The sequence below is a fragment of the Vulpes vulpes genome, chromosome 8, assembly GCF_048418805.1.
Source record: "Vulpes vulpes isolate BD-2025 chromosome 8, VulVul3, whole genome shotgun sequence".
Lineage (NCBI taxonomy): Eukaryota > Metazoa > Chordata > Mammalia > Carnivora > Canidae > Vulpes > Vulpes vulpes.
Genome location: NC_132787.1, coordinates 111,645,352 through 111,787,148, shown reverse-complemented (window position 1 = coordinate 111,787,148; position 141,797 = coordinate 111,645,352). Strand labels below are relative to the sequence as shown.

Genomic DNA, 141,797 nt, shown 5'->3' with positions numbered 1-141,797 from the left:
TTAGGATAAACTTAAAGAGATCGATATGTAACCAATCAAAGAGAAAGAGGGAATCTTGAAAGTAGCAAGAGAGAAGTAATTTGTCACATACAAGGAATCCTCAATATGATTATATGCATATTTGTCATCAGAATATTGGAGTCCAGAAGATGATGGGCCCATACATTCAAAATGCTTAAAGGAAAAAAATAAGTCCACCAAAAATCCTATATACAGCAAATGTATGCTTCAAAAGTGATAGCAAAGTTGAGACTTCTCAGGCAAACGAAAGCTGAGGGAGTTCATGACCACTGCATCTGAAAAAAAGAAAAAATGTTCAAGGGAGTCCTACAGGATGAAATGAAAGGACACTAAACAAACTTGAAAGCATATTGAGAAATAAAGACCTCAGTAAATGTAGATACATGGTCACTGGGTGGTAAGAGCTCAGAGACAGCCCTGAGGCATCCTCAACCTCTCTGGGGGAGACTTGGGCCGGCCGGCCGGGCAGCTAGTTCTTCTGGTTGCTGTCCTAGACTCGGGCGGGCGAGGAAGGCCACACTGACTTCAGTGTCCTGTTCTGCTTTTCTCAGGTTCTCCCTTTCCCTCCATACCCTCCCCTTCCCTCTCCAACCTACTCTCCTCTCCTCCTCCACTTCTTTCCTACCAAATTGATTTTGTGTTGTTGTTCAGGTTTATACCTGTGGATAGTTGCTCCTGTAGGACTTGGGGAGGAGATTGTAAAGAGCCACTGTTACGTGAATGATTCGTTAAGCTAAAGAATCCAGAAGCATCAACTTCAGGCAGCTAAACTCCTTTGTTGACTGAAGTGACATTTGCCAAAACATGTCTTATGGCAAGATGACATGAACCCCCAGCAGCACATGCAAACCAGAGGAACAGGATTGGCTCCAAAACAGGATTCAAGGTGAGCTTCAATGACCATGACCATGAATCAGTAGTTCGGGATTATACAGAAAGGATTAAATTGTAACCAGATATAGTTCGTTTAAAGTATAGTATTGGATAATAGTGTTTCTGTTTAGAAACAATTTTTTAATTGTACTAATTTTTTAAAGAAAATGGAGAATTCTCTATTTTAAGTCTGAATCCTATCGTTCAGACCATGAGGTCTTTCCCTGGGATTTGATTTTCTTCTTAGTAACAGCATATGCTAGCAGAATGTCAATTGAGAGAGAGGAAATTGCTGCTCTAGCACCAAACCTGCCACCTCTAATTTATCAGGCTCCAAAATTACAGTGTTACTTCCTTCCCTGAACAACCCCTCATGGTGTGGCACTAACGAAGCAAGCATGAAGGAGAGAGAAAAGTAACTAAAAAGCAGCATTTACATTCCCTTGGTCCATATAAAGTCATGGAGATATTAAGGACACTGCCTCTGGAGTCAGGCTACTGAATTTCTGTACCTCCGTTTCCATATTTGAAACAACTGTAGCTTATAGGATTCTTAGGAGGATGAAATGGGATCTTGCCTGCATATCACTTGGCCTGCTTGCTGTCTTACGGTAGGTGTGCTGCAACCACGTAACTAGCTTTACTGGGTTTTTCCATTGGTCTTTTGCCTGGAGACTTGCTAAATTAAATTTTAAAACAGATATTTGAATAGTTGTTTGTACAAATCTTTTTTTTCAAGGACTTTATTTATTTATTCATGGGAGACATAGAGGCAGAGACACAGGCAGAGGGAGAAGCAGGCTCCATGCAGGGAGCCGGACGAGGGACTCGATCCCGGGACCCCCGGGGGGTCACGACCTGAGCCAAAGGCAGACGCTCAATCACTGAGCCACCCGGGTGTCCCTGTTTGTACGAATCTTATTATCATGTCTCAGTACTGAGAGTAAAGTGTCCTCACAAACTAAACTACAAGACCATATTTGCCACGTAAATTGTATTGACACTTTTTATGACATTTTAAAGCAAAACTCTCTCTAATTGTTAAACTGATTTATGATCGGGAACTGTAGGCAGCTTGTGTTACGTGTCATTCCTGATTAATAGTTCAAATGAATATTAGTCAGTGAGCCCCAAAGGAGAAAGAAACGGACTTAAAAAAAAATAAATACAATATTGCTTATTAATCTAGAACTTTGTTTCTGCAAAATGATTTTTTTTAAATTGTCTTCTGATCCTGTGCTGACAGAATGGTGTAACAAGTTGGAAACGTGTGAACTAACTATAAAATGTATGTTGTTTAACTTCTTTTGCGAAGTATTTGCATAATACTGACATTTTCACGGCCCCATTACGCTAGTGACTTGAACCACCTGGCTGTACTTTCTTAGGAAAACCACTGTAAACTTTTTGCTTAGTGACTTGATTGGGCATGTAACGTTTAAGAAGTTTTGTTTTCTTTTCTTTTGGTAAGAGGGTGTCCACAGAGGAATAGTATAAACTTTTCAAGGTAAAGGATACTTATGAGCTGACAAAAACCAATGCTGGCTGTGCCAAGATGTTACTCTAACAGAAATTCTTACAATTAGGGTAAATGGTAGAGGCTTGTTTGAAAACCTGGTTCTATACACATGTAATCAGTGTGTACTTTAAAGTAATGACTTACAGGTTGACTGTCAACTTATCCAAATACTGAAAGGCTCTTCATCCTTAATTTATCTTGACTTTTAGGCTTAGTTTGGAACAGCTAAGAAATTAGCAAAGTTGATTATTTTTAGTTTCCTGAAAGCAAATCAAATGTTCTATGAAAATTAGCACCACCTGGTGAGGCAGACAAAATTTAAAATATTCTTCACTGATACTGATAATTTAGTTTCCACATTACTCCAATAATTCCATTTAAAAATGGAATAAAATAAAAAATAAATTCCCTCAGATATGCAAGTGTTTCCACATTATTACCTGTTCAGATTTATGTAGACAAAACATCTAGACAGCTGGCATGAAAAGCTTTCCAACTCTATATTTGTGTTAGGTGAGCACTATTTTATTAAGTCCTAGGACTGTAAGTGGCTTATCCCTTAAGCTTATTGAAAGAGATGTTCCACTAAAAATTGCCCAAGGCATAAAAATGAAATTCAGCTGATTCTAGAATTTTAGTAAATTCCATCTTTCTTTAAAAATCACATCCATAATATGTGTGAATCACATAAACAAGATATAAAACAGTATGTGCAGGTACATGTTCCTTGTGATAATAGTCTATCTATTTATATCCATAGATTAACTCTATGATTTGTAAAACAGATTCAGAATGGTTGTTTCATATGTGGGATTATATGGGATACGTATTTGTATTTTGTATATTTCTCTACCTTTGAGAATATTTTATTTTTTAATAGCTATATATAGCTCTCTCTGTGTGTGTATTTCCAGTCTAGAAATCTTCACTAAATTGCTGGCACATGTTTCCTGCACTAATGTTGCATAATTCAGTTTTTCCCCAACTTAGAATTCCTATCAAAGGCTCCAAGAGTTGAAAACCTTTGTTCATTTGCATCTTGTTATCTAATCTTAGAGCACTGTGACTTGTTTAAGGACTTAAACTTCTTCACCTGCTTATTAGCTTTTATGGGTCAGGTTTAAGAGTTGTCACAAAACCTTGATTCCCTTCAATAAAAGCTTACGTATGATTTGATAAGTTGCATTGATTCAGGCTAATAATATTCAAGAACTATTTTTTCTTTTAAATTCATTGTCATAAAAAAAAACAAAAAAAAAAAACAAATAAATTCATTGTCATATTTTCATCCTGAGAAAACAAAGAAGAGGCAATTATAAGGCAAATTTTATTTTATATATATTCTTAAGGCGGAAATAGCAACAGCAACCTAAGATGTAATTTTTGGGATGAGATATAGTCAACATTATACAGAATTTAAAAAAATGTTAAAATGTGTTGATATCAATGGTATTAATATACCACTTATTGAGCACTTACTATGTGCCGGATAGTTGGCCCCAGTAGCAGGTGGGGGAGTCTTGACTGCAGAGCCAGAGCCCTTTGCATGGTGACGTCACTTGCTCTAGGACCTTGGGAGAATATGCAAAACAGAAATGTAGCTGAAGGTATTTTTTCTAACTGTAACTCACAGATAAGTATTTAAAATGCATGTGCGGTTATCTTTTTAAAAAGTCATTTGTGGTTTCTTTCCTTCGCTACAAAGCCCAGATGGTGGCATCAGAGCTTCAAAGAGCCTGCTCTGTGAGGCGGCGATCTCAGGGCCAAGGGGGAGCACGGGCCACTCTGCTAGCTCGTTCACACGTCGCAAGACCACTTGGCGCATGTTTTCATTCTTGACGTTAAGCAACTGATATCCACCAGGTCATAAAGGATTATAGCATAAACCAATTTTCTGTTTGGGGGGCAAGGCTTTAACTTTCTAAGGAAAACCCAAGAAAAATATAATTCCTAATACTCCAAAATGCAGTTCATTATGCCAACCAGCAAGACTATCCTTTTGTGATGTTTTCAGGGAAAGGCAGTAATTAGAATTAAGATCATTGTCCAACTTTGAATTGGATTAGAATTATATTTGTTGAGTGAGTGAAAGGAAGTGTTAAAAATATACTTTGCCATTTGATTGCATAGAAAGATGATAAGATTTGGTCAGCAAGATTTTCCTCACTTTTGAGATACTGATAAAGCCAAAGATGACCCAAAGATTGGAATTAAGAATATATGGAAACTTGCGTTTCTGTTTCCCTTATAAAAGGCGATAAACAATTCCTAGGTTTCTAGGTAGTGTGTGCACTCAGGCATCCTCCGGGTTGGTAGTGAGGCTGAGGAACTTACCAGGGCGAAACGGTGGCCCGTGTTGACTCGGGGGCAAGGACTGGTCAGATTCCAGTGAGTACAGACTCGCTCTCCACAGAGCTGATTAAATTAAGAGGCTGAATCACATCAAGCGTAATACAACTAGGAAGAGGTGAGGTCCAGTGGCTTAGGGAAAAGCACAGGAACCAGACGAGGGCCGTCTCGTTCCTCAAGTCCGAGGAATGACAAGCAGGCCCAGAATTATGATTTTCAGGAATACCAGCCTCACGTAGCACTCTATCCCCAACATTCGGCGTAGCACTTAGTACATACTAGGAACTCCAAAACTAGTTTTTGAAGATTTTATTTATTTATTTGAGAGGGAGAGAGCATGAGAGAGAGAGAGCACAAGCAAGGGGAGGGGCAGGGGGGAGGGGGAAGCAGGCTTCCCACCGAGCAGGGAGCCCGATGGGGGCTCGATCCAGGACCCGGGACCATGACCTGAGCCGGAGGCAGACGCTTAACTGCCTGAGCCACCCAGGCGCCCCTGCATCCGTGTTCTACCCGCTATTATTTTTTTAGCTGCCAGTGGAAGCAACGTAGATGAATCTTTACTTCCTTTCACAGAGGGCATTATACGATTTAAGGTCATTCTGATTTTCTTCAGACTGTTTCCAGATTTCCTCAACTATTCCTAAAATGCTGGAGCTTCTAGATCCACCATCACCCTGGCTGTCATCCTCAGGATAGGCTCCAGGTCACCAATATCCTGCAAAAGATTAGAGGGACTGTGACCGAAGCCTCCGGTACGCTAGATGAAGCTGGATTTGTGGGTCTGTGGGTTTTCTCCCCATTTGCTTGGGTCCTCTCCCTTTCCTCTAGGCTGTCACTCTCTCTGCCAAGAATATTCCCCTCTTGCTGTAGTTAGGGGCTTCCTCCGGGGACCTTCAGTGATCGTGATCGATTCAAATCCCCTCGTATACCTGGTGGCTTCCCGTACTTCTCTTTTTATTACATTTGTCATCATAGAAAATTTATTTATTTGCATTTGTGATTATTTGCTTAGTGCATATTTCTCCCCTAGACAGTGAAACGCACGAGGGGGAGGATCATATCTGGTTTTGCTCACACTTGCGGCCCACGGCTAGCACAGAGATTGACACAGAGGTAATAAAACCCTCATTATTCGTTAGTTTTTTTTTTTTAATTTTTATTTATTTATGACAGTCACAGAGAGATAGAGAGAGAGAGGCAGAGACATAGGCAGAGGGAGAAGCAGGCTCCATGCACCAGGAGCCCGATGTGGGATTTGATCCCGGGTCTCCAGGATCGCGCCCTGGGCCAAAGGCAGGCGCCAAACCGCTGCGCCACCCAGGGATCCCCTATTCGTTAGTTTAACTAATAATCTGGCAACTAAACTTCTGATTCCACACCTTAAAGTAAAATTTGCTTTGCTTTTCCCCAAGCATTGTTGGTTTATTTTTAGTTTGGGTTCCCTAAGAGTGAACGGTGGGATTTCCATGAGATTATTTGTAACTGAAATCACTCAGTCCATGAAATGTCTGTAAAACTCCGGAACTCTCATTTCACATTGCTCAGACAAGCAGGAAGGGTCCCAGGTGCCAGTGCAGACGCTTGATGGAGTCTCTATGCTACGTGGGATTTTACCGATAAGCGTGTGCGTGTGCTCACGCATGTGCCTAGGAAACCCAGAAGTCAGTAAGTAGGACTCGCCGTGCTTCCGTGATGGACTTGGCCCCTGGTGAGCGGCAACCACGGCCGACCCTGCTCCTGGAGGCCACACGGCCGCAGGCCCTGCTCCAGAGGCGCTTCGACTGAGCCGGCAGGAGAGGGGCAGGCTCCCCCGCTGGCCTTGGGGACCAGAGGCAGCCGCCCTGGGGTAGAGCTCGCAGCGTAAAAATAGTCACACCAGGCCTGGTTCTCACACCTGGCACGGAGCTGAGTTGCCCTCTCGTCGCCCTCTGCTCACAGTGTGTTAATAGGCATTTACGTCGATGAGAGACTTCGGTGGAGTCCTCAGGTCTCAGGGCGGGCACGTCGGCTCTCACGCAGCTGCACTTAATGCTGTCTCCCCCCTGCTCGGGGCCCAGTCTCCCCTGGGCACCCTGGCCCGCTCTTCATGCTCCACCTGCTGAAGTGACGCTGTTCTTTGGCTCCCAATTTGTAAGCCCTCTGGGAACTGCTTTTGTTTGAAAGACGGAACAAGAGCTTAGTGAACCTAGCACAGTCACACGGTTTACGCTCAGGCCAGGAGAGTCCTCCTCCATCGGCAGAGTATCTACAGAGAGCAGATGTGTCTCCTTCCGTCCCCCCGGAAGAAGCACCAAAGGCTGGGTCCCCTACCAGAGCGATTTGTGATGGAGTTGACTAGATGGGGCTCCATCACTGCAGCTTATAGAACAGGAGAGTCTCCCAGCCTCCTTCTGGTGTAACCCTTGAGGTATTCCTGACTTTCCATCATTGCCAACGTGCTGACATATCCAGGAATGCTGGTGGCCTCACGCTCAGAACGCCCTCATTTCCCGGATGTAAGGGCCTGTCATCAGAACATCAAGTCATCCCGTAGGAGTTACAGCTAGTACAAGGTGCTCAGCGTCCCTGGGAACAGAGACTGGCTCGTGTCTGTGCAGTTGAGGGTGCAGCACCTCTCCCAGCCCTTTGAACTAGTCCTGGTAGGGAACACCTGTACCTGCAGGAGCCAAGCAGCTCACAGCTTGAAGGAGCAGCGTGGGGTGCAGCTCTGTGGACGGAGGTCAGTAGGGTGAACACTGCACGTGTCCTCAGTGGCCCAGACTGCAGGGGTCCTGGGGGAGTCTGTTGGACATTTGGTAGTGAGGGCCATTGGGGTCTTTGGTGGCAAAGTCTTCCAAGGTCCTCTTGTTCCCCTTTTCCTCTATGGGAGGGTGTGCTAAGCTAAGGCAGCCCTCTTGCATGAAGCACTCTGAGCTGTGGAGCTGGAGTCAGGGCTGCGTGGACCTGCTCTGGCACCTCGGCCTCGGGGCACAGGCACTGTTGCTGTGGTGGTGGAGCTGGTGTGTGAGGTCTGAGGGTGTGCAGATCACCACCCCAGTGGGCCCTGGGTCTCTGGGGCTCACCACCTTGACTCAGGTCTGGGGTGGGGATGACACATAGCAATAGCATGGACCCAGGGATGGCAGCACAAGTCCCTTGATGGTGGGGAGCTGGAGATCCCAATGCAGGGAGTGTGGGGCAGCGAGTCAGGCCTCTGGGGCAGGTTTCCCCGCAGCAGGACCTCTGGTCCAGGGGCTTTGGGTGGCACCTTCAACTAGACTCAGCACCGGTGAAGACTATGGGACCCTTGGTAGTGAAGGCTGTAGGTGTCTAGTTGGTGTCACCAGCCGGTGACATCTCCAGAGATGTTTTTTGAATAAATAAATGGACTATAGCCAATAAATGCATATACATTATATCATCTATACTTTATGGGAGACTGTGAAAATAACACAGAGAGTGTTCATATACCCAATATCCAGTTTCTCCATATTATAAAATCTTACATTAGTAGGGTCCATTTGTCTCAATTAATGAACAATGTTGATACATTATTATTAACTAAAACTCATACTTTATTCAGATTTGCTTAGTTTTTCCTTAATGTCCTCATTCAGTTCCAGGATTCCTTCAGAACATCAACTTACGTGGTGTCATGTCTTCCTAAGCTCCTCTTGGCTGTGACAGTTTCTCAGACTTTTCTTGTTTTTATGACCTTGGTGGTTTTGAGGAGGACTGATCAGGGATTTTGCATAATGTCAATAACGTGGAATCTGTACGCCTAGTTTTCATGATTAGACCGGGATTACGTGGTTTTGGGAGGAAGACCACAGAGGTCCTTTTCTTCACCTCATATCAAGAGTGCATATGATCGTCATGACGTCATGTTGATATTAACCTGTGTCGCCTGGCTAAGCTCATGGTTCTCGGTTTTCTTCACTGTAAAGTTAATCTTTCCCCCTTTCATACATATTTGTTGAAAAAAGTCATCATACACGGCCTACATCTAAGGAGTGGGGGCTGTACTCCAATTTCTTAGGGAGATATATCCTAATGAGCCATAAACTAAGGGGCCGTGTGCTATTCCCGCGTGGACGGGACAGTCTAAAGTAGAGCCATGCAGGGCTGGGAACTCCTGGAATGTTTTACACGGTGGTAGAATGAACCACCCCAACTCCCGCATGTGGCCGAAGAATTAATCAATGGTAGACATACTTTGAGCTCAGAGTTTTGTTTCTGGATATTACCAACCCTGACCTTAGGGAAATGCTTCCAGGATTTGAAATCTGAGCCACTTCACCCCGTATTGTGGTTGTTAAATCCATTTACCATGTCTGATTTCCCCCATTCTATACCGAACACCCAAGGATAGGGACCTTATTAACAGTAGGAAGAGCATCCACATTCGTTTTAACATAGGCCAGTGGTAATTTGGAGATGGAAAGGTATCAGAAAAGGTTCGTACCTTTATTCTCATTATCAAAATATGTCATTATGGACATAGAGGAACAGGCTGTTTGCTGCTTACTGCATTTAAAATTAGAGTCAGGTTCTTTGCTGTTTGCTTGTGTGTCTGAGAAGTATTCTCTGAGCTAAAGGCAATTGCTAGAAGTCGTATGAACACTGGCCTAATGAAGAGAGATGACTGTGTAGCTGTAAACTCGGGATAAATACATACATGCAGTTCATGCATTTTTTTTTTTTATTAGTACAAATCAACTGCCCATGTGAAGGGAAGCCTGAGCCATATAGAACCTCATGCCACAAGCTGGGCCCCTGAAGGACAGACATGGTGAATGGACAGAGCAGAGAAGCAGAGAAGCAGAGACCAAGACCTCAAATATCATTATGGGGCCAGAAGGATTCGGGGCACAGCCCTTTACCAAGGGACGTGCTTGTCTCGCTCATTTGGCATCACTTCTAATGACTTAAACAGTCTTTCATGGCCCCCCCGGGGGGCTCTGTTGGTGAAGCTTCTGCCTTCGGCTCAGGTCATGATCCCGGGGTCCTGGGGTCGAGCCCCATGTCAGGCTCCCTGCTCAGTGGGGAATCTGCTTCTCCCTCTCCCTCTGTCCCTCTGCCCCGCTCATTCTCTCTCTCTCTCTCAAATAAACAAAAAAATTTTAAAGGTCTTTCTGACTTACTACAAACACACTTTGAACAACCTCCTGCTGGACTGGGTGAAAGGGGAAAACATCAGCTCTCATAATGAGATCTACCAAGGACACGGAAACAGCCCAACAACACTGCAGGTGGGGAGCCAGAACGCAGTCTCAGACCTCCTCCGGCTGCTGATTTTGGCTCTGGAGACCCGAGCACGCTCCAGACTTTTCCGGGGCCTCACTTCATGCATCTGTGACAGTCGGGATGAGAACAGAGTATAGATCATCCCTTACAGGTCCAAGACTATACGTGACCTAAGTTATATAATCATGGCTTTGCCAAGTCCAGGGTTGCCAGGAGGAGCTCATTTCCAGAGGGGGGGGGGTCTCTGAGCCAGTAAGCCTGGGGCCGGGGTATGAAGTCTGCTCCTTAGAAATACGGTATTCAAATAAAAACATGCATAAAAACATAGGAAAGAATCCATTTAGCTGAATATGGACGGGCACGTAGAGAGAGCTGAGACCAGCAGACGGCTGTAGCGGGAAAGTCAAACCAACAGCATCATAAGCCGCGCTGGTTTTTGCTGCTTCGGGTGGACACACGGAATCGCTGACACTGTTACCGTCCCTCGGAGAGAAACCGATGGTCGATGTTCCGAGCTCCGGCCGGGAGCCGCAGCATGTGGTCAGCCTGACGTGTTTGCATGACTCACCGAATTCAAGCTTTCCTGCCAATTTGTTAGTACATGTTTCTTGATTAAAGCTGTGTTGAAATTATATGTCAGCTGCCAAGCTATTTTAAAATCAGCTTGTAAAGTTTTCACTCCTGGAGCACATATTTTTCCAGTGAGGATGCATAAAACCAACGATTTGCAACATGAGATCTCCCATTTAAGATATTTGCATTTCTAAGCCAGAAAGTGTAATTTCCCATAAAATAAATTCTAGGTGGCCACTTTCTTTGAACGCATGCTATCGGTCAGCCAACTATAACAACGTGGTTTCCAAGCGCTCAGCAAATTAAGTCTTTGCAGGGTCAGCACTAGGGGAACCTTAAGCCCGGACGGTCAAGCACCTAAGGCAGCGCATCGCCCGCACCTGCAGGCCGCCTCCCTCAGACCTCAGGGGACACCGCTGCGCTCCCGTCTCTGCTCACGCCGGCGCAGCACACACAGGCCAGGGTGTCTGCCACGCGAGCCTCTGACCCTGTCTTCCTTTTTTGCCTTTGGCTCACTTGAAAATATGAGATGACCCTTGCCCCCCACGTCAAGGGAGACAGGCGACTCCCGTGACCTGAGGGAGGCCCTAGCACCCTCCTCCTTCCCCTGCGCCCCGGGTCAGGGTCCTGCTCCTCCTCCCTGGGCTACTCCGGCCCCATGAGACCCGGGTTCAAAGTAGATGACCTGGCACACAGCCCTTTGCTCGGGGCTCCGGGGGGCAGCCAGCCCCGTCTTGCCAGCGCCCGTCAGCAGGGACCACGGCCCTGAGTGTCCACGGGGTGAGCTCTGCGGAGTCTGGGCGGCAACCTGCTCCCACGCGGGGGTGCGTTTCCTCCAGGGGCAAAGATTGCAAACAGGTAAAAGGACAATTTTCTAAATTCCTCTACAAGCTCTTGGATAAAACATATAGTTGGATTAAAATGAGATTATACCATAGGGATTTTCAGTGGTCTGATTTTTAATTTAGAGGATATAATTTAAACGTCTCTATTATAAATAAATACAAATCTACTTGTTATATATCAGTAGATACACTCTCCTTTGTTATGGATTTGCTTCATATGTTTATCATCCAACCTTCTAATAAACGGGTTATTGCCGTTTTTATGCCATATGTACATAATTGAAATAAACTATGCTGTACCTTTTAAAATATTCATTTAATATTAATACATACAGGCTTACTTATTATTTATTTAATAAATTATTATAATTTAATAAATTTAATAAATTATATTATTTAATAATAAATAATATTAATATTTGTTAAATAAATAATATTAATATTAATATTAATAAATGTAACGGATTAAAGTTCAAAACCTGAAAATTTTGAAACATACAGTATATATCTGTCATTAATGTTTTAAATAACGTTTTATTTTTCTCTACTTCCAGTAAGTTCAAACCAATAACAGGCCTGTCTCTTCTCTCATTGGATCTCAGAAGCCCATGCTGGTCCTGGAGGTGGCAGTGGCAGCAAGTGGGTCCTTGGGGCCCAGAAAAGACCTGCAGTGACACTTTATCCTGATTTGCTTTTCTTTTTTGGTTTATGCTGATTCCATCATAATTAAATATTTTTATTTAAAAATTTAAAAATTTTTAAATAAAATTTAAAAATAAAAAGTTCACTAAAATTTGAAAAAACAACAACAAAATACCTTTTCCTGACACACTTGTCTACTTTTAATCTTGTAGCTACTTTCCTCCGTATTTCACACACACACACCCCTGGGACCACGACTCTAGGGCTCTACTGTTCCATCATCCACACATTCTTGGAATTGGTGAAACCAAGACAACCAAGAAAATGGCCTCTGAGTATGTAGTAATGGTTTTCTTGCAAAGAAGCTACTTTATGCTCGTGTTCCTCCTCTCGTTGGGGAGTCCTCGGCTATGTCCTCAAGGGGCTGGCACGGAATTCTCCCCCCAGGCTAACGGCCTCACTGTTCCTAGACTGAAGGAAAGAATATGATATCTGAGCAATTGCTGGAGTGGCTCAGAAGTTTCCAAACTTCTGAAATCCCAAGCTTGTGTTCATTACACCTTCCCTAAAATGTTGGTTCATACGGTTGTTTAGGTGTAAGTTTTCATGGTTCACATAACCGGGATGGAGCCCTACTGGCAGCGAGGCCTGCATCTTCTCACCCATACTTTCTACCATCTTTAAAAAGAGGAAAGGAGAAAAAATTAGTGCAAATATCAGAAAGGGAGACAGAACATGAAAGACTCCTAACTCTGGGAAACGAACCAGGGGTGGTGGAAGGGGAGGAGGGCGGGGGGTGAGGGTGAATGGGTGACAGGCACTGAGGAGGGCACTTGACGGGATGAGCACTGGGTGTTATTCTGTATGTTGGCAAATTGAACACCAATAAAAAATAAATTTATATATATATATAAAATAAATTTATAGAAAATATTAAAAAATAAATAAACCCAAACATAAAAAAGAAAATAAATAAATAAATATTTAATGCAATGCCTATCAAAAAGAATAATAAAAATAAAAATAAAATTCTGCTGTGAAATTAATTCAAAACTGAGACGTGGCTTCAAGTCCTGAAGCATCTGGAGGAAGTCGGGCTGCTGGGAACAATTTCTACTCACTTCAAAGTAAATTGAGAATTGGGAAGAATATCTATTTCTGCCTCAGATACATTGATATTTTCTCTATTATTTACTCGTCCTGTTTGGAATTACAACACTCAGACTTGAATCAGAACTCTGATACTGTCTAGTTCATGATTCTCGAGTAGGCTGATGATGAATTAGCAATGAGTCCGTTTTTTGAAAATCAAATTCTTGATCTGGTTTTCTGATTGAGCATGTTGTTGGAAATGCCCCTAAGAGATTCAAGTAAGCACCCAGGTTTGAGAGTTACCGACACAGGACAATTCTGCCCCTGGAGTCCGGAGACTGAGTCTTACAGTCGGTCAGCTCTGAAATCCAGAGGGGATGCACCCGCGGACGTACTGCGTGCTCGGCTGGTACTTAGGGCCAGCATCTCCTGCCACTGTTCACTGGCCACCCTGTATCTCTCCTTATGGTTAGTGCCCATGGTTGATAAATATCTCAAATACATTTACATTTTGCAGCTAAGAAGTGGGAGAGTTGAATGAGCACCAAGATCTTCCAGCCATGACTGCAGTGCTGAGTGTCTCCTATACTTTGCTGACACCACTTTCCATACAAAGTTTGTTTGCTTGCTACCTGATGCCTAGAACAAATCTTATCTGTACGTATCGAATATCTAAGTAATGTCTTTGCAAAGATGAACATTCTCTCACCTTTATCATTCCTAATAATTAAATTTGTTTGTCCTGATTGGTGTGTCCTGTAAAATGGAAGGTTAATGAGAAGAGGAAAAAAATACAACCACTGAAATGTAGTTCACTTGAGGAGAAATCAGTCGGGCATTACGGAGGCATGACTTATCACCAGAACAGAGAGCTGGCAGCTAAAGGTAAGAGGAGCATACCAGCTGGTTTGCCCAGAAAGTCCTCGTTTCTATCTGTTGTCTAAGTGTAATTACCCATATGGCCCCTTTCGCTCTCCAAAGTCTGCATGTTTGAACAGTAAATTATTTGGTCACATTTGTCGTAAGATATTTTGCATATTTCAAAATATTCAGCATCATTGACAGGTCTGGATGTAAAAGCTCTCCCAGCAGTCTGAGGGACAGGTGAGCCAGGCTGCAGGAGCTTCACCCCACTGATGCCAAGGCTCATTTGGATAACAAACTGAAGAGGCAGGGGCTTCTCTGGGCTTCTTGCTCTATGTAAATTCCTCTAGAATCATGTGCTTGGTTGGAAAAGGCCATTCTCTGAAGTATGGAGGACTACTTTTCAGTAGAAAATTGGTGCAGTTCACTAAAGCTCTAGTCCCCAGCTGGAATCCCCAAAGAGTTCTTAAGTTGCATTCTTCCAAGATAGTAGCCTTATTTTGGCTTCTTGTGAGTACTCTACGTGCTTGGCTTCATTAACCCCGATGGTGACGCTTATGACTTAGGTACTCTTACAATCCTCATCTCATAAATGAGAAAATGAGGGTCAGAGAAGCAACTTGCCTGAAGTCACAGATCCGGTAAATGATAAATGCAGGATTTGAAGGGGAGGGGACGGAGAGAGAGAGGGAGAGAGAGGTGGGGTGAGGCAGGAAGAGAGACGGGAGAGAAAATCCGTAGGTCAGAGAAATTAGAGTTGAACACGCAAGCTTCAGGAAGAATAGCAATCGGGGCACAGATGGTGCAATCAACATACGTGCAATAATCATGTGTTTGGTTTTCACTACACTTCATGAGCTCTCCTAGGTTCTCAGGCCCTGTCTGCTAAAGAAGACACAGTGTCCGCAGTCAAGGACAGTCAGCCAGGGAGGCAAGCGCAGCCTAACTCACGGAGTTAGGAGAAGGCTTAGTGCCAAGGAAGGGGCACTTACAAAACCGAGGTGGCAGTTGCGGAAGGGTTCCTAGGGGAGCCCCCAGCCGAGCAGGAGACAGAAGGAAGCACATTCAAGAAAGTAGGATCACCAGACTCCGGAGATGTGCCAAGGGCAGGCCCCTTAGGGAGCTGCAGGTGGGAAGATGTGCAGAATCGAGGGTGGCAAGAGCAGCTTGGCTCTGGTGGAGGATGCCCGCCTCATGCCCATGTGTCGAATGCCCACGCTGAAGACACTGTTTGGCATGGAACACGGGAAATTTTGAGAAACGAATAACTGAATGAATAAGTGGATACATGATGAGACCTGGAGTTCCAGTGTTGAGACATAATCTTCCAAAGGCAAAAGCATATAAACAGGTTAAAAAAAAAATGGTCAGGGAAAGCCAAGGCCAATCTGAAGAATCCACATGGTCAGCGCCTGTGGGAGTGAGGCTGCATTTCTTTTTATTACTCCTCCATACCTCTGCCAGTTTTATCAAAACTCCTCTAAAATACCTGATAATAGAGAACGGGTTGGTGCTCTGCGGCATGTCCGTCCCCCACATGCGTGGACCTGGGCAGGTGCCCAAGCTCCTCTCGCTCTCACAGGCGAGGTGAGAGGTCGGATTGTTCCAATGGAATGAGGGGTGCACTGAAAACTGCTCAGCCTAGTGCTTGCCACATAGTAGGGTATTTTTTAGCTTTAGCTGTGGATGGACATACTCTGCTTTCACCCAGTTACCATAGTTTCAGTGAATAAGCTCAGAGAAAGCGCTTCAACCAAACGACGAGAGTCTGTGTATTAGCCCCTCTCTACCCCAGGCAATTGCTGCGTGCAGTTTCTGTGCGTTTATCTAGATTGTTGGTTATTTTGAAAAGCAGATATTTGCATGTGTTTGTTTTATTTGCTCCTTTAGTGCCCCCACTCACTTCAAACTCAGTGGTAGTTGGAAAAGGAACATTTGGAGACGTGTGACCACAACCTTGACCCCAGGACTTAATTCTAATACATTCAAAAACAAATCTAATTATTTAATGAATCTAAATGTTGAAAAATATAAATGACACAGTGCCTCAGGATGGTCAGGGGTATTTTTAAACAAACCCATCACAGCCTTGAAACCTCAGAAGACCAGATAATCCCATCTCTTTTCTCAGGGAGGGGTATTGTCACGTCAACAATCCCTACTAACTAAATGGAAGCTCAAACAATTTTAGCATATTTTTAGTAATTCAGATCCTGTTGATTGAGTCTGGGAAATCCAGTAACTTTTGGCCTGCGAGCTTCATAGGACTCTTTCCCCACCTCATTCGTGTGTAGAAATGCCATAATATGGGGAAAAGGAAACAGGTCATTCTCGATAATGAGTACTCCCCACCCTAGAACCTATAATGATCAAAATTAGAATTTTTATAGACATAACTGCAGAAAATGCATTCAAATTAAACAAATTTGCCATCTGGGTGGCAAATTAAATACTCATATGAAGTCAAACCAAAAATATTTACCACATAGCACCAGATGCAAAATTATGAGGCCTGAAGCCATCAGACTCAATGGTGTATTTTGAGGATATAATTAAAAATTGTAAGTGAATATATTAAGTTTTTACACCCTCTCAAGTGTCAACCACAATGTATTTTTAATTCCATAAAGGAAGGAATGCCCGGGTGGCTCAGTGGTTGAGCGCCTGCCTTCGGCCCAGGGCGTGACCCCGGGGTCCCGGGATTGAGTCCCGCGTCGGGTTCCCGGCATGGAGCCTGCTTCTCCCTCTGCCTGGGTCTCTGCCTCTCTCTCTCTCTCTCTGTGTGTCTCTCATGAATAAGTAAATAAAATCTTTAAAAAAAAAAAGGTCATTTGGTCTAACTTCCAGGACACCTAAGAGCTGTAAAAATAACAAAAACAATAATCCCTTATATTTGCTTAATATTTACTATACATGAAATATTTTCACTTATTTTTTTAATTTACAACATAAAACTTAAACCTTTCTTCTAGATACATTTAATAGGAAGGTAGACTTAATGTGCATCTTTTTTCCTCTATACTTTGTTCTCTCTTTCTCTCTCTCTCTCTCTCTCTCTCTCTAGATACACACATATATGTTATATGTAACTAAGATCAAGAAAGTGAAAAAAAATCACATTCAGAGTAGATGACCCAATTCCAGATTTTTAAAAAAGATTTTATTTATTTATTCATGATAGACATAGAGAGACAGAGAGGCAGAGACACAGGCAGAGAGAGAAGCAGGCTCCATGCCGGGAACCTGATGTGGGACTCGATCCCGGGTCTCCAGGATCACGCCCTGGGCCAAAGGCAGGTGCTAAACCACTGAGCCTCCCAGGGATCCCCCAATTCCAGATTTTTGCTAAACACTCAATAAACATTTCTTGACTGATTGAATAAACGAGCACACAGGTAAGTGAAGAAATGGATGGATGGTCAGAAAGATGTAGGGTTTTCGTCAGACTTTAAAGGAAGGACCTTTTTCCTGGAGAAGAAGATGAAATTCCAGTTCAGAGGCAGCGTAAGCGAAGGCCTCGAGCCAGGAACCAAAAGCCTGTGAACAGGCTCCGTGACTGACGTGAGGTTTACAGGCGGAGACTGCCGGTGAGCAGCGCAGAGCGACCGCTGGACGGACTGGAGACACCTGGGCACAAGCCAGCAGGTGGACTGGGCCCTGGAGCATCAGCCTCGGGCCGGGATGGGGGTGACCCTAATGGTGTGGACACGACGGACAGGAAAAATACAGTGAGGGGAGGACGCCGAGAAGCACGGGACCAGCCCGGGCACAGGTGCAGGGGGGGCGACGAGGAAAGGAAAAGGCTTGACAGCTGTTTAAAGGAATACGTAAGAGGCATTTCAGCAGGAGGAACAGAGGACGGAGGGAGAGATCCAAAGAGAGATGCCCCTTATGTTTCATTACTTACGGTTTTTACTGTGACACTAATTAATATGCTGCCCTAATTCTTAAGATCTTCATGTGAGGAACTAGAACAACACGCATACGGAACACGCTTTTACCTTCTTTCAGCCGCAGCAATCCTTGGCTCTGGCACGCAAATGAAAATCAGAAATCAAAGGGGTGAGCACTGGGTGTTATTCTATATGTTGACAAACTGAACACCAATGAAAAATAAACTTATTTTAAAAAAAAGAAATCAAAGGGAGGCATAGTTGCAATTTAGGGTTGAGATATGGAAGGGTTTCTGCGTGGTCTAGGCAATCCCATTATATTTTTATTTTAATTTAATTTTAATTTAATTTTAATTTTATTTTTTATTTTTTTCCCATTATCTTTTTAGCAGAGTGATTAATAAATGATATTGAACTCTTCAGATAGTCGGCTATATGATGCTTATATTTCAGCAAGGGCAGGGCAAAACTTTGCTGAAGATCGTTCAGAGATTCACCTAAACAGGTAAGTCTAATTCTGAAATCTGTATTACTGCAATTTTCAGCGTTGGGTTTCGTATAAGTAGTGGTTTCCATGGGGATTTAAAAAATATACCAATGCTCAGGTCTCACCCTAAAATAACTGTATCAGAGTATCTGAGGAAGGGATCTGGCATTATTTTTTTTTTTAGGTCTCCGGGATAATCCTAAATTGCAGCTGGTTTGAGAGCCATTGGTCTATACGTCACCCAAATTACTTTTCAAAGCAGTGAGAAGTAACCAGTCAAAATGTGATGTTCTGGCACAAATCTACTCCTTGCATTTTCTGTTTCTCTTCTTATTCTTGGGTTAGAAGAGCCTGGATGGCTCCGTCGGTGCAGTGTCTGCCTTCCACTCAGGTCGTGGTCCTGGGGTCCTGCGATCAAGCCCCACCTGGGGCTCCTTGCTCAGCAAGGAGTCTGCTCCTCTGCCTGCTCGTGCTCTCTCCCTCTCCCTCTCTCTCTCTGTAATAAATAAATAAAATATTTTTTTAAAAAAGAATTAAATGTACTAAAATTTTATTAATCAGATTCTTAACATGTCCTAGAGGATGACAAGAAGGACATAAATTATGAAACTTAATTTCTTTCCTGCTATAGAGTTGCAAAGAAAGGGACACAGAAAGTGAAGCTCCGTGTTCCACTTTCATCAACACGTATAAATAAGAATCTCTTATGAACCTTTTCAGGGAGTATGGGATAAGGGGAATAGGTTTATTTTTGAAATGAAATAAAGTAAAATCATAACATCTGCAGAGAACAAAAGAGTGGTGGAGACTTTCTTCTGGGGAAACTTTAAAGCCATTTGAAAACTAACCCTAAGCATAAATCCCGAGCCAAGCAGAAGGAATATCATGGTAGCTCCTCATTTTGGTTGAAATCCAAAGCGGTTTGGCTCTGACCTTAAAAGGCAGACTTAGCTGGCCTGTTCTTGACTCCTCCCACCACCCAGTCCTTAAAATTACAGAACAGATACAATAGAATGGGAATAAACTTGTGACACAATGACAAGAGTGAACATTTAGAGAAATTTGGGAAAGACAGAAAGCAGATGGGATTTAATATTAAAAGAAATACAGTGTGAGCCAAGAACAACGAGCAAAATGGCCAGAGGCTGCTGCTTTCCTGGCAGGCTTACTCCTGGACTCAGGCAAAGGAGCGGGGAGCACAGGTGGTGGCGGGAACGGCCTCACACACCCAATTCTGGTGAATTATGGAGAATGATAAAGATGACCAAACAAACTTAAGGTTACCCAGCTGGAATTATTCACAAAGAGGATAAACCCTTCTCTGGGGCCAGCGACAGACAAGGGCCGCCCCACAGTGGGAAGCCAGGGTGGGAAGAGGTCGGGACGAGGAAGGCCAGGCGAGGCTGAGGAGAGCCCGGGCTCCTCTGGCACCTGTTTCCCTCCGTCCTACACCTCTCGCCGAAGGGTCAGACTTCATCTTTGAAGCTACCTAGAGAGCCTTTCAATATTATGGCGATGGGTCCTCACACCTGCCTGCTCTAATTTTTAGGCATTTGCAAGAGAAACAAAATAATTTTCTTCACCTTGAGGGTCCGTTCTAATTGGCCATGAGGATTTACGGATAGCTGCTAGCGCTGCATGCTTGTAAAAGAGACACCTTAACGTACTGAAACCTTTACCTGTGGATACCTTGCAATGGAGCCAGCATGAGGCCAGGGATTCGGGACATTTGTTGTCCGCTGGCAGGTGGAGACTCGCTCAATCCTAAAGTCAGCCTGTTTTACGAAAGAAGCAACCTTCCACAAAACGAAAACAACTACACAAAACCCTGTCAACTTGGAGGGTGGGGGTTGGTTTTCCTTAAAAGCTAAGGTTTTCTCTGAAATGTTACGTGATAAATCAGAAGACCTTTCATTGTGGCCAAAATAAGCAGAGGCTTAGCGGTGGCTCCCACCGGGGCTGGGAAGGCCGGACTCTGGCAGGCGTGTCTCCTGCAGAGGGCCCTGTGCCCCACCCCGGCTGCAGGTGGGTGCTCACTGGCCGCAGGTTCACTGGCCGCAGGTGGGTGCTCACTGGCCGCAGATGGGTGCTCACCGGCCACAGGTTCACTGTTGAGCCCGGCGCACCAGGCCAGGTCCCGCTCATGCCCCGCCGCCCTCGGGGGCCCCCCCTGCCCCCCGGTGCTGCCGGGGAGCGCTCGGGCGGGTCCTGCACGGAGCCTTGGGGCCTTGGGGCTCCTGCACCCCACCCCGGAGGTCAGCGTGGCCGACCTGCAGGCTGTCCCGGGGGCCCTTTGGCTTGGGGTGCAGACCCACCCGGCAGTTCACGTGTTGCCACGACGCGCGAGGGCCAGATCTGCAAGAACAGAGGCTTCCTAACGTGATGGGAACCAAAATGCCGCTTACAGAGCAATGTTGTCAGCAGCCTAATGACGAACCACACTCTGGTTCGATTGTCCTGAAAGACAGAGCAGCGATAAAAGTGTGGCCTTGTAAGAAGTTTATATTCTCTGGCTCACTAATTCCACTTCACAACATCCATCCAAATCGAATGATCCGGCTTGCTTGCACGTACTTACGCGGAGATGTATACATCGCCCAAGGAGAGCGAAGGAGACATAAAGTCATCTTGAAGGCCCCCAAATCCAGCAGCGGTTTAAATAAATTATGCTCTTACTAAACGAGGTATGACTTAGCCAATAGATGGTGTTGGTATTTCTGATGTGTAGGAAGTGTTTATACGACGATGTGGAACGAGAGAGCGGGAGACAAGAGGAGCCTGGAAGACACCCTGCCAAGTGCTGCAGGAGTTCCCGCCAGCTCTGCCTTGGGGATCAGTGCCCAAGAGGGGTCCCCGCCCCGGCCCGTCTGGGTGGTCGCGGCAAAGGGGCTGACTCCTCCCCCTCCTTCCCTCTCCTAGGGGCCTCCGCAGATGGGATGATGCCCACTCCAGGCCTTTCCACGTAGTTCGCAGATTCAAGGGCTGTCTCCTCACGGACACACCCAGGAGCGGAGATGTTTAATCGGGCGCCTCTTGGCCTCGTCAGCTTGATGTAAAATTAACCATCAGGTGTTATTAGTTATAGAAGCATTATCCAGATATACTATAAAAACAAATATGGAAATCAAACAATGGAAGTTCAATTTAAATCAGGAAAATTTGTAGAAATTAACCTAACACCCGCTAAAAGACCCAGTGTTTTATTCCACGGTTGGGAATTATTTCAGTTGCATGAAATGAGGAAGAAATAGGCCATGACAGTTAATTAGCCATAGAAAACACAAACTATAGTAAATCTAATAATCTATAGTAAATCCAGAAATTTAGTAACTGCTTAGCTATTTTTTTCTATTGGCTCTTACACAGGAATGAGATTTTAACCGAGTATAACACCCAGAGTGAGACACAGAAGCAAGGCTGGCGCTGCAATGGAGTCAAGGCCGTGAGTCCCAGAGTAAGGATAAGAGACAGAAAGACCCCACACAGGCAAACACAGGACTCCAGTATATGCTGGTCCTGGTTGAAGAAGAAAAGTGCCACCCGCTTTTTACTTCCAGATCAATTTTTTTAAAGACTTTATTTATTTGAAAGAGAGAGAGCCCTGATGCAGGACTCGATCCCAGGACCCTGGGGACCAAGCCTCCAGGTTCCCTCTCTTCTAGATCAATTTTTAGTTGACTTTCTGTATTGAAAACTTTTTCCCTGGTGAATATAATGGTGAGCTTTTTGCTTATTATTATTATTATTATTCATGAGAGACAGAGAGAGAGAGAGAGAGAGAGAGAGAGAGAGAGGCAGAGACCCAGGCAGAGGGAGAAGCAGGCTCCATGCAGGGAGCCCGACGTGGGACTCGATCCCGGGTCTCCAGGATCATGCTCTGGGCTGAAGGCAGCGCTAAACCACTGAGCCACCCGGGCTGCCCGAGCTTTTTGCTTTAATTCTGTTTTCTGGTTTTAATAAACCAACCTAATGGGAATCATACTAAGTTCTAGGGACACAAGTTTAAAAGGCAACCTGTCCTCGTCCCTACGCTGTGCCCATTACCATGTACACACAGAAATTTTATCGATTTAATTTGAGATGATCTTTGTCCCACCATGTGAAGCATAAAAAAAAAAAAAAAAAAAGAAAGCAAGCAAGACTGTGGCTCTATCTTATCCAAGTGCAAATTCCATTCAAGCAATTTCAGACTGAACCCCTCACAGACATCATCGTGTCCCCGGACGGTGTGAGCGCACGTGAGCAGACGGCCGCGTGAGCGTCAGGGCAGAGGCGGCTCTGGCACCCAACTCGCAGCTCTAGGTCTTACTGACGATGGGAGTTGACATGTCTTTAACTCCAGCGTCCCCAGTTTCCTTGATCCAGGGCGTGTGACGCCTGTGGAGCTGCTGCACACGGTGAATGCTCTGCCGCGATCACACCTCCGTTGAGCCTGTGCCTCAGAGCCCTGGGTTGGAAAGACGACAACTGGCCTGGAGCACATGGAGCAGAAGTTCAAGTCAGGTCTTAGTTTACTTAAAACGAGCTGAAGTGGGTTTAAATTCCAGCTCTATTGCTCCAAACTAAGTTGCTTTGAAAAGCGTAAGCCCGCCCTCGTCTGTTAAAGAGCAGTAACAGGTAGACGGGTTACGATGAAGACAAAACGAGGTAACATTTGCCAGGAATGAGGAACAGGCCGGCATCTAGCATGCGCTGGCTTAGCTGGGAACCCAACCCAGGTGCTAGCCTGGTTGCTGCACCGTGTAACTATTATCTACGAAGAGTGTGGGAAGAAATAGTTGTTTCTTGGCTACTGAACTTCACATTTTAAAGTGATAACATAAATATTTTAGACCTGGATAAAAAAAATGAGAATTTCTGTAAGCCCAGCAACAGCTTAAAAAAGCAGACACTTAAACAAATGGAATATCAACATCGATCTTATTCCTGAATTTAATCTTCACAGGAATTGTAAATGAACGCCAACGGGAGTAATGTCATACTGTGTTCCTAACATTCTAGTTCCTAAACCTCTCGCATACCGTCCTTTCAGAGAACCAATATAGGAGGCAAATCTCTCCCCTCCCCATTTTATGGATACGGACCCCAGAGCCTGCAGGTGTTCCCCTGCGTTCCCCCTGTGTCTCACCATGGCCGTTAATCGATTTCCAGCCTCCTCTTTCACTGCATCATATCTCCAAAGTGCAAAACATGGATTCATACTTTTTTAGGCTTTCTGCCTTCATGCAGTGATATTTGACATATTTGCTGCTTTCATTCGGAAGGTGCCATGCCTCCAATGAGATGAATAAAATGGTGGTTATATTCAGCGCAGGTGCTCTATTTCAGTGTCTAGTTTCCAAAAATAAATCTAGGTCTACCTGAATGTATGGTTTACAATTCATGAGGAATTAAAAATATTTATGAATAACCTAATGTTGTTTCCGAATATCCTGCTCACCAGTGCACCAGGGATTGGAAAAACCAGTCTAGACAAAGAACTTGCATCAGGATCAGGACTGAAATACATTAATGTGGGTGATTTAGCTCAAGAAGTCTGATCAACAGATATCATGGGGTCTGCAAGATGGCTTCTCCCGAGGACATGCCGAAAGATGCAAAGATGATGGCACAAATCCCGAAGGATGTGGGGATGACAAAATATGAGCCAAGAGTTATAAATCAGATGTTGGAGTTTGCCTTCCAATATGTGACCACAGTTCTAGACGATGCAAAAATTTATTCAAGCCTTGCTAAGAAAGCCGCTGGTGATGCATATGATGTGTGGTTGGCCATTCAGTGTCGTGTTGATAAAAAAGACTTTTTACCTCTCCTCCCCCAAGAGATTTTTTTTTATTAGACATTGCAAGGCAAAGGAATCAAACTCCTTTGCCATTAATCAAGCCATATTCAGGCCCCAGGTTGCCTCCTGATAGATATTTTTTGACAGCTCCAAACTATAGATTTAAGTCTTTGCAAAAAAAGGCATCCACTTCTGCGGGAAGAATAACTGTTCCACAGTTAAGTGTTGGTTCAGTTACTAGCAGACCAAGGCTCCCACACTTGGTACACCAACCCCACAAACCACGTCTGTGTCAACTACAGTAGGGACTCCAATGTCCCTCACGGGGCAGAGATTTACGGTACAGATGCCTGTTCACAGTCCCCAGCTGTAAAAGCATCAATTCCTGCAACATCCACAGTTCAGAATGTTCTGATTAACTCACCATTAATTGGGTCCAAAAACATTCTTATTACCATTAGCATAGTGTCATCACAAAATACTTCTAACAAATCATCAAATGCATTGAAAAGAAAACGAGAAGAAGAAGAAGGAGAAGAAGAAGAAGAAGAAGAAGAAGAAGAAGAAGAAGAAGAAGACGATGAAGTTGACTATGATAATCTGTAATCTAGTCTTGTTGCTTCCAACATGTATACTTGGTCTTAAATCCATTGTACTGAGAGTAAACATGAATTTTCAAGTTGTGTTGTAGAAAACCTAAATGGTCCTTAATGAGTAAATACGGTTATCCTTCCCTATTGAGATGTTAGCTTTTCTTTAATAGGACTAGTAATGGTTATTCATTAGCCTTTAAGTGTAAGAAATAAAATTGTCAGAAAAATATTAATAACCAACATAAACACTTGTGTTTTATTTACTCATTTTTCTGCAAATGTTGGGAGTTTGATTTATTTCAGTGTAATAAAAAGTAGGATCCATGACCACTATCCCAACTATTTAGTGTTCTTCAGGCCAAAATAAGTTTTAAAGATCGTTTTCTTTAAGTTAAGAGATCCAAAGGGTCCCAATATACTAACTATATCAAAAGCCAGTTACGTATGTTTGTTCATTTGATATCACAAACATAGCAGTCTTTGAGATTTACTTTCTCATTTTTTTTTCAATTTTTAAAAATGTGGTAAAATACACAAAACATAAAATTTACCATCTTGACCATTTTTAAGTGCTCGGGTCAGCAGCATGAAGCACATCCATGTCGTTGTGCATCCCTCACCGTCGTGTCTCCAGAACGCATCTTACAAAACCAAACTCCGTCCACATTAGCTCACTGTGCCTCCCTCGCTCAGCCCCTGCCAACCCCATTATACTTTCTACCTCTATGGATTGAATTATTCTGGGTACCTCATATGTGTAAAATACACATTTGTCTTCTTGTGACTGGCTTATTTCACTGAGCATAGCATCCTCAAGGTTCATCAAGTTGTAGCAGGCATCAAGTTTTCTTCCTTCTTTTTAAAAATATTTTATTTATTTATTCATGAGAGACACAAAGAGAGAGAGAGAGAGGCGGAGACACAGGCAGAGGGAGAAGCAGGCTCCGTGCAGGGAGCCCGACGCGGGACTCCATCCCGGGTCTCCAGGATCAGGCCCTGGGCTGAAGGTGGCGCTAAACCACTGAGCCACCTGGGCTGCCCTTAGGTCTTGTGTTTAGATCTTTGATTTATTGAGTTAATTTCTGTAAATGGTGTTTCCTCACTGATTTTTAAAGATTATTTGTGAGTCTGCAGTTGGGATGTGACTAGTGTGCACCTTATTATATTTTTAACTCCAAATATTAAAAGAAGAGATTAGTATTTTGAGCCAAATGAAGATTATAGTTTTGAATTCCTTTATCTAACTTTTGAAAGCACACTACACTCACCACAAGCAATCCTTCCAAAGGAAAAGATATTTTTCAATCAAAATATTACATACCCATAGTGAAAAATCAAGGTTTATTGTGATGTGTAAGAGTCCTTGGCACCATCTTGGCATCATACCCACCGCCAGTTCCAGAGGCAACCACTTTCATCATTCTTAATACTATACTCTGGTATTCTTCTACTTCTTTTTACTCTTCTTGATTCATCAATATTACACGTTACCTGTCGTTTTTTGTTCTGGCAGAGAGGTGTACATGCATCCTGTCCTCCTTAAGTCTTCTCCATATTGTTGTTACAATTCTGCGGTGCCAGTGATCCATGTTCATGTTACTATGACTGTTAATTTGTTCATTGTTGAACTACTCGGGGACTGCTGAGCCAGATGTAGTGTGATTGCATTTCCTTTCTCATGACACCAGGTGTTTTCCTTAATTAGTTTCTTAATTTTCATTACCATACATTTCTATTAAACTACGGTTTCTTTCACAAATGTTCCAACTGATCTATTTGCCCATCAAAGCATTTCTCAATGTTCAAAACCAGTTCTTAAGGTGTGTAAGTCCATTTTCTGCCTTCGAAGCCAACCAACTGTAGCCATCAAGTACCCGCAACAATTTTGCCTTTTGCTCCCGAAGGCTGATGGTACCTGGGACCTCCTTCCCCTCCTTCTGGCATTGGACACTTGCGTGCTGAACCTCTTGTCTTGCTCTGTTGTGGCTCACTTCAACTTTTCCTGACATAAAACCTTCAATATCTTTCTATTAGAGCCTGGATGTTTAGAACTGGTTTAATTCTTTCTTCTGACTTGATTTGAAGTTTGTTATGGTGTGGATAATTAATCTAGGTAGAAAATGATTTTTTATGCCATTTGGATGATTCTCCTGTAAATTTATATGGATTTTCCCCCTCTTCTCTTTTTTTTTTCTGTCTTTAAACTTTTAGGGTCATCTTATTTTGCCAGATATTCTTATAGTTAATGATAACATACCTTGGTGTTGCTTTCTTTTCATTCATTACATCAGATAGTAAGACATGCCAATTTTGAAACTGCTGGTTCTGGGAAATCATATTTCTTTATTTATATTCCCTTTTTTGAATTCTAGTTGCCATTGCTGGATATTCTGGGTTAATTATCTAATTTCCTTATCTTTATGTTCACATTGTCCATTTCTTTGTGTCTGGGTTCTAACTCTAAAAAAATTTATCATGTTTATTCTTTTAAGTTTTTATTTAAATCCCAGTTAATTAACATACAGTAGGGAGGGCACTTGCTATGATGAGCACTGGGTGCTGTATGGAAATGCTGAATCACTAGATTGTACACCAGAATCTAATACTACACTCTCATGTTTATTTCTTAGTCTATTTAGAAAATCAACTATGGTATTGAAATTTCCATGTGCCTGTTTTTTCCTTGTTTCTTTAAAAAAAAGTTCTATTATTGTTTCACTGAGGGAATATACATTCTAATCTATCTGAAAAATTACAGAAATTTTTCCTTTCAATTTTTTCTTCTAATTGTGTTTTTATTGTTATTTCTATGTTTGCTCCTTTGTTTGTTTTTATTTGGCTTTGTCTTCCAAGTTGAAGGCTTTCCTTAAAGCTGATACTCGGCATCCATTCTTTTTTTTTTTTTTTTTTAATTTTTTTTAATTTATTTATGATAGTCACAGAGAGAGAGAGAGAGAGAGAGAGAGAGGCAGAGACACAGGCAGAGGGAGAAGCAGGCCCCATGCACCGGGAGCCCGATGTGGGATTCGATCCCGGGTCTCCAGGATCGCGCCCTGGGCCAAAGGCAGGCGCCAAACCGCTGCGCCACCCAGGGATCCCTCGGCATCCATTCTTATTTAATTGCATGGCTCTGACGACCTGATTGGAAATCCTGGCTGAAAATAAGAAGTCTGTTGATTAGTTTCATTCTAGTTGTGAAAAGGTAAATTATCTAAGGCAATCAGTAAAGGATTGATAAAGAATAGTGCTTGAGCTGAAACCTAAGAGCTGAATAGATAGTTTGCCAGGAGGCCAAGGTAATGAACAAAGGCAAAGCCATGTATCTCCAGAACTTAGCACGGTGCCTGGGCCCTAAGAAGCCTTCGATGACTATTTAATGAATGAATAAATATTATGGTGGCATGAAAGATCATGGTTTACTTAGGGAATTCTAAGAAATCTCCATTTTATTGTAATTCACATTGGTTGACAATAAATTCTCTTAGTGCTGTTTTTCAAATTTTATTTTTAATTCTTCATTCTCAAGGATATTTTCATTGAATATAGTATTATAGGTTGACATTTTTCCTTTTAGAACCTTAAAGATGCTATTCCATGGTCTTCTAGCCTACATAGTTTCTGATGAGCAGACTGTAGTTCTTTGGAATCATTGGTATGTGTATGTAATATGTTATTTGTTTCTGGTAGTTTTCAAGATTTCCTCTTTATCTTTGATTTTCAGCAATTTACTATGATGTGCCTTGTCATGGCTCTCTTAGTATTTAACTCATCTGTGGTTTGCTGAGATTCTTGAATCTATGGATTTATCTATTCATAATTTTTGCTTTTCTTCCCTTTATTTCTTCTTTAGATTGGATAATCTCTATTCATGTGTCTTCAAGTTATCTGATTCTAATCCATCATTTCTATTCTGCTATTTAAGCATATCCATCCAGTGAATTTTTGTTTCATGTATTGTATATTTTAATTACAAAATTTTCATTTGGTTCTTGTTCATATTTTCTCCTTCTCCACTGAGATTTCCTATTTTTCATTTATCATGAGCTTAATTCCCTTTACTGAGTATAGTCACAGTAGCTATTACAATCCCTGTCATTCCAGCACCTTCATCACCTTGAGATTGACCTTTTCTTGGTTATCTTTTTCCTTAAGAATGGGTTTCTGGGGTGCTTGGGTGGATCAGTAGTTGAGCATCTGCCTTTGGCTCAGGTCATGATCCCAGGGTCCTGGGATTGAATCCCACATCAGGTTCCCCACAGGGACCCTGCTTTTCCCTCTCCCTCTGTGTCTCTTATGAATAAATGGATAAATAAATAAAATCTTAAAAAAAAAGAATGGGTTTATTTTCCTAGTTCTTCCTATTTCGAGTAATTTTGGGGTGCATGCTGGACATCATGGTTACTATGCTGTGGAAATTAGATTCTGTTATAGTCCAAACAATGTTGTGTTTATTTGTTTGTTTAATTTAGCAGGTTACCAATCTGATTTGACTCAAACAACAAACTCATCCCTAACTGCAGTAGGTGGTGACTCAGTTTCTTAGACTCACTTGCAAACCACACGGAACTGTCCTGCCCACACACACCTTGCAGGCAAGCCAGAGCCTCAGGAGGAGTTTACAGTAGTACTAAGGCTTCTGTTTCTAACTCTTCTGGGTTCATCTTCACTTCCCAGTGGTTGTTGCCTAAGCCTTGTCTCAACTCAGAAAGTATTGAAAACTGTATCTGAAACTAATGGTATACTCTATGTTGGCAAATTGAATGTAAACTTAAAAAAAAGAAAAGAAATAAAGAAAGACAATGAGATTCTTTTTTTTTTTGGAGTTCAATTTGCCAACATATAGTATAACGCCCAGTGCTCATCCTGTCAAGTGCCCTCCTCAGTGCCTGTCACCCGACAATGAGATTCTTAATGAAGCCTTAGCTACTCTGCACCATACTATGTCCACATTTTGCATATTATTGTGAAAGTTAAAACAATCCCAATCAAATGCAAAGAAAGAAAAGATCACCTAAAATCTCACCATTCAAAGGCATCCCCGTTAGTTTGGTGAACACTTTTACAGACATCTCTTGGCCTGTGTGTGTACATGACACTTTACCCTAAAGCATTTATACTGAAGATATAGTTGAATATGCTTGAATATACTTTTTGCATTCAATAATAGTTTACAAAAACTTTGTATATTAAGAAGTATATAATTTCTGAATATTGTTTTACATGGTTTCATTTTCTCTTTTTTAAGTACAGGGAAGAATGAAAAGGCAAAAACCATAAAAATCTACTCTCACTATACTTGATCTCTCATTCTTTTACTTATTTCACAAATACTCGTCAAGGACCCACTGTTTCCTGTTCATTGTTATGGTCACAAGGAATAGAGAAGGAGTCCTGAAGGGGAACTTCAGAGTAAAAACAACCAAATAAATAAATAAATAATAATTTAATACGGTTGTCAGTGGTATGTAGAATGGCTACAAAATCCTCTTACATGATATTGCATTTTAGCGGCAGTTAAAGACCTTGTCAAGCTAATGAAGGTGTATCTGGGGCTTTAGGGGAAAGCCGCCACCTGAGAGCAGCAGCTCGTGTGCAAGTGTGCAGCCCACAGGGAGCAACAGTGAGATCTAGGAAGGACCCCAGCTCCCCAAGCTTCAGGATTAAGACAGCAGTGGCCCTCACAGATGCTGTTGCCTTGGAGTCCTCCCTCCAATGGAATATTCAGGAAGGATAGTGAAATTTTCCTTTCTACTTTTTCATCAATTTCAAAACAATGATTCATCATTTTTAATATAATAGTTCTCCAAAATATGACTGGAGGTTTTGAACATTGTACTTAAAATTTGCAAGCAACTACACATCAACAGACTAAACTCTAAGTTCCAAAGTTTAAATCTGATTTTAACGTATTTCCACATGGAATGGATGCTTAATAATGCAGTTGAATATCTGACTTTCCAGGAGCATAACCAATGACATTTTTCCTGCAGGAGCACGTAGTCCCTCAAAGACTGAATGTGCAGCTATGTAGAAAAGTCACGTGGATGTGCTATGGATGCACGGATGCCTGTCGGAGGGAGCCCAGCTTCAATGCCACACAAGGAGAATTTCCCAGCAGTTAGACTCAACAGAGGCCATGAACTGCCTTCTCAGGCAGTGTGTTTCCTCCCCCTGGAATTGCCTTAGATGTGTGCGGTAAATGAGAAGCTCGCCATGGTGACCTAAACGAGTGCTGGACTGAGCTCCTTACATCTCACTGACCTTTGTTTCGAGGTGAAAGAAGAATCCATGTGACACTCGTGACAGCACCTGATACGCTGATGTTGATGGCACATCTCCCACTCTATGAAGATGCCCAAATGAAATTTCTTAGAGTTCTTGGTAAGTAAATGGAAAATATGTAATTCTGAATAAAAATCCACACATTTTAGAATGAACATAGGGGTTTTATAGTTCAGAGTTCTAATACTAGAATTTTCTCCAAAGTTTATGATTTACCTAAGTATAAAAATAAAATTAAAAACTTCTATTAAGAAAATGAAAAGACAAGCCATGGAATGGGAGAAAATATTTCCAAAACATATGTAAGAAAGGATATGTACCTAAAATATACAAAGAAGTATTAAAACAACAATAAGAAAACAGACAACTCAATTAAAACTGGGTAGACACCTAAACAGATGCTTTCAAGGTATGCAAAGGCCTGCAGATGAAAAATAAGCGCATGAAAAGCTACTCAACATCAGCTGTCACCAGGGGAATGCACATTAAAACAGCAATGAGAGAGCACCACACACCGTTAGAAGAGCCGAAATCCAGGATATGGACAACGCAGGTGCTGGCAGGGACGTGGGGCAGAGGAACCCTCCGTCATCGCTGCCGGGACTGAGGATGTGCAGCCACTGTGCAAGACAGCGTGGCCGTTTCTCACAACACTAAGATAGCTTCATCGTATGATCTAGCAACTGTGTTCATATTTAACCAGTTGAGTGGAAAAGTTATGACCACACAAAACTTTCAGACAAATATTTACAGGAGCTTTATTCATAATTTCTAAAAACTAGAAGCAAGGAAGGTGTCCATCAACAGGTGAATGGATAAACGAAGTGTGGTTCACCCATACACAGGGTTTCAGTTCACAACGTACGGCACTACGAGAAATAAGACAATCTGAGGAAGCCACCTGCTCTATGATCCCAGCTATACTGCATCCTGGGAAAGCCAATACTCTGGAAACAGTGAAATGATCGGCGGTTGCCAAGGGCTTGTGGTCAAAACAAAAATTGCCTGCAATTCCTATTCAGCAGCAAACACGCACCTAGAGACGGTGGGGAAATTCATTCCATGGCTCACAGAAATACAGGAATTTAATTCGATTATTTCGTTGATGTTATTTTAAAACACACTCTACTGGCACAAGTTTTAAATCTGTTATTACAACTTTAAGTGCCCAGTGTTACAGATTAAATTATTGGAGAAATTACCAATCCATAACTTGTGTGTGTGTGTGCTTTGCACATACCAGGAAAGAATAAAGCATCCTCTTTCCCATTCTCCAACCCATTTCCCAAAAACCGAGATACATTTGTATAGATTAGGGCGTTGTGTTACACACACACACACACACACACACACAGGGATTTGGGGTTTATTATTTATTTATTTATTTATTTATTTTAAAGATTTTATTTATTTATTTATGATAGACAGAGAGAGAGAGAGAGGCAGAGACACAGGCAGAGGGAGATACAGGCTCCATGCCGGGAACCCGACGTGGGACTCGATCCCGGGACCCCAGAGTCACGCCCTGGGCCAAAGGCAGGTGCCAAACCGCTGAGCCACCAGGGATCCCCTGGGATTTGGGGTTTAAATGGGAAAAGAAAATTTGCCTGTATGGCTCTGGCCTAGGTCTTTCCCGGGGAAATCTGGAATGAGCTCAGGCCTTGGGTTGGACTGTCTAACGGGAGAGCAACCTGAAGGTCCTGGAGGGGTTTCCAGGAGAGTGCACGGCAGGGCTCCAGTGGGCCAAGGCCTCGTCAGACCCTGGGTTCCCCGGGTGACTCACCTGCCCCGGGAGCCTGACCCCGGGGTGACTGCGGGGTCCTGCCACCACCTCGTGCTGTCCCTGTGCGGCTGGGCCCCGCCACCGGAGGGCGGCCTGTGACCGCGGGGCAGCCCGGGACATCGCAACCCGGTGCCCCCAGCCTGGACCCTGCTCCCCGGACCCTCCCGAAGCCCCTGCACGGCAGCGATGCCCCACAGGCCTGCACTGGCCCGGGGCCCTCGGGGAGCAGCACCGCCGTCCTTCACTCACAAACTGCAAGAAAACCAGGAAAGAGAGAATTCCCAAATCATGTTCTTCAAGACACAGTATCTTCACTTATATGGAGCAGAGGAGCCAATTTTGTCTCAAAGAAAGGCTCGGTGGCACCTGAAGTACGACACTGAAGAGCAGTCGTGCTTCCTCCAGAGAAACCCTTTTATCGCAATTGGACCCGCACTTTCTGAGTGTGAGTAATGCCCCCCAAACCTGCACAGGATCTTCATAACAAAGCAGGGGCGAAATAATTCATTATTCCCTTATCACCACTCTCAGGAAATTCAGGAAGCTAGTGCCTTAAGATGCTCATAATGTCGCAAACATTTGAGTTACTGAACATTTTTAAAGTTTTGCTACTAGAAGAAAAAAACCTTCCAGTTGATGAGAGACCAAGGGGCGCCAGGTGGTGCAGTCAGTGGAGCGTCCGACTCTGGGTTTCAGCCCAGGTGGTGGTGTCAGGGTGGTGGGATGGAGCCCCATGTTGGGCTGGGGGCTCTGTGGGGGACAGGGGTCTGCTGGGGGAGGGATCTGCTGGGGGATCTGCTGGGGGAGGGTCTGCTGGGGAGGATCTTCTGGGGGGGATCTGCTGGGGGGGATCTGCTGGGGAGGATCTTCTGGGGAGGATCTGCTGGGGGGGATCTGCTGGGGGGATCTGCTGGGGGAGGATCTGCTGGGGGAGGATCTGCTGGGAGGATCTGCTGGGGAGGATCTGTTGGGGGATCTGCTAGGGGGATCTGCTGGGGGAGGGGTCTGCTGGGGGGGATCTGCTGGGGACTGTCTCTGCCTCTGTCCCTCCCCCCACTCACATTTTTACACACACTCTCTCTCTGTCTAATAAATAAATTCAATTTTTTAAAAAGTAAAGTAACGATAGACCAAATGCTCACACACGTCCCTCCTGTCGCAGGAAGCGTCTCTACCTCAGCGCGCAGGACCGAGGAGGGAGGCCAGGGCCCTGGAGCGTCAGAGGAGGCGAGGCCCGAATGCAGGGCGTGGGATGGCAGGACACCTGCCTACAGGGGAACAGAGATAACGACCTGAAGCCAGAGGGGCCAGGTAAAACCTGGACTGCAAACGGCGCCCCCGTGACCCCAGTGGGGCCCTGTGCCCTGGTGGGGGGAACACCTGCAAGCAAGCACCTGCCTTCCCGGGAGTCTGGAGGGGTTTCTCCCAGAGAAAGGACGCAGGCCGTGGACTGCACAGGACCTCGCTGTCCAGGAAGTCTCCAGCATGGCCAGTGACTCCCCATCAGATTACCCCAAAGAAAACCCCTGAACAATCCTTACTAATGATAACACACTCTGCTCACCTTTTGAATGGGACTGTTAAATGTGAGCAGAAAATAAAGGATCAGCAGACATTCAAGGAAACTATCTCCTGGTGCAGAGGACGTGACCATAGGCCAGCAAACGGGATTTCTCTGGAGAAACGCAGCCCCCAGCAGAACAATCCACAGTCCGCATGGGCGGGTCCCCTCACTGCTCAGGCCTTCAGTCGCACGACTGCATCGCTGTCTAGATTTTTAGTTGGTAGGGAAAACCATATGGAATTGCCACTCTTACAGGAAAATATTACCAATTTCACATGTTCAACAACTTAAAAAAAACAGGATGGAATTAACTCACTATCTAGAGCAGCAAGCAAGGAAGAAACAAGGAGTGGAGGATTTTAAAATCATATAATAGCAGGATCGGAGCTTTAAAGTCCACAAAACAGGCTGATATACAGGGTCTTATTTCACCCTTAAGCAACTCCGTAATTATAATTATCATTAATATGTGTAAAAATCGAACTATTGAGAAATCCAAGACCAAATAAATGCAGCTACTTGCTGGACCACAGCTTTCACTTGGCAAGGGATCAGCGGCAGGACCAGAGCTCCCGCTCACTGACCACGCCCTTGGCCCTTGACTTCCATCCCCCGCAGGTAATCGGCCGGGAGGGTCCTAGGGCCAGGGAGACACGGGTGGGAAGGGCGCCGTAGGGACATTGTGGCAACAGGTGCAAGAGGAAAGCCTGTGACACGGGGGCTCGTGGTCAGGGAGCCAGAACCCGCACGAGTCCACGTAACCAGAGGGCATCGTGTCGGCAGCAGACTCCTGACCTGACCCGGGGGAAACACTCGTGGCGCTGATTCCAGGAAGGATAAACTTGAGATTTTGCAGACGGAAGCAGTTACGCCCTCACTTGGAGGGAAGGACCCAGGGAACTGCAAAGCGAGCGAGCTGAGGAACGAGAACGTATATGCCCACGTGGAAGTGCAGGAAAGTAAAGACTCTCGCCAGCTTTCTGGGGACTAGAGCAGCAACGTGCCACACCTACAGGTGCACACACCATACACGTGGACACACGCCCAGCGCCAGCACGCATAGGCGCACAGCCACGTGAATACACACACGCACACACGCGCACGTGCCCTCAGTAAGCCGTACAAGCAGGGTCGAAGAGGCGCCTGGGCAGCGGGGGGCACGTCCCGGGCAGGAGGGTGGCCGCCTCCCCGCCCTCCTGGTCTTGTGCACAGGGGAACCCACGACCCCTAAGGCTGCGCTCCCCGAATCCGGCTCCGCTCGCTTTGGAGCCAGAAGACGTGCGGGGACGCCCGGGAGGGACTGTAGCTTCACCTTCGAGGGCGGCCTCTGGGGCAGACAGAGAAGGCAAATGCAGGCAGTGGTGGGTGGGGTCAGCACCCCGAGGGCCCGCAGCAGCCCTGCCGCACAGCCACCCCGAGCAGCCGAGGGCCAGGACGCCCCAGGCCTGCTGATGACCCAGAGCTGCGGCGCCGCCTGGAACGCCCCGGCCCCCCGGGGAAGGGCAGGGACTCTGGGCCGGGCCTGGCAGCCAGCGCCCGCCTGGTGTCCCTGGAGCAGGTGGGTGGGCCCGACGCCCCGTCCTCGTCCCGGCTCCACCAGGGTGCTCGCCCTCCTGGGGCAGCGGAGCCACAGCCCGTGGGCAGGCTGGTCGGGCCCTCTGGGGTCGTGGGGCGGCCTCTGTCCCCGCGGGCTGTACGGCTACACGCGGGAGGGCCACGGAGGCTGGGCCCGACCCCAGCTGTGCCCAACCGCGCAGCGCTCATCCCGAGCGAATACAGATCTCTCTGCTCTTTCAAATGATCTCCTCGAAAACGTGCGAAAACAGAGCAAGGTGAAATTCTGTGACTCCCAAGAAAAAACCATCCAGTACTTGGATGTGACCTGGGGCCTGTGGGGTGACCAACGCCAGTGACGGTCAACGCGAGGCTCTTGTGCCCTCGACACCCCGCGAAGAGCAGCAGGGCAGGCTCCTGACTGTTCTCTCCTAAGGCCCCGGGCGTCGGCAGGTCGCCCCAGTCCGCTTATTTCTTCTTTTGGAAAAAAGGAGGAGCCGTTCGCCAGATTCCAGATCCCGGGAAGACGGAGGGAAGCCAAGGGCAGAGGGCCGCTAACCCAAGCGAGTCCTGGGGATTAGCGCGCATTATTTTTAGACACCACGACCTTTGCCCTACTGGCACCTTACACGAAGCTGAGCCTACCTGCCGACAGGCACGGGGAGCACTGCCGGCCGAGTCCCCAGGGCCGCTGCGGGGAAAGGCGGCGCCGGCGCCCCGGACGCCGCAGCGTGTAAGTTCATGGGGCACCGGTCTTTCCCTTAGAAATGTGTTTGGATTTTAAAGATTTTTGCTAGATTTTGTTCTGTAAGCTTTATGTGCTGCAAGGTCTTAATGAAAGATTTTTAAATGTTGAGTAAAACGCTCACCAGGCTAGTTTGTGATACATATAATAAACCTGTCATGGAATTTATTTTTTTAAAAACAACTTCTTATACACATCGAGCACGAAACTTTTATTTAGAATTTAAGGTCATTTGGGGCTTAAGGTAACGTAAACAAAATTCTCCAAAATGCTAGGGTCCTTTTTTGGGGTGTTGCATTCCTACGAACCGTAATCAAGCCAGGTTTTGTCAGCTCTTGGAAACACCAATCCTTCTTGGCCTGGAGCTCCCACGCCCCAGGCTACGCCACATGCAGTTTCCATTACGAGGCATAAATTCCCAGATGCAGGGTTTTCTGGAAAAACAGACACACCTTCAACATCAACATTTTGATCTGACAAAGGCCTCAAATATTTTTCTTGCAGTAAAAGTTACAAAAAGATGGTCTTGAGTCAGAGGAGATACTTGTGGAGGATCTGGGCGCCCCGTGCCCTCGACGCCCCGAGAGCGGCCGGAGCAGGCCCGTCACGAAGCAGCTGGACGCCAGCGGGGGGCCAGTTCCACCTGTGCTGGGCTCCGGGACATGGGGCTGGAACTCAATACAGTGGTTCAGCAGCAGGTGCTGGGGGCAAAGGGCAGCGGCAGAAGGTTCTAGAAGCTCAGGCCACATGCAATTCCTGACAGCAGCGCCACGGGTGGGTGAAGGGAGGCGCGATGTGGGAGCAGCAGGAATGGGATCCGGAGGGGCCGGCGTCGCCGAGCCTCGCTGCACACCTGCACCTGGCCCCACGCAGGGGCCAGGCCACGTTCCCGTTGCCTTCATGGACCCAAGAGCAGCCTCTACGCAGACAGCACCTTAGTCCTTCAGCCGGCCGGGCCTCATTCAAGAATTCCCTAAATGCTTTTAGAGTAAGGGGATATGTGGGATGATTAGTAGACGCAACCCCTGCAGAGACATTGGGCTGCGGGGTGCAGGCCCAAGTGGCCGTCGCAAGGCAGCGCGCTCCGTGGGGGACGCCACCAGCCCGCGTGTCCCAAGGCCGGGCCTGCTGGGCTCGCACAGGACGCTTGTCGTTACAGGTCAAGCTCAGGTCAACGACCCGGTAATCTAACCAAGGACGAGGCACGAGGCAACGAGGGACCCTATGTGGTTTAGTTCTAGAAAGCTCCCATGGCTTGGGAACAGGAGAGCAAGCAGAATGACACATCTTTCAAAGAAAATGCGCGAATTTACTTTACTGTGTGCAGATACTCGCCGTCCTTTCTCGGGAAGAGAAGCTGCTCTGAGTGTGCTGCGTCGTGCAATCCCGCTGGCGCCCGAGGCAGACTGTTCCCACGCAGATTAGTACTCCCGGCAAATTATTAATAGTAAAAACGTGCCTCTAGTATAAGTATCTGAAAGTATTATTCGTTTTCATTTTGCTGCTTTTGGTAACATAAAGCGCAGATGATCAAGCTGACCTGGGATGGGTGGTGGCTCTGAGCTCCCCGACAATTACTGGGTTTTATTAGAAGCTCGCGGGAGTTGGGGGGTCAGAACCACTGAGCTGAGGAGCCTGGGAGGCTCAGCTGCTGAAGCACCTGCCTTCCCGTGATCTCGGGGTCCTGGGGTCAAGTCCCGCATCAGGCCCCCTGCTCGAGGGGGAGTCTGCTTCTCCCTTCCCCCACCTCCCCACTTGTGCTCTATCTCTCTCAAATTAATAAATAAAATATGTTTTTTTTTTAAAAAAAGAACTTCTTGAATGTCTCCTGTGGTAGCAGCAGCCTCGGGGACGGCCCCACGGGATGCTGCCTCCTGGGATTCACGCCTTCCCGCGACGCCTCTCATTACGTTGGGCTGAACCTAGTGACCTACTGCGATAAACAGAATATGGCAAAGGTGAGGGCGAGCTCCTGCCACGGAGGCTGCAGGAAGGCTCCGGCTCCTTCCTACGTGCTCCAGTTCTCTCGCCGGCTTGCTCTGATGGAGGCCAGTGCCAAGGCGTGAGCTGCCCACTGGAGGGGCCTGTGTGGCAAGAAAGGGGGGGGGATGCTTGGGGGGGCTCTGCGGTCGAGCGCCTGCTTTCAGCCCAGGGTGTGACCCTGGGGTCCCGGGATCGAGTCCCGCGTCGGGCTCCCCGCAGGAGCCTGCTTCTCCCTCTGCCTGTGTCTCTGCCTCTCTCTGGGTCTCTCCTGGATAAATAAATAAAATCTTTAAAAAAAATAGCAAGAAGCACTGAGGCCCTCACCCAACAGCCCCAGTGGAAGGAATCCTGCCAAGACCTCCTACGAACCTGAAAGCAGACCCCCAGCCAAGCCTTCAGATGCACATCCCTGACTGACAATAGGGTTGCAGATCTGTGCGAACCGCGCGGATGTCACCCCTGGTTTCCTAAAGCACAGAAGTGTTTATTGTTTTAATCCACCGAGCTGTGCCTGTGTGGCAATTTATTCTATTGCATCAATAACAAATAAATTCCTCCACCCTGAGTTCTTCCTATTAAGAAATATCCACCAAAGTGTCTAGAGATACAGCGACCCAATAACTCCAACTTACTCTCAAGTAGTTCAGAAAAAATAACATGCCCCTATATGAAAAAAGACATATAAGCAAATGGGGAGTAATGTAAACAATTGAGGTAAAAGGGCAAATCATAGGTGAGAGCTCCTTCTAATATCTTAGGATTATTTCAAATTGCATCACAATAAAAATTACCAATAAGATCAATAAAAGACCAGTTTAAGAAGGAAAAGTTTAAAAATTATAAAAATAAATATTAGCAAATTTGTATGAATAAATAAAAAATGCAAAAATAATGAAAGTCACAAGAAAACAACATTTTTTGTAGCTATGTGAGGTGATGAATGATAACTGGACCTACTTCAAAGATCATTTCACAATGTTCACAAATATCGAATCATTAAGTTGTTCCTGAAATGAATATGTTATATGTCAACTATACCTCAATAATAATAATTTAATTAAAAAACATTTTAAAGAAATTACAGTAAAAAAAAACAAGTGAGGTTTTATTTTTGATTAGATATGTGTATGTCACAGCACATGGAATCCTGTGGCTGGTGTATGAGACGTGACAAGAGGAGCACCTGGCCCAAGTCGTGACCTGGGTCCTGAGATTGAGTCCCACGTCGGGCTCCCTGCATGGAGCCTGCTTCTCCCTCTGCCTGGGGCTCTCTCTCGCTCTCTCTCTCTCTCTCTCTCTGTGTGTGTGTGGTCTCATGAATAAACTTTCTTTAAAATAAAAAAAAAAGAAAGGTAACAAGATTTTTAAAACGCTTACCATTGCTTGGTCCACAGTAACAATAGTGATTAAGAAAAAAAAAAAAAGAAACCTGACTCGCATAAATAAAGAAAAATCATACAAGACAAAAGTATCAGGCAGTGTTATTTTGTAAATCAATTATCAGTTCAGAAAATCTAAAAGGTCTCCGGGAAACAGAGATATTAGCTATTCCAACTACTTCTTTGTTTCCTGGAGCCTTTTTTCTGAGCAAAAATATATTCACGTTTATACCCATCCCCATATCAGCTGTACGCCTCTATGATTTTTTTTTTGAAAACATATCCTACTGGGAATACATAATCTACTGACATTAAACACATTTGTACAACTTTGTTCAACAGTTTGTTAATATATACCAGAAGTTTTAAAACATAACCTTTGGCTTAGTATTTTAGCAGTTTCTCTGCCCAAGCGCGGAGCTACAGGAAAATCCCAAACACAAAGTTGTACGTGACGGTGTTAAATAGAACAGCAAAAGCCTGGAAACAATCTATACGTATAACTACAAGAAATTATCTAAAAGTGGGTAGAACAGGGCGGCCCCGGGGGCGGGAGGGGGCTCAGAGGTTTGGTGCTGCCTTCAGCCCAGGGCGTGACCCCGGGTTCCGGGATCGAGTCCCGCGTGGGGCTCCCTGCATGGAGCCTGCTTCTCCCTCTGCCTCTCTCTCTCCGTGTCTCTCTTTCTCTCTCTGTCTTTAATAAATAAATAAATAAATCTTTAAAAAAAGGTGGAAAAAACATGGGGAAATACTAAAATCTAAGAAGCAATGTATAACATAGGAATGGCCACTGTAATTTCACATAAAGACTTGGAAGCAACACTATTTCCTTCTTAACACTCTCACGCATTTCCACATCCACCTGTGAAGGGAACAGTCACGCGTGTACACGTGTGGGACCCAGGGAATCTAACAGAAATCCCCTACCCCAGGACAAGCAGAGCAGGACTAACCCCATTTTGTGCTGCACCCGCCCTCCCCTGTGTGACCCCCACACGGCCCGCTTAGTGCTTAGGGCGCTCCCCCACCCTAGTCAAGCCGCCGAGCACACCCTTCCCGGAAACCGGCTCATAGGGGAATGGGAACCCCTAACCGCCAGGGCTCCTTGGTGGTTTCTGGGACCCGCAATCTTGGGCGCAGCACACGCTGTGCGCTGTACCGTGGGCATGTGCCGTCAACCCAGAGGAGTACGCAGCGCCCCGCCATCCTGCGGGAGAGCCGGAGATGGCTTCGATCAGATATTTTCTTTAATAATTAAGACAATTAAGAAGACAGGCCATGTGTGTCAAAGAATTTTTGGAAACTGAAGACTTAATCAGCTGAGGGGGACAACTGGGAAAACTTAAAAAGAGTTTTTGTTGTTTTTAAAGAATATGGTGTGTGTGTGCCAAAATTCAACGGCAATCACAGAGTTTATTTTCCTAAGAATATTTATAAGTGGTCTGGAGAGATGTTTTATTTTTATACTCCTAGGGTACAGTACCGATGTCAAATAGAATCGAAGTAACACGAAACCAGTTTTACAGACAAGTCGTATCTCCCTGTTGGCTTCAAACCACTTGCTGATGAGATTTTTTTAGGAAAGAACAGAGTTTGAGTTCCCCCACAATATCAGAATGCTCCCTCGGAGGCATTAACATCCTGTAGTTTAAGCAGTGGGGGATCTTCAAAATGAGGACGGTCGGCTGTGTTTCTGTGTCCGTCTGTCCGTGTGTCTGTCTCCCCTCGCAGGAAGCACAGCAGACCCCCGCTCTGGGGCGCAGCGTTGCCGGCTGAGAAGGGGAGCAGGACCCTCAGCGGCCTGGGAGACATCCCGGGACACGGCGTCAGCACGAGGACTGCTGCCCCCAGCCGGGGTGTCCCGCTCCCCGCCCCAGAACACAGGCATGAGGCCGCGGGCAACCCCGGGCCCTAGAAGGCTTCCAGTCAGAGTGTCAGCAGGGCTGAGCCCCAGAAGCCCTGAATTAAATGAAACCTCAAAACGAGGGGGATCCCTGGGGGGCTCCGCGGTTGAGCATCTGCCTTCAGCCCAGGGCATCACCCTGGGGCCCCGGGATCGAGTCCCATGTCAGGCTCCCAGCATGGAGCCTGCTCCTCCCTCTGCCTGGGTCTCTGCTCCCCCACTCTATGCCTATCATGAATAAATAAATAAAATTTTTATTTTATTATTTTTTATAAATAAAAATTTTAAAAAAGAACAACACAATGAAAGATCAGCTCACACTCGTTAGGATGACGATCAGAAGACTAGAAAATACCAGGCGTCGGCAAGGCTGCGGAAATTAGAAGCATCTGCACGGTCGGTGGGACTCTAAGTTGCCACAGCCACGGCGCAGGACGGAGGTTCCCGGGTCACGACAGAGAGAATCACCGTAGGACCCCTCCCCCACCGCTGGTGTAGACACCAAGAATTGAAAGCAGGATCCCGGGACACATCCGACTCCCACGTTCCCACTGCAGCATTAGCCACAGTAGCCAAGAGGTGGAAACAACCGCAAGGTTCACTGGCAGGTGATAAAGAAGACGTAGTCTGAACACACAATGGAATACTGTTCAGCTTTTTTTAAATTTAAAAAAAAAAATTTTTTTTTTTGTATTTATTTATGATAGTCACAGAGAGAGAGAGAGAGGCAGAGACACAGGCAGAGGGAGAAGCAGGCTCCATGCACCGGGAGCCTGATGTGGGATTCGATCCCGGGTCTCCAGGATCGCGCCCTGGGCCAAAGGCAGGCGCCAAACCACTGCGCCACCCAGGGATCCCCTTTTAAATTTTTTTAAAGGCTATTGTGACACTTGTGACACAGGCTACAACATAGATGGGCCTCAAGGGTCTTAGGCTGAGTGCGATGAGCCTGTCACAACAGGACCCACGCGGGTGATCCCACTCGTGAGGTCCCTAGAGCATCAGCCCACTAGAGACCCGGGCGGCCCGGCCAGGGGCTCTCAGCTGCGGGGCCCCGGGATGCAGGCTGCCCCTCGCTCCTCCCCTGTGCGCCCGAAGCGCTTCACTGGTAACCCCAAGGCTCTGCGACTGCTGCAAATAAACACCCCGGGCTTTTAGAAGTGCCCGCGCTCCCCCAGCCCCGAGGCTTGGACCCAGAGCGCAGGCCCTGTGGGATTCAGGGCAAGGCCACGGCGGGACTGAGGATCCGCGGACACCTGCCCACGCGGCCCAGAGAGCCGCTGTCCCCGCCAGGTCCCCAGACTTCAGGTGTGCCATGCATGCGACTGCTGTCTCTTGGCCTCCCCCAACCCCATCCCAGGCCCGCTCGCCTTCCAGGTCTTAACCTGCTGTGCCAACGGAAGGAACACCCGCAGCTCGTACTGGAGACCAGCCCGGTCAGCAAGGATCCCCGGAAGTAGGCTCGCAGGGCGGGGAGGCCTGGGGCAGGACGGGGTAGGGACAGAGGGAGGCCCCGGATGGAGGGGGTTAGGGATGCTGAGCTGGAGGGAGGGGGGCCCCGGGTGGAGGGGGTTAGGGATGCTGAGCTGGAGGGAGGGGGGGCCCCGGGTGGAGGGGGTTAGGGATGCTGAGCTGGAAGGAGCGGGCCCCGGATGGAGGAAGGAGGGCTTTTGGGGAGGAGGGGGTTAGGGACGGTGAGCTGATGAGAGGAGGGAATGCTGTGATTATTGGGGAATAAACCTGGGACAGTCACTGTTTTGTCAGCAGGAGGAGTAGGTGGGAAGCAGGAGCAGGTGCTTGGCCTCCGTTTCCGTGGTGTTTGCCGCCCGTCTCAGAACCTGTGGGGACCTGGTGGCCTGCCCGTCGGGGTGGGCTGAGCCCGGCATCCCTGGGTCCCCCTGTGCCCCCCCAGTGAGGCCTGTAGCAAGTGGAACCCCCTCAGCTGCTTCTCCCGTTTCACCCCACTGTTAACAGCCCTATTCCCGCCGACGGGGGTGGGGGCGGGTGCTGCTGGTAGCGCTGCCTGGGGGGCCCCTCCACGGCTGTTCCGCAGCAACCTCTGGGAAGCCGAGGCCCCACCAAGCCCCCGGCCCGGAGCCTCTCCCGCTCCGCGGCCTCTGGTAGCTCCTTCCCGGGCACCTGCCTCCCCTATAAATAGGCCGCGGGCTCAGCTCTGGGCCTCGGAAGTGTAAACAGTCCTCCCTGGGACGTTATTTCCCTTCAGAAAACATCTGACTCCTAAAATTTTCTAGCTCTGGGGGAGGCGGGGGGGTGTGTATTTTAGAAATTATTTTTAACCTTGGGCTGTTACACCGGCCGCCTGGGGCCCGTGGACGCTTTCCCATAAGTAGGGACGTGCCGTGAGCCTGAGGACCAGGCGGCCTGAGAGCGATCCCCGAGGCTCCAGTGTAGCTTCCCCCCGTAGCCCACGAGCCGTGGTCACTGAGCCACCAAGTCGATACCCCGTGGATCTCAACGGGCCCCTCGGGGTGTTCTGCGCGGCTCTGGGCAGCCGGGGAGGCGCAGCCCCGACTCTCTCTGCAGGTGCCGGACCGGAGGGGGCCCGAAGCGCCCCAGGATCAGGAGGTCCCTGCTGTTAGTGCTCAGGGGGGAAGCCGGGGCAGCGCGCACACACCCGGCCGTGCCCGTCGACGTGCCACCCTGCGAGTCCACGAGGGAGCTCGTACAGCTCTGGAGAGCGTCTCGTGCAGAAACAACGGCGCACGAAAAAAACAAAAAACACTCAAAATTCCTTCTTTTTTGCCGACACTGTCTCTACCCAAACCATGCATTGGCGTTTCCGTGCGGCCTCAGTCCTCGTTCATGTGCAGAGGTCGTGCTGACCCCGCTTTAGCCCTGGCCTGGGGAGAACACCCTGACGTGGCGTCCCCTTCCCTGAACACTGTCACCCTCACGTCGGGATCCCCGCACGATGCTCGGTGACTTGGCGTGAGCCTCTGGCACTCCGCTGCCACCGCCGCACGCCGGGGTCACTCCCTGGGAATCCACGTGCCAGTGGGTACCTCTGAGCGTCACCGCCTTCTGCCGTCCACTTGTTCGCTTGGGACGCGTGTCCCCAGTTTCCTCGTCATACCAGAGACCACCGTCCGTGCTTACAGACGGATGCAGGCCGAGGGCTGGAAATACCAGGACTAGAACCTCCGCCCCCTGCGCGAGGCGCCCAGGCCTCCCGGCCTCCCGGGCACCCGGAGCCTGGCCGTCTGCAGCCCCACAGCCGGGCCTCCCGTGCTCCCCCGCTCGCCCCTTCCCCTGGGCCGCCCAGAGCAGCGCAGGGAGGTTCCCGGGATCCTAGGTAGCCACACTCTGAACCACGTCGGGCAACGCGAATCCTCTGCCCGCCCTGCTGCGCCACAGCAAGCTCCCCGAAGCTCCGGCCAGCACACTCGGGCGCCCCTCGTTGCACGGACCACTGGCCACCCTGTACCTGCAGCTCCCCGGGCCTCACCCTGGGCTCCCCTGGGTACCCCCAGGCTTCCCCCCGGGCCCCGCAGGCCCCCCCAGTCTCCCCCTGGGCCCCTCCTCTGGGTCCCCCCAGATCCCCCCCGGGCCTCCCCCCAGGCCTCCCCCAGGTCCCCCCAGACCTCCCCCCAGGCCTCCCCGGCAGCCTCGTCAGGACTCAGCCCCAGACGGTCGCTGGCAGCTGCCCCCCAGTCCCTACATCTGCCTCCGGGTCCCCAGGGCGCTGACCCCTCTCTGTCTTCACCCCAGGTCTCTGCAGACTGTGCTCCTCTGACAGGACAGCCCCGGATTCCGGGGTCCCACCTGCCAGTCTTCAGCATCTGGACTCAGGGGCTCCCCTTGCCTCCCGAGGCAGCAGGTGGCCTGTGTGGACAAGCCGCCCCCCCCGGGCTCCATCCTGCCAATGCGCCCCCAGTGGTGTGGATCCCCCAGAGGGGCCTCTGCTTCCTCGCCCAGGGCTCCCGCCCTCCATTGGCCACCTCGTCCCGCCGCTGGCATCTGTGACACCCCATCCTGCATGAGGTGGAGGGGTCGGCTTCCTTCCCAGGTGCTGCAGCTGCCCCTTCAGAGGACCCCCATTTCCAAGAACCGTGGCCACTTCCTGCCTGTACCCCGAAACCCGGCCTCCGCCGCCCAGGGTGGATGCTGTCGTCCGGCCACCAGGCCTCCCCCGCGTTGCCCAGGGAGCCCACGCAAGGCTCGCCGCTGTTGGTTTGCTGTCCCTGCCTGTGCACCTGTGTGCTCTGCGCTGCGGGGGGGGGGGGGGGTGCAGATGTGACCCGCTCCGAGCGCCCTCTGCCCCTCGTGCGTCGCTCACGGTCACGGAGGACTGTGCGCGATCCTCAGTGGAGTCACACACGGTGCAAAACTAATACGGACGAGCCATCTACTTGGTCCATCTGCCCCAGAGTAGGTGACGGGAGGCTTCGTTTGAAAAGCTCTTTCACAAGAAGGGATTTTGTAGCGCCAGGGAGGGCTCGGGGCCTGTCACCGGGGCTCCTCCCGCGTGGGGGGCCAAGCAGAGTGGGTGAGGCACGAGCCTGTGGGCAGGAGCCAGCCCGGGGCTGCGGGCCTTGTCCCTCCGCCAGCGCGACAGCGACGGCCCGGGCCTCCTCCGGGGGACCTTGGCCAGCGTTGGGCCAGCAAGCGGTGTCCTGTGGATCCCTGGAGACAAAGGAGTAGATAGGCCGAGGGATGGGGCCGTGGAGGGGTGCTCTGGGCCTTGTCGCCGGTGGGGGCTGTGCGGGCTCACCCAGGAGCATGGGGGGATCCTGGCAGGTGGCCCTCCGCTGGACCACGAGGGGGGCTCTCCTCCCGGTCCGGGGCTGGGGTCAAGGGCAACAGCGTCAGCAGCTTCGGAAGTGACCCAGGAAGTCCCCGAGGTCCAGGGTACATCGTGTGGCGGCCTGTCCAGCCCCTGCATCACCAGCCTCAGAAGAGTTGCGTTGCTGGGGCAGGTGCACAGTCTGCTGGGCCCTGACCTCGGAGTCACCTTGAGCACGGAGCATCCCCGCCGGACAGGACACGGCCTCCGGGGCGTCACTCGACAGAGCCCGGGGGCCTGGGGACCCTGTGACCCCGGGAAACAGGCCTAAGGATTTTAAGCCTTTGTTGCCAGGTTGCGTGGCGTGTGCCCGCGGCGTGGATCACGGCCTCAGCCTTCCTCAACTGAGCAAGTTACGGTTCTTTAAAGTCCTGTACGGAAGGGGCCCTCCAAGTACGGTGGAAGCCTGGGCCTCGCCACGGGGGCGCCCTGCGGCCGCAGCCACCTGCCCAGGCCCCGACGGCAGGCGCCGCTCGCTTCAGGGGACGGTTGCCAAGGTTCCCCCGCCTCCCGCCTCCCGCCACCCAAGGGCCGCAGCCACCCCGGATGCTCTCTGGCGCTTCCCCTACATAAGAGACCATTGCCCTTAATCATTTAGGGTAAAAGGTCAGCAGGGCGCCCGGGGGCTCCGTCGGTGAAGCATCTGCTTTGGGCTCAGGTCATGATCCGGGGGCCCGGGCTCGAGCCCCGCGCCGGGCTCCCTGCTCCGCGGCGAGTCTGCTTCTCTCTCCCCCATGTTCCTGCTCTCTCGGTCTCTCTCGGTCTCTCTGTTTCTCAAATAAATAAAATAAAATAAACTTCTCTTTGTCCCGAGCTCCCGGAAAGTCCATCTCCGGGCGTGTGCACGGATGTGGATGCTTTACCAGGTAACTTCGTTCTAGAACTTCCGTAGCATTAACCCGTCCGCGTTGTAACGCTCGGACCTTGTTTCTAAGGAGTCTCGGATGCGATTTCACGGGAAGGTCTCTTTTTGGGGATTCACATCATAATTACAACCTCCTCGGAGGTGCAGGGAGCGACGTTCCAGCCGGTTGGGCGGAGGCAAGCCAGAACCAGGCAAGAACAGGACATATCGTGGTTACGTTTATTTTTATCCTTCAGAAAAAAAGCGAGTTTCTACATGAATTCTTACTGTAGCTGTTACCATCGCTAAGAAAATAAGAGATTACATAAAAGGTTGGACCAAAAAAGTCTCAATGCGACTCAACACCCCAACACATGGAACTTTTCCAGCTTCGTTTTCCTTCCAGTTTCTGAATGTGCACGTGGTCCATGCGGCCGCGGCCCTGATGCTCACTGCGGTGCCTCGGTCTCCTCTGAACAATGCATCCCAAGCCCTTGTCTGTGGTCGTGATCACGATTTTAATGTCTGAGTAATATTTCAGTTCCTCATTACTGGTAGATAAAATGTTAGTGTGGTTGTGAACAAAACATTGAGAAATGCGACCCGAAGCTTTAGGCATTTGGAAAGCCACGTGTACGACCCTCACGGCCGCAGTAACTGGTTTTTTCCCATCTGCTCATATAACGTAAAATTCATTAAATATATTAGAATGAAATCAGTGTATCTCACGGCTCATCCCCAATTTCGAGTCAGCGACATGACCTCCCCTCGCCTGGGTCTCGCCGGGTCAGTACATTAAAACAGAGACACTAAACAGAGGTTTTAAACTCATTCTCGTCATTCTCAGGGTCCTCCGCATTCCCACAGTTTAAAGTTAATTTTAAACTTTATCCTTTCCCACATTCTTTTTTTTTTCTAGATAACGTGCATGTAATCAGGAAAATATATTCAGATGGAAGCTGCTTGTGCAAAACAGCCACAGCCCGTCGAGGGAGCTGTTCTCTGTGCTCGTTCTGTGGGAATAAAGCAATAGCGTCATTTCAGAAGAGTCAGGGAAGTAAAAACCCGAAACACTGAGGAAAAAATGAGCCCCAGCAGCCTGTGGGGTGTCTTGAGCAGCTCAAACCTACCCCCACGTGCCTTTCCATCTCACTCAGCCTGAGTCTGGTTTTGCCCGGACGCCCCCAGGCTATGAGGCTGGCTGCAGGCCAGCTGAGGTGTTGCTGACCTGACAGGTGCATCGAGCAGAGAAGGGAGGCGCCGCCCCGCCGTGGAGCCCGGTCCTGGGGGAGGCGGACAGGAGGCACTGCGGGTGCCCAGGGCGGAAGGGACGCTCCTCCCCAGAGACCAAGACCCACAACAGAACAGGTGCGCCTCACCGTCATCTCAGTGTGGCGTCCCCAAGACTTAGTTCCAACAAAGGTTGCTTCCAGTGCATCCTTATGCTAGTTTTCTAGGTCCCGGCGGGTGACAGGGACATAAGCACTGTCCGTTTTACACCAGATACAGAGCCCCTGTGGATTCCTCAGTAACCCTCATGCCCCCACGCCTGGCAGGGATGCTTGGTACTTCGACCTGCCTGGCACACAGTAGATACTCAAGAAACACGTGATTGAACGAGTGGATGCCTGGATTGGCGTGTCGCGTCGTAGGCCCCTGTTCGTAGAGGAAGTGCTCTTACTGAACGATGGAAGCATGAGGTCTTTGCATGGGACCCACAAGCGTAACCAGCACCCAGGGGTCCCTGCTTGTCAGCTAGCGTGTGGAGCTCAGAGGGCACAAGGACGCAGCCTCTGTTTTCCAGGGAGCGACCCTGCCTGGTGGGGGGACAGGAGACAGCGTGTGAGCTGAAGGCCAGCTCCTTAGCTCTGTTAGAGCGAGGGCCTCCAAGGACCAAGTTCCCAGCCCACCCTCACCACACGTGTGACGTGAACTGCAGTTAGAATCCCGGGTGCAGGGATTCCTGAGCTAACAACCCCACGTGGTGCTTGGGCCCCCACAGCTTGTTCTGGGACCACCGTGCTGGCCGGGGGCCGAGGCTAAGAATGCATGGGGTCCCCGCTGGCGACTGGGATCTGAATGCCCTGCTGTGGTTAAGCCAGAGGCACCCGCGGTGGTTGCGGTGGAAAGCCCATGTGGCAACAGTTGTAGCAACACTACTTCCCAATGCTGAGTATTTCCTGTGCGTCCAGGGCTCAGGGAGATGACCCATACTCCTTATCATGTGTGGTGCCCGCTTTGCAGATGAGAAGCTGACCAGGCCCAGAAAACAAAGAAATCACCCCATACTGGCCTCTTTCTTTCAGACTTATGTCCAAGTCTGGGTAGCTTTCCCAGAAATATTGTTTTAATATTTGACAAGCCAACAGCCTAAGGGCTGCAGACGAGTTCCAGGTGGACCCCGCGCAACTCAGTGAGGAGGGCCCTCGGCCCTGCAAGGTCCCCGCCGTCTGCACCTTCACCCTCTGCTGATGTGGCTTACGGGAACTTGTGTCTGAAGAGAGAGCTTTGTTTTCAGTGAGATGATAATAAAAACACAATTACGAAATACTGTCACTGTGCATGTAAAACACGTGGAGAAGCCAAACACAACAGGGACCCAGCCAAGTGCAGCCGTCTAGCCGTGACCCCTAAGAATGCCAAAGACAGACTCAGGCTTCAACGGCATGTTCAAGCAGCACGGAAAAACATGAAAACTTTTCTGTAAAAGCTCTGCAAAAAATTCAAATGCAATTCTGCATTTTTTTATTTTGAAATCATTTGATATTTACAGGAAATGTGCAAACTAATACCTAGATTCCCCCATACGCATCTTCCTCTCGTGCTAATATCTTACGTGACCACCATACAATCACCTAAGCCGTTACCCTTGTCATAGATTTTACTTGGCTGTCGTGTCTTTCCTCTGTGGTCCTCAGTGTCCCAGGGTCCAGCCGCGGGCCTCCCTGGGGTCTCCCTGTGTGAGCCGACCGCCTCTCCCTGGCTCTCGAGAGAAACAGGTTCTGGTGCAGACTGTCCCTCTTCCCTTACCTCTGTGACCAAGTGTGTTGACTGACCCACTACACACGCATTCCTGCATTTCGGGGTCCGCAAGCGTCTTGAGAACCATGAGCTCATACCAATGCCCCTGACCCTGCTCCCACCCTGCTCCCACCTTGTTCCCATCCCGGCTCTCCCCCTGGAGACGTGGGCTCCCCTGTGCTCCTGCCCTTGGGCTCACGTCGCCGCTCACCCGGAAGACAGTGGGTGCCCCATGTACATTTCCGCCCATTTTCTGTCACTTTCATGCTCTTTGATTCTGTTTAAAGTGGTGTTTTATTTACATGGTGGCTTTCCAAGGACCTCTGGGGAGCTGGGTGGAAACCGCTCCCAGCAGGTGCCCTGGCATCGCCCCCTCCTGGCAGATCGGCCCTGGGCTGACCCTGGGCTCCAGGCAGGACCCAGCCTGACCCCAGGCCCTCCCAAGTCAGACACGTGTCACCTGCTGGCACCCCAGGCATGAAGACGCTTGTGTCTGTGGGTCCGTCTCTGGCCGGGGTCAAGGGCGGCTCTGAGCCCGGCCGAGCCTGCAAGGCCCCGTCTGGCACCTGGGGAAGGTGGGCCCACGCGGCCTCCAGACCCACGGGAGCAGGGGGGCTTCTCCAGGCCCCAGGGGGGCCACGGAGCTCCCTGGGCCACGTCCCCTGGGCACAGGGGAGGCAGGCTGCAGCCGTACCCCTGGAAAGTACTCAAACCCTCTGTTTTTACCGAGGGTCAGACGTTTTCTGTGAATAAATGCTTCTCAGCTTGTTTTATGCTTATGGCTAATTTTTGGAGTTCAGAAATGGTTGTTTTTGACAATTTTATCAAGCTTTTTCATTGCTTTTTTGGAGAGAGAATCATGTGAAGCTTCTTACTCTGCCTTTTTGCTAGTCCTCGGCCAACACAAAGATGTTTTCTTTCCTTTGCCTAAAATAGATATTTCGCCGAAGATTGACTGTGAGTGAGGGGCACGGACATTCTTAAACCCCCACGTTTGTTTTTTTAACGGACTCCTTTGCCACTCTAATTTAGTCTGTTCGGCTGTGGGGAGGGGAGAAAATGCTGACTTATTTATACCCTGGTTGAATTATATCCTAGGAGGCTTGGCCTGTGCTCTAGCTTATAAAGATACTTGGAGACTGAAGTATCACTTTTCGTTGTGATCCCTGCCAAATTTGCTTAATCTAAGAACATGATAATCAAGACTTTTACAGTGAGACCCAACATGCTAATGAGGTTCTGAGTCACAATAGGCCTGGGAAGGCCGATTATTACTCTGACTCCCAGGGTTTGGATCACAGGGCAGCGTCGCATTCCTCAGATTATGGTCGTGCTATAAGCCTCCCAAATTCAACTTGAGTGGAATTAAATCAGCAATCTGTTGCCTCGACTGTACATTGCGTTGTTTGAGTCGTGGCTGGGACAGGATCAAACCTGGGCCCCGACCCGCAGACTGACCTACGCAGTCCGTCTGTGTGTAATCTGCTGCCCTGGCAGCCTCTGTCTCCGTGACGCTCGCTGTAAGGCTCACCTGAATCACGGGCATTTGCCGTTTTTCCCTAAAGGTGGGTGTTGACGTGGCCTGCGTATTATTTCCCAAACATCAATCATTTTAGAAGAGAATTCTACTTTTTGGATGTTAAGCCATTCTCCAAATTCAACTCACATGACTGAAACATCACAATTATTTTGCCTCTTCCCATTATTAAAGTCTCATTAGTTTATAATCAAAATCAAGAACGTGTTTTAAAAAATCCTTCTGTTTCCAAAAGCCTCCCAAAAGCTCTGTTTCCAAGAACAATGGAGCGTTCCTTTGCTGAACTACGTTATTTCATAATGTCTAGAAACAGAGCAGAGAAGGACTATTCACTCACTACTGACACCTGGATTGAGAAAATATTTATCACATATTGAAAATACGTCAATTTGAAATATTTTATGTGACTTCCTACGTAATTGAGAATTCCCTTTCACTATTATCTATATTCCCCAAATGAATGAGAACATATAATCTTTGTCCTTCTCCGACTGACTTACTTCACTCAGCATCATACCTTCCAGGTCCATCCACGTCGAAGCACATGGTGGGTACCCATCCTTTCTGATGGCTGAGGAATATTCCATTGTATACATGGACCACAGCTTCTCTATCCATTGTCTGTCGATGGACACCGAGGCTCCTTCCACAGTCTGGCTGCTGTGGACATTGCTGCTGTAAACATCGGGGTGCAGGTGTCTCGGTTAGAAAAGCAAACTCTTAAGGAAGAGATGCTGCGATAGCAAAGAAGGTGAAGCACGAGTGCACAGAAATCAGAAAAGTAGCTTCCCCTCCAACAGGGCAGCAAACGCAGAAGCAGCATCAGTGTGACGACGCCTCAGTAGAAAGAAGAAAATCTAAAGACAGTGAGTCAGGCTTCAAACTCTTCGTGATCGTGTAGATCAGAAATGGAGACCCAGGAGGGCTTCAGAAGCAACGTTGACCTGGCCCAGAGAAGGGGCCCAAGGGGCCAACAGGGCCGGGGTCCTGCTGAGTGGACCTTGCCCGAGTGCCCGACCTGCACTGGGCTCCAGGGGAAGCCGTGAGCCGCATGCCAACAGAGGACAGACAGCTGGCCGTGGCGCCCAGACTGGCGGGAGACCCCCAGTCACTTGAACCTGCAAATGGTTACACGTTGCCTCAAGAATAAGTGAGAAGAGCTCTGTGCTCAGAAGGAAACGGAGGGGCCTCGCTCATGTGGACGGGCTTGGGGTCCAGGCTCACACCACCCACATGCGCCATGAGGCCTTCAGGTGGAAAGGACTTCTGGACTCAGAGCCCCCAGCCTGTCCGCGGGAACAGATACTCCCTGGGGCTCTGTGACCTGAAGTCAAGGCACAAACCCTTGCCAGGAAATTGATCTGTCTGCTATCAAACACCCCAAAACCAGCACAGGAACAAGGCATTGATTTTAAGAAACAGCAAAGAACTGAACAAAGCGAGGGACTCACAAAGGACCTCAGTACTGGAGTTGTCAGACAGGAGGCGTGAAATCACATGGTCACACGCATGCAGCAGAGCTGGAACATCCAAGCTAGGACAACAGACGATAAAGAAGGGAGGCCCGTTTGAAAATTCAGCTAGTAAGACATCAATAAATAAAAGTGTTAAGAATTGAAATTTGGGGGGATCCCTGGGTGGCTCAGCAGTTGAGCGTCTGCTTTCAGCCTAGGGTGTGATCCTGGAGACCTGGGATCGAGTCCTGCGTCAGGCTCCCTGCGTGGAGCCTGCTTCTCCCTCTGCCTGTGTCTCTGCCTCTCTCTCTCTCTCTCTCTCTGTGTCTCTCATGAATAAATAAATAAAATCTTTAAAAAAAAAAAAGAAAAAGAAATAGAACTGAAATTTAAAACTTGATGGTGCCTTAAGCTGCAGAGTGGCCACAATTGAAGATGAATAGGAAACGAAGGATATGTCTGAATACGTTACCCAAACTACAGTCTGATGAGCCCAAGAGATGGAAAGACGCCGGAGTCTGCCAAGCGTGGCCACAGGGAGGAGGCTGGCGCTCCCTGGGAGCTCAAGGGGAAGGGACGGAAGGGAGACCACGGCAAAACTTTAAGGAGGTTTGTTCAGGGTTTTTCAGAATTGCTGAAAGGGCCGTCCTTGGGTCCGGGGAGCCCAGTGTGTTCCTATTATCATAGAAGGAAAGAATCAACACTGAAAATAAACAAACAAACCACAAGAATTTCGCTCCATCCATTCTCACCATATATAAAAAATCCTTGCAAATGGATCACAGACCTAACTGTAAAACCGCAACCTGTAGCGCTTCAGGAAAACGCTGGAGAAACTCTCCGAGGCTGAGGGTTTGGCAAAGGCCTCTCAGATTCGCCAAAGAAAACTTGATGACGTGGACTTCATAAAATCAAGAGAGCTGCCTGCCCTCTGAAACACACGGTGAAGAGAAAGAAAACACAAGCCACAGACGAAGAGAAAGTACCTGTAAATCGTAGATCTGACTGTATCCAAAACACATAAAGAAATCGCAGAGCTCAATAACGAGAAGCAAACCAGAAGTGGGGAAAACACGGACCTGGAGAACTTACGGAGGAAGCCGCATGAAGGGCCGAGGAGCACGTGCGAGACGCGTGAGCGGGCGTGGAAGCAAGGGCCCGGAGCTGCACACCCCTCAGAGTGGCCGCCGCCCCGCAGGCCTGCCTCGTGGGAGCGGAACCCCGAGCGTCCCACGCGGAGCCACGTGAGGAGAGGAGGTAGCACCCTCGGTCTTGTCCCGTCACAGCCAATAGGCAGAGAGGGTGTCTGTGGCCTGGGGTGGAACGCGCGGCCCGGGGCAGGACCTGCGGGGGGACAAACCTGGAGTCACGCTGACCCGGGACAGTCAGGCCCCAGAGTGCTTGTCACGGAGCGCAGCTGGGCAGTTGCCTGGGGAGGAGGGGTCAGAGAGGGCAGCAGGAGGGGTGCTGGAAGCTTGGGGACCCCCCCGGGCCCCGGCCTCGCCTCTGCTGCACCCCCGCCCCGGCTGCACCTGCCCAGGAGCTCTCTGCACATCCCTTCCTCCCCTGGCACGGTCCTCCACAGCCCCCGCCCGAGGTCCACTCGCTCCTATTCTTTAATCGTGTCGATGCTGCATACTTATTCCAGATATATTTTTATTTTTATTATTTATGTTTAAATTTTTTTTAAGATTTTATTTATTTACTCATGAGAGAGGCAGAGACCCAGGCAGAAGGAGAAGCAGCCTCCCTGCAGGGAGCCCAACGCGGGACTCGATCCCAGGACCCCGGGGTCACGCCCTGAGCCGAAGGCAGCCGCTCAACCCCTGAACCACCCGGGCACCCCTAGATATATTTTTATTTATTTATATTATAAACATTTTAAACATCTTTTAAAAATATCTCTGTTTATTTTATCTACTGTGCGCCTTTCCCGAGAGGAACGAAGCTTCGCGAAGACATTTCTTGGCGCACTGTCCCCAGGGCCCCCAACAGGGCTGGACGCACGGTCGGCACAACTGGATGTGCACCGAGAGATGGAAAACTGCGTCAGCGCAGGGGCCGCACCCGGTCCGTCTGGAAGGCCCCAGCCGGGGCGAGGGAGGGCTCTGGGGGTGCCTGAGCCCCTTGGAGCCCTGCCTGCCCACGCCTCCTGCCAACCCACGAGGAGAAGCTCCGATGCATTTAATCCCGCATTTCCGTGTCTTTTATTCTCTGCTGCTACCTGCAGTGGCCAAATTATTCAAGCACAATTTTTCACCATTTCCGAAGGTGTAGCTCTGCGAGAGTGCGCAGGGCGCTGTGCAATGACACGGGTGCCACAGGGCATGCTGAGCTTGGTCAGAAACCACACAGGGGCAGAGAAAACCTGCCCAAGACGGGCTGAGGCAGGAGAAGATGCCAGAAGGGCAGCAGGAGCTGGGTCCTGAGACACAGAGCGCCTCTCCCCAGATCCCTGGTGTGGGAGGTGGCCTCTGCCACGGGACCCCGTGAGTGTCCGGGCACTGGGTGCCCCAATCCGGCCTCGGAGGGCGGGATGCAAACTCGGAGCAGTGTCCCAGGCGTGGGGCCTTGGGCCTGAGGCCCTGGGCTGTTTCCCTCGAACCCCGGGGGCCCCCCACCCGTACCCACCACCGCAGACCTGCCCCGCAGTGCTCCCTGGCCTGCGGTCCGCTGCGTGGACAGGTGGACAGGTACCCGCGGGGGCAGGAGGGCCGGGCCGGAGGGACGTGTGACCCCCATGCGCCCTCGAGGAGACAGTCCGGGACCCTGAGCCACCCTCGACCCCGCGGGGCTGGTCGCGAAGGGGATGGGCCTAGGGCTCTGCTCTGCGGCCCTCGACCGAGGCCTGCGGGTTTTCTGGGGGAGCCCAGCTGGGCTGTGGGTACGCGGGGGCCTCGGCCTCCCTGGCTCAGGGATTCGAGCCCACAGCGCCTTCTGCTCAGAGACCCTCCTGCACACCTGCGGGCGCCGCCCTCCCGTCCTTCTCCGTTTGTCCCCGCATTGTCCTCGCCCTGGGAGGGCACAGTGTCCTGCCCACCCCCCCTGATGCAGTGTTATTTTGTTTATCTAACGTCATTGTAGCCGTTGCTGTTTTAGCTCTTGTAATTGCGCCTCCTCACTGGGGCAGCCCCGGTCACCGCAGCATCCCCAGGACGCAGGGTGCCCAGCAAGTGAGGTGCCCAGAAAAGTTTCCCCGCTAACACAGTGAGTCCTCCTTGGAATCTGTTTCTATTTGACTTGTTGATGAGGAAAAACTGCCAAAGAGCAAAGAAAAAGCACCCAGGCCCTTACCCCACGAGTCCTAGGCCCCCGGCAGCTGCAATCAGCCGAGGGTTCTGGCGGGGCTGCCCAGACCAGGTGGGCAGAGGAGCTCCCTCCAGGAGCCATGGGCCCGGCCAGGGGCCGTTTGGGCTGAGGCCTCAGTCCTCCTCCGGCGGCACCATCAGGTAGAGGAAGGAACCCACAGGAAAGAACCCCGGGAAGGCCTGGGGCCCGCAGACGCAGATGCAAGGAGGTTGTGGGGCCGGATGGAGAGGAAGCAGCCCGTGGGCATCTGCACGCGCTGGGCCACCTGCTACGGCCACACACTTAGGAGTAGAACCCAACTGCTCCTTCCTTTTCAATACATCTCGTCCAAATCTCCGTGTAAGCGAACGGGTGGAGACGCTGGTGAAGCCAGTGCATCGGGATCTTCGGTGGCAAAGAGACTGGTAGCTGCTCACAGCTGAGCTCCCGCTCGAGAGCTCTCCCTTACCGAAGCCACATGAAGGACAGACACGTGGCCTCTGCTCACGCTCTCCTCCTCACAGTCCTGCAAAGCAGGTATTTTGGGGGGCAGAGTGGATTTCTAAGCCATTGTAGCGAGTACTTTGCGAAGCACGGGGTGCGGTGGGCTAACCCCCCAGAGCCCACCGTCTGCCCACAGAACCATGTCGAAGGAAGTGAGGCACCTGGCCTCAGGCCCGTTCTCCCATTTCAAGGTTCTGGAAAAGGACAGTCACATGGGAAGTTTCACGAGAGCCAGATTTTAGGTTGGCCTCGGTTTCAGGGGGAGTGATCTGACTTCGGGGGGAAGACAGCGCCGTCCCACGCCCTCGGCTCGGCCGTTCTCACCTCCGGGAGCAGAAGGGGGCTCCGCTGGCTGCTCGTTTGAACCTGCCTGTTGTCTCCCTCACCTGACTTGCTGGAGTTAGTTTGTTGGAGATGTTTTCAGGAAGTTCTGTGGCCTCATTTTAACTTTCCTGGAAGCAGTCAAGGTAAAACCATATTTAAATAGAATTAAGATGGTTCTGCAAAAAGGAAGGAGCCTGGTGATATTGGAAACATTTAGGAGCATGTATTACACTCTTTGTGGGCGTCTGCAGCTCTGACAGCGTGCGATGCTGCGAGGAAGCCTCCCACCCGAGTGGGAACTTGGGCAATCTTGGTCAGCAAATAAGTAGGAAATTGAGGACGCTGAAACTTAGGAGAGCAACGGGAAATGCATGCTTTATACCACAGATGGCAAAGGAAAATTCACAAAGTGTTTAGTGCCTCCAGGTTGTTGTGGGTTTTTTTTTTTATGAGTATCTTTAATTCTAATTGAAACCTTGGATAAAGTTTCCAAATTGTAGGTAATATCAAAGAAATGCTCGTGAGGATGTTGGATGAGAAAAATGTGAATCTTTTAACAAAAGTTGACCTTTACTGAAGTCTAAAATGAAAACACCAGGGGCACCTGGGTGGCTTAGTTGGTGAAGCATCTGCCTCAGGTTTTTGGCTCAGGTCGTGATCTCAGGATCCTGGGATCGAGTCCCACGTCAGGTTCCCTGCTCAGCGGGGCATCTGCTTGTCCCTCTGCCCCTCCCCCTGCTCATGCTCTCTCTCTCAAATATATAAAATCTTTTTAAAAAGAAGAAGAATCAAGAATGGCTCCTAGGGAACTCTGTGGCCTCGGGAAATGGATGAATGGAATCTCCATTGACTAAGCAGGAATGTTGAGGGAGGTCAGGCCTAGTAAAGGGGAAGCAAGAATCCAGTTTTGGACAAATGAGGTTGGAGATACTATTACCTGCCCAAACAGAGCTGTCGAGTGTATGGTTGGAGGTGAATCTGGAGTTTAAGGAAGAAGTTAGAGGGACCAGGATGGTAACACAGGTGCCCGGAGCATATAACTACTCTAGAGGAGTCCCTCTGAGAGAAATCCAGAAACGAGCCCGGTGGTCTTCCATTTTGGGTAACTAGGAAACACCCACATTGAAACAGGAAGGAAAGGCAGAGACACATTCTGACCACAAACCCTGCCCCCTGCCCAGCACCACGCAATCAAGGGGCGACGCCCACCTCCCGGCTTCTCCCTGAAGAGCGGAGGTTTCGGACGGAACACCGAGTGCCCCAACTTTAAGGCTGCCATCCAAGGGATGAGCTCCCAAGTCACTGCGCTCTGAACGCCAATGCGGCTTACGTTCACAAGTCCCAGGGGACTGTCACAATCCAAGAAGCAGTTCTTAATGGGGGCACAAACACTCAGGGCATCTATGCCCCCAGGGCCCGGCCGCCAAACACCATGCCCCACCGTCCCCCATCCTGGAAGGGGCTGGACTGCACACTCTACAGGCTGCTCCCCGAGGGTCCAGCCTCTAATCAGCAGGCCCCGAGGTGCTGCCTGTGATCCCCCTGAGCCCTGAGAAGCCAGTGCACACTTATCCTGCTTTCTTCCTCTGGCTTGTTACAATAATGAAACCAGGCATCTCCCTGGAAGACTGTTCACGCATCAGCCACCCCAGTTCTAAAGCTGCCATTCACGGGACGGACCCCCAGAGCACCTACCTCTGAGAGCCAGCAGGGCTGGCATCCACGAGTCCCACAGGACTGTAACGAACAAAGGAGTAGTTTTTAAATGGGCACAGGAGCCCCACCCACCCCACAGGAAGCCTCCAGGCCCAGTGCGAAGGTGGCAGGTAGAAAGGCTTATTGCCCAGTTTCTCCACAGAAAGAGATTAACTACACGCTTTCTCAGTGCTGCTGAGGGTCTAGCTGGCAACCAGCCTGCGTCTAGGTGCTGACCGGAGGGTCTAGGGATCCTCCCCTTTGGAACACCCTGGTTGCGGCACGTCTTCAACTACCGGCAGCCACGAAGGGCAAAGTAGGTAGTTTGGACAACCACAAAGTTTTGAGGGCCCACCTGTAGCTCAGGTCACAAGGTTCAACTCCTACCAAGAGCATCAAGACTGGCAGAGGGACTGTATTATCTGATGTCCAGAAAGCAACACAGAGACCGGGAAAATGAAGGGTCAGGGGAATAAATCACAAAGAAAAGAGCAAGATGGGGACGACTGGGTGGCTCAGCAGTAGAGCCTCTGCCCTGGGCTCTGGGGTCACGCCCTGAGCCGAACGCTCAACCGCTGAGCCCCCTGGGGCCCCTGATTACACACTTTTAAGTTGGTGGCTAGAGACAAAGGAAGTTTCTAAAGGATTTTCATATGTTGAAGAGGACTCAGAGGTGCTGGAGTTGGGGCTCCTGTCAAGGTTAGGGTGCTTTCTGCCTCCAGCGAAGCATTAGCAGGAAGGCCCTTGGGGGTTCTTGGAGGACCATCACCCTCTGCACGTCAATGGGCTGCAAGCTGTAAGGAAATTTAATTTTATCCGCGTCTCTTTTGCCTTTGTTTTTCTTGTCATTCCTCCCTGAACAATTTTGACCCTTCAATCTTTAAGGTCACTGAGGATGGCAGGTGTCTTGTGTAACTTCTTCCTGCTGAAAAGAGGCATAGAAACGTCCTCACCTGTGGGTCAGCATCGGTCTGGCTGGGGAGCTTCTATGTAGGATTGACCAATGGCCGAGGCAGCCAACTCCAGGTAGACAACATAGACGAGCCTCCCTGAGTAGAAGGGCTTGGAGCCATAGCAGCGAAGGAGACTTGGCACCAGGTCGGGAGCCGCCAGAAAAGACAACAAAATAAGCTTAATATTATTATAATAAAGAGAAGCTCAATTTAAAAAGGCCTTTTTGTTTGTTTGTTTTGTTCTACAATTCATTTACTGAACTGGGACTAAAAAAGGCCTTTGACAGTTGACCCAAATTTCCCTTCAGTCCAGGAGTTTAACCAATGAACAGAGGAAAGAGAGAGGTCATTTAAAACCGATTTAGGTGTCCACGTCTTAGTAACCCTGTCACATTTTGTGGTGATCTGGAGTCTATACACAATGATCTGTTTTATTAAAAATAAAACCGTGAGCTGCAGTCAGGATCTCCAGAGCCCTCCGGCTTCAGAGGGTCACCTTTGGAATTTCTGGGTGACTGCATGTCCTTTTTAGTTAAAGGGGCTGTTTTACGCTTGGCTAAAGCCTCTATTTGCAGTTTCACATCAATAAAGGTGGCTCCTCCACAACACGGCTAAGGGAGAAAATCATCCACAAGCCCTGCTTATTCGATGCCTCGCCTTACCAGTATCCTAATTACGAGGAATCAGGCAAATGGGATAAGATTTGTGTGGGAACGTAGGCATCCCCGGGTGGAACATGCGGTCCGATCATAAGGAAAGTGGGGTGGGGCCACCCGTGGTCTCCACAAAGCCAGTCGACTCCACGGAGTGGGCTATGCTCTGGGTTCTAAGGAGTAATTTTTTTCCTCTAAGCCACACAGAATTGGTCAAGCTGAGAGCTGAGCTATACAATTATTGGGGAGTCCTATTTCCCAGCTGTTGAAATGATCATATGCCCATGGTTGCTAATACGGCAATTTCTCTGAAGTTTACCTCTAGTTGTCTAACTTAGGTAAACAGTATTCATGCAAAGACAATCAAAACCAGGATTTAACATCCACAACAATGTGCTATTGAAGTATAATTTTTCTCTCTAAAATCACCTTTATTTCCAGAGATAGCCAAATCAAATCTAATTTGTTTGAAAAACAAGTCCAGTTTTAACAAATGCGGCCTAATTATTTACGTGTGCCCAGAGAGAATAGTGATTGATCGTACAGATCCTTTAAAATCTGCTTTGCTAGAACTTTTTCTAAGGAATCTGGATTGAACTTTTTATCAGCCTCTCCGGGTCCGAAGCCAAACCAAATATTTGTCGCCAGACTTGCCTGCACTACCTGTCGATTTGTGTGAATTCCTGTTCTCAAGTCCCCAAAATACCCCGAGGTTCCTGCACCTGCCAGGACGTGACATTCTTTACTCACCTGGGGAGGCCGCTGCGAACCGTAGCCAGGTATGGGCCAACATCTCCAAGGGCTCCATGGCTCCAGGCTTCATCGAGTCCACCTCAGTTCCTCCAAGCTGCCTGGTCATGGCCAAGCCTAGGAATGTCTCTCAAATAGGACGTCGCTATCAAGGCCTTGGCAAAATCACCAGTGTTCCCAAAGGTGTCCTGTTAGGAGGAGAACAGGTTGGTGCTGAGCTTATGCAAATGACTGTAATTGCCCTGAAAGAAAGAATCCTCACTGAGACATTTTGAATTTCAGGGGGTTCAGGCAGAGGGAAAAGTTAAACACTTTTACTCACAAAGGGATGTTTCTTCGTGGTTCTGTATATCATGGATGGTTGAAGAGGAAGTTTCCTTAATCTGGACAAGCAAACATTAGAGAACCAGCTGTGTTCCAAACAAGAGCCACAAAAACGACAATCATCTTCCTCAGTTCGTTTAGTTCCGTGTGACTAATTCTTACTCAGTGTGAATACAGCTTTTTTTAGCTGGTTGTGGAAATTCTTACTCAGTTCAGTCATTTATGATCTTGAAGCCATCAAAAACCTGTATTTGTCAAAAGCCCTTTTTATGAATCTCCTTGAAGATGATTCACATTTTGTAAGAGGATAAGAACAATAATTCTAAATGATGACTCAAAAGTGGACCTGGTTCAAGATCTGCTATGAAGACTTCATTAAATGCAGTCGACAAGGAAATTCCGTTATTTCTGTGCCACATAATGATCAGAATATCGAGCGATGGCTTTATACCAAAAGCTACGAGAACTTTAGGAATTGCATGTCATCTCTGGACCAGTTATAGCATTTACCCAAACAACAGAGCCGAAGGTCTAGTGTTATTTTTATTTTTTATTTTTTTATTTTTATATTTTTGTTAATAATAAATTTTTTATTGGTGTTCTATTTGCCAACATACAGAATAACACCCAGTGCTCATCTATCATTTAACGGTAGTAACTTTAACATGCCAAACAAAAGGCCTAATTAGTCAAAAAAGATTTCATTTATATATCAATTCCCAGAGAAGTTTGTTAAAAAACCTCAGATATTTATAAAATACAAGCCTAAATAGGATTACAGATCATTATAAAACTTAAAACTTGATTATTTATTTAACGAAAGTGGCAATAAGAGATTCCAATAAGGCAAATACATAAGGTTATAGAGTACCTAGCCCTACGACCCAGCAATTGCACTGCTGGGGATTTGCCCCAAAGATTCAGATGCAATGAAACGCCAGGACACCTGCACCCCGATGTTTCTAGCAGCAATGTCCACAATAGCCAAACTGTGGAAGGAGCCTCGGTGTCCATCGACAGATGATGGATAGAGAAGCTGTGGTCTATGTGTACATGGAATATTCCTCAGCCATTAGAAACGACAAATACCCACCATTTGCTTCGACGTGGATGGAACTGGAGGGTATGATGCTGAGTGAAGTGAGTCAGTCGGAGAAGGACAAACATTATATGGTCTCATTCATGCGGGGAATATAAAAAATAGTGAAAGGGAATAGAGGGGAAGGGAGAGGAAATGGGTAGGAAATATCATAAAGGGAGACAGAACATCAAGACTCCTAACTCTGGGAAATGAATTGGGGTGGTGGAAGGGGAGGAGGGCGGGGGTGGGGGTGAATGGGTGACAGGCACTGAGGGGGGCACTTGACGGGCTGAGCACTTGGTGTTATTCTGTATGTTGGTAAATTGAACACCAATAAGAAATAAATTTATTATTTAAAAAAATGATAAATAAAAAAACCCCTAGCTTCCTTAATATTGAGAAGTTTTGTTTTTGTTTTGCTTTGTTTAATATTGGGAAGTTTTTTTTTTTTTTTTTTTTTTTTTAATATTGGGAAGTTTTAACTGTAAGTCATCAAAGGCCTGATAAAGACAAAACTAAGTTTTGGTTTTCTGGACAGACAAAAGGAAAAAAAAAAAAAAACCACCTTTGCTTACATTTTCTTATCAAGAGCAGGCCACCCATCCGAGAAAACTTTGTTTTAACGGAGAGAAAAGCAGAAATTTAATCTTATACCAGTGAACCTGTAAAATCCACTCATTTCAACCTTACTTCTGACCACATAGGAAATCCCTCCCCAGAGATCCTGCTTCGTAAACCTACAACATTTTCATTCGGGTTTTGATGTCAGCTCTTGCTCTCCAGAGGCCCAGTCTCATCTGAGGACAAACTCACTTTCCTTTACCCCCACACCACGTACCCCCGTTGCTTAGATCCTCCTCACGCACCTTCCGCTCCCTTCCATCAGCCTTTAAACGTCTCAAGTCCTTGTCGGGAGGCTGTGCAGTGCTACGGATGATCAGTCCTCTCTGACTGGGTTTCTTTTTTTTTAAATTTTTTTTTTTAATTTTTATTTATTTATGATAGTCACAGAGAGAGAGAGAGAGAGAGAGAGAGAGAGAGAGAGGCAGAGACACAGGCAACGGGAGAAGCAGGCTCCATACACCGGGAGCCCGACGTTGGATTTGATTCCGCGTCTCCAGGATCGCGCCCTGGGCCAAAGGCAAGCGCCAAACCACTGCGCCACCCAGGGATCCCCTCTGACTGGGTTTCTGCATTTAGCGGAATTTTAACTCTTAGGAATCACAGTGTCCAGTGAGCACTAGAGAGTAACCAATTGTGAACTGTCCGTTACACCAACATTCTTAGTAAATTTATGAATATATTTCATAATTTTTAGGAACATGCGTTTTCCATAGTACGACTTTTCAGTAAGTCATAAAGCTTGTTTTCCAAGACTCGAATATCCTCAGCTTCTCTGCAGTAAGAAGTCAAAAGTACAAACCTGTGTGTAGTGATTATGGCTTTAGTGTTTTTATCTCGTTCGGAAAAGACTTAGGTGGCCAATGAGACCCAACGTAACATGCAAGCAGGACTTTAAAGTTCCAGGCTACTAAAGACTTTGACAGCTTTCTTACAAGTTACCCGTGAAAACCTTGAGGCGGACAAAATTAACCATCATTTCAAGTCGTCGTTTCGCTGACAACAGAGCCCAGGGACCTATTCAACCTTTAGGAATCTTGGTAGAATAAAAGTCTTGTATTTAATGCTGAGAACGGACGCGTCCGTCTTAATTAACCCAACAAATTCACCCATTAGGTTCAATACCAGGTATGTGCCACCTGGGTCCCCTTAAAGGTCAATTTGTTCCCCTTTGTCAATTTTTACCTGGGGCACCAGTGGGAAAATCTCTAGTGGATGGTGTAAGTCCCGGGGGTGCTCCTCACTCCTCGGAGGAGCAGGAGGCCTGGGGCCACAGGCGGAGGCTCCTATGGGGTCCAGTCATGCAGGCCGCGCCCACAGTGCGGGGACAGGAGGAGGGGACGGCAAGGAGGGAGGCGCTGCCAGTGAGGCGGGAGGTGGGGAAAAGCCCGAAGGGCCGAGAAGGGGGCTCCGGGTTCCACAGCTCATCAGCTCAGATGAGCAGACACATGGCTTTTACACCGACGGGTGCATATAGGGTGTCCACGTCAGGCCCGGGGAGACGGGGAACTTCCCCGAAACTCCTTCAGTTTTGTGGGAATACTCCTCGGGGTCCCGTCCCCAGGTACGCTCACCTGAGAGTGGGCTCCAGCTGGCATGCCGTTAGCCCAAGAAACGAGTGAGGGAGAAGCCCCCATGAGCAACGAGAGTTCCCTGGGCCTGGGGTCTGTCACAGGGAGGAGCAGAGGCAGTCAGCATCCCCTTTATAGGGACGACCGTGTTTCCTCCACCCCCCTGGGTTTATTAGGAGGACGAGGCCTGTTTAGACAATCAACCACTCCATCCGGAGGGGTTTAGTAGCTGCTTAGCAGCCAGACACATTCTGCGAGGGGCCCTCCGGTTGGGGTCCTGATTTAGGGCCTGATTTAGGGCCTGATTTAGGGCCGTGAGTGCCTGCACACAGCACATCCCAGTCCGTTTGCCCGGTTTCCTGTCAAATACATCTGATAGATTGGATTGAAATTTAATGTCTCATTAATGGGCCATTTTCCCTCGTTTCCTAAGGGGTGCCAGCCGTGCAGTGTTACAGAAGGGCAGGCGCCCCTTAAGCCTTGCCTTCTGAGTTGCTCCCAGTGGGTTAAATCTCATCCCAGGGAGAGTCCTAGGGAACCGGAGAGGAAACCCAGAAGGTCCGAGCCCGCGCACATCCACGCCACCGGCCCCAGGCCCGGATTCCCAGGTGGTGACCCCCCGGGGTATGTCAAGGGGTCCTGGTGTCCCAGCAGCTGGAGGCATTCGGTGGGGGGGAGGTGTGTGGCTGTGATCCCCGCCCTCCCCGGCCCCACAGGATGTGATGTGGGGCAGCCCCCCCCCCCCGCCCCGCTTCCCTTCTCACCCCAGGCTACAAACGATACCAGGAGGGGATCAAAATACCGTGCCGGGAAGAACTTGCCATTTTTAACCCATGGAAAACCCTAGAAAAGTGTTACAGAGGGAAATCACCCAATTTTGTGACTTAATTAGCAGAGGACATTGACGGAAAACAGTGCAGATAGAAACCCGTCACGGGCTCAGCGACTTCCATCGCAGGTGGTCCCGCGGCCCACCCCCCTCCCTGGGACGTCCCGTTGGGCACCGGTGTCAGCGGCTCCGGGTGGGTCTGTGGCCAGAGCGGCTACACCAGGGACGGGGAGGGGCCGTCGGACCCAGGAGGGAACCTCCCGCCGAGTCTTCGATTGGCAGCCGATTGGCAGCCGGCCTGCTCGGGGTTGCCTCAGGCCCACCACAGACAACTTTGTGTAAGAAAAGGAGTAGAGGGGGGCATCAGGTTTCTGGGGTTTAATAATAACTAGGTGCCAGCCCAGGGCAGGCTTCTGCTCCTCCTGCAGGGGGGCCACCCGACTGCAGCCTGAGCCACCGGCAGGAAAGCGTCCCCAGAAGGCCGCACTCCCCAAGGGCCCCCGAAATGAAAACAGAGGAAGAGAGGTTTGCACCGAGGCCTGGGGGCTGGAAGAGAGGACTCAGGCTCCGTGTTGAGGCCCCAAGATGATGCAACGTGGGGCCCAGGACTGAATGGTCAACAAAGCATCCTTGAGACATTTTCAGGGCAGAGAGGTGTTTTTAGTATCACACGGGGACAGGACCCATCACTGGGATTGTGAGGGGCCACTGGTTACACATTTTTTTTTAAAGATTTTATTTATTTATTCATGAGAGACACACACAGAGGCGTCTGAGAGGCAGAGACACAGGCAGAGGGAGAAGCAGGCTCCCTGTGGGGAGCCCAACGTGGGACTCGATCCTGGGACCCCGGGGTCACACCCTGGGCAGAAGGCAAATGCTCAACCGCTGAGCCCCCGGGGCCCCTGATTACACATTTTTAAGTTGGTGGCTAGAGACAAAGAAAGTTTCTAAAAGGATTTTCACATGTTGAAGAGGACTCGGAGGTGCTGGAGTTGGGGCTCCTGTCAAGGTTAGGGTGCTTTCTGCCTCCAGCGAAGCATTAGCAGGAAGGCCCTTGGGGGTTCTTGGAGGACCATCACCCTCTGCACGTCAATGGGCTGCAAGCTGTAAGGAAATTTAATTTTATCCGCGTCTCTTTTGCCTTTGCTCTCCTCATCCAAGAATGTGCTCGTGGAACTGAGGAGCTCCGTGACCGGTTCAGTCCAGAGCACAGACGCGGGAGGAAGAGTCAGCACGTCGGGGGCAGGGGGCAGCGGGGTCCCTCCCAGCCCAGGAGGAGACAGGTGGGGAGTGACGGGCCCCACCCAGGGGGCAGTGGATGGATCCCAGGAGAGAGAGGGAAGTGCGGGATGCAAATGCCCCTCTCCCGGGGACACAGACGTGCAGATGGGTGAGGGACAGGGGGGGGGGGGGTGCTGGGTAAGGAGAGAAGATGGGGGGCCGCGTGGGGCCACGTGGTCGGGCTTCCAAACATCCCGAAGATGCCCGGTGTAAGTAAACCAGAGCTGGGGAAGCAAACCGGACCACCCTGCCCTGGCTGTGGGTGCGGGCGGGGAGGTGTCCTTTCGTGACAAAGGATAACCAGACCCCAGAAAGAAGGAAGCCACTCAAGACGCTGTCACCAGTCCTCACTCACTCAAACCGAGACAGCACCAGAATCTCAAGGCCGCAAGTTTCCCAGTCGGTGCTCGACGGAAGCCCCCGAAAGGCCGTGAGGGGCAGCCAGCGGGACCCAGTGACTCCTGAGGGCTGTGGGTACCCCGCTGGCCGTCGGGTGTCCGCGGGAGTCACGCTGACATCTCAGCGTTGGGGGATTCGTGGCCCCGACCTACCTCGCCTACCAGCCCCCGCCTGTCCCTCCTCAAGACTTTACGATCAAATTGCCAGGAGTGAAAGACAAGGACAGAACCTTAAAACTAGCAGGAGAAAAGCAACTTGTCGTGTGGAAGGGAAACCCTGCGGACGATCAGCGACGTCCGAGCAGACAGGCGGGTGTTGTCGGCGCTCTGGCCGGGTGCCCACGGGGAAGCGAAACACAGCCCGAGGCCAGAAGGCACCTGCTGAGACGAGGACGTCCGGGAGTGCGAAGTCGCGGATCCGGAGGGCACGATCCGAGTGACATATGTCAGTAAAAGACAAATACTGTCGGCTCTCACGTCCGTGGGGATGCGAACGAGCCAGACTCCACCAGACTAGCGTGGTTACCAGGGCGCGGAGTCGGGGTCAAAGGCCGCAGCCCGCCAGGCGTGCGAGGCACAAGGTGCAGGGATCCCGGGCGTGGCACGGGGACGGCCCCAACTGGTGCACCGTGTGCCTGAGATCCACTGAGTGCTCTGTGTCCTCAGGACGCGTGACCCAAGCACGTGGATATTAAACCATCACGTCGTGGCCCAAAGATCCTAGTTGCATCTGTCAAGTGTGCACGGCCACAGCCACAAAGAAACCGAGTTAGACAGCCAGTCGCAGTGGAGGTCTTAGCTTCAGGCCGACCACGGGGCCTCCGGACGCTAGAACCTCGGGGGAAAATCAAGACAGTGGCTCACCATTTAAAAAGCATTTATTTAGGGACAGGAGGCCAGGCCGCCGTAAGCGGACTCTCCTACTAGAAACGAGCGCACAACCTCACGCAGAAGAAAAGTTCGCGGCGTCTCGTTTAACGCCGAGGGGCCGAGTTCCTCACCGAGTCTCTGCTATCGCTCTACGTGCACGTGACGTTTGCAGAAATAAAGATCATTTTTAAGGATCCCTGTTCCGGTTTACCTACAACTAGAGGGATTACTTAATACCTTCGTTAAGCTGATTGCTCCTCCTACTAAGAGATGCCCGAATCCACGTACCCACGCCCCCGCCCTCAGGCTCTCAAAGTAAAACACGCGGTCACCGCATCCACAGCCAGTCACGCGTTTAGCGATGCCCGAAAATGAGCCGAAAGGACTGTGACCATAGGAATTGGAGAATGTTGACTATTACATGGCACATGTGATAAAATTAGTACAGAGCATTTAAAGACGTGTAAGTTAACCATCCACAGGGAGGAAAAAAATCTTTTACAGGTTGGATAAAAGTTTATAGGGCAAAGAGCAGCATTTTAAATCCTATTAAACATTGCTTAACTGGATAGTAAACCCCGTCAGTGGTGAAATTAGTGTTTTATGATTCTCAAAGAAGAAAATAATAGGAACTTTAATCCATGGTAACGTAGTTGGCTGGAAAAATGCCAGTTTGACCTCGCAGCTTCCCTTCCCACCAATCAAAGTGTGAATCCGTTTTTGATAGGACTGTGATTCTGTCTCCAGCTTGAAACTTCAAATCCCCCGGCTGTTGTCCTTCAAAAGAGTATAGTGCCGTCACTTCTATGGGCTGACTCAAATTGCCTAAAAAAAAAAAAAAAGTATTTAAATTATTTGCATTTTTAATGGGAAAACCTGGGAAAGGTGTGTAGGTAAGAAAAAAATGGAAAAATGGAATAACCCAGAAGATAACACTACAAGTAAACCCTTGACAACACAAGTGTGAGGTGCACTTATATATGGATTTTTTTTATGAACTGTAAATGTATCTTCTCTTTATTTTCTTAATAACCCTTGCTTTTATCTGGCATAGTGTATTGTAAGAATACAGCATATAGTACATGTAACATAAAATAGGTGTTAATTTACTGTTTATGGTTTTGCCATGGCTTCTGGTCTATGGCAGGCCATCGGCACTTAAGTTTTGGGGGAGTCAAAAGTCATATGTGGACTTTCAGCTGCACCGGGTTTGGTGGCCCTACGCCCCCCGCCCCACGCCATTCGGAGGTCAGCCGTATTCACATCTTCCCCCATTTAATAGAAGGGTCATTATGGCTCCACGAACAGTAGCTGTTAGAGAAAAACGCATTTATATTCATGATTATATCATAAAAGACTTAATTGAAAAACCACGCTCCAGGATAGGGCTAGAGACTGCCGTGCTCGGTAAAATCAGTCGGTCAGAGGAAAACAAATACCGTATGATCTCACTCATATGTGGAATTTAAGAAACAAAACGAATGTCCAAAGGAAGAAAAAAAAAAGAGAGAGAGAGAGGGAGAGAGACAAACCAAGAAACAGACTGAGACTCCGAACTCCAGAGAGCCCACCGACGGTCACCGGGGGGCGGGCGGCGGGACGGGAATTAGTGCACCTGTCACGATGGAAAATAAAATGACGTAAAATGCAAAAAAAAAAAACAAACCCACACACACAAAAAAAAAACCCAGAAGCCATGCTCTGTAGCTTTGAGGGTCCAGCTCAGATGCACTTTGCTGGCTCATCAGCAGACAGGTTTCCCACGGGCGTCGTGGCTGTTTTCATTTCTGCACTTGCTTTAGATTTTCTTTCAAAATAGAGATCAAACTCAAGTCAGCACAAGCACCACGTCTGCGTCTGCGTAACAAGCGCTTCAACACGATGCGTAGAATGTTCTGTATTGTACTGGGAAAAAAAATCCCTTGAGAATTAAGGAGTTACTATGAGTAAAGCACAGTATGATAACTGTGTAATATAAGAAATATAAGGACACGCACTCCCGTGGTCTCAGCCACGTGGAGTTCTGTGTTTCTGTTCCACATATTTTGTGCACGTATCAGGCAGCGAGATGCTTTTTAAGTGCATCTTACTGCGGATACACTGAAAATATAAATAACCTGATTCTAAAAAAAAAAAAAAAAAAGTTACTTATCTGAAACCTGGCCTGTCAGTAAGACATAAAAAGTCAGGACTCTACACGCGGGACCATGATGCTGACCGCAGCTCACACAAGATGCTGCCGTGGCGCTTCAGGTGCCGTGTGGCTTTTTTTTTTTTTTTTGGCTCTTTGAATCTACAGCAACAGCCCCCAAAACAGCTGACGCAACTGCGCCACAGGTATTACCAGCACAACTATTTTTTTCTATCATGCAGACGTGTTCTGCATATTTTTATATATTTTATGCTCTATTTACTTTCAGTCTATCGATTATAAGGAAGAAGGTTAAACGTATATCGCAGAAGAGCATGGTTGGGTATCGAGTGGAGGAGCCCCTTGAGCCGGGGGGCGACCGCCGACACACACGAGCGCTCGGGCGGTCGTCCTCAGGGCTCCGTGTCGTCAGCTCAGAGGAACGTAGGTGATGTCACAGAAGAAGTCATCCTGAACATCATTTTCTCATCAATAATTGCATTGATCACCTCCACTCACGAAGCTCCACCTCCATGAACCAGACTTAATTCACAAGAGCCCTCGAGCGGCTGCTCCTCTCACCTGGGCCCTGGACGCACCGGAAAATAAGAAGCAAGCAAAGAAGGTGAACACGGGGACGGCCTGGAGTCACAGCCATCTCCACGCGGCACCTGTGTGCCTCGGCTGCACAGAGGATGGCGACAGTGGCGACAGGCGGTGGCGCTCAGCGCAGTGACAGCAGCCGCGGCCACGAGGTCAGGCACGCACTCGCCTGTCCACCCGCGGTTGGGGCGTGCGTGGGGAGCGGAGGTCTGAACGGCGGAGGCCTGCCCGACCCAGGCCCACGGCCTGCAGCGAACACACGAGCCCCACATTGCTGTCACCGGCTGCACAGGAGGCCTGGGCGCTTTGCGTGTCAGGCAGCGTCTCAGGAGAAGCAGCTGTGTCCCTGCGTCACCGGGGTCCCCAGACTCCGCAGACGGTGAGACCCGGGGGCCTGGGCCATCACTGCCGGCGGAGCCGGTTCTTGCCGTCGGGGATACAGTTGGCGATGAACAGCTGGAGGCAGGATACCACGCACTGAGTGAGAGACGGAGGGGCTCCCAGGCGGGCCCAGTGCTCCCCGCTGGGGGCTGCCCGGCGCCCCGGGAGTCGCAGTTCCAGGCACCAGGGGTGCGGAGCAGCGGGGCCATCGGGGTGCTGCCGGGGAGGAGGCTGGTATTCGGCGTCTCAGCCGAGCAGAGGCGGGGCGGGGGTCCTCGCAGGAGGGGAGACGGTGGGGAGAGGGCCACGCGGGTGCCGGGTCGGGAGAACAAGAGGCCGGGGCCAGCAGGTGCTCGGGCACAGCCGCTCCACGCCGCGCCTACGGTCAGTGTTTGCTTCCATCAAGCAGGCCTGAGGTTCTTCTTCACTAGGGTTAGGGATATTTCCCGTAGGGAAAAGTTTAACGCCCACAAAATAGCTTATTAGGAAAGACAAGGTGAGCCCTTTTTCTCCCTGGGAAGGCCGTCCGTCCTTCCAGAAAGGGGGCACCCCGGGGCGCAGAGAGAGCTGCCGGGACTCCAATGCCTGCCATCAAGACGCCTCCTTCCTCGGCCGGGTATGCCCGCGAGTTCTTGGGTTTAAACCCACGAGGCTCTTTGAAGCCATTAGCCGTCCTCCTCGTCACGGTCCCGGAATTCAAATGCACGTGCTCGGTCTCCCGCAGATCAGGACCCCGATGAGAAGGAGCCGCAGCGACTGGCAGCCGCCCAGGGGCTCCTCGTCGGCGAGGCGGGGTTCCCAGGATGTCACCACGGCGCGCCCCGGGCGGCAGACGCGGTCCAGGGAAGGGTCTCCGCCTTCGCCAGGTCGGGTTCAAGGCAAGCGGAAGCACGAGACCACGCCTTCGGTTTCCTTACACGTTTAATGCAGGCGTGAGCTGCACGGCTGACTTAACTCTGACCCCCGCCCCCCGGGCCAGGGTGGCCTGTCACCACCAGGGGCCCTGCAGGAGGGTGGGGGCCGCTGGTGAGGGAGGCACACGAGGCCGCTAGGTGAGGCCAGCAGACAAGCGGCCCTGAGAGGTGATGTCTGGCAGCTGGAGCGGGTGCCCCCGACACCGGGGCACGGAGTCCGAGCGTCCACGCAGCACAGGCTGGCTCCTGCAGTGGACGTGCCCAGGCTGCCGCCGAGAACTACGGGGTGGATAGGAGGCGATGGTGGGGATGGACATAGGAGGGCACAGGCTGTTACAGAAACGTCCAGTTAACCAGGCTGTGCACTTGCAAGGCTGTCTTGCTAAGAGGCCCAAGTTCCATGGAGCTGGAGCTTCCAAAGGCGGCCGAACCAAAGCACACGCAGTCTGGGGAATCGCTGCTTTGCCACCAGCCCGTGCAGAAGCGCAGCCAGTCACGGGTGTGGGACAAGCCGAGAGCAAGCCCACGGGGCCCGGCCGTCCCCGCGAGGTGCGTGTGAGCTGGGGCTCAGGCCTGTCGCAGCCGGGGCGACAGAGAGGCCCTGGGGAGACCTCACCCCGTTTCACAGCTGCTTTTTAAAAGTCTGATAGCTCAAAGTCAGTTTTATTTTAAAAATAGGCTTCAAATTTTCCTTTTCAGTTTTTTCTTCCGAATGCCTTATATTTGGAGAAAGGACTAAAATAAATAAGTATTGTAGTACCCACACTTTGTGCTACTCAGCTCATCCTACCCTCAAACGTTAAAACAAAACTGACGGGCCGGCCGGCCGCGGGCAGTAACTCCGTCGCAGGTTGCAGGCTGGTGGCCGCAGTCCTGAGTGCAGGTCCCAGCCCGTTCCCGAGCCCACCCGGGGGTGGCTCCTGTGGCTTTGCACTGTCCCCGCACCTCTCGGGGGTGTCATCACGCTCACGGGGCTGCAGGCCACGGGCGCGCTGCAGAGGGCCCGAGGGACACGGTCACAGTCCCTGCGGTCGCCTCACCACAGCCCCAGCGTCCCGGCCCCCAGGATCCCCCCAAGCGACTCTGCTCCGTTCCCCTGAAATTTAAGGTCCCGTTAACGGCAGGCCGCCGGAGCTGTTGCCTCATTCCAGCCGAGTCCTTAGAAGCCCCCCGCGTGACATCGCGGGCCGCACACAGGCCTTCACCGGCCCTGCCTCTGCGGGACACGCATCCAAGGGTCAAATTTTGACAGTGTCCGAATCTGGCTGTAAATCACGTCTACAGGGGCAGGTTTGTCCCCAGACACCCGAGTCTTCTCACTGCCCCGGGGGCCACAGGGCCCCCCACCCTGCAGGCCGCACCCGGGCGGGCATAGGCCCTGTGCACCTGCCAGGGAGCACGGCCAGGGGAGGGGCCCAATGGGGAAGCCCGGCTGCGAGCGGAGGAAGCCAGCGCCCTGGGCCACCAGGAAACGTTGACTTCTGCTTAAGGACCTTGGCTTGAGAGACATTTTTGAAGCACTTTATAAGTTTTAAGAAGAAGCAGATACTTTGTTAAACCTTGACATTGTGTTTCCATGAAACGGGTAATTCTGCTGCAGGTTCTGTGACCCCGGTGACAAAAGACGATGGGAAAACATAAATGGGCTATTTACAGCGGGTTAACCTTCGCCCTCATTTTGTGTCCTGTTTACATTTCTAAATAATTGCTTAATTCTTCCAAGGAACATTTTCTGAGGAATATTGAATTAAGATAGGTCGGGGGACTATTTTCATCACAACAAACCCTAATACGTTTTATGAAGCAGTTCCCAATTAATGGCAAAATATCTGAACATGAAAAATAAAAAATTCCTTAAAAAAATATTCATGGGACTAAAAGCCAGAAAAAATATGATGATGACGACGTTGTAATCCACAATAAGCAGAACAAGTCATTCTATCGTGACAAGATCTTAAAAGATCACGCGGTTGGGTCCTCAGATGAGGCCCCGGGGGTCAGCGGCGCCCGTCCCAGGCTGGGGGCTCCTCAGCAGGAGCTGTGCCTCTTGAGCTCCCCATCGCTCTCCTTATCTCAGATTAAAAGCAAGTAAGGGAGCAAAGCATAGCATTTTTTTAAATGAAGCTACTTCTCAAAACAACGTGCATCTCCTACAAATCAGAGCGGGTCTGGACACCTTCCCAGAGGGTTTGACAACCTGCCATCCTAATCAGAAAGTTCGTGACTGTGAGATGGATGTGAATCATTTTTAACATAGATGTTTTACCTACCGACTCTCTCCTGATAGCTGGAAAGTTCAGGGTAGAGCTTGTATTTGTTTCTGTCACCTGCAAAATAGAAAAAAAAAAGAAGGGGGGCATTTAGAAGACTTATTAGCGTATATAGTATATAAAATAGCCAAGAATGCCGAATCTTGCCCTTGTGAAGATTTTTTGAATCACTAAGATTGACAGAAATATCAGTATTTTATCACACTTCAAATCAAGAGGAATGCCTGAATAAACCCAGAGAGAACACCGAGCACAAAGCAGCGGGCAAATATCTGATATTGATGGATCAGAAACCACAAGTCGCAGCCTTGGAATTATACATTCTCGGATAACACACATACATCTTTTTCTGGAAGTGATCATAAAATGCCTGAATTTTTATAAAATTTGTAGCCCCCAAGACAGTGATTTTCAAACATCTTTGCTTAACCCTTAAAATAATTTTTAAACAGCATGTATTCACTTGTATATTTTCGATTTAACACCTAAAATTGTTCAATATAGTGCTAAAAGTTGTAAAGGGCCTACTTTGCAGCATATTTCAATTTCAATTATTTAAATAATTATCTCTCTCTTTGGGGTAATGGAATCAAAATGTCATAGTATAAAATTGAATCATTATTTTTTTAGGAGATTTTATTTATTTATTCATGAGAGACACACAGAGAGAGGCAGAGACACAGGAGGAGGGAGAAGCAGGCTTCATGCACCGGGAGCCCGATGTGGGACTCGATCCCGGGTCTCCAGGATCACTACCTGAGCCAAAGGCAGGTGCCAAACCACTGAGCCCCCCAGGGATCCCCTAGCTGCGTGATTTTTAAAGTAAGTCATATACAATGACAATATTAACGACGACTGTTAGGACGTGACAGTTCCGTTGTCCCCCTTTAGTTCTGTTGGGCAAAGAAACCGAAATCCGGGACCTCTGAAGCTGGCGGCCTCCACTTGGGGGGTCGGGGGGCTCACTAGCAGCGGCCGTCTGGATCAGGCTGGGCCTGTTCTCGCGTTCACGGCCGGACTCGGGACCATCGGGGTCTCCTGCCCAGACGTGAGAGAAGGCGGGGGGGCCGGGGGCCCGCGGGGCGGCAGAGCAGGAGCTTGGCAGGGCCCCGGGACAGAGGCCCACCCACCAGACGGCTGCTGCCAGAAGCTGAGGGCGCGGGGACGGAGAGAACAACGTGGCAGGATGGGGAGGACGGTATCACTATGCCGAAAGAATGCTTTAAAAAAAAAAACTGACTAGAAATAAGAGATTTGGGGTCGTGGTCAGATCTAGGACAAAAGACATGCCGAGCAGGACTTTCGCAACGTAAAGATAAGCAGTCTGCAGTGGAGATGGGAGGAACCTCCCGTTCACCTGCGCAAACCGAAATTATAAGGTACGTGGGAATGCACGCAACAAAAAAGGCGCAGACACTCTGAACCCCCGCAAGTGGAAAGCATAAAATGGACAGATCACCACAGAAATGCCGAATTAGCAGATGTATGTGTGCAACGTTGTTGTAAGAAATATCCCAAATCAGAGGCAGGTAAGTGTGTGACAGCAGGTGGCGGGTGACAGCAGGTGGCGGCAGGTGGCAGGTGGCAGCAGGTGGTGGGTGGCAGCAGGTGGCAGCAGGTGGCAGCAGGTGGTGGGTGACATCAGGTGGTGGGTGAGAGCAGGTGGCAGCAGACAGCAGGTGGCGGGTGGCAGCAGGTGGCAGGGTGCAGGCCGCAGCCGCTCCCTGCAGCTCGCTCTCGCTCTCGGCCCGTTCCTGTGGCTGCCGCGGCCCAAGCTGCCGGTCCTGTCACCCCTGTCAGCCTGACGCCCCGCGCCCGCCAAGGCCCTCACCTCCCTCCGGCTCCCCACGCAGGCGTCTCCTGTCACATCATGACAAGAAGGTGAGGAAGCACAGGAAGAGATCTCAGGAGACAGAGTGACCAGGTTCACGCTGCGCGTGCTGCGGGGCCGTCAGGGCTGTTCACTCTATGACGCGCTGTCGTCCGTGTGTGAGCCCCGCTTGTAGGTGAGACCTTATCACAGGTGAGTGGGTGTCGGGGAGCACAAGTAACGCGGCTCAGTCCACCCAGTGGGACGAGGGAGGACCCGTGCATGGCAGCCACGGCCCACGGGCACGTGACACGTGCAGGGCAGAGGTCAGTCCCTCCCCACCTGCTTGTGTTCTCTCTCCCTCCCTGCGTTTGGCGTGACCCCAGGGTCTCAGGATCGAGTCCCCCAGGGAGCCCGCGTCTCCCTCGGCCTGTGTCTCTGCGTCTCTCTGTCTCTCGTGAATAAATACAATCCTTTTAAAAAGTAAATAAAACCACCTTATGAAATCCTGAGCGCCCAAGAATACGTAGTAAATAGTAACATCCAGAATATAAGTCTGTGGGTACACAAGAGAGAGGCTTGTCTTGTTCCCCGTTTCAAATCCGCAGGATAACAGCCTTTGGGAGAAACGACAAATAGAAGAAACCAAAAGACTTTAAAGATAAAATCTCTCTAATTGGAGAAAGCGTCTCCTGAATGAGACAGAAGCTTTTCCAAACCACAGCAGTGAGGATTTGGAAGGGGCTGAGCGCTTATTTGTCTGTCCCACACCCGTCAGTGCTTCTATTTGACACTAAAGCTTAACAACGTAGCTTGATTTCTCAATAGCAATATTTAATAATTGCTTCATCATAATTGTATTTGAATTGCAACAAAAGCATTTACCTTGGGAGTCAGAGTTCAGTGGGACTTGCGCAGGTGACGGCTGTGGTCTCGACAGTGGTTTCGGGGGTAACTCTTTAGCCTGAGAGGGACACAAAAATGCACATAATTTTAACATACTTCTTTGCCGCGGAGCACATAAGGCTTTGTTCTTCCGACGGGCGTACCTGGCGCATTTGGTCCTATGCACCTGCTAACAAAACACCCCAACGAGCACCTGCCCTGCGCGCGCCGCACTGGGTGCTAACCGAGGCACCTGCAGGGGCGGCCACCGCCCAGCTCGGCGTGCGGGGTTCCGTGTTGTACCGGGGGCCCCCCAACTCCAAAGGGGGTCACGGGCCCAGCGCACGGCGCCCGGTGCTCCCAGGCCCCGTAGGGACCTGAGCCGTGGGCAACAGGCCGTGTTCCTCCCCGAGGTCGGTACACACGACGCGTCCCGGTTACAGGACGCGTTCACAAGACCTGCAGGTAAACGGAACCGTGAGGGGCCCTGGCCGGTTGTCAGGAGCCCGACTCCGAGGCAGGATATGGGAGAGAAGCAGCGCCCGTGCCCCGAGGGAACGTGGAGAGCCCTGCGTACAGCCGCCTTCCTCTGCTCCCTGGCCGCTCTCCTTGCGTTGATTCGTTGTCCCTCGTTTTCATACTTCTCGGTAAAGGAATCGAGAATTTCATAAAGATCTTCGGCTTGCGCGGGCCGCGGTACTTCTCCGAATAAAATGTCGTAAGCCCGGATATCTTGACAATAAAATCTAGTAAGAAATATCAGATTAGGAGCATTCATAGACGCGAATCTTTTCTAGAGTTAAAAGTAGGACTCACACCTGTACGTAGGCATTTACGCGCATCTGGTACCTCATATTTACTATTTTTTCAAACATTAATTACAAGCCCTAACCTGAGTTAAACCCTAAATTCACTCCCGAGCTCATCTCTAGAGTCAATCACCAAAAAATAGTTTGATATGCAGATCCTTCCTCCGATAATATAAAAAGCAAACGCACACACACACATACAAGCACATAATGCGAATATACCGAGAAGTGCATATATTTGTACAGGTTTTTATTTTTTAAAAATGGTGCTTTGTAATATCTAATAACAAATATGGCTTTGTAGTTTCTTTGAAATGTTTGTTTTACAAATACATATAATTACATGTTATATGTATTGCTGAGTTACCGTAATACCGAATTACATACAAAGATTGGCCTTACATACCTCCAAGCCCTGCAGCGCGTTAGGAAGTATATTTGTTTCAGTTTATCCAGGATTCAGGGGAACGGCCGTGAGAAAGTCTCCCAAAGGCCCAGAATCAGAAGTTTTTAAAAGAATTCTTCATTTAAGTTTCTCATACTAATAAAAGCAGAAGTAAAAGCCTCTCTCCTGGCTTTAGGAGCCCAGAGCCGCAAACCTGCTCGTACCTGCCCTGGGCCTCCCGTGCTCTCCTTCTGCACCGACCTAGAAGTTCCCCTCCCCTCCTTCCCAGTCACAGCCGCCTGAGTCCCCTGGGGAGAATCGAGATCTGCCTCCGTTTTAGGGAGGAAAGACAAAGGCCGAGTGCAGTGACAGGCCCGTCTCACAATAGGATCAGTCTGACCTGCAAGGGTTTTACAGATGTTTGAAAAATACACTTCACATGACACGGCCAACTAATGGAATATTATAGCCATTAACTTACACTGAAGATTCTTTTAATTTTTTTTATGATTTTTTTCTAAATATTTTATTGATTCATGAGAGACATACAGAGAGAGGCAGAGACACAGGCCGAGGGAGAAGCAGGCTCCATGCAGGGAGCCTGATGCAGGACTCGATCCCAGGACCCCGGGGTCACGCCCTGAGCTGGAGGCAGACGCTCAACCCCTGAGCCCCCAGAGGTCCCTACACTGAAGATTCCTATAATGCCAAGTGGAAAAAAAGGGTTTACAATGGGATCCAGTACAGTTACAATCACACGTGGCAAAACAAGGGGAATTACATTTAGGAAAACACCATAAGGCAACAAAGCAAAATGTGAATCGTGTTCTTCTTAAAGGGGTAGAATGGTTTTTTTTCTTGTAATTTTTTGTGTTTTCTGGATTTTCTCTAAGTACATATTACTTTATATTGAATCTTTAAGAAATATATGGTTAGAGTCAAATGCTGTGTTTAAAAAGAATATAGGGGCAGCCCGGGTGGCTCAGCGGTTTAGTGCCGCCTTCAGCCCAGGGCGTGACCCTGCGGTCCCGGGATCGAGTCCCGCGTCGCGCTCCCCGCAGGGAGCCTGCTTCTCCCTCTGCCTGTGTCTCTGCCTCTCTCTCTCTCTATGAATAAATGAATAAAATCTTCCAAAAAAATAAATAAAAAGAATATATAAGTCTACTCTGCAAACTGTGGACAACTATATGGGTCTATGAAGTATTATTTTCCTCGTCACACGTTCCTGAAATCAATTAAAACTATTTGGCTCGCACTTACTTTCGATTAGTTTCTTTCCTTTCAATCAAGCAGCTGCCTTCTAAAGATATGCCAGCAAACAGTCCTCTGGACTTGCAGTATGTGAAGACGGCAGCAGGGCTCCTTAGGGCCACGTTTCCTTCTAAATTCCTGCAAAACACACGGTCTTGCATCACAGGACCACCAGGGGATGGACGCCAAAGGCGGTATCTGCGCTGCCCCGCGCTTCTCACTCGAAGAGGGGCTTGCTCTGTACTTCCACACTGAGTATTGTCATGGAATTTAGAAACCTTTTTAGATGACTATGCTCTGGGTTTTCCTCACGTCTACGTGGCTCAAACGACCCGAAAATAGTTGTTCCTTAACAGAGAGCTAAAAGGCACGCTACGTACGGCAACCATCGCTCCAGTGAACCCTTCTACTTCGGGTTTTCACAATTTAGTTTGAAGAAGATCTTTTTTCTTTCTCAGGCAATGCTGCCCTTTCTTTATCAGTTAATTAAATTTGACTTGACTCCTTCAGAGCGTAAAGGTCAATTTTATGTTCGATTCCAGTAGATACGATGACCTGCATTTCTGAAATGTTTAGTTTCTTTTCTCGTGTTCTAGTTTCAGATTTTCTCACTTTATCACACCGGCTTTCTGATTTCTAAACAACCTCAGGCCCTCAGCTTATATAAATCCTTAATCGGTTTCATTGCAACTCAAGCTTCCTCCCCATGCAAAGCTGTGTACACTTTTTAAACCATCACTATCCAACAGCTGTTCGGAAAGTACCGCACGGTGCTCACCTTCCCAGGGGCCCAACTGCCACAGTAAAGTTCCCTCCAAGCGTCAGGTTACCGCCTTTTGCGAAAGCTTCAACTGCTCTGTCGTAATTCAGAATTATTACCAAATCTGATACCTGAAAATGAAGAGAACCATTTATTTACAATTAATTACGTGTAAATATCCTTTAAAGTACATGCTGATTAAAACTCAAATATATACCATACGACATAGCAAGAGTTTCAGTGTAGACAGTGAGAGAAGATGAAGGAAGAATCATTTGTATTTTGAGCTGAGGATGCAAGTAATGGCGATTTCCACAGGGCAGCACAGCAGACCCGGCCGAGCACTCACCAAGGACCACGCATACACCGTGGGACTCCGTGTAAACCCTGTGGGGCTCCGTGCATACCCTGTGGGGCTCCATGCATATCCCAAACCCTGTGGGGCCCCGTGCAAACCCCGTGGGACTCTGTGCAAACCCCATAGGGCCCTGTGCATACCCTGTGAGGCCCCCTGCATACCCTGTGGGGCTCTGTGCATACCCCAAACCCAATGGGGCCCCGTGCAAACCCTGTGGGGCTCCATGCATACCCTGTGGAGCTCCGTGCATATCCTAAACCCCATGGGGCTCCGTGCATACCCCGTGGGGCTCTGTGTAAACCCCGTGGGGCTCCGTGCATACCCTGTGGGGCTCCATGCATACCCCAAACCCTGTGGGGCTCCGTGCAAACCCCCAGTCTTCTCGACATGGTAGTGATGGGGGCCTGGCGAGCTTTGGGGGACTGTCCCAGGGACAGCTAGAGCAGGTCCAGTGTACGTAGGTCAGAAAGAGTAAAAGTACTCCCTTCAACCACACTTGGCGAGAGAGAGAGCCCAGCCTGAAACCTCCCCGCCGGGAGCCAGGGCGCAGGACCCGGGGTCTTCAGTGGCATCTCCACAGTGATCCCCGGCAGGGCCGAGCTCCTACCACGACTAAAGTGCATGCTGTCCTTTTTCTTTCGGGCTAAAGTGCAAAATATTGGAAGGAAGCTAGCTGACCATCAGTTAATGCCTTCTACTGAGTTAATTCTCTATGTGAAAGCAAAGTGGGGACGCGGTGATGATGCTCAAGACGCACCTGCACAGACAGGTGTGCTCGAGAGCCCAGAAGCACAGACGGCCCTCGGGGATGGAGGGACGGGCCCGAGCTTCGGGGCAGCTGCGCCTGAGAGCTGGTGACCCGGGCTCCTCTGCCGGCTTCCCCACCTGCTGCCCTTCCCCACGCGACAGCTGCAGGCCCGGCCCCTCTCGGCCCTGTTGAGGATGGAGACCCGCAGACCCAGAAAAGGAAAGGTGTGCAGATCGATGCTAAGAATCTGGGCTAAAAATCGAACTCTCTGGGTGTGAATCCCACTTCTGCCTCCTGCAGGTTGTGTGAGCTCGGACACACGGCCTCGTGGGGGGCGGGAGGGGACCTCGCTCGCAAGTCCCGTACTCTGCTTGCATGTGGACACGGGCACAGACCTTCACGTAAGCTGGTTTAAGACATCAATTGAAATCATTCGTAATTGATTTTATTTTGGCATTTTTTTTTAAGATTTTATTTATTTATTCATGAGAGATGCAGAGAGAGAGGCAGAGACACAGGCAGAGGGAGAAGCAGGCTCCCTGCAGGGAGCCCGACGCGGGACTCGATCCCGGGACCCCGGGGTCATGGCCTGGGCCAAAGGCAGACGCTCCACTGCAGAGCCCCCAGGGGGTCCCTCCATTTTATATACGGACAATTTCTGAGGATTGTGGTGTCAAATGATCCAGAATTACTTAGCATTTTATGACAAGTAATTTTGCCAATGATTGTGTGAGCTGGCTTTATATACAGTTTTAGGTAATGTGTGTAAGATCGCTCTGCGTAATGCTTGGTAGAGACACAGGCGGAAAGTGCAGATCTCCAGCCATGACCATGGGGAGGCCTCGCCGAGTGTCCCCTTCTCCTTGGTACATCTTAGGACAGTTAAGGAAGACAAAATGTTAAGTAAGAGTCAGTTAAAGAAAAAAGTAATGCTTTAATTTTCTGTCTCCTCTCAATTCAATTCTCTCTGAAATAAGAGTAAGATAATCCTGTTCTTTGGTGATATCACTACAGAGAACCAGGTCAAAGCCCACAGAGAATCTGAGGAGCAGGACGGGCCAGCGGCTCTACATTTGCTCCCACAGCTTAGGGGAAAAGCAAAACAGATTCTCTGAAAGAAAACTGGAGCAATAGAGTAAATAAACGGTAGAAGACATCTCAAAATTCGATGCAGCTTCTTTAGACGTTTGCAGTAAGGGGCGCCTGGGCGGCTCTGTCGCTGGAGCGCCTGCCTTTGGCTCGGGCCCTGACCCCGGGGTCCTGGGGTGGACCCCCCCCGTCCCGTCCTCATGTCGGGCTCCCCGCTTCTCCCTGCCCCTGCCTGCTGCTCCGCCTGCCTCTTCCCTCTGGGTCTATCTCTGTGTCAAATAAATAAATCTTAAAAAAAAAAAAGTTTGCAATAAGATGTAACTACAAATAAGATGCCGGTTGTGCATTTAAACTTCATTGTTACATGAAGGAATGAGAGAAACCCAACTAGCCTGTGGGAAAAGCTGGGGGAGTAACGTTGACCCCGGAGCAGAGGGGCCAAGGTCGTTAGGAGCAAAGTTACAAAACCAAACAACGCAAAGTCAGTCTTTGCTTAAAGAATTTGAATTACTTGAAGATAAGAGCTCAAAGATAACGAATTCAATAATTCTCTGGGCAGTAACACGACTGGGTGTTTCCACCCGAGGACACGCTGGGCTAGTCAGGTGGGCCCGGCTCTGAGCTCCAGCTGGGGAGCGGTTGGCAATCCGGAGCCGCGGGGCCGCAGGGTCCATCCGTTGAGACGCCTGCTCCTCAGACGTGCTAGAGGCGGAGACGGAGCAAAGGGGGACGAGCAACGTCCACCGTCAAGGAGAGGACGCTGGCAAACCTAGACAGTTGTAGGCGGAGGGCCGCCCGGGGGGCTCAGAGGTTGAGCGTCTGCCTTTGGCTCAGATTGTGACCCCAGGGTCCTGGGATTGAGTCCTGATTCGGGGTCCCCGCAGGGAGCCTGCTTCTCCCTCTGCCTGTGTCTCTGCCTCTCTCTGTGGGTCTCTCATGAATAAATAAGTAAAATGTTAAAAAAAAAAAAGAAAATTGTAGGTGGGGATCCATGTCGAAAATGAAATACATGCAATAACGCGTATTTTGTTGGTGGCAAAATAAGAACAGCAAGTAGTCTCTCAGGTTCTCTGCAGTAAGTTTCAGCTTCTTTTGGAGAAAATGGCAATTGTGGTTTACACACTTACCTCGATTCCTATCTCAAATCCTCCACCAAGCCCAGCTATCCCAATGGCGGAGGGCGCAGACCATTCTAATAAAACAAAGAAACAAGCGTCACTCTAATATTAAAACCCCTTAAATACACACCAGAACCACCATGAGATCCCACCTCACCCCAGTGAGAATGGGGACAATTAAGGCAGGAAACCACAAATGTTGGAGAGGATGCGGAGAAAGGGGGACCCTCCTGCACTGTTGGTGGGAATGTGAACTGGTGCAGCCACTCTGGAAAACTATGTGGAGGTTCTTCAAAGAGTTAAAAATAGACCTGCCCTACGACCCAGCAGTTGCACTGCTGGGTGTTTACCCCAAAGATACAGATGCAGTGAAACGCCGGTACACCTGCACCCCGATGTTTCTAGCAGCAATGTCCACAATAGCCAAACTGTGGAAGGAGCCTCGGTGTCCATCGAAAGATGATGGATAGAGAAGCTGTGGTCTATGGACACGGTGGGATATTCCTCAGCCATTAGAAACGACAAATACCCACCCTGTGCTTCGACGTGGAGGGACCTGGAGGGGATGATGCTGAGGGAAGTCAGTCGGAGAAGGACAATCATATGGTTTCACTCATACGCGGAATATAAGACATGGTCAAAGGGATTATAAGGGGAAGGGAGAGAAAACTGAATGGAAGTCATCAGAGGGGAAGGCGAACCCAAGAGACTCTTAGCTCTGGGAAACACCCTGGGGGCGCCGGGGGTGGGCGGGACTGGGGGCGCTGGGTGATGGGCGCGTGGTGGGTGAGCACTGGGTGTGATACACAACTGATGGCTTATTGAACCCTACATCTGAAACTAAGGATGTACTATATGTAGGCTCATTGAATTTAAATGAAAAAAAAAAAAACATTAAAACCCCTTTGGTACCCAAATATGGGAAGGAAAAATGCTACGATGTGAAAGAATAGCGTTCTTTTAGAAATACTAAGACTTTTGTATTTCCCCCTCTGTTTTTAAATATTCTTTAATGAGCATATATAATGTTTAAGTTAAAAATATTTGAAAGGGGGCAGCCCCGGTGGCTCAGTGGTTTAGCGCCACCTTCAGCCCAGGGCGTGATCCTGGAGACCTGGGATCGAGTCCCAGGTCGGGCTCCCTGCATGGAGCCTGTGTCTCCCTCTGCCTGTGTCTCTGCCTCTCTGTGTGTGTGTGTGTCTCTCGTGAATAAATAAATTAAAAAAAAATCTAAAATAAAAATATTTGAAAGGTATTAGATATTGAGTCTCATGGACTCACAAATCCATGCCCCCTCATCTTTCTCTATAAACGTGCACACGACCAAACTAGCCAGCCCGTACCTGCTAACACACGTGGCACTTGATAATCACAACTATCGATGCTTGAATGTTTCACAAAATAATTGAGCTGCAATTCTAGTTTTTGGTTAGAATTTTTTAGGAGATATAAGAGAGCAAATGACTTTAAAAATTTTTAATATTATCACTTCTAAGGGCAACACAATAATAAACTGTTTCTATTGTAAAACTCTGGGGGCAAAAACTGGCCTTTTTGTGTCTTGTAGAAGCACAAGAACTAGGTTATAAATTCAAGATTATTAAGATTTTAAGATGATAAATTTCCTTATATTTGAAAACTAAGTACAATAATTCCATTTGAATTAGGAAATAAATTAATTTGATGGGCGGAGGGTGGGACAGTATAAATAAAGTACTTTTCTGAAAATGCTTATTACCTTCCTAAACCTAATTTTGTGTTCTAGGTAACAGGATATGGCTTGAATATATTCAGAACTAATCTAGCCTGGCTTAGTGGGGTTTCGATTACAGAAATGAGTGTTATATAATCCCAAAGTTCTTCTCATTTCCTATGTTAGGAACCGACCTGTCTGAGGACAGCCCATCTGGCCGGGATCTGGGGAATTTGCTGCTTCCTTTGGGCAGCTTTTATCTTATCCTGTGCAGACGGAGCAGCTGGTGCTTGGGAGGGGGAGAGAAACGAGGCTACTGGGCCCTGGAGCAGGTCCACCGAGGCTCTGAGACCCGGGGCAGTCGGGCCCCACCTGGGCAGAGAGCTGCCTGGTCAACCCGCACGGCGACCTTCTCATGGCCCTGAGCCCATGGGCAGTGCAGCGGCTCTGCAGAGGCCTAGGTCTGTGGGGTCACATCAGGGGACACAGGGAGCCTGACCCCGGGGACCAGGGCCCACGCTCCACAGACATCCAGGGTATCTACTGTACTTTAGGGTCACATCAGGGGACAGAGCCTGACCTCAGGGACCAGGGCCCATGCCCCACCGACACTCAGGGGATCTACTGCACTGTGGGGTCATATCAGGGTCCACAGCCTGACCCCGGGGACCAGGGTCCACATCCCGCAGACCCCCAGGGGATCTACTGTACTGTGGGGTCACATCAGGTGACAAAGGGAGCCTAACCTCGGGGACCAGGGCCCATGCCCACCGACCCCCAGGGGTATCTACTGCATGTGGGGTCACATCAGGGGACACAGCCTGACCTCGGGGACCAGGGCCCATGCCCCATAGATCCCCAGGGGATCTACTGCACGGTGGGGTCATATCAGGAGACACAGCCTGACCTTGGGGACCAGGGTCCTTGCCCACTGACCCCCAGAGGATCTACTGTACGTTAGGGTCACATCAGGGGCCAAACCTGATCCGGGGACCAGGGTCCACGTCCACCGACCCCCAGGGGATCTACTGTCATTGTCTCGTGCTCTCTTCCAGAGCAACATGAAATGATCTACACTAAAAAACATGTATTAAGAGAGAAATACGTTCAATTATGTGAGCGTACGGAGAATGTTGAATCGGCATAAACAGCTCTTTAGTTGGCTTTGACACACCTGCATGGTTTTAAATTATTACGCTAAATGTCGGCTAAACCTGGAATCGGGGGAAGTACACTTTGATTTCATCTCTGAAAATCAAGGATTAGACTTCACCCCAGAAAGTAACACCAACGTGTCCGATCCCGATGGGCTCCCACCCTCACCCTGGGTACAGGCTTTAAAGAAAAATTCCAGCTTTTGTGGATTCCCACGGGAACAGTAGAGCGATCAGAGATGGCCGAGATGGCCGGATCACCTTCCACAGGGCAAGCTACCCCTCGGGGTTGAGGGGATTCCTTCCCACCCCGAGACGCTCGCCGGCCTGCCGGGTGTCTGCGCAGAGGGTGGCCCAGGGCAGCCTGGCGGGTGGAGGCCGAGTCGGGGGTTCAGGGGCGCGGGTGCCCACACCGGGGCCCGACCAGGTACTCACCTCCGTGGGGCCTGCGCGCCAGCACCACGCCGCTGCCCCCTCTGGCCGTCACGAGGAAGCCGGCCCGGACCACGGACAGAAGCGCAAGGCCTTTGGCTCTAGCGATCACGTGGGCTGCAAGGTAGGAAGCGGCAGGTGAGCAGGTGGGACAGAGGGTGGCGTGGAGGACTCAGGACACAGCGCTGTGCGTCCGGGCCCACGGGGGGGGGGGGCGCCCATGGCAGGGGGTGGGTGCAGCTCAGGGCACCCAGGCCTTGGCCGCCACCTCCGGTTGGGGTGCTGCCTCCACCGGGGCGCCCAGCGCAGTGCTGCTCCCAGGTCCTGCACCTGCTGTCTGAAGGAGGCATGCGGGTGACCTTTCCCTACAGGCATCTGCCTGCAGGACAAGTAATTTGGAAACTTCAAATAATTGAGAATACAACTCATGAAAAAACAAGCTACTTGATTACAAGGAACACACAGGGCGGCTGGAGGAGGTGGGGTGGGGGACGGGGTCCCTGGGGGATGGGCACCAAGGAGGGCACGTGATGTGACGAGCACTGGGTGTCATATAAGAGGATGAATCACCGACTCTACCCCTGAAACCAATAATACATTATATGTCAATTATTTGAATTTAAATAAAGTCTTAACAAATACAAAAAGAAAAAAAAAACCCAAGTTACTGTTTTCAAAGGAATTAAGATCCACATGGAACTGAGTACTAAGGAGAAACCTCACAAGCTGGGTGTGCTGCCAGCAGCAGAACTTGGATCTTAAAGCCATATACTTAGTTCACGTTTCATGAATATGAAAATTAGACGTAAACACAGAAAACCCAAGTGATTTTGCCACTTTAAAAGACGTTTAACTTTATAAAATGATCCGATCAAGTATTCAAGTGATATAACTACTAGCGGACTAAGAATACCATTTAATTTATACCATATTCACATTTCAGGGAAGTCCATTACATAAGATGGATTAATATACGTGCCCCTCAAACAGGGCACCTCCCTTTTCTGTGGATTTATTCACACAACAGGACATCTTCAAGCAACAAGGGAAGGGGCGCCTGGGTGGCCCAGAGGCAGAGCGTCTGCCTTTGGCCCAGGTGGTGACCCCGGGTGTCGGGATTGAGTCCCGCGTCAGACTCCCTGCACGGAGCCTGCTTCCCCCTCTGCCTGGGTCTCTGCCTCTCTCTCTCCTTGTCTCTCATGAGTAAATAAATAAAATCTTTTTTTTTTTTTTTAAATAACACAGGAAGCCTAAGCATCAGAAGTTACTCTTGCCTCTGACATCACTTTCCAGGTGTTTTGATTTCTCATCTTTAGTCAAATATTACATCAAGAAAGTCAAACCAGACCCTCTACTCAAATATGCAGAAATGGTTTTGTACGAGTCCCTAGAAAAACACTAAATTTCTAACATAATTATGCAAACCATTTCAAAACTTTAGCAGGAGACTCTGAGAGAGAACACATCAAGGGCGCAAAGGTGCGAAGGCACGTGGGGAGGACAGGGCTGGGCTCCGACTGCAGCCTGCTGAGCGGGCCTTTGCTCTGCGTGGAAGGTCCTATGAATGTTGTGATGAGGTCGAAGCTGTGCTGTGTATCACACGGGTGTGTTTTTACAACCGCATTTTGGCAGAGCATCTTCCTCCGCTCTCAGTGCGTGTACGGTCAGGACTGCCTCCGTTTACAAGGAACAAAAGCAGAGGAACGTATTTTATTTATTTATTTATTTATTTATTTATTTATTTATTTATTTATTTAGTTTTATTTATTTATTTTATTATTTTATTTTATTATTTTATTTTATTTATGTTATTTATTTTATTTTTTATTTATTTTATTTTATTGTATTTATTTTATTTTATTTATTTTATTATTATATTTTATTTTTTATTTTATTATTTTATTTATTTATTTTTTATTTATTTTATTGTATTGTATTTATTTTATTGTATTTATTTTATTTTATTTTATTTTATTATTTTATTTTATTTACTTTATTTTATTTTATTTTTTTGAAGAACATATTTTAAATGTTGTGTTTGTATTTATGGATTTTCCATCCAGATTTGGAAGACACTAAAATACCACTAATGCCTGAATAATTTGCCAATTGGCTTTTTATTTACAGTATTGATGCGCTGGTTACAGATCACTGATGGAATTCCACCGCACAGAATCCAGGAGGGATAATCCAAACCCAGATGTTTCTGTGTCAGGAAATACAATTTATTCATGAATTGGGCTAGGAGGCTGCGTATGCAGATGCTCACATATATCAAGACGTGTCTTCTATCTCCTGCTTCAGAATACTGTTACTGAAAATTCGTTTTTTTCTGGCTGAATTTTCTTCAAGTCCTAAAGCAACATTTATCGAACTGGTATGTGCATACAGATCACTGAGATCTTGTGAAAAATGTAGATTCTGACTCCTTAGGCTTCAGAAGAGGCTTGAGATCCTGCATTTCTAAGAAGCCCCCAGTTGGTCGAGTCCACACCTTGAGGAGCGACGCTCCAGGAAGCACTGTGTCTTCCATGGGAGCAGTGACTGCACCAAAATAACAATCATTAATATTGTTATTATTATTATAACAACAATAAATTAACCTTTTTTTTTTTTTTAAGATTTTATGTATTCATGAGAGACACAGAGAAAGACGCAGAGACACGGGCAGAGGGAGAAGCAGGCTCCCTGCGGGGAGCCCGACACGGGACTCGATCCCAGGACCCCGGGGTCACGCCCTGGGCGGAAGGCAGATGCCCAACCACTGAGCCACCGAGGCGTCCCTACATTAATCTTTTTAAACATTTAACGTTCTGCTAAATAACTTAAAAATCTGGCTTAAGAAATTAATCTAGTATTTTTTTTTAAAGTTAAATTAGTTTTCGTTCCTGCAGGATCGGCGTCCTGCGTGGCGACTGGTCAAAAGGGAAGGCAGAGGCAGTCTGCGCAGTGCCCAAGCCGGTTCACACACGAGTCTTCTTGGCTTCTTGGAGTTCACCTTAACCACCCAGTAGGAGCCACTGGTCGTGGCCATGGACAGACAGTGGTCCCCAAAACCACCCCCGGCCTAGGTCTTCTGTGCTCCGCCTCCATTAGATCAACAACAGTGGTTGGGGCGGCCCTGGCGGGAGGTCAGGCTCTGCATTCCCAAGGCCCAAGGAATTACTGAGCCACGTCTTCTTCAAGCAGGATAAAAGGCAAATATCTCATCTCAAGAGAGAAACCCCCAAATCAAAATGTATGTACGAGATTAGCCAGTGATTCTGCAAGATAAGGTTGTGAAGGCCTGAGAAACTGAGGGCGAGGACAGGTGAATTTAGGGAGAGCCCAGGTGCGCCAGGAAGAGGAGGCAGGGAAGGGCGAGGGGGCGGGGGTGTGGGGGCCCCGGGAGACCCGCTGGCAGACCAGCCAGGAGGATAAGGTGCTCTTAGGGGTCCCCAGCCTGAGGCCAAAGACCACACCAAGCAGCTCAGGCAACAAAACAAATTGAGAAATGAGAGGTACATGGTTTACTTACCAGGAATGATCTTATCAGGTCCATTTCTGGAAGTTATTTCCGTGAATTCTCTTAGGATTTTAGCAGCCTTTTTTGCTTCTGATTTCAAATTGGAAGGTATAGGATTGTTCACTGAAAAATTAAAAAAAAAGAGAGATTTTAATGAAAAAATCCAGTAAGTAGGAGTTAGGAATCTATTATAATTTCATTTCTACTCATGCACAATTGAGCATTAACAAATAGCATCCTTCTAGCAAAAGAAATGAACTGGAAATGCTCAAATTATTGTCTCATCTCTATTCTCCTGATGAATTCAGTCTGAGGTTGGGAAACCCTAAACCCTCAAAATCCCAGAAATTATAAAATCCTGGGATAAAATCCACGTCAAAATGTGGAGCTATCCTATGGATTATCCTCATCAGTGATGGTGGGAGGGACTCCGGAGCCGCCGATGAGCCCCCCTGCACGTCCTGGGGGAGTCGGGCCACCACCGGGCGCAGCCCCCTCGGGCCCTGAAGCCCCGGAAGGACCGGCCCTTTGTCACAGGAGGAGGAAGCGCAAGGGCCACAGAGCAGGAGGCTTCAGGGCCAGGGGAGCCGTTCAGGCCATCGAATGCATTTTTCACTTCCACCTGACACTTTCAGCTCTGAAAGTTCCATTTGTTCTGGTTTTCCCATTTCTGTCCTCAGTATGTTGTTCTTTCAATACTTGGGCACATTTTAAAAGATGCTTCTTTGTCCTCGTCGGACAGTGGCATCCTCTTTGGCCTTTTGGGATGTGGGCCACCCGTTTCTGAGGTTGAGGGGTGGCTGGCAGGTGCGCCTCCCACCCCGGGTGGTCCCCGATGCCCGCAGCAGCCTGGGCAGGGCGCCTCATGGGGTCCTGACCTGCCCGAGCAGGGGGGGCCGCTCAGGCTCCGCTCCGGCACCCCATCCAGGAGCTCCCCACGGGCCTCTCCAGTGGAAGCCGGCGCCTGGCAGGGTGGGCTGGTCCCCGGGGCTTCGCCACCCCCTGCAGAGCCTGCCTCGCAGATCCAGGGTCCTGGGCTCCCCAGGCCCGGGGTGTCTCTCCTGCAGCCGGAGACAGGCACAGGTGACCCCCCCCACCGGAGCTCGCAGGTGCCTCCAGGTTGGAGCCCGGGCAGTCCCGGGGGTCACCCCCCACCCCCCTGCCCTGGATCTCCCCTCTGCAGGAGCACATCTCAGAGCCCAGGCCTTCCCGGGGGTCGCCCCCCCTTCTCCCCTCTGCAGGAGCACATCCCTGGCACATCTGCCGGTTTCTGGGGGTCACAGTAAGTGGCGGGAGCTTTCAGTGTCTGAACCTCCCCCTGGGCTTTCACTTGTTGAATGATGTCAAGTAACTTTCCATCCCCTCCAATCCCTCGTGCTGTCCCACCAGGGCAGTATTTCTTATTTCTTACTCATTTATAAAGTAAGGGAATTAAGGTTTTTCTAGAACATGAGTTACAAATTTTGATTCGCGGCTTGTCATTTGTCTTTTCAATGTTCCTATGATGGTTTTTCGACTTTTTGTCTTAACGATGTCAAGTTCATCTCTTGTAAATTTTACAGGTATCCTGACCAAACAAAATGAATCACAAGTTCATATGGAAAAATAAACAAACGAGAAAATATGGGGGAAAAGTATATAATAGAAGAATAACGGAGAGGTGAATCTCTGCCAGAAGCTGCAACGTATGATAAAGTGTCCATAATTTGTAGTAGATGCAAGTATAGGTAGAAGAGTCAATTTTACGAAGTAGAAAATTCAGAAATTGGCCCAAATATATAAAGATAATTTAATATATAATAAAAAAGCACCTTAAGTCAATGTAGAAAAGCTATGTTACACAATAAATAGTGATCCTTTTGGGGAAAAAAATCATCCACAGCTTCATGTTACTTATGGACAAACTCCAAATTCATCAATGATTTGAAATGCCAAAAATCAAACCATAAAAGAACCAGAAATTAAGTGAGAATTAGTTTTCAAATTCATAGTGCAAAAGGCCCAAGTATGACAAAAAAATTCTGTATTTTTAAATGATCGGAAAATATGGCAGAAGCATATTGTAAAGGAAAAAGAAAACATACACGTACGCAAATATCGAGGAAAAAGCCACCCCCACTATCAGTAGCCACCGACACTACTGTCTGCATTTTCGTGTATTTGCCTCAATTGACTCCTATTGCCAAATATGTAGATTATTTCCATTTTCTGCTTTTACAGATACCGCTGTTGGCTGACGATCATCTTAGGATAGAGTCTCAAGGGTTGGCATCGATGAATCAAAAAAAAAAAAGAAGTTTGTTAGCTTTTCATTACATTATCAAATTGCCTCCTACAGGGCAGCCTGGGTGGCTCGGTGGTTTAGCGCCGCCTTGGGCCCAGGGCGTGACCCCGGGGTCCTGGAATCGAGTCCCGCGTCAGGCTCCCTGCGTGGAGCCTGCTTCTCCCTCTGCCTGTGTCTCTGCCTCCTTCTCTCTCTCTCTCTCTGTGTGTCTCTCACTAACAAATAAATAATAAATCTTAAAAAAAAAAAAAAAAAACAAATTTGCCTCCTACAGATACTACCCAGGTTTCACTGATGGAGCCACCCAGGCGCCCAAAACAGTCCCCAAGTTTAGAACCAATTACCATAAAAATTCCCACGGTTACAGGCGATACTGGTAACGGCGAAGTCCGTACATCAGAGAACAGCATAACAAATTTTATTTGGATTTATCTGAATACTAGTGAATTTTTCTTTTGTTTGTTTACTTTTCCTGTTTTGCTTATTTTCTGTTCACATTCTTTGACTGTTTTTCTGGTGCCATACTCCTTTTGTCTATAATTTTAATCAGGTTGTAAATCTATGTCTCTGCAGCTTTTCTAAAAAAAAAATTATTTATAGTTTTTCAGCATATGTTTTTACTTACATGGCAACATTTCTCTAGCCTTTCTACTGTTTTCATCTTTCTAATACTGTGACTAAAGGCCTTAATTAAAACAAAACAAAACTATATGGTCATTATGCTATAGCCTCTTCCAGAGCTTATATTTTACATTAACTATTTGGCGCATCTCAAACTTACATTGGTGTAGGATATGAAGTAGGAACCTAATATTTTTTACAGATACAGCACAACTTACTGAATAATCTATAGCACTTAAGGTGGAAGGGGAAGAGGGCGGGGGGTGGGGGTGACTGGGTGACAGGCACTGAGGGGGGCACTTGACGGGATGAGCACTGGGTGTTATTCTATATGTTGGCAAATTGAACACCAATAAAAAATAAATTTATAAAAAAAGTCACCTTTCTAACAAAAGAAAAAATATTCATATATGTATTCACATATTTAAAACTATATGACAGAGATGACGTGGTACTTGAATACATTATTCTGGGACAGATGGTCGTTCAAATAAAAACAAAATTAGAATATAATATCACATCATACACAATTTCAATAATTGATCGCCTTAATACTTAATGCAAAATTTAGTACTTTTAGAATGAAAGTAATCGGGACGACTGGATGGCTCAGTGGTTAGGCATCTGCCTTCAGCCCAGGGCGTGCTCCTGGTGTCCCGGGATCGAGTCCCACGTCAGGCTCCCTGCATGAAGCCTGCTTCTCCCTTTGCCTGTGTCTCTGCCTCTCTCTCCATGTCTCTCATGAATGAATGAATGAATGAATGAATGAATAAATAAATAAATAAATAAATAAAATCTTAAAAAAAAAAAGAATAAAAGTAATAGAAAATATCTAGACTATTTGGGCAATGGAGGAATGCCCTAAATAATCCACAATAAGAAGGGGAAACTACAGATATATTCAGTTACATTAAAGTTAAGAAAAAGTTGTATCAACATACATCTGAAAAATAAAAATTCAACTGAAATGCTGGACGGTATCTGTCATACGTATAAATGTCAGAGATCTGGGGTCCAGAATACACAGAGACCTTGAAAAAAATCAATAAAAATACAAGGAGCACAACAGAAAACCAGGCAAAGTGTCCGGTTAGTTGATTTACAGAAGAGGAAAACTCTGTGGCTGGCGCGGACGTGACACGTGGGGCGTGTGGGTCGGGACAGAAGGGCAGTGTCGTGTCCTGTCGGGGTAGAAGTCGGTGCCAGCACCTTGGGGGCCGCGGTCAGGACACGCACCTCTTGCAGGAGCGGGCGAAGGCCACGGGTGTGCGGGGGCCTCGGGGCTGAGTGGGGGACACAGGGCCTTGGCAGGTGCAGGGAGGGGGTACAGGGTGAGAGCACCGCAGCCACCTCCCACAATGGGTAAGAGTCACAAGGAGCTCGGAGAGATGCCAGGGAGCGGCCCAGAGCCTCGGCACGAGCGTGGCCCTGCCCCACATCGGCAGATCTCCGTGGAGGGCCTGGGGCACGGCCACAGGGTTCCTGACAGCAAACTGACAACGACACAGAAACGCATCCAAAGAAGGAAACAAATTTTCCCCAAGAAGAGGGTGGATGACTTTGGTCTGGTGTAGCCTGAAAGCCGCGTTCAACCAGACACACGTGTGTCTCCGTGGGAAAGTAGGGGTAGCAGAGGAAGAACAAGCTGCATGGAGACACGTGGGGGACTACACATGGACACAGACAAGAGCAAGCACATATATTTATTTTTTTATATATATATTTTTAATTTCATTTATTTATTCATAAGAGACACACAGAGAGAGAGAGGGGCAGAGACACAGGAGAGGGAGAAGCAGGCTCCATCCCGGGAGCCCGACGTGGGACTCGATCCCAGGATCACGACCCACGCTGAAGTCGGCGCTAAACTGCTGAGCTCCCCGGGGCTGCCCAAGCATCTACATTTATACAACACGTATGCATAAATGATAAAATCTACCTGTAACAAAATACATACAATATTTATGTGTAAAATTCATCTAGAAGATATAAATATACATAACAGAAGCCACATGGTATTTGACTGGGGGCTGGGGTGGTCCTGGGGAAGGCCTCCCAGGCGCTGCCTGCAGGTTAGTGCTCCCTTCGGCTCTAGAGGAGGCCGCGGGTGCGAATCGCATCCCCTCGCTGGTCCCTCGTGTGTCCGAGACATTCCATAGCAGAGTGTTCAGCATACGCCGAATATTACGTAATGAGATATTTCTCACGTTGGGGCACCTTGTGAGCCCCGCCGCGAGAGCTCTGTCACGGATCGGTGCCCTGCACGTTGTCTGTCCCCTTGCACCTGCCGCACAGGGCGGTCACCGCCCGGTCCTGGATTTTTAGGACCTGAAGTTACTCCTCATTGTGCAGCCATTTGCTTGCTTAGGGTGAAGCTGTCCCGCCCGATGGAAGCCTCATGCTCTTGGGGCTCCATTGCTTTTGGTGGCAGTTGTTAGTTTTTGGGTTTTTTTTAATAGTTTTTTAAAAGATTTTATTTATTCACGAGAGATACAGAGAGAGGCAGAGACACAGGCAGAGGGAAAAGCAGGCTCCATGCCGGGAGCCTGCCGCGGGACTCAATCCTGGGACTCCAGGATCACACCCTGGGCCAAAGGCAGGTGCTCAACTGCTGAGCCCCCCCGGCTGCCCAGTCGTTAGTTTTAAGCACAGAGATGACCACAGAAAGATTTTTGGACGCACGTAAAATGTTTATAGGAAGGAATCTCGAGAAAGCCATTGAAAATTATGTCCATTTACTAGCGACCTTCAGTCTGCCCTTTACTACTGCTTTGATTACCCCGTTTGCATTTAGAGGGTCTTAGAAAAAATACACACTAGAGCAACTCCAATTCCCATAAATGTACTTGGGCCCCTAGCGTCTCCCCTGGAGGCGGCTCCCCAAGGACGTGCGCTCTGTCCTGGGTGCCCAGCGCCAGGGGTGGGATGCACACGGTGAGGGGCGTTTGCAGGACACGGTGGCACAAAGCCGCAAGTGGTGAGCACGTCCCGAGGAAGGGGTGGCGTCCCCCGTCCGGCTGCTACGGGACAGGATCTGGGGCAGCACACCGGGCACAGGGACGGCTGCCTCGTTAGGCACACGCACCATCACCAGGTGAGCTACCCGGTTCCTAGTTCCCGCTGGGGCCTGACGGGATGTGGTGACCGCACCTGTCCCAGCACCCATGAACCGTGCAGAGGCTCCGCTCCGTGCTGGGGCCGGGACAGCCAGCTGCCACCCCGTGTGCACTTCCGTGTTACGGTGGCCGCAGTCCCCGGGGCAAGGGCAACGTGTCACCTCCGTGCCAGGACGCCTGAGAAGTATGGGCCTCTCCAGCCTCCTTCCTGTCGCTGTCATAGCCGCTCGGGGGGTGGACATGAGACCCCTGATGGCCTCAGGGGAGAGCCGCCCGCGGCTGGGTTACTACCCCGGGGAGGCGTGACCCTTAATGTGGTGAGTGCCTGACGGTGGATGCTTTTTATTGCAGCTGATATTACCCTAATTACTACATTTTAAAAATTATTTCTCATCTTTGAAGAAGGAAGACGGCGGAGGAGTCTTTGCAATTTTCATTTTCCGACGTAAGAGCAGATTTGGCTTGTTTTCCATTTAATCAATCAGTTTGGAGAGGCGGACACAGGGACAGAGACGCCGCGTGCCATCAGGCTACATGGTCCCGTTCGTATCTCCCGGATTACGTGGTGCTCGGAACTCACCATTTCAAGTCCTTCTGCAAACGCAAAGCACTGGCTTTGCCCTTCTATGATGTGCTGAAGGGTTTACGGGGACGTCCCTTGTCCCCAGTAGGAGGACACCTTAGAAGGCTTCGGTGCACTGGGGTCCTGTCTTGTGCTCCTCCCAGTGCCCACGGCCCATCTCGGGGCTCCGGCCCGGGGCGGGGAGCTGCAGAGGCTGCGAGGGAGGCCCACGGCAGGTGTTTGTCCCGGGTGCACCTGGGCCGAGAGCCCCGGCAAGGGCGAGTCGGGGAGGGCCGGGCTCCCACAGGCCGACCGCGCAGGGCTGCCGGGCCTCCCGGGCTGCGGCTGGAGCTGCAAGCTCAGGCTCCCTGTCTCGGGCCTGTGGCCAGCGTCCCCGCCACGGGCTGACCCCGCCTGTCCCTCCTGCAGCCTTCCTCCCACCCCGCCCCGAGGAAGCTCTTCATCGCGCTCCCGGAAAGGAGCAACACCTTAAGGAGCCCTGCTGCTGGTCCCAGAGCCCACGCTGGGAGGTTGGGGGCGGCGAATTGACGAGGGACCCTGCTCACCTAGCGCCTGGGACATAAGAACAGTTTTTACATTTTTAATGGTTGAACATATTAAATTGAACGAATAATAATATTTTGTGTAAAAAAATGCATTTTCAGAGGTGTCATCAGTAAAACCACACCACGGACCGGCATTAACAGCTGAACACGTGGGGCTTATTTTGAGGCTAAGGAACAGTAACTTTGAGAACCTCAAGTAGCAAAATGTGTTCTCGTCTAGGACTCACACGGCCTCATCCCGAGACGAGCATCACCAGAACACGGGCCGGTCAGCACACCTCAGTTCTCAGCAACCGAGAAAATTGTGGCTGGTTGTTCGGTCTTGCTGGGTAAGGGCCTACGTATATCCTCAAGTTTCTTTCCCTGGCCCTTTAAGGAAACCACTGCCAGCCTCCGACCTCTTGAAATACAACTCATTTTTCAAGGCCAATTGTACATGCTGCTTCAGAGTGGCCCTTGGGGTCACGGAGCCAGGGCGGACCTCCCGGCGGTGGGCTCTGGGCCCGCAGCGGGGCCTCCCTGCCCCGCGCCTCAGACTGTCCCTCCCTCCGCCGCGGCTCGCACCAGCCAGTCCGTGACCCAGGAGCTCAGGAGCAAACCTGCCCCAGGTGTGGCTTCAGGGCGGCCACCAAGGCTGCAGGAAAGGAGGAGAGGCCAGCCTGCCTCCCGGCCTCCTGCCAGGGTCCTCCCGTCCCCCGGGCCCTGCTCTTTCCCATTACACGCAACTCTCAGGCCCGCGACTGTAAGCACAACTCAGCTCTGACAATTCTCCCAGTTTTATCTAGTCTTGAACCTTCCCCTAAATTGCAGGCTCTCAGTCTCAGTGACTTTCTCAATCAAGTCAGCATCTCAAATTATACCGGCCCGCTCGTGAGCCCGCCAGGGCCCCACCTGCGCCCCAGCTTCCTCTCTCTCCAGGTGGCCTTTCTCCACCTGGGAGCTCACGCCCAGAACCTGGGCCAACTGCAGCTTCTCTATCGTTGCTCTCGCGGCCACAGCCGTCCATCGGCACGCCACGCCAGGACAGAAGCCTTCAACAGTCACTCAAGATCTGATCACACCTCACCTCCTTCCCGCCACCAGCCTGGCCCAAGACGACGAGCTCTTGTGGTGTCTGTTCAAAGCCTCCTGACTGGTTTCTCTGTTCCTAGTCTTGAACCCCTATGGTCATTTCTCCAAAGAGATGTTCCATTTACGTAATAGCTAAGGTCACAGAACCCAATGCTTACATCCCTCAAAGGTTTCCCATACTTAGTCTGCACCACAGCTTATATCCTTACTCTGTCAACCATATATATACATGTCTGCATCTCTGACATATCTGTCAATTATATCTGTCTGTATCTGCCTTATCTATCCATCTGTCATGTCATATCTATCCATCCACCATGTCTCTCCATCCATCTCTCCATCCATATCTCTCCATCTGTCTTGTCTCTCCATCTGTCATATCTCTTCATCCATCGTGCCTATCCATCCATGTCTATCCATCCATCATATCTCTCCATCTGTCATGTCTCTCCATCCATATCTCTCCATCATATCTCTCCATCTGTCCTATCTGTCATGTCTCTCCATCATATCTCTTCATCTGTCATGTCTCTCCATCCGTCATGTCTCTCCATCCATATCTCTCCATCTGTCTTGTCTCTCCATCTGTCATGTCTTCATCCATCATGCCTATCCATCCATCATGTCTATCCATCATGTCTATTCATCCATCCGTATCTATTTATCCATCCATCATATCTCTCCATCTGTCATGTCTCTCCATCTATCATCTCTCCATCTGTCCTGTCTATCCATCATGTCTCTCCATCCATCATCTCTCTCCATCTGTCATCTCTCCATCTGTCCTGTCTATTCGTCATGTCTCTCCATCATATCTCTTCATCTGTCATGTCTCTCCATCCATCATGTCTCTCCATCCATATCTCTCCGTCTTGTCTCTCCATCTGTCATGTCTTCATCCATCATGCCTATCCATCCATCATGTCTATCCATCATGTCTATTCATCCATCCATATCTATTTATCCATCCATATCTCTCCATCTGTTCTGTTATCCATCATGTCTCTCCATCCATCATATCTCTTCATCCGTCATGTCTCTCCATCCATCATGTCTGTCCATCTGCCATATCTATTTATCCATCCATCATATCTCTCCATCTGTCAGATCTCTCCATCCGCCACATCTATCTATCATGGTCCTTCGTGCACATCTCCTTCACAGCAATATAAGCTCCATGGGGGTAAGCACATGGACTATTTTGTTTTCTTCACCGTAATATCTCCAGCACATGCCATAATGACACAGAGTTAGGTGCCCAGCACACGTGTTAGATGAAAAAGCTATTTGTGTGCCTTTGGGGAATTAAAGATCAAAACCCTGTGAGGACTAACAGAGTCCATTTACATATGGAAATCCAATGGGTTTAGGAGGAAATGTGCTGAGTAATAGCAAAATTTCTCTGGCTCTTGGACTCTGTAATATTTCCCAGGCCTTACGAGAGAGGAGGGCCAGAGGGAAGCCAGGGACAAGCTGACAAGTAGCGCCCAGTGGAGTCCTTTCCAGGTCCTCTAAAGAAAGAGAGGTTGAAAAAGAGAAGGAAACCCAAGGAGGTCTGGTTGCCAGGAGCCCAGTGCTCCAGCCTCACGCAAGCCCAGTGCCAATGAAGCTCACCCCACAAGGCTCCTGTCAGCCCGGGGGCGCAGCAGGCCCAGCAGCTCTGCTTGCAGGCGGGACGTGCTGCTGCACTATGGGGTGGACTGCCAGGGCCTTGTGAGTACAGCAAGGGGCAGCAGGGCAGCAGCGACAGGACTAATAGTAACGGAGACCAAAGCAAGTCCGAGAGGGCGGCGCTAGCCCAGACCTGGCATCAGCCTGAGACATGACGGCCTCCGGGGAGGACGAAGAGAGCCCAACTTGGTAGAAAATGAGCGCTTGTGATACATCTTCATATCTTCAGCACTTGAGTTTGTGATTTGAGGCTCACCCCCACCCAACTGTCTTTTCTTCCGACTTCCTTTGTGTTCCCAATGCTGTTTGTCCACCAGTGAACTACAACCCTTAAGGCCAGAAGCAGCACCTCTCACCCATCTCTGCAGTGCCCTTTCGTGCATGTGGATGCTCAGAACAACGTACTGAATTGGATTAGAAAACTGTGGCAGCAATGTGCTCCTTCTGCTGCTGCATATCTGTGGCTTATTTCAGAACCAGCACAGTCTGCCTGTTTCAGTGATGCCGCCCCTGCAAGGGAGCGGGCGACCCAAGTGGGCAAGTCAGGGCAGATCTTGGGCCACAGCAGAACTCCAGCCAAAGCCGACCTACCAGCACCTCATCAACGCTTGTGCGATGCTGCCAGAAGTCCTCCTCCCCAGGCGCTTCCGTTTGGACTTGCTACGGGACTTTGTCACCGCAGGAGGAGAGCCTGAGAGCAAAGCCACGCAGAAGGGCATTTGACAAGACTTGCAGAGACAATGTGGGCTCTGCAGGCCCTGCTGGAGCGCAGGACGTGGCAACAGCTGAAGCCCCAGCAGCTCCGGGACTGTTCACACTTGGACCAGCATGTTTTCCTTTTCTGCTAAAGCCAATTTGGATCAGATTTTCTGACACATGCAACTAAAACTTAGTAAATAGTACATAAATCTTAGCCCCGAAGACTTTCTGCTGTGAACCCTATCAAGCAAGCAGAAGTGAACCAGTCAAATAAGCAAATTCCACAGTTGAGAGCTGCTATTGCAAACATCCTGCTGTGGGGAAAGGTCGCAGCCCTTTCTGTAAACACGGGAAGGGGGCTATTGGGCTTGGGAATTCAGATGCAGCCCACAGCGCCTGCACACCACAGGGCCGTGTCTAAACCCCGTCACTGCACCGGGGTTCACGAGCCTGGTCGCGGTCAGGATGCCGATGCCTCTGCGCTCGGCCGAATTGTACAAGACGCTAGATAATTTGTTTTAATACCACATATTTTTAAAAAATTTCTGATAAAATCATATCGCCTGGTCATAGTTATATATGGTGAATTTCTCCGTCAGAGCCAACGAATAATAATAACAATTTAGATATTAGCCTCAGCTCCTGTCCTCAGCATCGAATCACAGCCCACGCGCCGTCCTCTGCTGTGCCGCAGGGGGTGCGGAGGGCACGGTCTGGCCAGAACGCTGGCATCGTCGTGTGACTGAAGCTGTGAAGATGCAGGTCATTACTAAAGCCTTTCAACCTTAAGTCACGATCAGCATCGCAACATTCATAAAAGCCTTGAGACTCTTGAATCCCAAGGCAAAGCAAATTCTCTAAGAATATTTGAGTTTCTGCCTGAGAGTCCATGCCTGCCAAACCTCAAGCTAAGAAACTTAGCTTAAAATTTTCTTTAAAAAGTGATTAAAGGGGAAAGGAGAGAAAATGGGTGGGAAATATCAGAAAGGGAGACAGAACATAAAGACTCCTAACTCTGGGAAACGAACTAGGGGTGGTGGAAGGGGAGGTGGGTGGGGGGATGGGGTGACTGGGTGATGGGCACCGAGGGGGGCGCTGGACGGGATGAGCACTGGGGGTTGTACTGTATGTTGGCAAACCGAACTCCAATAAAAAAATATACAAAAAAAATACAAAAAGAGTGATTAAAACATTTGAAAATGTCTATACTAAAACTTTTTTTTTTTAAATTAAGACTTTCTAAAATACAGGGAAGAAAATTTTTACTTTGGAAACCGCAAAAGCTTGAAAGGAGCTTAAGCTGTGGAAATAATTTACATACTGATCACGGGCAATAACCTAGGGCTTGGGAGAGAAACTGACCCCGTCAGGCCTCCCCCATCACTCAGCGCCGGGGCTTCCCAGACTTTCCCTCGTATCAACATACGCTTCCTCAGCGGACGCCTGACTACGAGAGAGGTACCTACAGGAAAAGCCTAGAAATTTAGAAACCGTTTTCCAAATGCACGTTAATTAGATATTAACCAAATTACTAAGCCTCATAACTTTCATGAAATAAAAGTTAGTTCACTGAATTGATAAAACTCCAACCAAAATCAAAGGAACTAGACATTGCTAAGGAAATGCATAGAATAAACAGATTAGATCTTAGTGAAGATAGGAGAAACTTTGGCCACCTATGTAATTTTTTAGATTTTGACATACTGCCCTTAGCTCAGAAGCTTTTTAGAACATTCCTGTCTTGAACACCACTGCCTGACAACTATGGACATTGTTTCTTTTTTTTTTTTTTTTAAGATTTTATTCATTTATTCATGAGAGACACAGAGAGAGAGGCAGAGAGGCAGAGACCCAGGCAGAGGGAGAAGCAGGCTCCATGCAGGCAGCCCAACGTGGGACTCGATCCTGGGACCCCAGGATCAGGCCCTGGACTGAAGGTGACGCCAAACCGCGGAGCCACCCGGGCTGCCCCGGACATTGTTTGTTAAGTGGATTCTTATCTTTCTGTGGCCATGGTGTAACCACTTCCTTTGACTCAAGGGGACCAAGCTTGTCAGTTCCAGAAATCAAAACCGGTCTCTCTGGTCATATTAGCAGCCTTCAGAGTCCAAACCTGAAACCAGACTGGCCATTGGAGCCCCAAATTAGCGTGTCCTGTGCCACTCGTCTCCTCCCCCTGACCCAGGGCTGCAGATGTGGGACAGGGAGGAGGGAGTGGTGAGCACTTAAGTGTCAGCATAAGAAGAGCCTTGATTTACACTCACTGTATGTTTTCCCAAACTAGAGAGTGACCCTGGCTGGGCGCGGGGCTACACCTGCCCCTCCAGCCTGATCATCTGCTGTGGAGCACGGACTCTTCCCAGAGAAAACAGAAAGGTCACTGTGCTTAGGGTTTCAATTGCGTCGGGTCACGTGTCACCATGACACACCTGCAAACAAGGAGACAGGTAGAAGGACTTCTGGGAGGGCGGCCGCCCGCTCCCTTCCCTCCGGCCCGCACCAGCCTTCCTGTGAAGCACCACATCCTACTCCCCAATGGTGAGAGCTCTCCTGAGAGTGGGCACTAAGGGGAATAAAGGCTTCCCATCACGGGACCGGCAGAGATGTCTGGTTTCAATCTGACAGGCGATGAGTTCCTATTTTCTCGTTTTATGGAAACTTTAGTAGGGCGTTCGCAAAACCAACAGCCAGTCCTCCTGACTTTGAACAGGGTGAGCAGGATGGAGATCGGAGCTTATTTGGATCGTTCTACCCTCCAACACGGTAGTTTGCCCACAGCTGGGCTGCGGGTCCCACTAGGGCACTCCCGAGAGCAGGAATCGGGCCTGCACGCTCCCAGGCGGGGACCCTCCTCCTAGAACTTTCTGGGTCCCACGGACTCCGACTCCGGGGCAGGGGCAGGGGCAGGGGCCCGGGCGGGGCCTTCGCCGAGCCGAGGAGGACACTGCAGCCCGGGCCCAGCCGCCCCCGCCCCGCCCCCGCCCGCGCCGTCCGCGCCCAGGCCTCCCCGCCCAGGGGGCTCCCGGCCCGGCCCTGGCGACCTCGGGGGCACCCCCGCCCCCGCCCCCGCCCTGCGGCTCGGCCGCCCGCACCCCTACTCACTCGCGCCCCCGCCGCCGCCGACACCTGCCCGCGAACAGGAAGGGCGCTCCCGCGGCCCCGCCTCCCCGGGCAGGCGCACACCTGCGGCAGGTGAGGGGCAGGTGAGGGGCAGGTGAGGGGCAGGTGCCGCCCGCCCCCGCGTCCTCGGGACCCAGCCGGCCCCGGCGACCCCGAAGGCCCCCCCCGCCCCGCGCTGCCCCGGGGCCTCCAAGGCTCCCCGACCTCGGGACCCGCGCGGGCCCGGACGGGCGGAGGGCGGGGGCTCGGGTCCCCAGGGGTGCCGCCCCCCGTGGGGCTCCGCTCACCCCCGAACCCCCGGGCCCAGCGCCCCGACCCCGGGGTCCCGTTCACCACCCCTGGCCCCCGCGCCCCGCCCAGGGAGCCCCCGCCCGCCTGCAGACTCCTCGCCCCGCCCCCGGCTCCTCGCCCCGCCCCCGGCTCCTCGCCCCGCCCCCGCGGCTCCTCGCCCCGCCCCCCGGCTCCTCGCCCCGCCCCCGCGGCGCCCCTTCCGTCCTCCGGAAGACTGCGGCCCCCGGCTCAGTCCTGCGCAGGCGCAAGGCCGAAGCGCTCGCCCCGGGGGGCGGCTGAGGGCGTCCTGCGCAGGCGCGCGGGGCGGGGCGCTCGAGGTGCGCATGCGTCGCGCAGGAAACGTCCGACGCGCTCCGTGGGCGCCCGGCTGTGCGCGCGGGAAGATGGCTGAGCAGGTGCCCAAGTCCGTGCTGTTCGTGTGTCTCGGTGAGGCGGCGCGCCCCGGCCCCGGGCGGGCTCTGGGGTGGGCGGTCTGGGCTGTGCTGCTGCGCCCGACCGGGGACGGCGGGGGGGGGGGCGGACGGTGCGACGGACCCCGCAGGCTCCCCTCCGCGCGGCGCACCTGCTGCCCGCTCCGCGTCCCGCTCACCTCCCCCCTCCCCAGGCCTCGTCCCCGCTCACCCGCTCCGCGTCCCGCTCACCTCCCCCCTCCCCAGGCCGCGTCCCGCTCACCCGCCCGCGCCCCAGGCCGCGTCCCGCTCACCTGCCCGCGCCCCAGGCCGCGTCCCGCTCGCCTGCCCCCTCCCCAGCCCTCGTCTCGCTCACCTGCCCCCTCCCCAGGCCTCGTCCCCGCTCACCTCCCCCCTCCCCAGGCCGTGTCACCGCTCACCCGCCCGCGTCCCGCTCACCCGCCCGCTCCCCAGGCTGCGGCCCGCTCACCTGCCCGCGTCCCGCTCACCTCCCCCCTCCCCAGGCCGCGTCCCGCTCACCTGCCCGCGCCCCAGGCTACTTCCCGCTCACCTGCCCGCTGTCCAGTCGGGGTCCCCTCTCACCTGCTGGCCCTCCCTGTGCCCCGGCTCCCCCTTACCCGCTGGACTACCTCTCACCTGCTCAGTCTGCTGATGAGGGGAAAGCAGAGGGCCGCCTCGTCTCACCGTGGTGGCGGCCATCATCTGGTCCTTAAGCTCTCCGTCGAAGGCTGCCGTCCGGAACCCACGGCGATTAGAGGGCAGCCGGTTCCTGTTGGGTCTGGCAGGCCCTGGCGTCGCCGGTCATGCGGACGTTACCACCGCGGGGCTCGTTCTCGGGGGACGCGTGGCTGAGTCGATCTTCGGCGCAGTGTTGTGTGTCCGCAGAGCCGTGGTACCAGGCCGTCTTCTCAGTGCCAGGGAGACGGAGCCACGCAAAGTGGCTGCCTCCACAGAGCTCGGGTTCACGCCCGAGCACTTGGTTATCTAATAAGTTGATGTTGTATCAAGGACTGCAGGGCAGGGAAGGGGGTGGGCGTGGAGTGCTCTCTTAAGTAGAATGGTCGGGGTGGCCTTACCTGCAGGGTGACGCTTGGGCAAAGACTTGAGGCAGAGAAAGCAAGCCCTGGGTCTTCGGAAAAGCATCCCGGGCCCAGAAGAAAGTGGGCGACCAGCCTTGAAACAGGAGTGCTGGTCCTGTTCATGCTGGAGGGAAACCGCCGGCCTGGCCCAGAGACCCAGTAGCCGTTTCCAGCCACACCTTCCTCTGTACCTGGAGACTCCAGGGTAGTTGCAGTGCCTGTTTTCTCAGTGCCGCCGCAGATGCATAACAAACTATTCCGGATGCACGGGGAAGCTATTCCTTACAAGAAATGAGTGCTCCGGGGCAGGACGCTGAACTCCTTATGTAAAGAACCAGAGAGTAAATATTTGGTGCTTTGCAAAAGCGGACCTAGACAATACATAAACAGTAATGCTTGGCCGTGTCCCAGTATAACTTTATTTATGGACGCTGCAATTTGAATTCCATGTGGGTTTCTCATGCTGCAAGATCTTATTCTACTTCTGAGTTTTTCCAGTTATTCAAAAGGTAAAAATTATTCCTGGTTCTCTGGACTGTACACGGAGGGAGCTACGGGTCATAGTTTTCAGATGCTGTTTTAGGGTCTACAGAGACCTGTCTAGTGAGGCCACATGAGGGCTCGGGCTCACCCTGGAGGAGATAATCGGCTGGAGGATGAAGCCATTGAGCGGAGCTGGGACGTTTAGAGAGAAGTGCTCAAGTGCTGTTTTGAGATTAGACTGGGCGGGGGTGAGGCCAGGGGTGCAGAAGAGCGTGTGCTGGATCCAAGAGCATCGCGGGTGGGGGGCTGAGGGGTCAGATTCTGGGCAGGTTCCAGGAGTCGACGAATGCCTTTTCGCACGATCGCCTGACACAGAGCACTAAGAATGGTGTATCTTTGAAATGTAAAAACTACATTCCTTCAGAGCATTTATTTGGGCCCTTTTCAGACCGGAGTGTCAGATGTTTTCTGTTGGTAAGGCTGATGGCGGGAAAGAACCGCGCTCCTTATTTTGGCAGGATTATTGAGGGTTTCGTGTTTTTGTGCCCAAGAGATATGCTCAGCTGTTGAAGGCCCTGGTGCTTCCAGCGTGGTTGGAAGTGATAATGGATTAGTGAGGTCAGATGACCTCTTTCCTACAACTGATTGATACTTATTGATACTTCCTCTGTGCTGCCCATTGTGAGGGGTGCTGCCCAAAGTGGGAGACACCGTCCCTACCCTTGGAGAATGTCATTTTTTCCTTTTGTGCGTCTCAGCCCTTGAAGTACAGGTGTTGGGTAAGGATGTAATATGCTGCCTAATTTGGAAAAAAGCAAGCAGGAGACTTCACAGATTGAGCTTTTTTCTAAAGAAGTCTGCGGATGACAGTTTAAGTTCTTAGAATTTTCCACAGGTGAACCTGTAGCACCGTGGTTTACTTTTTTTTTTTAAGATTTTATTTATTTATTTATGAGAGAGAGACAGAGAGAGGCAGAGACATAGGCAGAGGGAGGCGCAGGCTCCATGCAGGGAGCCCGATGTGGGACTTGATCCTGGGTCTCCGGGGTCAGGCCCTGGGCTGGAGGTGGCACTAAACCACTGAGCCACCCGGGCTGCCCTGTGTTTTACTTATGAGCTCCATTTTTAATAATGCCTTAATTTAGTGATAGCAACTTTTGAAATCCAGAGAACAAGTTATGGGGAAGCAGGATTCCACTAATTTTGTTAAGTAGTATGACTTGACTTCTAATTTTTGCAGTAGTAATTTTTTCCCATCTATATTTACACATACATCTTACGGTAAATACAACTATCTGGGAAAAAAGTCAGTGTGGATGAATATGGCTTGACTTTAAGGCAGTAAATAATCCTAGTTTTTGTCTTGTGGGGAATCTGAGCTGTTATTTTGTAGTTAATTATTTGTAAAGAGATGAGACTAGTCTTTTTATTATGTCTTTTTTTTTTTTAAAGATTTTATTTATTCATGAGAGACACACACACACACACAGAGAGAGAGAGAGGGGGGCAGAGACACAGGCAGAGGGAGAAGCAGGCTCCATGCAGGGAGCCCAATGCGGGACTCGACCCTGGGACCCCAGGATCATGGCCTGGGCTGAAGGCAGACGCTAAACCGCTGAGCCACCTGGGCTGCCCTTATTATTATGTCTTTAGATGTGAGATTGTAAGCATCTATTCTGAAGTTTCAAAATAATAACAGTGGTCTTAAAGTGAATAGAGTGGTGGCAGATAAAGTATTCCCAGGGTGTACGGGGACAGATAAAGCAATTATACGTCGTCAGGACCTTTTCAGTGATTAACATAGTAGGGATGATAATACTTATTTTAAAAACAAAACAAGAATCCAGAATGTCTTAAGGAGAAACGTTACAACACAAACTAGCTCATAGAGGACATCGAGGACTCATTCCCGTGTTCCCTGTCGCGGTTGAGTGGTTGATAAGCTTCACTGCTGTGGAAACCGCAATCTCTGTGGTTTATAAATATATTATAAGGCCTAAGACTAAAGTGCGAACTGAAGAATACTGTGGTAAAGTCGGTGTTGGGCTCACCTACCAGGGCATCAGTTGTGTTTCGCACTTCAGAAGATCCAGTGCTCCGTGCCTATCACAAACCCGAAGATTCCAGATGAGTGGAGGTGACCGTGTCTGCCTAACGCAGCTCCCTCAATGCCCAGCGTGCTCTGGTTGCCCCCGTAGTGAGTCTCCCCTTTCGTTCCAGGCTCTCTAGGCCTGCAGCCGTTTGTGGGAAGTTTCCTGGCTCCTGTGTCTTAGAACATCCCCTTCCCGCTGGGAAGTTAGGGCTGCGCCCACCAGACCCACTAGCACACGTTGTTGATTGTTCTCTTAGTGATACAGCCGCCCAGTAAGTCCTCTTCCTAAGAGGTCAACTCCTCTTCCTTTTTTTCTGGTGAGGAGTTTTCTCATTATCTTATTCATGCTTTTAGCCTAGTCCTTAGGATGACAGTGTTTTGTTGTTCCAAGGGGTCCTCATGTAGTCCATGCCTGGAGGGTGAGCCACACATTGGGGCCAGGGCAGCTGCAGTCAGTTCGGCATAATCCCATATCCACGCCTGCGTGATGGAACTCCCCTGGCTCCGGAGCCCCGGGGAGCATCCTGGGTTGGCAGTTCCCTGAGTATTTTGTCCCACGTGGATGACGAGAGGGTCACACGTGTCATAGGACCAGAAAGCTTCAGGTTGGAGACTTCCAGAATCTCGCCGTGCTTTCTAACTTTGGCTGATTCTGCTTTGAATCTTTTTGGTTATGATAAAACTATAATCCCGAGCCTTGCATTTTCTTCATTTTTTCTCTTCTAGAGAGTTGTTGAACCTCTAGCAGAGAAGGTGGTCCTGGGGAGTCCCGGAACTCGCAGCCATTTGGGAAGCTCTGGGTGACCTGCAGGGCAGCACCCTAATTCAGCAGGCGGACTCCAGCAGATTATTGCACCCTGAAAGTCTGTGTTGAGCTACTGTTGGGATGCGTTCGTGTACTTTATGAAACAGTGTTCATCCTTACGTGCAATATACTTAAAAATACGTATTTTTAACCCTGTTTTACTTCATTTTAAAATAGACTTGTTGCAGCCCGCTTTGTTGATTACATGAGTTACCTCGGGACACCAATAGCAACCCTGAAAAACAATGATTTGGATTGTTTTGTTTTTCTTATGTCTTAGTTACTTGTTGTTGTAGTCCTTGGGCAGCTGGTGTCAGGTCATGGAGCACGGGTCGGGCCAGCATCCCCAGGTGTGCATGCTGACCTCACTTTGCTGACACCGGTGAAGCGGCCGCGGAGCATTAAACCTGACACCCCCTCTCTGCTTTCCCCTTTTTTTAAGGTAACATCTGTCGGTCACCCATTGCAGAAGCCGTTTTCAGAAAACTCGTCACTGATCAAAAGCTTTCAGATAACGTAAGTACGGTTCTGTATGTTGAAGAGGCCAGCCTGGCTGCCTCGGGGCAGGAAATGGCGAAAAAAAATTCTTTTTTTCTCCTACAGTGGAGGATAGACAGTGCAGCGACATCCACGTATGAAATAGGAAACCCTCCTGATTATCGAGGGCAGAGTTGCATGAAGAAGCATGGTATCCCCATGAATCACATTGCCCGGCAGGTACTGTACTGGAACTTGAAAGTGCACACGTGTGTTCTCTGTTGCAGTGGGTCATTGACAGTGGCGCTGTTTCTGACTGGAACGTGGGCCGGTCACCAGATCCGAGAGCTCTGTCCTGCCTCAGAAATCATGGCATTAACACAGCCCATAAAGCACGACAGGTAGAAGAGATCTCATTTAATTTCTAATACTGGAGCCCCTAACTTGAGAAGCGGTGAGCTCAGCCACACTGACGTGCTCATGCGTGCCTGTCCCGGGTCTGTTTTCATAGCCACCAGCTGCCCGTTCTGTTTCACTGCTGGTTCCACAGTTGAGAAGACAGGCACCACCTTGGAATTTGCTGATTAGAATGTTATAATCACATACGGGTACTGGTGAGAGCCCAGCCTACGAGCTGGAGACCTGGGTTATAATCTCCTTTTTCATTTGTCCCTGCGTGATTGAAACGTGTGAGCCCTGGGGGCGAGTCTGCTCACGTTACAAGTCTGTTGGTAGAATGAAGTTCTGTAACATGTTCAAAACTGTATTTTCACTTGTGAAGGGTCTTAGAGGGTCGTGCTGATACTCTGGGTGCATAGCCTGCTCCCAGCAAGTGGACCTGGGGTCTGGATTCTGGAGTGCTGCACGGGACATTCTGGGGTAGGAAGGTGCGCTGCGTCCGCTCTGTTCCGTGGGAAGCCAGTGGGCCGTTGGACGTTTGAAATACGGCAGAGGAGCCCAGGTTTACGTTTTAACTTACGTACGAGGCCGCCTGGAACTGGTAAGCATGTTGGTGCCCGCGCAGCTCTGAGATCCTGCAGAAGCACCGAGAGTGGTGGTGGCGCCTCCCGTAGCCCCGGGCTGCCCCTAAGCCTGCGTCATTTCTCCCCGGGGCTGCCCCTAAGGCTGCGTCATTTCTTGGGCAGAATGCTTCAGATACTGTTCTGCGAGGGGAGTTCCTTCATCAGTATCCTTATCTTATGGAACTCTGTTGGATGGTTTTAAAAATCTGGCTGGGGCTGCGGGTGGCTCCCTTGGTTCAGCATCTGAGTCTTGATTTTGGTTCCGGTCATGGTGCTCACGATCTCAGGGTCCTGGGAGTGAGCCCTGCGTCGGGCACCCTGCTTGGCGGGAGTCTGCTGCTCACCCTCCCTCTCCCTCTGCCCCTTCTCTTGCTCACTTTCTTTCTAATATAAATAAGTCTTTAAAAAAAAATTAAAAAAGAAACCTGGCTAAATCTCGTAACTTCTTTTGTATCCAGCCTAACACGGCGTACAGGCTCTGTAGGCCTCGCAGGGCTGTGGACTGGCCTCGGAAACCACAGGCCGTGCCCAGTGAGGAGCTTTTGGGGCCTTTGAAGTGAGAAGCTGCCGAGTGCTTTTAAGATCAGTTGTCAGGTGTATTACGTATTTACAAGCGCAGCTGGCCCCATGGGAACCGCGACTGAGTGTTAGAGGAGGCCTTTGCGTCAGACTGGACGGAGACCGATCGCCGTTACCTTAAAGCAGCTCTTTGCTGAAGGTTTCCCAACTGCTTTGCCGCGCGGCCCTGTATTTTTATTTTTGATCATATAACTTTTTGTCCTCTCCTTTACCTTGTTAGGGAAGGGGGGTAGTGGGTAAACGTGTTTTGATCGGGGAGAAACAGTTCTGGAGAGAAAATACACAGCCCATCACCGGTCACCCGGCCTCAAGGTGGGGGAACCGGGCTTTGACCACTGGCTTGTTTGTTGTGATAAAGGCACGTACGGGTGTGAGCCGGAATGTTCACGGAAGTGCCATAGAAACACTTCTGCTGCGCTAACGACGTCTCAGCAGCTACTAATACACACGTCATTTTGGCTTAGATAAATTTACTCTGGAACCTGTGAACTTCCCATTTCTGGCTGTCAGCTGACTGTCGGCTAACTACCCATGTAGGTGAACTCCCCGGAGGCCTGACTTTTCCTTATGTGAATTCTCATTGGGCGGAATAGGACACAGTCGAGATCACGGCCCCAGTCTCCAGGGTTTGCACACCTCGCCCAGTTCTACTTTCAGCGGTTTAGAGAACGTGGATTTATTCTGAGTAGTAGTTTGTGATTTCAAGCTGTCAGGCTTTCAGGTTTTCTATTTTTGAGATTGGATTATTTTTTCGTACACAGGCATATAATTTGAGTACAATTGAGTTATTTTAAATACACAGGTCTTAAAAAAAGTATAATTTCAGATCTTTGTTGTGTTTTAGCATCTTTACAGGCTTTCTCCTTAGTGGTTGTCACAATGTGTATGAGAACTGTTCTGTTGTATTTCTTAAAATTTTGGTTTTCCTAATACTTTCAACCTGGGTTAACAAGTAAAATATCTTTAGGGTGCTTCGTTCTGGGCTTGGGTGTGTGACTGCACGTCAGTCAGGTCTGTGGAGATGTTTCCTTTGCTGATACGTTGGTTCTTCTGTGTGACGCCTGACGGGCGGTCAGCGGGTTCCTGGGCGAGTACCGCTGCCTCCACCCCGAGGTCACCACCCGGATTCTTTCTGCCTTTGTACCTTCGCGGAATCCTGTAGAGTGTGCCCTTTGGGTCAGCTCTCCCTTGGTGACACTCTCCACTGTGCCCATGACGGCTGCTTCCAGGACCTGCTTCCCGTCCCGCTAGCTGCTTCCTCCACCCTGGGCGTCAGAGGCCGCTGCCACTTCCTGCTGGGTGCGTGTGAACACCGTGCCGCGTGTGGGGAGCGCCTGCGGGCAGTCCTGTTGGGCTCACACCCAGGGCACACACCTGGGATGGACACACGTGTCGGGGGGATGCACACCCAGGGTAACACAGGTGTCGAGGATACACACTCGGGGTCACACACATGTCGGGGGGGGATACACGTGTCGGGGGGATACACACCCAGGGGCACACACATGTCGGGGATACACACCCAGGGTCACGCAGGTGTCAGGGATACACACCCAGGGTCACATAGATGTCGGGGGATTCACACACGTGTCAGGGGGATACACACCTGGGGTCACATGTGTCGAGGGGATACACACCGAGGGTCACACAGGTGTCGGGGGGATACTCACCTGGGGTCACAAACGTCAGGGGGATATGCACCCAGGGTCACACACCTGTTGGGGGGATACGCACCCAGGGTCACACACCTGTCGGGGGGATACGCACCCAGGGTCACACACGTGTCGGGGGGATACGCACCCAGGGTCACACACCTGTCAGGGGGATACGCACCTGGGGTCACACATCTGTCGGGGGGATACACACCCGGGGTCACACAGGTGTCAGGGGAGATACACACCCGGGGTCACACACCTGTCGGGGGGGATACACACCCGGGGTCACACACCTGTCGGGGGGGATACATACCCAGGGTCATACACATGTCAGGGGGATACGCACCCAGGGTCACACACGTGTCGGGGGGATACGCACCCAGGGTCACACACCTGTCGGGGGGATACGCACCCAGGGTCACACACGTGTCGGGGGGATACGCACCCAGGGTCACACACCTGTCGGGGGGATACGCACCCAGGGTCACACACGTGTCGGGGGGATACGCACCCAGGGTCACACACCTGTCGGGGGGATACATACCCAGGGTCACACATGTTGGGATACACACCCGGGGTCACACAGGTGTCAGGGGAGATACACACCCGGGGTCACACACCTGTCGGGGGAATACATACCCAGGGTCACACACATGTCAGGGGGATACGCACCCAGGGTCACACACCTGTCGGGGGGATACGCACCCAGGGTCACACACCTGTCGGGAGGATATGCACCCAGGGTCACACACATGTCGGGGGGATACGCACCCAGGGTCACACACCTGTCGGGGGATACGCACCTGGGGTCACACATCTGTTGGGGGGATACACACCCGGGGTCACACAGGTGTCAGGGGAGATACACACCCGGGGTCACACACCTGTCGGGGGGATACATACCCAGGGTCACACACATGTCGGGGGGATACGCACCCAGGGTCACACACCTGTCGGGGGATACGCACCCGGGGTCACACATCTGTCGGGGGGATATGCACCCGGGGTCACACACCTGTCGGGGGGATACGCACCCGGGGTCACACACCTGTCGGGGGGATACGCACCCGGGGTCACACACCTGTCGGGGGGATACGCACCCGGGGTCACACACCTGTCGGGGGGATACGCACCCGGGGTCACACACGTGTCGGGGGGATACGCACCCGGGGTCACACACCTGTCAGGGGGATACGCACCTGGGGTCACACATCTGTTGGGGGGATACACACCCGGGGTCACACAGGTGTCAGGGGAGATACACACCCGGGGTCACACACCTGTCGGGGGAATACATACCCAGGGTCACACACATGTCAGGGGGATACGCACCCAGGGTCACACACCTGTCGGGGGGATACGCACCCAGGGTCACACACCTGTCGGGAGGATATGCACCCAGGGTCACACACATGTCGGGGGGATACGCACCCAGGGTCACACACCTGTCGGGGGATACGCACCTGGGGTCACACATCTGTTGGGGGGATACACACCCGGGGTCACACAGGTGTCAGGGGAGATACACACCCGGGGTCACACACCTGTCGGGGGGATACATACCCAGGGTCACACACATGTCGGGGGGATACGCACCCAGGGTCACACACCTGTCGGGGGATACGCACCCGGGGTCACACATCTGTCGGGGGGATATGCACCCGGGGTCACACACCTGTCGGGGGGATACGCACCCGGGGTCACACACCTGTCGGGGGGATACGCACCCGGGGTCACACACCTGTCGGGGGGATACGCACCCGGGGTCACACACCTGTCGGGGGGATACGCACCCGGGGTCACACACGTGTCGGGGGGATACGCACCCGGGGTCACACACCTGTCAGGGGGATACGCACCTGGGGTCACACATCTGTTGGGGGGATACACACCCGGGGTCACACAGGTGTCAGGGGAGATACACACCCGGGGTCACACACCTGTCGGGGGAATACATACCCAGGGTCACACACATGTCAGGGGGATACGCACCCAGGGTCACACACATGTCGGGGGGATACGCACCCAGGGTCACACACCTGTCGGATACGCACCTGGGGTCACACATCTGTTGGGGGGATACACACCCGGGGTCACACACCTGTCGGGGGGATACATACCCAGGGTCACACATGTTGGGATACACACCCGGGGCCACACACGCGAGGCATACACACTCGTCACGGTTCTGTGGCCTCATAAAACCAGTCAGGTAAAATTGTTAAGTTTGTTGATTATCGCTAGTGTTTCTGCTTTCAGGATTTGGCCGGATTCATCGATTCTGTTGTCTCCGTTCCTGAAATTGCTCTCGCTTTCTCTGCAGCCTTTAGGTTTCTCTTTTGGATTTTTTCCAGCAGTCCTGTATGGTAGGCCAAGCTGCTTCCTGAATATGCACCTTGACGGTTTCCATCAGTTCTGGAAAGTTCTCCGTTTTCCATCTCCCCTGCGGGCCGTGGCTCTGAGGCTTGGCCTGTCGGCCTGGGCTCCGTCCCAGCACAGCCTGCCCGGAGCCCCTCTGAGGGCCTGTGGTGTGGCCCGGCCGGCGTCCTCTTCAGCAGCTGCTCCCCACTGGGTGCCCTGAGCGGGTGAGGCAGGGGCAGATGCTTTGACAGGAGGCTGATGTGTGCCAGCCCCTGCTCCCTGGGTCCGCTGTACCAGCCCCGCGGCCGTTCCCTGCAGCCTGTGAGGTTGCGGGTGGGCCTTTGGAGCTTCTCTGCTCCAGCAGCGGCGCCTTGCCCGGGCTTCTCTGCGTCCGAAGCACGGTCTCCGCCCGGGCGCTGCTGACCGTGCGTGGGGCGGCCCTGGGCACCGTGGGGTCTGGCTGCGTCCCTGGTCTCTGCGCACGCCGGCGGGAGCGTCCCGCTCCTCTCCACCAGGACATTGCTGGTGGGCCCCCTCTTGGAGAGTTCCCGCCTAGGATCTCCCCCCCCGTGTCCGTGACGTCGTGAGGACGGGATCCGTTCGGTGTCAGGCGACCGGTGGACTTGGACAGAATAATTAAGGTTCGCTGTTGTCTTTCCTCTTCTGAGTTGCCAGGAACCTTCGATGTTAAGGTACATGTTGCCCGTGGGGGCTTCTGCTGGGGTTCTGGCCCCCCCAGGCCGTGCCCTCCTGGTGGCACACTCACGGCTTCACACACGCGCTCGGCTCCAAGGCAGCGAGCTCTCCTCTCCGGCGCGGAGCTGGCTTGCCCCAGCAAGTCGTGGCTTGTTCAGCGTGGGGCCTTCCCTCGGCCCTCTCGTAGGGCCTGGTCATAGCTGCTCTTACTGTGATCTAAACATCACATACGCTTCTCAAGTGCTCTCAGGTCTAAGACCGTCTTACGATCCATAATTGTAGTAATTCTAAAACCATAAAAAACATTGTTAATAGTTACTCCTGGGATGTCTCTCATAAGCTGTTTTGGGGAAATAGCTCATGGCATGGCTCTAATAGATGTTGACTAAGCTAGCACCTCGGGAGTGCTAACAGGATACCGTCCTCGGCACCTGATGAGCTGCTGCATTAAGAACTCACGCACGTACATTTGAAGAGCACAAGTTACATCTTTAACAGAATAATGAGCATATTTATCATTTGTTTGCTACACTGATTATTATAAAGACTGTTTTTGTATTTGAGAGAGCGAGCGAGAGCGGATGCACGAGCGGGGGGAGGGGTGGTGGGAGGAGCAGACTCCCCCCCCACCCCAGCAGGGAGCCCAACACGCGGGACCCAGGCCCCGGGTCACGACCTGAGCCTGAGGCAGCCGCTCAACCGCTGAGCCCCCAGACGCCCCGACGCTGACGTCATGAACAGCGTCCTCACTCTGGTTAGCCAGGGTTTCCGCATCCTTCCTAGTGTCCTGGTGCTCTTATATTTTAAATGATTTCTTAGTGACGGAGGTTATTATTGAAAACTTACATTGTGCGAAATTATTTCCACCTTCGCTATGTGGCCTCTCCTTATTTATGATAGCCAGGGATCATAAAATAACGCTCCCCCTTACGTTTCAGTGGGCTTATGTTGCTAAGTTACGATGTCGGAGACCTGGTAAGTTCTCAGGTTAGAATCCGTAAAAATACCGAGTGGCCTCCTGCGTCGTGTTCACATGGCGTGTCCTCGGGGAGACAGCCACACGTCCAGGTCCTCGGCGGCCGTTCCGTGAGCACCTGCCTCCCTCCCCGGCTCCCCCGACGCCCCTGCACCTGGCTCGGCCTGGTGTCCACGGCCATGGGTGCAGGGCTGTCCTGCCCAGGAGGGAGCGGCGCGGGCAGCCGTCGTTCTTCACCGCCGTGTGTCACCAGGGACGACGGATGAGGAAGGCGGAGACGAAGGGGGTTAAGCATGACATTTGATACGTTCGGTGAATTATACTCGTTACTGAGAATTACGGGTGAAGTCAGACTTTGTGCTTACGTGTTAGGCTGTTGGGGTTATTCCAGGGAACTTGATAATAGAACATTTCTTTACAATATGATATTACAAAATAGGTTAACTCTATTTTAAGTTTAAAATACCCTAAATTATTTAACTTAAGTAAGAAATTCAAATATAGCAAATTTTCGTGCGTGTGCTGCTTTGGAGCCTCTAGGCCATTGTTACAAACATAAACACTGTTTTTGACTTCTTGTTTAATTTTAGGTTACCAAGGAAGACTTTGCCACATTTGATTATATACTGTGTATGGATGAAAGCAATCTGAGGTAATCCCATTTTCTAGAGGATATTTCTGTTCAGCTGTCAGTTCCGTAATAGGCCAGTTGTTTGTGGTCGAAAGTGATTTTTTTATTGTCTTAAAGTTCTAAAGGTAGTGATGGTCACAGTGTGTGGGACAGTCTGTCCTGAGTGGTTGTGAGCGGCGTCTCCCCGTGTGTGTACGGAGGGGCGCGGCCGCAGGCCACGGGGAGCTCCTGAGCGGGCATAGCCCGGAGCCTGGGCACGCGGGGCGTGTGGCCCGGGAAGGGAAGGTGAGGACAGGGAGACTTACCGCCCTAGCGGACTTAGCCACAGAAGCAGGCAGACGGGCTGGGGTACGCCGTGGTGGTGTCTGCACCCCAAGCCCCGGACCCTTGCTCTGCATCTTACGGAGGAGGCGCAAGGGCTGCGGCACATGCCCTGCTTCATGGGTGGAGCGGGTCGGTGTGCAGGCTGTGGCCGGGGCTTTGTGCAGCAGAGTGCCTGCCACTGCCCAGTGGCCTGTGTGGGGTCGGACCCCGGGGGACACGGTGTGGGCAGTTAGGAGCTTTGTGTGCAGGGAGAGGAGCCACACAGACCTCCGGTGGCCGTGCCAGGATGTGAACATGACATGTCACACAGGTGTCACGGCCGCGGGGGGTCAGGTGACCCAAGAGACTGTACGAGGTCATTCCCTTGCTGAGATGAGGGCACTGTGCCCCTCAGTCACCACGACTGGGGTTTACCCGGCGTGCGGAGAGCCAGGAGCACCAGGAGCACCCAGCTCTGGCCAGGCCCTTAGCGGGACGTCTCACGTTGCACTCGCTTCTCCGGGTGGTCGGCAGGCGGCCAGTGGGTGCTGCTCGGTCACGAGCAGGGTCCCTTCCCTCGGTGTTCAGTGCGGGTGTCTGGGAGCAGATGGAGCCCACGCGTGTGCCCAGGTTGCTGTGGGGACAAGCCGTGTTGCTCAGAGGCCTGGCCCGCCGTGTCCCGGGGCACAGGGTGACATCCTGGGTGCTCGGTGGAGGTCGCTAACCACGTGGGGGAGGATGCAGATGCTGAGGAGCTGCCTCCGCACCGCACCGCACCACCGGTGCTGAGTGGGGGCAGGCGGGGGCGGTGGGACCGCTGTTCAGCTGGGGGGCAGTGGGGGTAGGCACAGACGGGAGTGAGGGTGAGGGTGGGGGTGGGCGCAGATGGCGGGGGGCGTGAGAAGGCATGAGGGTGGGTGCAGAGGGGCTTCGGTGGGGTGGGGCCTGAGTGGGGGTGGTGGGGGTGTGCACAGATGGGGCAGGGCCAAGGTGGGGCGGGGGCAGGCACCCCGGGACTGGGCTCCACGGCCTCCCCGCTGCGGCGGCGTCTGGGTCACCGCTTTTCCGTGTCGTCGTCCCCGCCGTGTGTCCCCGCAGGACGCGGTCACTGACTCCGGTTGCACAGGCTGCAGTGGCTCAGCCCTGCACTGGGGTCACGCCGCTTCACCCCCGCCTGGTTCCTCCTAAGCCCGGTGGCTCGCCGGTGTCGAGGGGCTAGTCCCTGAAGCTCCGCCTGACGCCGCGGATCAGGAAACTAAGTTCATGTTTCAATTTTACAGAGACTTGACTAGAAAAAGTAATCAGGTTAAAAACTGCAGAGCTAAAATCGAACTTCTTGGGAGCTACGACCCGCAGAACCAGCTCATCATCGAGGACCCGTACTACGTAAGTACACCTGCCGCTCCCCTGGCGCGCGCTGGCAACCGTGGGCCCGCGTGGTGACCCGCCTGTGCTTCCAGGGCAACGAGTCGGACTTCGAGGCCGTGTACCAGCAGTGCGCCAGGTGCTGCCGGGCCTTCCTGGAGAAGGTGCGCTGACGCCGCGGGCCTGCGCTTCCTGGGGCCCCACACGCAATAAAGGGGTTTCCTCCACGCGGTGTCTGCGGTGCCAAGTGTTGTTGTTGCGCCAGGCCGCCCTCCCGCCGCCCCCAGCCACAGGCCGCCAAGCACACAGCCCTGTTCCCACGGGGACGCCCGCCCCTTGGCACAGCCTCTCCTGCCAGGGCCCCACCCACACTCCTGCCCACCCTGGGTCACCCCCACCCAACCCTTGCCCACCCTGGGTCACCCGCCCACCCCGGGTCACCCCCACCCACACCCCTGCCCACCCCGGGTCACCTCCCCAATCTCCCCCACCGGCTGTGCAGGCTGCCCACACCCCTGCCCACCCCAGGTACCCCCACCCACCCCCGCTCTCCCCCACCCACTCCTGCTGTCCCCCACTGGCTGTGTAGGCCACCCACATCCCTGCCCACCCCAGCCAACCCCCACACCCCCGCCCGCACCTCCACCCACCCCAGCCCACCCCCCTGCATCTCTGCTCACCCCAGCTCACTCTCCCTCTCCCCTGCCCACCCCTACCCGCACCCTTGCTCACCCCTACATCCCCGCTCACCCCAGCCCACCCCCACTCACCCCTGCTCACGTTCACCTGCACCCCTGTTCACCCTTGCTTACTCCTGCCCACCCCACCCCTGCTCACACCTGCTCATGCCCACCCACCCCTGCCTACCCGCACCCCTGCTCACACCTGCTCATGCCCACCCACCCCTGCCGGCACCCGTACTCATACCTACTCACCCCCACTCACCCCAACCCACCTCCTGCTCACTCCAGTTCACCCCTGTCTACCCCCTGCTCATCCCCCACTCACCCTAGCCCCCCCCCCACTCACCCCTGCTCACCGGGTACACTGCACCCTCAGAGGCTCTGACACCTGCTGCTGTATTTCATGAGGGAGTCAGCTTGGTTCCTTTCAAACCACTTCATGTCTGGAAATGTAATTACAGCCGGAAAGCAGGACGCGGTGCTGGCTCCTCTCACGGACCGCGTGAGGGATGCCTGTGGGACCCAGATGTCAAGTACAGGTTAGCTTAGGTGGGAAAAAGAGTTACAAATTTGCAGAAAGTTCTTTCATGTTGGAATACTTAAGTATTGATACATTAAGTATCCTTTGATGGGTGATTAATCTATAGACAAAACAGGTCATTTCTGTGCACTTTGTGATAACTAAATTCACACAGGGGGCCCCTGGGGGGCTCAGCGATCGAGCATCTCCCTTTGGCTCAGGGCATGACCCCGGGGTCCCTGGATCGAGTCCCACATCGGGCTCCCCACAGGGAGCCTGCTCCCTTTGCCTGTGTCTCCGCCTCTCTCTGAGTCTCTCATGAATAAATAAAATCATTAAAAAGAAATTCGTATGGGTATATGGCAGAAAAATTATTTTCAAAATTGGGGAAATTAATAATGCAACCAAGAAGTATGTGTCCACCTGCTTTTTTATTGATAAGTGAAGAGTCAGAAAATAACGCCTTCCACCCTCCTTTAGTCGACCTGCGATGTTGTACGTGCACGTTAGGAAATAAAACGATAAAACCAGTACGTTGCTTCCGCTTCTTTGTGCAGGAAGTTTGGGCCCTGCAGCCTCACGTGTCCCGGCCGGCCCCCTGCCTGTGGCCCTGGCCGTGTCTCCGGGCGCGGCTCCAGGTCTCCACCCGGGGCACAGCTGGGCCTGGAACCCTGGAGAACCCCTGGCGCGGGTCCGTCTTCATCCAGAGCCCGCATGGACCCTTGCTCAGGGGTGGGGACGGGAGAGTAGAGGAGTAGCAACGGCGCCCCTGGTGTCTGGGTGGGCAGGGCGGGAGCCCAGGGGCAGGAGCAGGGTGGCCTTGCCCCCTCCCCGCTGGCCGTGTGTCCCCCGGCATTTCCCCACGAGTCCTCCTGGGGCACGTAGGGGCATTGCGGCTCCGCGGGCCAGCCCCGGGGGTGGCTCCGAAGAGAATGGCGGTGGGAGAGACAGCCTTGGAAGTAGGACTGCGCGCACTTCAGGGTCACGCTCCCTCCTCCTCATGCGGCCGTTGCTTGCAGACCCCAGGGTGGCGTCACGCTGTCCTTCGGGTCCTGAGTCCGTCCCCGTCACCTGTGCCCTGCGGTCTGCACCCGGGGCTCAGGGATGGACCCAGGCTCCTCCTGGAGTCCCGTGCCCCCCCCCCCCCCCCATCCTCGCGGCCGCATCCGGGCTACAGCTCCTGCAGGCAGAACTCCGGGCCACGCGCGGTCGGATGTTCCGGGCACACGGCCTCTGAGTGTCAGGGCTGCCCCGCAGTGCTACGTCCCGGCCTTCACGGGACCTCGGACTCGGGGAAACACGGACGCGGCCTCTTTTAAATATTTGCCACCGTTTCAGGCTCTGCCTTGGGACAGGCCACCGTTACAGCCTAGCGGCCCCTTTAATAAAAACCCATTTAATTGTCCTTTCCAAGAATTCATGGCCTTCCCCTTTTCCGTTTATGCCTCTCCATTCCGGGACGCTCTGGCAGCGTGAGGACGGACGTCCGCGTCGTTCACTGGTGAGCTCGTGGGAAGTAAAGAGTCGCTTTCGAGACGTCATTATAACAAACATTTATTACTTGTTTTATGTACAGCATTTACATATTGCACAGCATCCAGATGCTATCTTACACTTATCGTACAAGGGACGAGCGACGTCAGCCCGGATACGCTCAGACTCACACTCCACTGCCTCCAAACCATGACAAGGTGGTTATTTTGTGGGGTTTTTTTTTGTTTTTTCATGCAGTTCCAAATAATACTCTGGGAATTTAATTGTAAAAGTAACAAAAATATTAAATCATACCATATGCTATATGAAAATATAGTTTCAGACTCTATGTTTCTAAAGAAATACTCTTTGAGATTTCACCTAATCAGGAAAATGAAGTAGCTTTGTCATTTTCCAGCGCGCTACGCCTCAAGTGTGGAGCATCTGCTTCTTCCCCCAAAATCATGCCCGGCAAGCGTCGCCCTCCGATGTGCTCACGGACTGTCTGCCAACAGGGTCAGCAGCCACAAAACTCAGGGTAAAGGAGAGTCTGTCTGCAAAAATAAATCTCTTGTGGAGGCGACGTGTGCACGCGGGCGGCAGGCTCCGTTCCCGTTGGTCCTCAAGGCACTTCTCGTGGGTCGTGGGCTCGGGGTCCTGTGCTCCGCTCACCGCTGAAAAACACACGTGGTTTGTGAGTCCGCGCTCTCAGCAATTCTCAAAGAGAATCGAACGTCAGATTATGTGGCCTCCCGGATCAGAGCCCAGGGTCGCAGGTGCCTGTGTTGCGTGGGGCTCTGCGTGGGGACGCCCGGCCAGGCTGCCACCTGCCATCGGGACACACCCCCCAGGTGCGCACGGGTCCTCCCTCCGGGCCACGGCCTCGCAACCCCGGCGACCCCGACAACCCGCCCCCCCACCCCCCCGCCTTTCTCCCTCCGTCGTGGGTGGGTGAGACTCAGGGCCAAGAATAGCGCGTGTTCTCCGAGCGGGGCGCCCAGGCCGTGGGAAGGGTCACCCCACGGCCTGGGCGCCTGCCCTCGTGCGTGTGGGCAGGGCCGCGTTGCGTGGACGGGGTGGGCGCTCCGGGACCATGGGGAGCCAGGTGAGTGCGCGCGGGCCCGTGGGAGCCGCTGCCGCTCTGGCCCCCGTCACCCACCCGGGCGTGGCTTTCGAGCCCAGCTCGGGATGCACAGCCCCAGGACCGCGGGGACTCCCGGACGTGTGGCCCCGGGCCGCAGGCCTGCACCTGGGTGCCAGGCGAGTGTGGGACGGGGCGCTCCCGTGGGTGCCCACGGGTGCTGGGGGCGTCAGCCTCCCGCAGAGCAGGCCCGGGAGCCGGAGACCGAGTGTGTCCAGAGGCCCGCGGGCCGCGGTGTCCCGACCGTGTCCAGCTTACCTCATCCGTCCACGCACGCGGGGCTGACGGCCAGCCGGGTCAGGAGCCGGGCACATCGCTTGTAGTCTGCGGTGGAACAGCGGGGCCTCAGCGCGGCGGCCGCCCCAGGCTGCCCCCCAAGGAGCCGCCTGCCCCCTCCCTCTTCAGGTGCCCCGAACCCCGGGAGCCCTGCGGAGCCTGGCCGGGCTGGGGGGCCCATGATCTGCCGACCCGCGGTTCTCCAGGGGCCGCGGCGCCGCGCAACTGCAGGCCGCGTGGGGAGGCTGCACACAGGGCTCCCCGCCCCGGGTCGGCCCCACACAGACCCCTCAGGTCTAAGGAAACGGGTCAGCAATTGAGTCAGAGCAGAAAGACCTGGTTGGGGGGCACGTGCAGGGCTCAGGGTGGGACCCCGGGGTCCCGGGATCGAGTCCTGCGTTGGGGTCCCCGCAGGGAGCCTGCTCCTCCCTCGGCCTGGGTCTCTGCCTCTCTCTGTCTGTGTCTCATGAATAAATGAATACAGTCTTTAAAAAAAAAAAAAAAAAAAAAACTGGGTGGATGGTGCAAGGCAGCAGGTAATTCCTCATCCGGATGGACTTTCCTCGCCATCTCACCCAATTTCCTATTAAAGTATTCCACGCTGGCTACCTCAGGGAAACCCAGTGAGGCCTGGTGCTCGTGGCCACGAGGAGCCTCCGCGGCGAGTCCCGTGGAAAGCTACCGCAGCGCGTGAGTCGCTACCGTCTGCTGCTCAAGAGCCTCCGAGTCCTACGTAGGAGGCCGTGCCCTTGACTGAAATTCCGAATGAGCGAGCAGACTGACGGCGGTGGGTTCGCCTGCACGTGAGACAAGCCGCTAATCCTGCTCCTGCGAACAGCGCCCCTAAATATTTAGGGGACGTAATAGTTCGTGTGCAAAGGGGGAGAAAGGGGTCCAAGAGCCGGAGGCCGGGTCACCTGGATTCCTGACGGTTCCTCCGTCCCCCCGGTGGCCCCACTACTTCGGGAGGCGGCTCCCCCAGACTGTCCATCGGACGCCCAGGTGCAGGGGGCAGGGTAAGCGCTGCTGTTTGCAGGAGTCCACGGGACCACGTGTTCCCCACCCCTAACCTGGTCCGGGGAGTCTGGGGAGACGTCAGACTCCTGCTCTCGCACAGCCCCCTGGGACCACACCACGGGGGGTGGGGGGGCTGGGCGCCTTTCAGTGCTGACGCCCCAGGTTCTAGCAGTTTGCCACGGAGTCCCGTGTCAGGCTCCCTGCCTGGAGCCCGCTTCTCCCTCTGCCTGTGTCTCTGCCTCTCTGTCTCTCATGAGTAAATAAACAAAATCTTTAAATATATATATATATATATAAATGTGCACATTGAGAAGGGGCTCTGGCCCCTGGGATGATGATTAACTCTCAGAAGCGGGAAACAGCCACGTGCCAGGTGCACCGGGCATGGACGACCGGGTGGGCCACAGCGGAGCTTGCAAAATAAAATTAGCTCCGTGGGACATGTGTGCGGCGGCCTCCCAGGGCTGAGCCGCGCGGCGAGGGCCCCCAGGTGGGCACCCAGCTCCGTGTCCCCGGCCACCTTCACCACACACCTGGACGAGGAGCCGCACACACGGCAGCGGCGGCGATTTGGGGGCAACTCTGCTGCCTCAGCAGAAAAACTTGCACTTCATATAAAGTGGCTGATTTTTTTTTTTTTTTAAATCAGGGCAGGGCAGCCTGGACGGTCCCCGAAGGCAGCTGGCAGGATGCTAGCGTCCCTCCTGTGGGCCTCCCGTGAGATAAAAGTCACAGAAAAATGGGTTTGGGGCTCTAACCACTGTCACTCCAGCTAGCGTGTCACCTGCCAGCACTACACGTTTTATGAAGAGCACAGCAGCCGCTTTAGGGAAGTAAAATACATTCTGTTACAGGGAAACCGTCAGAACGCTGCGCTGAGGACCGCGGGAAGTGTGCGTTTCCGGGTGAGCGGTGAGGCCGAGCGGGGGAGCCGCGTCCAGGGAGGCTGGGGGGCCCCGGCCCGCAGACTTGGTCCACCCCAGACCATTCCAGTGCGCGGTAGTCATCCTAGCAACTCATTCTTGACGCTTGTTTGTCATATTGAGCAGATACAAATATAGACGACATCAGGCCAGAATTCATAAACAGCACAAGAATGTGAATGGAGGAGCTCGGCCCACTCCAAGACATGATTAATTCCAGCGAATGTAAATAATTTTCCATTTGGCACTAGCTGCTGCAGAACGCGGCCGCCTTCTGCTGCGGTCTGGTCACCCCGACCCTGGCTGCGTCGTTAGGAGGGAGCACGTATGGGCAGGCGGGAGCCAGGGGGGCGAGCGGGAGGCCGCGGGGACGGCGCACTTACATGCGGGGACGGTGCAGTCCCTGGTGTTGTGGTACAGCCTGTGGAAGTGTTTGCTGCACTTGGGACTGAAATAAAGGGGGCCTGCAACGAAGGAAGCCGATGGTGAGCGCTCGCACGACGCGGGACCCCGACGCAGGTAACGGGATGAGGACACTCACCTGTAAGGTGCTTCAGAAACTTGTCCTTCATCCTCAGATCTCGAGGAACAATTTCTGTTTGAAGGGAAAGAGGTTAATTGTCGCACGGCTTGCTAGAAGCATTTTTTTTCCCCGTGAGATCGGAGGGAATGTCAAAGAAAGGCGTTGGAGACCCTGCATTAGCCACGCGGCAACGCACTAAATACAACAGGCTGGAGCCCCCGCGACCGTTGTTTGGGACATAATGTGAAGATTCGTCATCGGGAGCACATTTTTATTCAGACAGAATATTAGCTCTTCCCAGAGCTTCAGTATTACTTGTCTCTGCCACTGGCACGAAGACAGCGACCGTGAAGTCACGTAAGGGTGAAGGGCTGTGTGTGTGCGTGTGCGCGTGTGGACAGACATTTGCATTTTGGGCAGCTTGGTAGGCAGATCCCACAAGCTCTCAAAGTCCTAGAACGAAAACCCGATGCTTCAAGCAAACAAAAAATCGTTATAAAACTGCTTTTTTTCTAGGTCTATATTTAGAAAACGGATTAAATGCCTTTACAACCACCTGTTATGAAGGCTGGTGTGCATGCGTGCAAATAGACAATCACCTGGTTTTAAAGAGAGATTCCCGAAAGACAGTTGTGTTTCTACTTGGGAACTAGCAGGGCTCCCACAGACCTCCTCTGATTCCAGGCTTTGTGCTTGCTTTTTTCTCTTTTTTTTTTTTCTCTTTCTTTCTTTTTTTTTCTTTTTGCAGTCACCTGTAACCATTTTCCGCTCGCTCGTTCCGGATGCTCACTTTGCTGGGGCTGCGTGTGCACGCGCCTTCCCTGGCCAAAAGGCTCCTGGTCTCAGGAGGGCCTGTCTCCTGCGAACCTCACTCACTTGCACGGCTCAGACGTCTCCTGAGTGTCAGTCTGTATAAAACTGACCTTATCACATTTGACCTAATTGTGTCAGGAAAGCATTAAAAGCTCTCCTGCTTTCCTTGGACATTTCCCAGGAGGCACCCACTCTGGGAAGGCTCTGCCAGGGGCGGGGGGGTGGGGGCGCGGGGGGCGGCCCCGAAACGTTTCTGTCTCAGTTGAAAGTGCTTTGCTGAAAATATTTCCATTTCCAAAATAACAGCTGACAGCTCTGTGCCAAAGCGCCCGACCCAGGTGACCGCTCCGGGCCCCGGCGGCGTGACAGCGCTAGGCCAGGCCTCCCCATTCACCCACCTCCCATTTTCTTCGTTCTTTAAAATAAAAATCGCCTCTTTTTTCCCCCTTTTTTGCAAACAGTCGGCATGGTTCTATGTTGCTAAGACAGACGCGTTTCCCCCGGCAGCGCGAGTCCCAGGGTCCCAGGGCCCGGTCCCCGCGGGCGCCCTCGGCGGGACTCACCGACCCTCTGCTCCTCGGGGAGGGGGCGCCCCGCGCCGTCCGACTCCGACAGCTCCCGGCGGCCCAGGCCCGGGCCGTGCAGCCGCTTGGCCTCGCCCACGTGCGCCTTCCTGAGCTCCTGCAGGATCTCCACGACGAGCCGCAGCAGCGAGCGCCCCGCGGCCGCCTGCCCGGGCTCCGTGCCCCCGGGCCGCGCCGCCCCCAGCACCAGCAGCAGCGCCAGCAGCAGCCCCAGCGGCGGCCCCAACGGCGGGAGCCCCAGCGGCGGGAGCCCCGGGCCGCGCATCCTGCGCTCCTCGCGGCGGGCGGCGCGGCCTGCGGGGACCGGGACGGGGACGGGGACGGCGCGGGTCGGGGCGGGGCGCCAAGGACAGCGGCCCTCGCCCCGCGCCCCTCCCCGCGCCCCTCCGACCCCCGCGCGGCCCAGGTCCTCCCCGCCCGGCCCCCGCCACCCGCCGCCCCGCGCGCCCGCCCCGCGCCCCCCAGCCCCGCGCCCCGGCCCCGCCACTGGGCCCCCGACCCCCGCCCGGCCCAGGTCCCCCTGTCCGGCCCCCGCCCCCCGGCCCCGCGCCCTCCGGCCCCGCGCCCCCTGCGCCCCCCGCGCCCCTCCCCGCCACCCGGTCCCCGCGCCCCCCGGCCGGTCCCCGCCCCCCGGCCCCGCGCCCCCCGGCCCCGTGCCCCCTGCGCCCCCTGCGCCCCTCCCCGCCGCCCCGGCCCCACCACTGGGTCCCCGCGCCCCTCCCCGCCCCCCGGCCCCGCGCGCCCTGCGCCCCCGCGCCCCTCCTCGCCACCCAGTCCCCGCGCCTCCTGCGCCCCCCGCGCCCCTCCTCGCCACCCAGTCCCCGCGCCCCCCGGCCGGTCCCCGCCACCCGGTCCAGGGCCCCCCGCACCCCCCGCGCCCCCGGCCCCGCGCCCCTGGGTCCCCCGCGCCCCCGGCCCCGCCGACCTTTCCAAGTTCCGGGGAGACGGCCCCGCCGCCTGCACTTGGCTGCGCGCGGCCTCGGCACAACTTTCTTCACCTTCCGAGCCGCGCGGCGAGCGGGCCCCGGCGGGAGGGGAGGGGGCGCCCCGCGGGGTCCTGCCCGCGCCCGACCTGCCCCTGCCCGGACCCCGGCCCCGACCCCCGCCCCGACCCCGCGGCCCCGCGCTCCCCGGGAGTGGGTGGGGGCCGCGCCCCGCCGGCGGCTGCGCTCAAGTTTCCAGCGTCGCCTTTGTGTGCCGGACGCCCCCGCCCCGGACCCGCACCCGCACCCGCACCGCACCCCGGACCCGGGACCCCGCGCCCCCGCGCCCCCGCGCCCCTGCGCCCCCCGCGCCCCCAACCCCGGCGCCCGCGGAGGGGCAGCGGCTCACACCTGCGCGGGGCACCTGCGCGTCGGGCCGGCGGGGAGCGCGGCGTCCTGGCCCCGCTAGTCCATGGCCCGCGCCGGCCGGAGCGCAGCCGCAGCGGGGACCGCACGGGGCCGGGGACGGGGCCGGGGCCGGGGACGGGCCGGGGACGGGCCGGGCCGGGCGCCGCCGCCTCTTATCCCCGCGCCCGCCGACGTCAGGCCGGTCCCCGAGGGCTCCGCGGGCTTTAATTAGCAGCCGCTCGGGTGTTCGAGGCCCGCGCGATCCCGCCCGCCCCCCGCCCCGCCGCCCCCTCCCCCTGCCGCCCGCCCGCCCGCGCCCTCCCTCCCTCCCTCCCTCCTCCCCGCCTCCTGCTCCGTCATCCGCCTCCCCCTCCCCCCGCCTCCCCCTCCCCTTCCCCTCCCCTCCTCTCCCTCGTTCTGTTTCCCTCCGTTCCTGTCACTTGTGACAGGATGAGAAGAAACGCCTTTACCAGGAACTCAGATCTGTTTTTGTCTAAATGTAGATCTTGGGCTATTAAAAAAGGAGCCGCCTGATCGCCTCGGCATTTGATAAGTCGATTAGAGGCGGGTTCGGGGAGCCCCGCGGCCCCGGGACCCCCCGCCCCTGCCCCTGCCCCTGCCCCGGGACCCCCCGCCCCGGCCCCTGCCCCTGCCCCTGCCCCGGGACCCCCCGCCCCTGCCCCTGCCCCGGGACCCCCCCCCCCCGACCCTGCCTCCGCCCCGGGCCCCCCCCCCCGCCCCGCCCCGGGCACCGCCCCCGAGGCCGCATTTCCCAAAGTGTCGAAGCCCGGGATTCGGGCAGGGCATTTGCGAGGCTGCCACAGCGCATCATCTCCTTTGCCATTTTTTTTTTCTTGTAAAATGTATTATCAATCACTGGCGCGCTTTCCCATTTCATTGGCGCTTTCTGGGCAACAGCTGGCCGCCCTCCAAGTCGGGGATGTGCTTGGGAAAGGTGCTCCCGGCCGCTCCAGAAGGCGGGGCTGCGGGGCTGCGGGGCTGCGGGGCTGCGGGGCTGCGGGGGCTTCCGGGACCAGGCCTGGGCGGCAGGGGCAGCCGGAGACCTCGCCCGCGTGTCTCTGGCCATGCGCGTCTGTCTCTGTCTCTGCCTCTGCTCTGTCTCCTCTCTCTGTCTCACTGCTCTGTGTCTCTCTGTCTCTGTCCTGTCTCACTTTATGTCTCTGCTGTTTCTGTCTTTCTGTCTCTGTTCAGTGTCTCCACTCTGTGTGTGTATCTCTCTGTCTCTTCGTCTCTCTGCTGTGTCCCCATGTCTCCGTGTCTCTGTCTCTGTGCTCTGCGTCTCTCTTTCATCTCTCTGCTCTGTCTCTCTGTGTCTCTCTGTCTCTGCTCTGTCTCCCTGTGTCTCTCTGTCTCTGTGCTCTGTCTCTATCTCTCTGCTCTGTGTCTCTGTGTCTCTCTGGTCTGTGTCTCTCTGTCTCTGTCTTTCTGCTCTGTCTCTCTGTGTCTCTATGTCTCTCTGCTCTGTGTATTTCTCTGTCTCTGTGTCTCTCTGTGCTCTGAGTCTCTGTCTCTCTCTGCTCTGTCTCTCTGTGTCTCTATGTCTCTCTGCTCTGTGTATCTCTCTGTCTCTGTCTCTGTGTCTCTCTGTGCTCTGTGTCTCTCTTTGTCTCTCTGCTCTGTGTATCTCTCTGTCTCTGTGTCTCTCTGTGCTCTGTGTCTCTCTGCTCTGTCTCTCTCTGCTCTGTCTCTCTGTGTCTCTATGTCTCTCTGCTCTGTGTATCTCTCTGTCTCTGTCTCTGTGTCTCTCTGCTCTGTGTATCTCTCTGTCTCTGTGTCTCTCTGTGCTCTGTGTCTCTCTGCTCTGTCTCTCTGCTCTGTCTCTCTGTGTCTCTATGTCTCTCTGCTCTGTGTATCTCTCTGTCTCTGTCTCTGTGTCTCTCTGTGCTCTGTGTCTCTCTCTGTCTCTCTGCTCTGTGTATCTCTCTGTCTCTGTGTCTCTCTGTGCTCTGTGTCTCTGTGTCTCTCTGCTCTGTCTCTCTCTCTGCTCTGTCTCTCTGTGTCTCTATGTCTCTCTGCTCTGTGTATCTCTCTGTCTCTGTGTCTCTCTGTGCTCTGTGTCTCTGTCTCTCTGCTCTGTCTGTGTCTCTGTCTCTGTCTCTGTGTCTCTCTGTCTCTGTCTTTCTGTCCCTCTGCTGTCTCTCTGACTCTGTGTCTCTGTGTCTCTCTGCTCTGTGTCTCTCTATGTCTCTCTGCTCTGTGTATCTCTGTGCTCTGTGTCTCTGTGTCTCTCTCTGTCTCTGTCTCTCTGTCTCTGTCTCTGTGTCTGTGTCTCTCTGCTCTGTGTTTCTCTTTCTGCTCTGTCTCTCTATGTCTCTATGTCTCTCTGCTCTGTGTATCTCTCTGTCTCTGTCTCTGTGTCTCTCTGTGCTCTGTCTCTCTCTGTCTCTGTCTCTCTGTCTCTGTGTCTCTCTGCTCTGTGTTTCTGTCTGTCTCTGCTGTCTCTCTGCTCTGTGTCTCTGTGTCTCTCTGCTCTGTGTCTCTCTGTGTCTCTGTCTCTGTCTCCCTAGCTGTTTCCAAGGAACACAAAGTGCCGAGATAGCAGATACTATGATGTGCCCCCCCCCCCCCCCCGTCCTCCCCCCCACACCTTTTGGGGCCGTGTTTACACTGTGCTCTCTTTAAAAGGATCCGGTGGCAATCCGCCTGAGCACCTCGTCCCGGCAGGAGGGCCACCACGCAGGGGCAGTTCTCCCCGCAGCCCCAGGCGGTTGGAGTGGGGTTTGCTCCCTTCCCCTCCCCAGGCGGGTGAGCTCCAGCAGAGGCGCCGCCTAGTGACAAGCGTCCGGTCCCGTGGGCGCCCAGCAGTGGCCCCGGGGCAGGGGCCCCTCCCGCCCAACAGGACTGCGGGGAACTTCCGTTGTAAAACATCCTGGAAAAACTGCTTTCGCAAAAACAATACCGATCCAGTAAAAAAGGAAAACAAGAAGGTCGCCTAATTCTTCCCTTGGAATTACTCTTTTCCAGAACCAGGGGGACGCGCCGAGGAGGAGGGTGAGGGGTACAGGGTCCCACCGACAGGCAGCAGCTACCCGTCAACTGCCCACGTGCTCTGAGCGGGACACACGCGGCCACGCTGTCGGCGAGCGTTTCCAGTCGGGGTCACGTGAGATCAGTGTGTTGCACCCCGGACGCTAGTGTCATATGTCCACTGTACTTCAATTACAAATAAAAACTTAATTTTAACAACTTAGATTTGTCTGAAAGACACTGGTTAGAACTATAGCCCCTCCCCAAGTTCCCCCGACCAAGGAAGCCCTGCTAGTGATGATATTGTCCTTTTTCCTCTTGTGGTTCTTTTCCCTTTTTAAGGGGAAAGACCAAAGGATCTCTTAACTGGCCGACCACGCAGGCTCCCCCGAGTCGGGCGGGTCTCCTGGGTGCCCCCCCTCCTGCCACCGATGGCTCGCCCAGTCCTCAGGGGCGTGGAGGGCAGCGTGCACCTGCCGCTGGCCGCTGGCCGCTGGCCGGAGCTGGGCTTCAGGAGGCCGCGCCTCTACGGGCCCACAGTCACGCTCTCGTCTGCCCCTTTCTGCAAAGCTCTGCGCTGAAGTGAGTCCGCGAGCCACCCCTTCTGAATAAACCATCTTCACAGACTTTGTCCACTTGGTGAGCAGTGCCCCGAGCCCGCTCTCCAGGCGCCGGCCGCGTGCGGTTCCGTGAGCCCGGTGGCCCCTCCCGCGGCACGTTCTCACCTGCTCCAGCGATCCACGCAGGTGAAGGCAAAGCCACGCGTAGGCAGACTGGCTTACCTGGAAATCCCAAGGTGTGCCTGACGGGCCTTCGGCTCCCCACTCCCTTCCCGTGGAACCAGGCAGTTGAACTGGAAGGTTCCAGTGTACGATTCCGATTGCTACCAAATAAGTCAAAAAACAGAAAATGCGGTATTCCTACGGAGAGCTGAAGGTAACTCACGAAAACAGTCGCTGGGAGTTTCTCATCTGTCTTCATGCAAGAAGAGACGATATATTCATCCTAAATAATTTAATTCCCTACTTTAGTAAACGAACAACTTTCTATTTCTACGAAGGATCCAAAAGAGGTAAGATAGCAACACTATATTCTGAGCATTATTGGCAAAAGTGACTTCTGCTAGATTTGATTTAGTTTTGTTTCCTTTTTGAGAAAACTATGTTATATCCTAGAAGGAAAACAAACAAGAGAGGGAAAAGTTGTGTTTAACCCACCTTTAACGTAGATTCATGTTGTGAGATGGGCAGGTTATTTTTTTTTCAATGTATAAACAGTATAAAGTGCCAGTGTTTCAATTATTATGCATTCTCTTTCTTCCTGCAAAGGCATACATTTTATTTGAGATGATTAACTACCTCCCACGACTTCTAAAATAGATATTAACTACATGTTTTTACGTGAATTGTTATATTAGTTCAACCGTTACGTTGATCATTTACCCATCTAAGATCTCATTAGAGAGAAAAACTACTACCTTCCATAAAGGAGGACTTTATGTGCTATAAAGAAATGTTACTGAATATCTAGCTTTCATCAGTTCTGTTACTGCTGCTATTTGACACATTATTAGCTCACGGGAAATGCACTAGCAGGTGTCGGGAGCATTTAGGAAGAGAGATGTCGGGCAGGACCTCGCTGTGGAGGAGGTCCCCGGGGACCGTCACTGTGACCTCTCGGCGTAGTGGTCTGTGCCTACCCTCTGTTTAGCCTATAGGTGGATGAAATAAGCCTTCTACCAAGTCCTTCCTCGCACACGCAGAGGAGCCTCGCTGCCGTAAGGATGGGGAGGCCGGCCACCTCCTTTTCATTTTCTGACACTCGCTTTTGCATCTGCAGAACCACACCGCAGTGCGGGGCCCGGAGACGTAGGGGCCCCGGGGTGCTCGGAGGCTCGGGCGCTCTGTGGCCTGGCTGGCGCCCTCCCACCCCGCGGCCAGGAGGACGCGGCCTATTGGCCGAAGGCTTAACGGGAGCATAGACTTGCTTTTGTTCCCTAGAAGTTGTTCACTTATGAGACCAGATGGAGAAGAGGCCTTAAAGCTTAGTGGCACTTCCCTGCCCCTTGGGGCTCCAGTATCACACTTTTTCTTTTTTTGGATTTTTAAAATGATTTATTTATTTGAGAGAGAGAGAGCGCGCTACAGGGCAAGGGGGTAGGAAGAGCAGAGGGGGAGGGAGAAGCAGATACCCCGCTGAGCAGGGAGCCCGGCGGGATCACATGAGATGACGTCTGAGGGACGGAGCCACCAGATGCCCCCAATATCACACCCTCTGACGGCAACACCTGTACACACTCTGTATTGACATGTGAAAAAAAAAAAAAAGACTCTCCGATTTGGTAAAAGTCCACCTCAAATTCATGAACAAATTGGCCCATGGGAATATATGGACAGAACACAGCCATACGTGGAGAGGAACAACACCAATATATCTATAGGACCATATAGGAGCACCAACCTATATATTATTTCTCTGTGGAAGATCTAATATCCTGATCAAAAGTGACAGGATGAGGGTCATGTAGCGATTCCCAAGGAACCATAAAAGCGCTGTATTCCAAAGATATTCTCAAACCAACTGGTAGTTTTCTGGGGATAAGATAACCCATCTGTCAACCAATTCATACATTTTAGTGACTTAATGAAATAAAACTTAATTTCCCTCACATTAGTCTCTTGTGGTGGGGAGTGGTCTATTTGTGCTGTCACTCAGGCCCTGCCCTTTCTTTTCTTTTCTTTTTAAATTTATTTATTTGGGAGAGAGTGTAAGTAACCATGTGTGAGCAGGGGGAGGGGCAGAGGGGGAGGGAGAGAGGATCTCAAGCAGACTGACTCCCCCACTGAGCACGGACCCGGACTTGGGGCCTCATCTCCTGACCCTGAGATCATGACCTCAGCTGAAAGCACGAGTGGGTCGTTTAACCAACTGAGCTCCCCACGCGCCCCAACTCTGCCCTTTCCAAGAACCGGGAGGTCCCCACTGGGTCCTCTGCACCCAGCTGTGTCTGCTCCGCCTCTGCTCTGCTAGCCCGCCCTCAGCCGAGTGCCCCCCAGCAAGCGTGTCCTATCACAATAGGTCCAAATCAGTGCGAGTAAGAGAAATAGGCTTTCTTCAGAAAACTAATACTTGTTACAATATTTGCTTTTCCATTAAGCAATTGAGGAAGAAACCATCCCTAACCCTTGGCCAGGGGTCGGGGACACTGGCCCATCCCCTGGATAATTAGACCAGGAGAAGCGTGGACGGGAGATAAGCCTCAGGTAGGGGCGGCTGTAGGCCAGGTGCTGTACCCGGCCTCTCTGAAGCCCACCCGGTGTCCAGATCCAGCTCCAGCCTCGGGGGTAAGATAAGATGACCTTTATCTAAACTGCTCCCTTTGTCTGGGGCAACTTCCCTTCCTCCTACCCCTTGCTTTCATGGAGCAGCTCATCCTGTTTCACGTAGACACCAGGCCTTCTGGGCCTCCTCCCAGATCTCCCTAATCCCGTATCTCTGCTTCTCCCCTCACGGCACCAACCTCACTTCACTCTGTTTGCTTTCTGAATGTTTCCCGGGTTACTTTTCTGCATCCTCCATTGGCCACCGTGTTTTCGCAGCCAGTAGCTGCCTCTTTATCATTATGCCACCAGCGCTTAGTATCGCGCAGGGAACATGGTCTTCACACAAAGTAAATGATTCTGAAAAAAAAAAAAAAGAATAAGCGTGCTATTTTTATGTATTTTTACTGAAAGATGCTCACAAAAGCATTTTAATAAGTATTTTTTATTGGGTACTTCCTTTTCGATAACCAATGTTTGTAGAATTACAAAGATGACTGGAGCGTGGATCATCCCTTTAGGAAGCATATGATCATACAGTAAAGGCACGACCAGAATATTGTTTTTTTTTTAAATTTTTATTTATTTATGATAGTCACACACACAGAGAGAGAGAGAGAGAGAGAGAGAGAGAGAGGCAGAGACACAGGCAGAGGGAGAAGCAGGCTCCATGCACCGGGAGCCCAACGTGGGATTCGATCCCGGGTCTCCAGGATCGCGCCCTGGGCCAAAGGCAGGAGCCAAACCGCTGCGCCACCCAGGGATCCCCGGAATATTGTTAATAATGAAAGATGGTACCCAGTCGGGGCTGTCTCAGAAGAGAACTGGGAGTGGCGTAGACTCTGCCGCAGAAGTGCTACTCGTAGTGATAAGGGATAGTTGTGTGGGGACCGGACAGAGCTTCCTAGACAGAGGGAAACGCAGGTGCAGCCTGTTCAGGTGGGGCCCTCGGAGCCCCAGGGAGCCTGTGCGGGGAGAACAGACTGTAGGAGGGGGGCGACACTCGCTGGAGAGACGGCTTTCCTGGCGTCCTCTTTCTTTGGGAAAGCAGCATGTAGAGTGGCCACGAACGTGGCCGTGGAGCCCGGACGTGGGCTGGCGTGGCGACTCCCACTCACCAGCCTGGGAACTTGGGCAAGACAACGCTTCTGAGCCCAATTTCTTCATGACTCACAGGGAAAGGACTTAGGACACAATCCCTCAGGGGCTTGGTGAGTAGCAGCTACAATGATGTATGTCGAGCCTTCAGCGCAGGGACTTAAAAAACTGAACATTTCCGACCATTACTAAGTCTCTCGTGGTGTACGCTGGCATTAAGTCTTTTCTTTCTGTAGTTCATAATTTCGTATTATATTCCATAAAAAAGAGCATCATCTATATTCTCTATAGAGTTTCTGGGGCAGCATAATTCTGTAACTCATTCAAGGCTGCATAGAAAATCTATGGTTAGAAAGTGGACTAAAATATTCTAAATTATTAGGTGTCCACAGACCCAGCAATCAGAGTAGCAGCAATCAGAGACCTCAGAATACTGACTGAAGGCTCACCCGTGAGTGTGCTCGCCCCAGCGAGTGTGCTCGCCCCAGCGGGGGAGTGTGCTCACCCCAGTGAGTGGGGTGAGGGCACTGCCAGAATGTGAGGCAACACACAAGGTGCTTGTGAGGGAAGGTGGCATGCGGGTGGTTGCACGGGGCTATGACGTCCTAGGAACGATCTGTGGTTTGCTCGTGCCCCCGTGCAGTCGGAGGAGCCTCCGACTAGGGCAGTGACGCCTCTCCGGGCATTCTTACCGCAGTTACGGTTCAGTCCAGCAGTCGGTACTGGGCACCCCTCCACTCCGGCTGCTTCCTGGTGCTGGCGGGAGTCAGAGTTTCAGCGGCCTGGAGCAGGAACGGCTCTACCCCCCAGGGAGGGGTGCCCGCGGAGCACCCCTGACTCACTGGACGCTCAGCGGCGCTGCTTGGCCTTTCCCGTGAGCAGCCCGGAGAGGGGCCTTTGTGCCTCCAGCCTCGGCCTTGTGGCCCGTGGGAGAGCCCAGGTGGAGGGGCCCCGTGAGCTGAGCGGCGGCTCAGGAACGGGGAGGGAGTGAGGACGGGAAGGGCGTCCCTGTGCCCCACGGACACGGGTGTCGGAGCAGGAGAGAGGAGCCGTCCTACGTTCTCAGGACCTCTGGCCTCACATGGATTGAAATCATGGTAACCGCCGTCCTGTGGCACAGCTCGGCCCCGTTCAGGCATCGGAAGGATCGATGCCCGCCTTTCCCCTTATCTGGGGACAAACGACCGCAGTCATGTGGCGATTGCAGAGCCTGTGATGGATCCTTTCCAAATGTTTTAAAGACCTAGGGAGGTCCCGAGGCCAGGAGGGTCTCACCCCATGCTGCTGTGTCACCCTTTCAGGGGCCGATGTGCCTTCACCGGTGTCCTGACTGTCCTTATTTCTGCGCGTTACTGAAGAGCCGGATGATGAGGTTATGACTCTTGCTCTTACGTGTACAATACAACGCGTTACGCCGTGGTTGCTTCACACACAACCACTAGCACGTATTTACAGAAGCACCCGTTAAAAGATACCCGAGTCGGGATTACAAGGGCCTCTTCTAACAGTGTTTCAGCAGAGATTTAAACAATATCTTGTACAGCAGGATTTTGGCAGATGGCGATGGGTGATTGTTTTCTCTCCGCGGAGTAGGAACATTTGAGTTTGAGAAGAGATCCCATCTTTAAAAAGGGCACTTTATTTTTGTGTCTTTAAATTGCTATGATTTACTAAGATCAAAATATATTTTAATTGCCTTCCACATTTTATTCTTTCTTTCTTTCTTCTCTAATTTTTTTTTTTTTTAAGAGAGGGAGAGAGAGAGTCTTAAGCAGACTCCATGCCCAGCTCTGAGCCTGATGCAGGGCCCGATCTCACGACCCTGAAGTCATGACCTGAGCCAAAATCAAGAGTCAAACACGCAACTGACTGAGCCATCCAGGCCCCCCTGCCTTGTTCATTTCAATAATTGATATTATATTGCATTTATGTTATAAAATAAAATCCAAATATATATATTTGGATACATATATATATCAGATACATATCAGATATGTATATATATGAAAGTAACAGCTTTCATTACTCAGAGTCTGATATCTGACTTTCTTCAGATAAGGCCCTCACTAAATTTTATCAAACATTATCAATAACTGTGATGTTAATGAAGATATAACCAATCTAATGAAAGTCTGGATTGAATCAGTCATTTCTGGAATTTATTGGTGTCATTTTAAAGGCATTTCTAGTTAAAGTGTTAGCAATACACAGTTTCAAGGGTTTTTTTTTTGCTAAAATTAACAGATAGATGCTAACGTGGTTGGCAGTTCTTACTTCCTATGACTCTGTTATTACTCAAGTCCTGATGAACATTTCTGACAAGGAGTCTCATGCACACACCACAATACGAAGAGATTCCATTTTTATTGTCAGCACCCTGAAATCACAGAGTGATGGAATAGAGTGGATACAAATTTAAATCAATCCCAAAGCTTTCACTGGGCCCAGCTGTTTTCTAATATAATTTGTATGTACAAGGAGTAAAAGAGCTCTTTACATTTTTGACTTTTATTTGAACCCTTACATTTAGCAGGTTTGTGAAAGAATAGTCCCATATGTAGTGGGTTGGTAATTATAATTTCCTCCATCTTTTAAAATGTATTTAATTTTGAGAAATTGAGATATTCTATAGCAACATCTACTCTACAAAAGGCAAAAACATTTAGATGAAAAATGAAAAATGGAGTCAATCATTCCGGTGCTTCCAAATGTTTGGCATCTGTAGAAATTCCATCTGAATGACTGGCTCAGTTTTTTGCAAAGTATTTTTGCAGGGCTGACCTTGAGAATATGCTTGTAATTACTAAGGTATATCCCTGAGAATATGGGTGAAATTTAAGTTGAATTGAATCTTAAATATGCTAAGGATGTTTGTTATTTAAAGAATCTGTGGTTAATTTATTTTTAAAGCAAATAAGCTCTTCGTAAGGAAAATTCATTTTTCCTTCATTTATTTTGGTAAATTAAAATTTATAGCGACTCCTAACTCTGGGAAACAAACGAGTGGTCGTGGAAGGGGATGTGGCAGGGGGATGGGGTGACTGGGTGGCGGGCACTGAGGGGGGCACTTGACGGGATGAGCACTGGATCATATGCTCTATGTTGGCAAATTGAACACCAATAAAAAAACAAAAAAAAGAGTAAAGTCTCATCAACAAATAAATTGCTAAAGAGCAAAGATAAATAAATTTACGTCAGTATCGAAATGGAATTTTAAAACACTTGTGAATGTTTTAGAATTATTTCTTTTCATTCTATAGTAGTTACATTAAAACTAATATTTAAGTTACAATAAGTTGCCTGAGAACATTGTGATGTTTTCAGATAAACAAAGTTGCTGTGTTTCCTGCCCGGAGTCCGCGTTCCCCAGCCTCCTCACCCCGCGCTCACTTGGGCTGCGGCCCTGGGGAGGGAGGGCAAGCGGTTTGGGGGAAATGTGTAGCAGCCCACTGTGATTCCTTCCTGTTGCTCGAGAAAGGTCTCGCCTCCCATCCCCACCCGTGGGGAGCGCGGGGGAGTCTTCTGCGGAGGAGAGACCCCTCCCCGTCGGAGCCGCCCTCCATGCACAGGCCCACGCCGCTCTTCCCGGGAATGCGGGCTCCAACCAGGCGGGTGCACGGGGCTCCAGGAGATCTGGGACTCGGGCTCGCCGCGGGGCTGGTGACGCCCTCGGGGACCTGGCCTCCCCGGAGTCTCAGGCCGCTCGGGCATCCTCGGCCGACCCCGCTCACCTGGAGGCTGCACGGGCGCGTTTCCCTAAGATCTCGCTCCCATTCCAGGTTAGAAGCGAACCATTGCCTAATTTTAAATACACGGGACAAGGTTAAATCAGGTCTGCAGCTGTGTGGGTTCGGTCAAGCTCCTTGCCGCCCTGCGCCCCCTCCGCCCTCGGTCCCACTGGAGCCTCCACAGCGCGCAGCTCGGTCTTCCGTGCAGTAGACGGCGCCACCCGACCTTTCACCCCAGACGCCTCTGTCCCTCCCGACTCGGCCTCCGGGCCTCTACCTTTTATTTGCGAGGCTGACAGCTCCCACATTCCTTCAAACCACCAAGGAGGACTTCACGGTCGGGCTCCAGCTGACCTGAAAGTTGAGGATGACGATTTGGCGATGACTTTGGTCGCTAGTTGGAGAAGGCTCCAAAGTAGCTGGGATATATACGCACGGAATGGCACACGCGTGGTCACACATCGGCGGGTGGCCACACACACCAGAAGCTGGGGCAGGAGCCTCGGGCTCGTCAGGGACTCGAGGACATGACCCAGCAGCTGTCATCCCTCTGGGGGTCTTGTCACGGCCACGAGTTGGTCGAGTCTTCTTCGGGAGGATCCATAGGTGGCCCTGGCGGTGTCCTCCCCGCGCTGGGGCTCACGGGCCGGAGGGCCCTCTGGTCCTTGGGAGGGTCTGGAATGGAAGCAACGTGCACGGGAGAATGTCGTGAAGGTACCGAAGAGGCAGGAGCGTGGGGGCCGTGGGCCGCGGGCGGCCACACGACGCTGGAGGCGGCTGCTTCCTCTCCTATTTGTCAGCAGGATAGGAGGGGACAGGTTGGTCATTTAGCAGGTGGCGGGCAGGCTCTGGGGAAATCGCGGACTCCCAGCCCGGACCCAGATGGCGAGGGTGAGGACGACGAGGAGGGGAGGGTTTCTGGTGCAGACAGATCAGCTTGAGGGGCCCTCGGGGAGGGGGCGGGGGACAGCAACCCACCGGATTTGCCTCCTCCTCCCTCCCGCCGATGGCCTCCCTGGAGGCAGGAGGGGATCGAGGATTAGGGTCAGCCCCGGGCGGCCGGTAGGGGAGAGGTCTGCAGAGCCTGTGGAGTCAGACAAGCCGCGTGCGCCTACCTGTCCCCAGGTGACCCCGGCCTTGAGCGGCGCGCACCTCACCCCTTAGGCTCCAGGAAGAGCAGTGACCACTGCTTGTTCCTGCAGAACTACGTGCCCCCCCGGGGTGGCCTTCCTGCCCTGCGCATGAACCGCGCCCCGACCGGGCGGAGGCGGAGCAGGCTTGGGGCTGCGGGGCCGGGTCACAGTCCACGCTGCCCTTGCTGTCCCTTCTTGAGAGCCGTGGCCTCTCCACTTCACAGACACGGGGGCTTGTGCCTGACACGCCTTTGTGCG

At 51.3% G+C, this 141,797-nt stretch overlaps 3 protein-coding genes and 1 pseudogene across 7 annotated transcripts; 2 read left to right on the top strand and 2 right to left on the bottom strand.

Annotated features, from left to right (window-relative positions):
- The first annotated feature begins 23,950 nt into the window (after window positions 1-23,950).
- LOC112927790 (transcription initiation factor TFIID subunit 9-like) lies at window positions 23,951-24,772 on the top strand (annotated as a pseudogene).
- Window positions 24,773-68,747: 43,975 nt separating this feature from the next.
- Window positions 68,748-104,826, bottom strand: SH3YL1 (SH3 and SYLF domain containing 1). Of its 2 annotated transcripts, none has more exons than XM_072767870.1 (10): window positions 104,746-104,826; window positions 91,066-91,176; window positions 87,552-87,665; window positions 84,279-84,343; window positions 80,975-81,087; window positions 80,206-80,334; window positions 78,329-78,497; window positions 77,752-77,830; window positions 75,057-75,113; window positions 68,748-69,582 (listed from the first exon to the last, which is right to left on the bottom strand). In XM_072767870.1, coding segments are annotated over exons 1-10 (1,029 nt in total). In that variant the 5' UTR covers window positions 104,747-104,826; the 3' UTR covers window positions 68,748-69,391. The 2 variants fall into 2 exon arrangements, with proteins under 2 accessions (XP_072623971.1, XP_025864983.2); XM_026009198.2 differs by lacking the exon at window positions 104,746-104,826 and adding an exon at window positions 103,908-103,926.
- A 510-nt stretch (window positions 104,827-105,336) lies between these two features.
- ACP1 (acid phosphatase 1) lies at window positions 105,337-121,722 on the top strand. Of its 4 annotated transcripts, none has more exons than XR_012003269.1 (7): window positions 105,339-105,480; window positions 110,366-110,439; window positions 110,527-110,801; window positions 110,912-111,008; window positions 118,280-118,341; window positions 119,904-120,009; window positions 120,084-120,215. XR_012003269.1 is itself a non-coding variant. In XM_026009209.2 (6 exons), exons 1-6 carry the CDS (start codon window positions 105,378-105,380, stop codon window positions 120,159-120,161), a joined length of 537 nt encoding a protein of 178 aa, XP_025864994.2. In that variant the 5' UTR covers window positions 105,337-105,377; the 3' UTR covers window positions 120,162-121,722. The 4 variants fall into 4 exon arrangements, 2 of the variants coding, with proteins under 2 accessions (XP_025864994.2, XP_072623969.1); XR_012003268.1 differs by having other exon boundaries at window positions 110,912-114,139; window positions 114,993-118,341; XM_026009209.2 differs by lacking the exon at window positions 110,912-111,008 and having other exon boundaries at window positions 105,337-105,480; window positions 110,527-110,640; window positions 120,084-121,722.
- A 1,180-nt stretch (window positions 121,723-122,902) lies between these two features.
- On the bottom strand, window positions 122,903-129,530 carry ALKAL2 (ALK and LTK ligand 2). The gene is made up of 6 exons (XM_072767869.1): window positions 129,276-129,530; window positions 127,921-128,235; window positions 126,563-126,616; window positions 126,405-126,485; window positions 124,064-124,129; window positions 122,903-123,338 (listed from the first exon to the last, which is right to left on the bottom strand). The coding sequence occupies exons 2-5, from the start codon at window positions 128,204-128,206 to the stop codon at window positions 124,065-124,067; spliced, it is 486 nt and encodes a 161-aa protein (XP_072623970.1). The 5' UTR covers window positions 128,207-128,235; window positions 129,276-129,530; the 3' UTR covers window positions 122,903-123,338; window position 124,064.
- Between the last annotated feature and the right edge of the window lie 12,267 nt (window positions 129,531-141,797).

What these genes read in the sequence shown, in the direction of transcription:
- ALKAL2 (XM_072767869.1), bottom strand. Translation starts at nt 128,206, where the DNA reads ATGCGCGGCCCGGGGCTCCCGCCGCTGGGGCTCCCGCCGTTGGGGCCG. An exon ending in CCCCGAGGAGCAGAGGGTCG is followed by an intron (nt 126,617 to 127,920) that starts GTGAGTCCCGCC and finishes CCCTTCAAACAG; the next exon opens with AAATTGTTCCTCGAGATCTG. An exon ending in GTTTCTGAAGCACCTTACAG is followed by an intron (nt 126,486 to 126,562) that starts GTGAGTGTCCTC and finishes CCTTCGTTGCAG; the next exon opens with GCCCCCTTTATTTCAGTCCC.
- SH3YL1 (XM_072767870.1), bottom strand. An exon ending in GATTTGAGATAGGAATCGAG is followed by an intron (nt 81,088 to 84,278) that starts GTAAGTGTGTAA and finishes CTTCATTTTCAG; the next exon opens with GTATCAGATTTGGTAATAAT. An exon ending in ACTGAACTCTGACTCCCAAG is followed by an intron (nt 75,114 to 77,751) that starts GTAAATGCTTTT and finishes TCTATTTTGCAG; the next exon opens with GTGACAGAAACAAATACAAG.
- ACP1 (XM_026009209.2), top strand. Translation starts at nt 105,378, where the DNA reads ATGCGTCGCGCAGGAAACGTCCGACGCGCTCCGTGGGCGCCCGGCTGT. An exon ending in ATGGATGAAAGCAATCTGAG is followed by an intron (nt 118,342 to 119,903) that starts GTAATCCCATTT and finishes TCAATTTTACAG; the next exon opens with AGACTTGACTAGAAAAAGTA. An exon ending in TCATCGAGGACCCGTACTAC is followed by an intron (nt 120,010 to 120,083) that starts GTAAGTACACCT and finishes CTGTGCTTCCAG; the next exon opens with GGCAACGAGTCGGACTTCGA.